The sequence below is a fragment of the Nomascus leucogenys genome, chromosome 4 (genome assembly GCF_006542625.1).
Source record: "Nomascus leucogenys isolate Asia chromosome 4, Asia_NLE_v1, whole genome shotgun sequence".
NCBI classification, from domain to species: Eukaryota; Metazoa; Chordata; class Mammalia; order Primates; family Hylobatidae; genus Nomascus; species Nomascus leucogenys.
The window spans coordinates 48,648,519-48,781,827 of record NC_044384.1 but is presented as its reverse complement, the minus strand read 5'-3'; the positions used below and the strand labels follow the sequence as shown (position 1 = coordinate 48,781,827).

The following is a 133,309-nucleotide window of genomic DNA, read 5'->3' as shown; positions in this document are numbered from 1 at the left end:
CCAAAGTCGGCCAAGCTTTGTGTGAGGGCATGGAAGAAACGAAATGCATAAAATCCAGTTCCTGTCGGAAACAATTCAAAAAAAGGGACGAAAGACAATCATTCCTAGCCCACTAGGCTACACTTTTTAATAGAGATGTTGTTCGTAACACCAGGGGGACATTCTCTTATTTCTCCCTAAACTGAATTTTATGTTCCCCGAGCTCCCATCTACTGGATTCAGGAGGAAATCCCTCTCAGACATGAGATGCTACTCCTCGAAGTCCATTCAAAAGTTCCAAGGTCAGGAATTTCAGACAGCCAATTAATCATGAAAGGGTGTTATGACCTTCCTTCATCTCACTCTGGCTCAAGTCTAATAGACTCCTCGTCGTCTAAGCCATGTATTCCCTGAAGTCTGGGGCTTTCCTGAAATTCATGAGGCTCAGCTTTAAGGGCTCAGACACTCTAAGTTGAGCTTCCCAGTGCGAATCTCCCAGGCACCCGTCAGTGGAGGTCTCTGTATGGAAGAGCTCAGTCTCAGAGAAAGTTCTCCAAACTTCTCTCCACTCCAGCGTTTTCACCTCCCATCCTCCACGTGCCTCCAGCATGACCTCAGGGAAAGCTTCTCAAAGTCTCTTCCAGGCCCCTAGCCCTCAGAAACTCAAGTAGAATGGTTTTCTTGAACTTAGATGAGTAAAGGAGATGGCTAGCACCAATCTCCCTCCCTCACCGCTTTGAATTCACTGTTAGAGTGAAGGGTTGAGGTGTTAAGGCATTTTCGAGGAGAGGATCTAACTTAGCTGAAGAAAGCTTTGAAGAAGCAAAATGTTGCGATAAGCCCAGCAAGGAAAAGGGAAAGGGTAGGAGAATGCTCCAAGATAACACAACATCAACAGGACACGAGACGCTCTGGAGAGCCTTGTGAGAGTGCCCTAGGCTAAGAAAGCAGAAAGGGGTTGGTTCAGAATGGTTACATGGAATGGCTGGGAATTCGGTTAGAAAGATGGTTCATGACAAACCATGCTGAGGAATTTAATTTCATCCTGACAGAAATGGAGAACCATCCATTCAATGTGTGAAAAGGGTTAGTAACTACTGTTACAAAATTGTCACTTTTGGTGAGTTTGCACATATGAACCCATTTGTGCTATAATATGGCTTTCTTTAACACCTAGGGAATGAAAGACTTTGAAATGTTTTTCTTTATTCTAACTATTCTTAGTTTGTCTATGATTTCAACTTTATCTTCAGATTTATGAGAGTCTGGCCTGGTTAGGACTGTCCTTTGAAAGACTAAAACTCTAAAATTGCTATCCTCTGGTTGTTTTGGCTGTGCTGTGTAATAGAGGATATTGTTAAGCCTACTGACTAATATGACAATTGCTGTGAGCTTCCATTTTTAGCTTCTGCAAAATAAAAGTTGTAGGAATCTGCTTTAGAAAAACTGGAAGAAAACATATTATGGATATTTTAAACTTGTATTGCAAAATTCTAGGTGCAATATGAACATTAATAACTGAATGTAGTATTAGTAATGATTTTGGAATTTCCTGTTTGTCCACCACGAGTATATTAATCTAAGTCCTAGTAAAAAGCAATGCATTTTTATCATATAAAGAAGAATCTTTACAGATTACAACATAAATATGACTTAAGGATAAATTAAATTGCTTATATTTTTTGCTTATATTATTCCCATATAAATTATTATTTAAAATAATTTGTCGATTTTTTTAAAATATGAGCTTCAGTTTAGATACAGTTAGAACTGGATGCTTTGTATTATAAAATTAACTTTAAATCATCATGAGGTATCATAAAGCATAAAGAGTTTTCTGAACTGTCTTTGTCTTAATACCTTATCCCTCAAACTGCAAAGTCAGTTGGAAGTCACTGCTAAAAGGATAATGAGCCAAAATGGGAAAATAATTTATTATTTTCCCTTGTTATGTTCTTAGTTTGAAGGGTAAGAGCAGCAATAACAAAGGATCAAAAATGGGAATTGACTTTAGACTAAAGAACAAAACTTCAGGAATTCAGGTGAATTGCAACATTTTCAGCAGAAAGCAAACAAGATAATGAAGAAGAGTACTCTTACTCTGGACCTATGAGAAATCTCTGGCTATGGAAGAGCTAACTAATCTTAGGAGGTGGAACCTGACCTCTGGCCCACGAGCCAGGCTGCCTTGCACAACTCAGCACCAACAGGTGCTAGTCTAGCACACCTACTCATCTCGGTGGCTTACCTGGACGGTGACATGGCAACTGTAGGTTTCCTCAAACACTCCTACAAAATACCGCCAGGACAACTGTATGATGTTTGAGACAAACTTACGAGAAACAGCAGAGGAATTTATGAAAAAAAAAAAGCTTGAATTAAAAACAAGTAAAAGATTTGTTTACACCTGTGGCACAAAAATGAGTTCTACCATGGGACATGAACTCAGAAGCATGTTTGGAATATTATTTAGGATAAATAGCCGCAGTGTGACTGGAGGCTCTGCAGATTTCCCAGAGCGCTACTGAGAACAGCCATGACTTTTTGGCCATTTCAAAAGACTGCTGGGGCCTTGAGGATAAAAGAAGGTTTGAGTCAAAAGTCAATTATAAATATCGCATTGCTGCCCACTACCAGAGCCATCCCAGAATCCCTATGTGCCTCCTTCTCACCTATTTACCCATGGCAAGCACCTAATTAGCACTTGATGCTAATTTCAATCCAATGAGAATGCTACTCCACACAGCAATGAGGACCTCAACTCTAGATCCAAAAGACCCTTGGCCTCCAAGGACATTTCCCCTTCCCCTTATTCTGCTGTGGGTCTCCTCATGTCCTCACTTCTCATCCTAGGATTCATATCTCCCCAGAATGACTGACAGTAGGACTATCCCTTCCTCTCAGGAGAAAGCTCACGCCCATCCACAGAAATGTGACCTTTCACTATAACCTTGGCAACAATCATTCAAAAGTCGGACATTTGTACATTTCTCAAATTCAGCATTATCCAGTCTAAGTAACACTATTAGAATAGTTTAATCCAAATAGGGCGTGCCAAGCTCAGAAAGGTTCCCTTCCAGTCTCTTCTTGTTAATTAATGAGTCAAGATCTTTTACAATGGGGTTAGTCTTCCTTCACTAAAATCTTCAGACTCCTTTACAAATATCCTCTTCTTCAACCAGTCCTTTTAAGAAGGGAGGAGCAATCTTCCAGTAACTTCCCACTGGCTGGAAGGAATGGTAATTTCCACACAAAAGACAAAACCCTATTGTGTGAGTGATAACTGCTTATAGCGACTAAACTAAAGCCATATAACAAAGCCCTGATACAGGGTGAATTTTTTGTCCACCTCATCTCAGAATCATCACATAATTCTTCACTTTGATTTCCTCTTGAGTGAAAAATCTCTTTCCACTGGATGAGACTGCAGTTTCTCCTGCATGTTCACATGTCTCCAGGAACTCACTGTAGGCATCTGTCTGTTCAAAAGGCATTGCTCAAGAATGAAGCTTACAGGTGTGAGTGGGCTGACTGCCAGATCTCATGTGTCATTGATCCCAGCGTCATTCCCTGATTCACTGCCCCATCAGTCTTCTTTTTTCTCAGAAGTTCAGGATGACCATTCCTTAACATCAGCCTGGAGAAGCGGTGTATCCACCAGCTTAGATGCCTATTAACTAGCTCTGGAGCAGAGAGGCAGCTTTTGCCACCAGCTCCCCATAGCCTAGCAAATTATTTAACTTAACAGTCGTTTATTATTTTATTAGTTCATAATTACATATTAATTAATGCTATTTACCTCAAGATTTGTTCATCTTGATTTGTCTTTTCTTTTCAGCCTGCCCAGTTTCCTAAGCCTTTTGTCTCTAGATGGGGGTAGCTTTCTACCAATTAGCTATTTAGTGTTCATTGAGTAGGTGCAATCCCACAACAATAATCAGTTCTTTTCTTGCATTGCTTTCAAGGCTCATATCTGCATCTGTCTTTCAAATGTTATAAGCTATACCCCTCCCTAACTCCCTAACTGATAAACAGTAGTCTTGACTTACACACATCTATGATGGGTTGTACCAGACCTCTGTTTCTCTAAACAACTCTAATACAGAGGTCCTGCCTGAACATTTAAAAACTGAGGAGCTAGTAATAGTCCTAGTAGGTTCTAGGCATGTATCAAAAAGGCTGTTTTGTTCCCCCTCCTAGTAAGATTGCAGCATTCTTGATAAGTTCAATAAAATTGGTTATTTCTCCCTGTTTCCAAGTTCCGTTTAGACAATGGCCAAGGAAAGCCATGAACTTACTATAATCCTTCACTTTTCAAATGAGACTCTCTGACAAAAATTGTCCTGCTAGGTCCCTGAAGTAATCATTTTTTCTTAAGTTTCCGAATACATGTATTGGAGAAAAGACATCTGCCAGAAGAACTTCTTTATTTCCTGCTCAGGACAATATTAAGTAGTGATCAGATTATTATCTGGACCTTCTAATAATTAATTATGTGCTAAATTGCTGTACTGTCCCATAGATCTAAGAAGAAATTAGAGAACTTGACCTGCCCTCCACTCCTCGTATCCTAGGATGGGTGGAAAAAAAGAAGTTGCAAACAGACAAGCGCCATGAGTACGATCATGACATCTTTTCCCTGTTATGATGAACTGCCTTTCTGTGATAGTCCCAAGATAATTGACATCAATTTTGGCCAGTCTTAACGTCTCCTTTCTCACTTGCTACACTGAGAGTTTGGCTTTTACTCTTCAGAGAGATTGGAAAGTGATTGGCACACACATGTTCTTAAGACATAAGATAAAGAATATCTTATTTTCTGCCACATTCTTTATTACAACATATAAAGTATTCTTACAATAAGGTGGTCTGAGCCTTGCTCTGCCAGTCTCTCCCAGTGGCAGTTTTCCAAACTCATCAATTCATAGAATTAAGTATTGTATTACAGCCACTGGCCAGAAGTAGGCCAGATTTCTTCTCCCAAGATTCTCTAAGGGCCTCTATCCTATTCCTCCCTTGGACTCTTTGTTTAAATTTTGAACAAATGAGGGAAATGATCTTTAATTTACAATAAATATTTGTATCGGGCTATTATCAAGGTAAAAAAAAAATGAAATTATTTCAGCAGCAACATAATACTATAAAAATGGCAAGATTTGTTCCAAGAATCGCAAGGTTCCAAGGCGGCCCAACCTAGGGACTCTAACCCCTTCTGCTTAGAGACTAACTGAAGTTTTGAATTATTTGTCAACTTGTTTGATGTAGTTGCCTTGGGATAGGTCCACGTGTTTTTCAAATCTCTGGCCTCTTAATCTTGTAAAACTGGATAATTTTGAAAATTATTTTTCCTTTTCCATTTGATCCAATTATTGTGATCCATACACCTATTCCCAGCCAGTTGGCCAAAGAATAATATTCCTGACCTTTCTTTCTTTCTTGAGTAATAATTTATATATAGTAAAATTCATAGGCCATAAATGTACAGTTCAATGAGTTTTGACAAACATATATGCCTATGTTACCATCATTCAGGTTAAAATATTTCCTTCACCCCAGTTCATACTCATCCCTACCCTGGGGCAAGCAGTGTTCTGCTTTCTATCACAAAAGAATAGTTTTGACTTCTCTAGAATTTCACATAAATGGAATCACACGTTGCATTAGTTATCTATTGCTGCTTCAGTTTTTATCTACTAGACATCACTTGTGCATTACTCCAAAATTTAGTGGCTTAGAGGAAGGACTTATCTCACAGTTTCTGTGGAATCCAGGCATGGCTTAGCAAACCATATCTGGCTCAAAGGCTGTCATACAGGCTGCAATCAAGGTGGTTAGCTGGGGCTGCACTCATCTCAAGGCTGGATGAGGGAGGATCTGTTTCTAAGCTCACTCATATAGCAGTTGGCAGACGTCCCGTTCTTGATGATTGTTGACCAGAGATATCAGTTGCTTGTCACAAGGGCCTCTCCAGGGAATCAAACAACGTGGATACCTGGCTTCCCTCAGAACATGCGAGAAAAATAGAGTTCCAAAAATGGAAGTCACAGTCTTTTTGTAACTCAGTATCAGAAGTGACACCCTTTCACCTCTGCTGAATTCTATTGGTAGAAGTAAATCACCAGGAACAGTCCACAGTTAAGGAAAGAGCATTACACAGGGAAGTGACATCCAGGAGGCAGAGATCACTGGACACCATCTTCAAGGCTGAATGCCACATGGTATCGATGCTTTTGTGTCTGGTTTCTTTCATTCAACATGTTTTAAATTAATACAATGTGTTTGAATATATTAGTAAGATATCAGTTTTCATTTATTTTGTATTTATATCTACTTGTAGAATTACCTGGTCATAGGATAGATGCTATACTCAACTTTATTAAAAACTACCAGACCAATTTCTTACTTCTTCCTTAGTAATATATGTGAATTTCAGTTGTTCTATATACTTGCCAACACATTTTTGTCAGTCTTATAGTTTTAGCCATTGTGGGTATCTCATTGTGGTTTAAATTTGCATTTCCCTGGTGACATTATGTTTCATTGTGTTTGAAATTTTCTCTGATGGCTATTGATGTTGAGTAATTTTTCCTATGCTTATTTGCCATTTGTAAGTACAATTGGGTTCTTTGTTTGTTCTTTATTGTTTTGTAACAATAATATTTACCAAATGTTAATGAAAAGTTATTTATTATGTATAATATATACATTATTTAAATGTTTATTAAAAGAAATTTCAGCCTGGCCAACATGGTGAAACCCCGTCTCTACTAAAAGTACAAAAAATTAGCCCGGCATGGTGGCAGGCACCTGTAATCCCAGCTACTTGGGAGGCTGAAGCAGGAGAATCACTTGAACCTGGGGGGCAGAGGTTGCAGTGAGCTGAGAATGTGCCATTGCACTCCAGCCTGGGTAACAAGAGTGAAACTCAGTCGCAAAGAAACAAACAAAAAAAATTAAATTTTGTGCACTTTGAATGGAATTATCTTTTATTTGTTAAAAACACAACTTGAATTTTTCTTTCTATTCCTCCTTTTCATAAGAACTGTGAAAGTCCTTGTTTCACAGGCTGAATTTATAGGTAGAAAGAAGAAGGCAAAATTATCTTCTCTAGAGCATTACTATCTAAACTTTTAAACCAAAGGACCCTTTAAAGTTTTGTTGTGGTTGCCAAGATAAAATTTGTTGTCATGAAAGACAAAGGCCCAGCTCTGCAAATGACTCAAAGGTGTGGGAAGTTTCAGCTGCACCTGGGCCAGAACTGACTAAGGCCTGTTACGTCCACAAGTGAAGTTACACATTTAGGAGCATTATCATCAAGAGGAATAGTTTTGAACTCTGGCTGCATGTTGGTGTCTCTTGGGGAGCTTTTAACAAACACCAACTACCAGGACCCACCTCAGAATCCACCTCAAACCAATTACATTAGAATCTTTGGGGATGGGAGCTCTATATTGTATGTTTTATGTTATTTAAAAGCTTCCCTGGATACTCTAATGTGCGGGTCAGGGAGGCAATTCTTGTTCTAGATAAATTAGTCTCAAAATGTGTTTCCATAACCATTAGCATGTGCACCACTGGGAACCTGAATGTTCTTTACTGACTCTGAAATACGATGACAGAGATATAAAACCCATGAAATGATGAGACCAATTTTGGAAGAATTCTGGTCTCTGGGTTTTTGTAAGAAGAAGTTTCTTAAATAACCCTTTTTAAAAAATCGTCTTATTTTGATTTAGAAGCAACATCTCCATTCACCATTTCTTAGCCTTCTTTGCAGCACTTATATAATCTGTCTAATCTGTGTTTTAACAAGAAAGGCTTAGATCTACTTTTGCATACTTAATGAGTTCCTTTCATGGTAGGCATAACAAAATGTACTGTAGTTCTACCCCTTATATTGCCTGGACTGTTGTTACCTGTACTCCATTATTCTCACTTGCAATATCTCTCCTTTGATTCAAACAAGTTTCAGTAGAAACCTACATCAAGAAAGTATTTCTCCCACATACCCATTCATGTCCAGATCTTTCCTATCTTTAGTGAAATATTTATGGCTAGAAAGCATCTAATGGTTCTTTTTCCCATGTGAAGGAAAAGAGTGCTTATTCTAACCCCTGGATCTTGATGTTTTATATGGCTTCCACCTAGACTATACTTGCCATTAAGATTTTCCTCTGCTTGCAATAGACAAAACTCTCACAATTTACTTTGATGTCCACAGTCATTAGCCAGAAAAAAAATCCCCACATTATTTTGGTATTCTTTTCTTACTTGGATAGCCAAAATAATTATCTAAGGCTTTAGTAAACGTGGAACAAAGAAGGTGTTTCGACTCTCTTCATACTAAATGGGGCAATACAATACCTTATTAGTCAAGGGTTTATGCCAGTCTTGAAATCAAACCCTACTTCTCTTTGAAATAGTTCTATTCATCTCTACTTAGAGGTTATGGGTTTTGTTTTTGTTTTGATTTGTCCTAATCTCTTTCTTTAGCTCACGCTTTGATTACTTTTTTGTCTTTCTAGCTCACACTCTCAACTGGAACATTAATAATGTTCTCAGGCCACATGTAATTAACAATGATGACTGCATAAAGCCTGAAACAACAATTTTCTGACACACCTCTTTTAGGAAGACCAAACAGCCCTGACAACTGAGCTAGTTTAAATAGCCTGAGAAATGGGTATTTTAGAGAGGTTTCCTGGGAAAGATTTACTGAAATACCAACTTTGGTTGGAGACATGAATGATAGAAGAGATTGATGATCTGGAGTAAAAGCATTCTAGCCTGAAAGAACTGCAAGTGTAAAAGCCCTGTCCAAATCGCTGGATATGTTAAGAGAACATAGAGAAGCCCACAGGTGCTGGAGCAGAATGAAGTAATGAGGGGTACTAGAACAAGAAGTGGAAAAAAAAAAAGATAAAAACAACCTACAGAGGTTAGGTTTTATTTTAATCTCATCTGTTCTTAAAAGCCACCGAAGGATTTAGAGGGTGGCATGACCTGATTTATACATTTCTAAAATCACTTATGGTTGCTGCAAGAACACAGGTTGTAGAGGGCCGCAAATGGTAGATGAAGTAAAACTCGGATTTGTAATATAACATGAAGTTAGACCTCCCAGGACCGGGTTATAGATTGGAGATGGATTGTGAGAAAAAGAGAAGACTAAAACTAACAAATCCAAGGGTGCCTTTCAAGGGCCTTGGACTAATTGTGTGAATAGAATGAATAAATGGGGAATATTGTGAGTGAAAATAATTTGGGCTAAGAATCAGGGGATTTTATTATGAACTTTTGCTTCCTCTGTCTCCTACATCTTTAGGAGCCGTACCCACACACAGACCAAGAGACACTTCACAGGTGCTGCAGGTGGGCACTGGCAGCATAAAAGGAGCCATCAGCCTCAGCTATGCCACAACCCGGTAAAGAGGGGCTGTGGTGTGCCACACAAAAGAGATTTGCTACAGTGTCATAAAGGGAACTGGAGAAAATAAAAAAAATTGCTGAAGTGCAACTTAGTAAAGAAGTTTTATTCACATGAAAGAAGCAAATTGCATAGTGATTAAGAATTCAGACTCAGGAGACAGACCGCCTAGTTCAAATATTGATTCTGTCACATCAGAGTACTGTCACTGTGAGCTAGTTATCCAACCCTCTGTGCCTCAGTCCATAAAATAGTAAGAAAAAGAATTCCCGATTTGAGTAAGAATAAAAATAAGTAACATATGTAAAATTTTACAACAGGATATGGCACATAGTAACTACTAATGTACATGATACCTATTATTTTTATTAGACATTTCTGTTTATTAATAAGAATGATCTAAGCAAAAGTGAATAATTAAAAATGTAGGAGACAGAGGAAGCAAAAGTTCATAGGAACCAATGTAGTAATAGAGTGACTGCCTTAAATAGGAAGAAAGTTTATCCAATAAGGATAAAAGTCAGTGTATATGATACAGATGTTGATAGTCTAGTATTGTTGGTGGTGGAAGGTTAAGGGAGTTTTCTTCTCCTATTTTGTATGTGAAATCAGGAGTAAAGTGAAGAAGGCAGCTTAGAGATTTGAGAAAAGGGTAGGTATAAAATAGAAAATTGACTACATCAGTGTTTTGAATTGTTGACTCTAATCCACTATAAGAAATATTTCTAATATTTCTAATATTGTGAACTCTTCTGCAATTCATATATACAATCTGGACCAAATGTTTTGTGAACAATACTTACCATTCCTATGTCTAATATACTCCGACAATTTCCGTTCTCATCTTCTAATTCATTGATAATGCATGTTGTCACCTCTGAAATTAATCTTATGTCCCTCCACTGGGTTGTGTCTCACTATTTGCAAAACCCCTGAACTTGGGTAACAGGGTACAATTGTGGGTCAAGAATGAGAGTTCCAGGGACCCACATTCCAGGGCTCAAGTAAAAATCACAAAGTAGGTACAAAATGGTGTTTATCGAGTAATGGGGTCTTGCCAAGTGATTACAAAGGAGGGGAGAAAGCGGAGGGAATTGAGAGTTATGGGACAATGGATGAAAACAATGAATAAGTAAATTTAAGCTGAGAAAGGAAGAAAATGAGATCAATGAGCCTATGAAGTGATAGAGCTTTCCAGTTTTGCTAAATATTTGGAATAGGAGTGCTAGAGTAAGAGAACTAGAAAGCTAACAGGAAGTTTGTAGAGATTACGATGCTTGAAATTTCAGTTTTGGATGTGGTACAGTTAAAGGCTCTGGGAAATTCAAAAATACAGGCATGAGAATAGATAAATGAAGGGAGATGGTGCAAAAAGGTCTTTGGAGTTGAGCTATCAGAGGATTTGGATGGTTACATTTTGAAGAAAACAGAGCAGATTGGTGAATTACATAAAAAATAGTGCACTAGGTGCTGAAATATTTAATGAATGAGGAGGAGTATCTAAATGTCTATTAATTTCTAGACACCAATAGGTGTCTGCAAGAAGGTATGATGGGTGTTGTGGTCTAGTGGCACTCACACCAAAGAATGTGAGACTTCTTTTTTGGAGAGGAGGGAGGAGGAATGGTCCTCATTGCCAGTGACAATGATGAGGGAGGAAGACATCTACCTGTCCCAGGAATGTGGGAAGGAGAAATTGGCCACCACTTGAAAGGTCTCTGGAGAAAGTAATACTCAGAGGGTGGTCTGAGGGTTTTTTTCACTCAAGAATAAGAGTAACAAGGTGAAGAAAATGGTCGGAAAAGAGATTAAGGGTCTAAGGTGACTTTTTTGGATTCAGACTATGAATTTCAGAAGGCAGAAGGAAGCATATGACTGCACAGAAATGGATGAAAAATTAGATCATAAATCTCAGTTTGTCCTGCACAGTCATGGCTTATTAATATCATTCCAAGGTATCTGTTTCTTAATAGCGCCTTGTTTCATTCTAAAAAGTATTCTATCTTGGAAGTTAAATTATATAATCACCATACCCGAGAGAATAAGAATTTCAGAGACAATGGATGACCTGAGAAGTTTAGATTTTTGGTGGTACAAGTCATGACAGGACTAATCCTGAAGAGCTCTTAGAAAGTTTGAGAGTAATGTGTTCTAATGCCAGCCCTTTTCTTGGGGTTGGTCCCTTAGGCAGCCGTGAAGTGGTGATGGGAGATATGTGCTCCCTGATCCTGGTCTTTGCTTGTTGACATTAACATAATAAAAGAGAGTAGACAAGCATTTTGTGTATTTAATCAATGTTTATCCCTTGCCTACTTTTGAAAAAGAAGGTTTAGGAAATTTAAAAATATAAAGTAGATAAAAATAATAAGGTATCAATAAGGCAACTGAGATACATTAATTGCTATCACTGAGTCTTGAATTTTACTTATTATTTCTTGGCTATTCAGCCAAAGTAACATAGTTTTAGAGCAACATCACTCTCATTGCTCAATAAAAGAAAATATGAAAGTCCATCTATAGTGTTAAGCTTTATCTTAGCATTGTATTAGAATGCTAAGAGGACAATTAGGTGCAACGTAATGAATCTAGTTTTCCAGTCCGCTTTTTCAAAAGCTTTAGAACATTATTTAAATGTGTTATTCCAAGATGAAACATATTTTAATGCAGAGGGCACAAATGCCTAATCCTCAATCCCTTTCTCTTAAAGAAAATGTTTAGAAATGTTAATGTTTTAATTAAAAAAATGATTAAAACTGAAAGTGTTGCCTTTTTTTTTTCTTTTCTGCTTAAACCTAAAATGTATTGTAGGGTTAAAATTATTAATGTTATTCTTGGAAGAAATAGCGTATCTAATTATAATCGTAGAAAATGAAGTTGTATCTGCAAGTTAAGTCCTGCTCTGGTCTCCAGGAAAGCATCCAAATTATTTCATTGTCCTAGACCTTATTGTTTACAGGCTTGTGAGACTATGAATCCATCAACCATATAGAGGGTTTCAGGATTATTTTTATTATGTGGAAGTGTTCTTATAATCATATGTATCCTCATAAGATTTCTATGTGTTAGGCAACAAAGAGGAATTTAAATTAACTGATGATTGTTTAAAAATTTTATGTGAGATAAGAATTGCATTAACATAACTGAAAATGACTGGTATTTGGGATTTTGTTTCTTTTATTTTTGCAGACAAACTTTAACCACCATAATGAGGACAACTAAAATAGGAGATTATCTGTATTGCCCTCATTATAAGACAGTATCTATTGTTTCTGCTTCCTATTTCACTGCACGCCTATCGAATCTGTAAACTTCTGATATCCTTCCAATACATTCTCTCACACTCCCAAGATGACCAAATTTGCCTTCTATTGCCTTTGAGAAGCTTTGCTATGACATAAGTATATTAATTTTGTGTTTTCCTGCTAGAAACACGTTATTAACTGTGTTTTTCTGCTAGTTTTCTTACTAGAAGACATGTAGTAACTGCATTGTGTTTTTAAAACTTTTGGGTTTAGATTTGTATTTCTTTAAGATATCATACTGCACTGAGATTGACCTTCAAACTGGAATAAGTAGGACTTCGAACACCACTAAACCTGTATCAGCTCTTGTAATAGGAAATTTATACAGAAAGGGAGATTTATTGTGAAAAAAAAGCTTATTGTCTTTAAAATGTTAATTTCATCTGCTGCAGTATTACTAGTATGATAAAGATGGTTATTAACGACTGGAAGTATGGCCAGAGGTTCCTTTCCCAAGTGCTCCCTTTTGTTAATCCTATAATTCAGATTCAAATGAAATAGGCTGTGTCCCATTCCCTGTGTGGAGGGATATTAGAGTGCTCCTGGACTGTCTAGGTATTCTAGACAGCCTGTTATAGTTTTCTGCCTACACACCGCTCTGATCTCTTCCTTCCTCTTGATTAACTCAATTTTCTGTTACATATTCCTAGAGAGCTCCACCCGATCCCACACTGCATCACCCCAGGTGTGAAATACAGCCTCCATTTCTTGTTTTCCACAGAAAGCCCCATGCACATAAGGCATCTCAGTGAGTAGCAAACTTATTGAAGTTTGAGGCAGTGGAAAGAAAAGATCTTCCTCTGAAAACTCTGGACATTTGGTGGAGTCACACCTCAGCAAAGGACTTAAGTTAGCCCTAAAGTCTCCACCAAACCTTCCCTAAGAAAACTTAAGAAGAAGCCTCAAAAGGACTCAATTTATTTATTTAACAAATAACTTAAACTGCCTGCCAGAACAAGGCTCAACAAATAACGAAATTGATTTTGTTTATTATAATAAGGTAAAATTCCCAATGTCCAGCGCTAACTTGTTTACAATTTTAAAACAAGCAAGCTTTTGACAGCTTTCTTCTCTGAATGATAAGAGAAACTCACAGTACACCTGGCTCCCCACAGGACATTTGCCATTGATTCCAAAGGAATTCTGTAATGATCTAAATGTGAAGGGATTGGGACATCTCTTGCTAAAAAAGATCACACACACACACACACACACACACACGTGCACACTTAATATTTGTAAGAACATTCCATTACAGATTTTTTGTGGCACTTATTAATACTACATCTCTGTGAACATATTATATCATTTCTGGGACTACATATTTTTGAGAGCAGAGGCCATATCTTACATACAGTAGATATCAAATAAATTTTAACACTGAACATTTACATAGAACTGTGTTCTAGCAATTTTTTTAAAGCAGATGAGGAAACTGAAGACTAGGGACGTTCAGGTTACACAGATGGTTTGTGGTAGAGCCTAGATCTGAATCTTGCCTGTTGGGCCTCAAGGGACCCAAAGTTCAGGCTCTATCCCAGACCGCTCTGTTAGGTTGCACAGAGAATGCGATGCATTGTGCAAAGATTAACTTTGATTGCGTCTACTACAGGAGAAATAGGGAGCAGCTTAGCTTGCTAAAAAGTGAACAAATTAATTGGTTTAAACTTGCATTCATTATGCAAACTTTGCTTGAAATATTTCATTTGACAATTCTAGTAAATTAATACCTATTCTTAGTCTAGATAGTGCATACCAAATTACTGATGACAAATCCTAAGTGTGTTAAAGTAAAATTTTAAGACCAAAAGCACATGAATGCACTCAGTTATTATAATGTGAGATGATGCATTATCTTCTTTTTGCTTTCAATTTAATCATTTACTGTAAATATAATATGTTCAGTGAAAACTTTTTAAAGCTAAGATGAAAAGGCTTTTCCTCACAGGCCTGTAAGCTCCCCAAATCCTAAAGCCTGTGAGTTTTTCTTGCTCTGTATTTCATTTCCATGAACTTTTCCCTCAATGTTATAAATTATAAATGCTTGTGGTAAAGTGAAAACATGGAAACCCACAATGAATAAATATTTCATTCACCGAGGATTTATCACTCAATATCTTAGTGTATTACAGATAGTCTCATATTTATTTAAATGTGAGATTATAATAATTTGGAAACCTATCCTAGTTTTAAAATACTGCTATATTTTATGTCTTTTCCCCTTTAATTTAAGTGTTCAAAATAAAACAATTGCATGATATTCCATCATCGTATCACAATAGTGATAGCTGCTGCTATTGATATACTGATGAGCCAAGCAGTAAGCTAGGCTCTTTATGTGAATTATATAATTTATTCCTAATTTGTCCTTATTTGATATGCTAGAAATTTGAGGTTTCTGTGATTTCCCAAGGTAACACAGCAAGAACAAAGCTGAGATTTGAATCCACGTCTTTCTGACTAGGAAGTCTGTATGTGATTATTGTTTCCATTGTCCTTAATTATGGTACATTGTATCACAGTAATGTATCATACATCATTTAATTACTTCCCTGTCATGGAACATTTAGTTTATTTTCAATTATTCATATATTTAATGTCACTGAGACAAACATCCTTGCATGTGAGTAGAATCTTTATACTACCTCTTACTTCTTTTGGATAAATCCCTTTTACTTGATTTCATTGATAATTCTGCATCACATCTGTGTATATTGACACCCTCTGCTCCTTTCACCTCTGGCTTTCTGAGCCTCTCATTCCCTATCAGTTATCTCATGTCCTTGGTGCCTGGGAGTTTTCCAATCGGCCCTGTTCCCAGGGGAACACTCCTTAAGCTGAAAAGTCTCCTTTCTACCCTCATCTCCCATCCCTGATTCACAGGCCCCTCTGAAGCTCCTAGCCACCACAGTCAGTGAGCGTTACCTGTTACCCCACCTGACACAGGTCCCACACAACAGCACAGTGATGCCAAACAGTTGCTGCCTTCTGGACAGTCATTTGTTTCACCTGATGTTGACCTTTCTAGTTCTATTTATCTCTGGAGATTTGGCAATTCTGATTTTTAAAAATATGTGCAACTTACTTTGCATACATCTTCTTGACTAGCAGCATTTATGTGGCAAAACTTGTTAATTTTTATTAGATGTTTTCTATGTGGCTTGGTTCTGCATTCCTACCTTAAGACTATTTCTCTAGTTCACATCCATGTAGAAAGTAGAAACCACGGGGAACAACGTACATTCTGAAATGCTTAATTTACAGACATTATGGAATTTTACTAATCAATGTGTTTTAATTCTTTGGTACATTTCTAGCATTTTGCTTAATATGTTTTATATGAAAAGGCAAACTTAAAATACTTAAGCTTCATAAACCATCAAACAATCAATAAACCCAGTTACTAAAACCCTAGCAATGTCAAACTTTAGAGTATGAAAAAAATGACCTAGGAAATGTATTAAAAAGTGAAGGCTTCTGTACTTTTCCCCCACTAGCCTGTTACTCCCGTGACTCTGATTCATGAGGGATCTCTATTTTCAGCAACACCAGGGGTGATTCTGATGCTGATGGTCAGTGAAACACACTCTAAAAATTATACAAGCAAATATATCAGGAAGTTTGCCTTAATTATTTGTTAACTAAAAAGCGGTGAGTGTTCTGCTCTGTCCTCTCCCTTGAATCCTAACAAAATAAGTAAACAGAAAAGAGGTGGCTAGCAGAAACTCCACAATTCTAACCTCTCAGCTCTGCCCAGATTTTCTGTAGGGATACAAAGGTACAGTCACAAAGGGAATAGAGAATGAAACAAAACAGCCCTTGCCATTTCCCATGCACCAACTATCACTCCATATGGAGGCACATCAGTGAGTATCTCTTCTTTAATCTCACATATATCTAGAATTTAGGATATACCAAATGGCTTGAGAAGTAAAGAATATGCTCCAAATCCATGACACGGTAAAATTCCTCTATAAAACAAGATTTAGGGTGTGTTTTTTTTAAAAATAAGATAAAAGTGCTCTGTTTACCTAACTAGCTATTTCAAAGCTCTAGCTTCCTTTTTGTTGCCTGTTTTTTTAGCATTATGCTCTTTTGTTTTACCTTAAGACTCTATATTGCATGTCTTATTTGAAATATCTAAAGTTTAAAATGCAACCTCATAATGTATCTATTTGCTTAATTTAAAACATTTAAGCAAAAGTAATAGGTTCTGCTCCTTAGCTACTGATGGGGTAAAGAACACAAGGACAGGTGGGAAGAGAAGAGCTTCTTGGAAGGAAGATCAGATCCTACTTCTCAAGATTTCAGTCCTCAAACCTAGAAAACCAGAACTAGTGAAGAGGAAATAATAAAGGGAGTCATACAACTGATCCCCTCTCCCCAGAAAGCAAAACACATAGATCTGTCCAACGTGTCCTACATGAGAAAAGCAGGGCTGGGAACTACCTCTTACGTGTTATCTTCCAAGTGACATTATCAGTTCACAGCACAATATAGGCATTGCCTCTGAAGCTCATTGCTACGCATTTCTTTCCCTATTCTCTACTTCTTGTGTGAAGATTTTCTTCTCTCAGGGCACACATGAGCAGAGTGGTTTCCTGTTACAGAATGTTCTCCCAGCCTAACATGGAAAAAGCTCATAGATGTATGCCACTTTCTTTGCTTTGTGGTTTCTCAAGATATTTTTTGAAGCAAGGCCTGACTTCTAACATTTTATAAATAACTAATGGGAATTTTGGCAAACTCGTAAGAATCATTTCTTGAATTTCTAAACATAAGTGGTTTTTAGTTGCTTTTCCTCAGGTGGTTAGAGAGTGGCCTTTTGGTTAAAAAAAAATTCACTTCAGTGTTTGAACCTGGTAATGATGAAGTGACAGTCACAAATAAAATTTTCACATTGGCTAAAAATTTTCAAGTTGAGAAAAAGAATTCTTTAGGCAATACGCAGTCTGATCTTAGTCAGGTCCCTAACACACATGTGCATTTATTCATTCATCCATTTATTCATCACACACGAAATATATTCAGTGTCTACTGCTCTACATGTTAGGCATACAGTGGTCAAGAAGACAGATGAGAACCCTTGGGGGTTACATTTCAATATGGGTCAATTATTGGTGGCTACAAGTAGGTTCGTGCAATTATTGGTAGGATTTGAGCTGGCCTGAACCACAATATTCAGACACTACCCCTTCTGTCTGCCCCCTCACTATCCCAAGGGAGAAGGGATTCCAAAATCTCAACACTTCACTTTCCTGTATTAAGCTGTGAATGCAAATGATTGATGTTCTAGTCATTCAATGTCTTATGAGGAAAAACAATTCAGTGCAGAATCTAACATACATCATGCCTATAATGTAAAATTTATGCCACAGAAAACTAGTATGTGCTGAGAATAAAAAACCTAACTTTTATTCTTTCTCTTTTTTCCTTTATGACCTGGGCAATACAATTTGATGGATCAAAATTTGGCCAGGTGCAGTGGCTTATGCCTGTAATCCCAGCACTTTGGGAGGCCAAGTGCCGACAGATCACTTGAGGTCAGGAGTTCAAGACCAGCCTGGCCAACATGGTGAAAAATACAAAAATTAACCAGGCATGGTGGTAGGTGCCTGTAATCCCAGCTACTCAGGAGGCTGAGGCAGAAGAATTGCTTGAACCTGGGAGGCAGAGGTTGCGGTGACCCATGATCATGCCACTGCACTCCAGCCTAGGTGACAGAGTGAGATTCTGTCTCAAAAAAATAATAATAATAATGGCCAGGGTTGTATAGGCATGCAATTGTGAACACCTTTCTTGGTCCTTAGTGTCCTATATGAAAGAAAAGAAACACACACACACAAACCTATAGATGAAAACTTTACAGCAATGTGCTCTAGACACACAAATGTCTAGGCAGTAGTATTTGTACTAGATCCTCAAAAAGTAGTATTTTTACAAAGAAAGAGACAATGAGTAAAGACATTGTAAAAAAGAGAACTAATCATAAGGAAGGCACAAATTGAAAAATGAAGGATACAAGGAGATTGGGGAAATTAGTACAGAAGGTCCCCAACTTAAGATGGCTTGATCTATGATATTTCAACTTTATGATGGTGTCAAAGAAATATGCATTCAGCGTGCTCCTACACTATGAGACTATATCCCAATAAGCTTATTTTAAGTTGAAAATATGGTAAATGGAAAATGCTGTTTTGATTTGTAATATTTTCAATTTACCATGGGTTTATCAGGATGTAACCCCATCATAAGTCAAGGAGCATCTGTATTTAAAAGTGATTTTGTTTTTAGAATTTATCCTCTAAAACCCTATAGAAAGCTCTTAGGCAGAACGGCATGATCATATCTGTTCTTTGATGGCCCTTGAAAAGAGAGAAGAGGGAAGAAATTGGAAGCACAAACACCATTGGAGCTGAGTGATGCTGAAGATTTAATCTGGGGTACTCGTGGGAGGAATATTGATCAGGGATGAAGTGAGGAGTGAGAACAGCTGACACAGGGTACACCTCAACCTCATGAACGCTTGGATTGGGAGTAGCAGAAGCAGAAGTTCACTCACTAGTGTCCTGAAGTTCTTTCACATCATCTGAAGCTTTTTAAAAACATGCATTATACACTTACTATGTGCCGGGCATCGTGTGATGTGTTTTGCAGGCATTAGCCCACTCCTTACATCCACCGTGTCTTGACTTGCATTCAAGTGTGTGGGTGGGGAGAGTGGCTGATTCATCTTGCACTTTCTCATAGAAGCACAGTCCTTCTAGTCTCTGTTTTAAAAGGCTACATATGACTGCACTGGGAAGGCATCAAATGACTACAGTACAAACAAAGTATTTAATGAATGAAATTGTGTCTACAATTCTCAAAAGTTAGGCAGTTTTTGGCCAAAAATAGAGAATGCTATGCAAAGAAGAGAGAGGAATCAAGGATTCTCTGTTTCAAGCCTAAGTAAGTGGAAGAAGGGCACCATTGCGTAAGTAACTCAGGAGAACCTGATTTGATGTGGTAGTATGTGTTTGTCTTTTTGCACAATGAGTTTAAAGTGCTGGGTTAACAGGGGGCTCGCAGAAGAGCTGATATAAGAGCTGTAGGTTTATATGGATATCAGGTAACTTCTTAGGGCTTTGAGTATTTAAGGAGGTGGAAAACAAGATGATTCTAGGCACAAAGACGGGAAAGCATTTTATTTTGGGGATGGTACTAAAGGGGCTGATCAGAGCAAAGTCAGTCGTCAAGACTTCAATCTGGAGTCCAGGAATGGAGATGGAGACAAAAGGGAAGCCTGTAGTCAAAGTCAGATTTGGCAAAACAGAATTGGGATCCAAGATAAAAACAGTCCTAAGATGGGAATAAAGAAAAAGTAATGATTACCAGGAGCTTCCAGACACACACTGCATGGAACAGAAGATCTTGTTGTTTTCCATTTGCTAAAGAAGCACCAGCCATTTCTTCGGGAAACTCTTTATGATTTTGCCTTCTCGAGAATTTTACCTGCCTTTTCAGTTAAGCATCAAGATTTATCACACCAACTTCTGGCTAGGGATGAATAAGATGTAACTTGCTGAATACCACAAATGAGAGACCTGGAAGCTACTATGAGCCATGAAATTCCCAAAGGCCATCACTGGTGAAATACTGGTCGGGCTTCTTGGAAAGGTGAATAAGAGCATCGTGGCAAGATGTCAGCAGTAAAGCAGAGTGGAGACCGAAGCTAAATTATTCCCCACTCAGGCGTTCTCTGCTCATAGAACAATAGCAGTGGCTAAGGTACATGACTGAGTGCTAACTCTATGCCAACTCTTTTCATGAGTTAACTCTGACAAAGCCCTGTCAAGTAGACTCCTCTACCCTCCTCAGTACAGGTCCTACAAGTAAGGAAAGTAAGCACAGAAAGCTTAAGTGACTTCTCAAATCCCACAGCTAGTAAGGATAGAGCCAGAATTTGCATCAAGACACTCTTACTTGGAAGTCTTTGCACTTGGGGTTACTACGACAACTGCCAAACAGCCATGACCTCCCAGGCAAGTGACTGCTAACGTCTAGCTGGACAGCTACGGAAGAAGCCAAGGAAGGGATTGACAGGGAGAACCTAAAATACACATAATTTTCATAGGGTGTTAGAATTCGTGCCCATTTTAAGAAGCGGATGTTCTGCTTTTCATCAAATTTGAACCTAGTAGTTTCAGTGTTTCAAACTAGGCAATCCCATACGAATGCCTCAGCAACCTTTGCACTACGTATTCTGAAAAACTGAACATATAAGACCCAGTCATCAGGTGATCATTATGAAGAGACATGTTCCACAGTGAAAAGAAAAATCTTTTCAGTATCTTATTTTCTTAATTGACCTTTTGTTAATAACACGAAATGAGTTGTACATGTGACTTGTTTAAAATCATTTATTATTATCAGGAGTGCCTTTTAGGTGGACCACTCTGTATGACTCTCATGCTTCAAAACTATTTTTTATTCAAGTGACTTACAATGGCCCTAGGAAACAAGTTCTGTTATTATCCCCCATTTTAAAATGATGAAAACAGACGAAGCAAAAGCAGGCAACTTAACCAATACCCCACGGCATCACAGTCTTTAGAATAGTCATATTATATAAATGTGGCAATAACAATGCACTGAAAATGTCTCCAAAACAAACTCTACATTTTAAAAAATGTATAACAGGAATCTAAGGAAGGGGTCTTACTTCTCTAACTCAGGAAGTGCAAAATCCCTTAAACTCATATCAGACCTGTGATTAACAAACTCACACTAAGTTTTAAAAACTGCTTAATTTACTTTATCATGACTAGTAATCTATAAGAATTTTGTATATACTTTATTAAAAATAACTTTGGAAAACTATTTTTGCCTGATCAGCAATAAAACTACTGATAAGATAAGCTGGTTATCAAATAATTACCCAATGTTAATCTGGCAAATAATTGTTATAACCCAATCTTGTGAATTCAAGACAGGCACATTAGAGATAATCAAAAATATCAGAAACACATTTAAAACATCCATATGTTTGGTATACATAGAAAATTCATTGACTAAAATAAGTCATGAAACATGGACTGGAATTTTGTGGGCCATTAAGTTTCATTTTCTTTTACTGTTTTAAAATTTAAATAGTTTGGCTCATTTCTACATTTGTTAAAATTGTAATCTTAAAATATAAAAAAAAAACTTTACAAACACATAGATATGACTAGCCATTTTATCTAAGTTATAAAATAGTTACCCCAGGGAGCTTTCAAGATCCCTGTATTTTAAAGCTTATTTCAAAAACCATCACTACTTTGCATTTTTAAACTTCATCCTTGCATTAAAGAACTGTAAATGTGTTGTCATACAGTAAATATCCACATCCCATTTCTAATTACACCATTCTTGTTGTTAAAATAGAGCACTGCTTCTAATAAAAGCATGACATAGTTCTACAGTTTCAATGGCAAAATTAAAGGTTTTTTTTGTTGAAGAGATAATGAAGCAAACCACCAAGATATTTGAAACAACAAAGTGAACATTACAATGATTTCAAGAAAAACCAAGAATATATACACTTACATAAAACAAAAAAAAGGAATAATTCACTTTATGAGAGAAGAAAAGTCAGACAGATTTTTAAAATATTTGGATTCTTTAGCCCATATGGAAATTAAAAAAAAAAAAAAGAAAACAGGAGAGAGAAACAGCAAGCTACAGAGAGAAAGAGAGAGATGCTACTTGACATTTTAAAGACCAAAACCTTGCAGTAGTAAAAATACATTCTGAAAGTATTTTAAAACTTAAATTTCACTGGCAAAAGTAGGTAACAGAAGAGACACAGATTCAGTGCAGGATTTTATATACAATAAAACCTAAAACTAAACTCCACCAAAATGAAATTGTAATAATAGTCAATGCCTGGCTAGAAATCTCCCTTTGCACAATGAAAAGGTCACATTACAAGAATAAAATAATAGCAAGAATGCAGTCTACACACTTTAGATGTTTAGGAAAACAACAGTTTCCAAGCACCACATGAACACTTAATTAACTGGAGATAATGTCAAAGCAAGGTCTCTACAATTTTCCATCAGGTTGTGCTTCAAATAGTCTATAATAAGGACTTGAATTAATTACATTTTATTGCACTATAAATTGGCTGTTGTCATTATACCCAAATGTAACAAATAAGGCAGACTTTAATTTCTCTGTAGACCTCCTTGGATAGAAGATAAGTAATTTAAAAATATGTAAAAATTGAAAAATTTGTGTACTTGTTTATACGGTCTGTCCGTAAAGGTATATTTGACCAAAGAGATTCCATCCAAATAATGAGAGAAAAACCCCCACAAATAGCATCTTCCGCTTTAAAAAATTCTTAGTTTATAATTTTTTAAAAAGTCATAAAGCCACTGGCTTCCATAGACTTATTAGAACACACTCATCTCTTCATGCATGCTTCTGCTAGTGTCCTAAATTTGGGCTCCAAATTATCCAAAAATTCAAGCCCATCTTCTTCTTGTCGTTCACTGCAACAACCTACAGACCCAGCCACCGATCCTCTTCCTTCATAGTTATATGTCAGGACATAGTCTTGGGCATGCTTGTGATTCTCATCTTGATTACACAGATACACTTTCTGCCAAGGGGAAAAACACAAAGTTTTTATTATTATTATTTTAAACACCAAAATTTACTAACATGAAAGTAATTGCTTTGATTTACCTTTCATTGTTTAATTTTTAATCAGAGTGTGTCCTCTAATGGATTCCTACATATAAAAAATGCACATGATTGGTCTGTTTCATACATCACACTATAAATTCAGTATAGCATGTTTCTAAAAGTCACGCATGTGGCAGCAAGTATACAGGTGTTCATTTTACACAGTCATTACTTTCCCTTTTAAAATTTTAGCTGAAAGTGACATGCATCCATTAAACTGAAGACAAATTGATGTGGGCTCAGATCTTCCCAGATAGACATAGTGATGGTACATGCTGGTCTTGACTGGTACATTTTTGGTTTCTAAGGTACAAGTTGTCAGATGGGAAATATTGGCACAAAGCCATGAGACAGTAATTTAAATCTCATCACACATTATTTACTAATTCTTTCAATTAAAAAAAAGGAGGGAAAGTAAATAACCACTTAAATCTGAACATAACTAAATCAAAATTGAGGAAAAATAATAGCTTTCAATTAGTAGAATTAGTAGATTCATAATTAATTGAAAATTATAGTCAGAATCCAGTTAGTTATTTATAAAGTTTAAAGGAAATTAAAATAGATTTGTAGGCCACTTAGGAAAACTCACTTCACCAAGACGGGGCTGAGTAAAACTGTGCCACTCCGAGTAAGTGTATCTGCAGTTGTCCACCTCCGTGTGTCCTCCCCTGCAGGAGTCCAGGGTGTGATGGTGGCCAGTCCCCCGGCAGGATTCTGAGGTCTGGTGTCCTCCTTTCACCATTTCGATGGTCTCCTGACCTCCGTTTTTGACTCTTGATCCCACGGTGCCACAAACTCCCTGAGCAGAAGCGCCCACAGTTTGGGTTGTGAAGCCATTTGCAGAATACTGAAATGAAAACAATTTGCATTAGGGATAATACAGAGAGGAACACAAAATTATGAAAAAGAACAATATCAAGCGGATAATGCCATTTTTTGTGTGTGTGCTAGAAGATAAGCGCTCTGAGAGCAGGAACTAAATCTATTTTGTCAACCCTGCGTACCCAACCATGGAAACCCCATAATTTAACGTAGCAGCCACAAGCAAACTGTCAAGTGGTTGGTACCTGGAGATAAATTAGGAAGCTTGATGTATATTCCTTCTTTAAAAATCTCTTAGAATATCTGCCCATTGTGGTGGCTCATGCCTGTAATCCCAGCACTTTGGGAGGCCAAGGCAGGCAGATCACTTGAAATGAGGAATTCAAGACCAGCCTCGCCAACATGGTGGAACTCCGTCTCTACTAAAAATACAAAAATCAGCTGCGCATGGTAGGAGGCACCTGTAATCCCAGCTACTCGGGAGGCTAAGGCACAGGAATTGCTTGAACCTGGAAGACGGAGTTTGCAGTGAACTGTGATTGTGCCACTACACTCCAGCCTTGGCGACAGAGCCAGACCTTGTCTCAAAAAAAATAAATAAATAAAAAGCCTCTTAGAATACTGTACAACTCTAATTCTTCAATCTTTCCTACATCTCACACCTCAAAATAAACACTGTTGTCTCACATATACTTACTCTGCTTAGTTTAAATTTTACCTGACTAAAGCAGAAACAGAAGTAATGATCAATATTTCCATTTAGTATCTAATTCAGTTACACTTCAACTAAATCAAAAAGAATAAAACTATAATTGCCATAAAAATCTTAACTGCAACAATAAACCCTTCCCATCTAAATATATATGAATAAACTAGGCAGGGAAAATAACAAGAACACCAAAGCTTTGGCCACTAGTTATTTATGTTGCGTTTTTGGAAATTCTAGTATTATTTAAATTTTATTTTTTCATTACCTTTCTGGATACTCTCATGCTTTTGTTTTCTAAATCTTTCTTGCCCTAGTCATCAACTATACTTCTTATAGGGTTTTTACTTGCTCCTTTTCCACATAATGAGCTAGAAAGCAAAGGTGGAGAAATGGCCACTTGCTAGCATTGCTGTTTCATATATGTGGCCTCAGGCTGTTTCCTAACCCATATTAGACCCAGAAAGAATCTATTAAAGTTCTTCCCACGATGATCAAGGCTTGTAGTGATTTTGTTGTTGCCAGAAAATGTAAAACCATGTTGGTGACATGAATAATTAAAAGCAGCATTTTTACAGCACAAACAGCAGTTGAAATATATACAAAAGACAAGGCTTAAAGTTGAAACCATGAATCATTTGAAGTAAAAATAACAATGACATACTAAAGCATTTTTACTATTAAGTAACACACTATGGCCAAATTTAAATACCATATATCATCATGTAAATCAAAGTCATTTTATCTGTTTCAGGGGACCCATGACATTCTATGGTAAATTGCCTGATACCAAAAGAACTTTTCTGAGAAAAGATCATTTTAGAAGGAATATGCATTATAAGCGAATTCATCCTTTGTATTTATTTAAAAAGCCAGACTACTTACCACTTTGTCATCTCCAGGAGCTTCTGTGTTTGATACAATTAGGTTCTGCTGGGCTAAATCATCAGGAATTACTTTTGGTTGTTTAGATGTCCCAGAAGCCCCACAGACCAGCGTAAACAGGATGCCTGGAGGAAGAAAGAAATATACTTGAGTTTATCATAAAATAATATGAAGTTATAAACGTACAATGGTTAATACACAGATAAATCATAAACTTAAAAGTGTATATTAAAAGAAGACAGCTTTCCTGGATTCCTTGTGTCAAAGCAGTATACAATAGAAAAGTTTAAATAGATATGCTCTTTAAAAGTTTAAAGAGCATATCTATTTAAACTTTTAAACAGATATGCTATAATTATGTTACATGTTCTGTTTCTACATTGAATTTTATGTCTATGATAACTGAGAAGACACTAGAACTATACATAAATGCACTTAAAATATATAAATTAAATATATTTATATATTAAATAAAAATACAGCTACATGCAAATGATCAGCTATAGGAAATAGCACTGATTCTTAGAATGTGTCTTGAAAGTTGCCAGGCGTGGTGGCTCACACCTGTAATACCAGCACTTTGAGAGGCCGAGGTGGGGGGATCACTTGAAGCCAGGAGTTAGAGACTGGCCTGGCCAACACAGTGAAATCCATCTCTACTAAAAGTAGAAAAAATTAGCTGGGCATTGTGGCGCACACCTGTAATCCCAGCTACTCAGGAGGTTGAGGCATGAGAATCACTGGAATCCAGAGGCGGAGGTTGCAGTGAGCGGAGATCACACCACTGCACTCCAACCTGGGCTCTGTCCCAAAAAACAAAAAGTGTCTTGAAAGTTACTTTAAAGGGTATTATTTGAATTCAAGAAAGGACTTAAGACTTACAAAAGAGCAATGCTATGCCCAACAATATTGCAAGGATGGCCCACTTTCCAAGTTGTACTCCTCCACCGCCAATCCTTGGATCTACACGATGTGTGCAGTCATTTTCAGTAATGCAGTCACACAGTGTAACATCCAGTGAAGTGACACTAGACATGCCAAGTCTATCTCTCACTGTTACAGGTACTATATATGAGCCAAATGGAGGGTCATTCTGATAGGAAAGACGTGCTGCTGTATCTGAAAATATAAATAAATAAAACCAAGCATTATACAATGTCACTGATTTCTTCTGAACATAAATAACTCATTATCAGATAGTTATATTTTCCTAGAAACAGATATTCCTGATGGGATGGCATAGCTGCTAGAAGATTCTAAATGTGAATGGATAGAGTAGTTCTGGTCTGTACCCACTGCAAACATATTACATATAAAAGTTTGTCTATGCTGCCTCTTAAAGAAAGTCTTTTGGCTCTTGTAATAATATATTTTATTTGTCTGTAAACAAATCCTTCCTATCATAACTAATAGACTTGTTAATAGATTAGTTTTTACCATATCTTGAAAATATTTAATTAAACCAGTAAGTGTACATTTTCTTTTACACATGCTTCATTGAAGTAATAGTCTGAAATTCTGGATGTTTTCCTTTACTTCATTTTCAAAAATTGTGCCAAATAAACGTAAATACTTGTGACTTACTGTCAGAGACTAATTCTGACAACTTCAAACACCCCTGACAGTGACTACATTTGCAGGTCATGAGTCACACAACTGGAGCTACATCTCCTGGTCCTAAAGGACGAAGGGACCAACTGCACGTGTCTTAGTTTTGGTGTAGTTTTCTTAGATAAAGGCTAGAAAATATCCAGAACCTAAAGCCCATACAGATTCTTTTATGGCTTTTATGGTGCATAAGCATGATGATAGGGTTTTTATGCTCATGTGTGAGACGCACCTCTCTCAAACCTTATTACGACATCAGTACATTACCTGTATGACATGAATTTAGAAGAAGGAAAAAATAATTAAAAACTTAAAAAAAATTTAGAAGCCAATACAATCTTGGTTTCGGAGACTAGATATACTACTACTCTAAATGCAGATACCAGGTCCCATAGAATAATCCCTCTCCCACAGAACTGCCCAGCATGACATTCTCATTTTCTGCATAGTATTTGAAGCTCTAAATACAAATTTGAATGCTTGGGTAAAAGCACATTGAATTAAGTCCATTTTAAGAGAAGCCATGGTTAACCTGTTAAGTCTGTTTTGTAAGAAATTATAATGAGACTAACAAAACCAAATTCCTAATGTGTCATGGAGTATTACATGCATTATCTCATTTACTCCCCCAAATAATCCCATTTTAGTAAATTGATGCTCAAAGACAATAAATAGCATGGTCAGATTTACATAACTAACAAACAGTGGAGAACCAGCATTTGACACTAAGCTTAACTGACTTCAAAGCCTCTTTAGGGTATATTCTTCTTAAAACCTGGGTGTTTCCCAAGCTTATAAGTGATTACCCAGACAAGTACATCTTTAAAATAACAAAGATTTTGACAAACATACAGCTGCCAAAGTTTTATTTTGCTAAGTAAGACTGTTGGGAAAAAAAGTGTCCACCTTCTATCAACACTACTTAAAAATGAGTATCATGACACCAAATAAGTAGAAAAGAAAAAAAATCTAAGAATAAAGTTAATTCTTCCTCCCAACCCCAAAATAAACTGATAACCCCTGATACACACACACACACACACACAGAGAGAGACAACAGAACATTGTTTAGAAAGCTGAAAATCTTGTTAGTTCACAGAGCAGGATCCAAGACATAGTAGCTTAGCTTATTTCTATAAGTCTTCATTTTTCTTTCCCCATCCTGTTCTCCTTTTATGTTCCCTCATAACCTTTCTTTTCTAATTTATCACAACAGGAAACTGAGGGATATTCACTGAAAGCATGGGGCTGAAAAACATTCAAGGGCATTTGAAAAGCAAGCCCCATTCAGTGGTTCTAGAGTCATGAAAGCTGATAGACCATGACACCACGGTCCATAGGCAGTGTGAGCAGGAGATGGGGAACATGCTGAAGAGTTAAGGGCCAACTAGGGAGTGAGGCAGTGGTGATAATGTAGACGGGCTGCCTTCATTTCTGCCATACTTATCACTGTAGATCCTTCTGGGCTAAAGACAAAAGTACAGATGGGGAACCAAGTTAGGGGAGAATCCTAAGGAGAATACAATAGACACGAAATAGTCAGAAGTCAATACAGTGGCAGAGAGGAGAGATAATGTGGTGGACACTGTGGTGTACATCGGATCCCTTTTCAATGAAGGACTTACAGCCCAGCTGCTTGGGAGGTCATCAGCACCTTCCGTGATTGTGCCTTTTTGCCATGGGCAGCCCACATACACTGATAGAGCAATAAGAGAGAATAGGGGATCGATTCAGGACCATTCTGAAGGCCCATTTAGCTCAGACTCCCCCTGGAGTTCACTGAGGTTGTCATTTGGCTTGTGCTGCAGCTTGACTTCTCTTTTTTGCCCAATCCTACCTCTCCTCCTTTCAAAGCCACTGATCCCAAGCAAATTCCTTAGTCATCATTCTGCTTGAGATGCCCTGTCTCAGAGTCTGCTTTCTGGAGAGCCAACCAGTAACAAATGAGGACTCCCTTATGAACTAGGAAACCATAAGAAATCTATGCCAGTGGGAGGTACACAAGTTAGGAAATGACTGCATTAGACCAAGTCTAAGAGAGAGAGAGAGAGAGAGAAAAAAAGAGAGAGTGTGTGTGTGTGTGTTTGGAGTAGGAGTGAGAATTCACAACACACCTAAGGGAATCTCGGCATAGGATTAGAGACACACTAGAGAGACCTACTGCCAACACACAAAAACTGAGAAACTTTCATTGGTGGTTCCCACATGCTGAATTTTCTCCTATTTCATACAAAAAAAAAAAAAGTATTGCAGACATCCTGATGTTGAAAAGGACAAAGCAATTTTCAAAAATATATACCATTAATTTCTTTCAGTCTCCACATTCTCTGTACTTCTGAACTCTCCAGACTAAAGTCAAAGGGTGGGCCATGGATAGGCTCATCAGGATCAACCGCAACAATCTCCGCAGATGACATGGTGGGTTTGCAGATGATCACTGTCTTTTTAGGTATGAATGGGCCGTTATCATTCACGTCTTGAAGTATAATGCCCAGTGTCCCCGTACATGTTCTCCCTTCTAGAAAAATGAAAATAAAAATGCTTTTTCTATGTTTTGAGTTTTCACCACAAAATTATGCACTGAACACATTGAAAAATATTTATTTATTTTTTTATTTTATTTTTTATTTTTTATTATTTTTTATTATTATACTTTAGGTTTTAGGGTACATGTGCACAATGTGCAGGTTTGTTACATATGTATCCATGTGCCATGTTGGTGTGCTGCACCCATTAACTCGTCATTTAGCATTAGGTATATCTCCTAATGCTCTCCCTCCCCCCTCCCCCCACCCCACAACAGTCCCCGGAGTGTGATGTTCCCCTTCCTGTGTCCATGAGTTCTCATTGTTCAATTCCCACCTATGAGTGAGAACATGCGGTGTTTGGTTTTTTGTCCTTGCGACAGTTTACTGAGAATGATGTTTTCCAGTTTCATCCATGTCCCTACAAAGGACATGAACTCATCATTTTTTATGGCTGCATAGTATTCCATGGTGTATATGTGCCACATTTTCTTAATCCAGTCTATCGTTGTTGGACATTTGGGTTGGTTCCAACTCTTTGCTATTGTGAATAGTGCCACAATAAACATACGTGTGCATGTGTCTTTATAGCAGCATGATTTATAGTCCTTTGGGTATATAGAAAAATATTTATTAATCATCTGTAATGTAGAAGTTACAATGACGAGCAGTCACAAGCTATGTCCTCAGGGAATGTTAAAAGAAAAACAGTATTACTTTCATATGGGTTGTACAAACAATGACTGCTATTAAGATGTGTTTATTCATTCGCTAAATTATTACTGCATTTTATTAGAGGCAAGTTTTGGCTGATTTGTGAGAAGAGGAAGGAAGAGAGTATGAATGAGGACACTTCTGGTATATTTAAAAGCACAAGGAAATTCAAGGAGATGGAAACGCATGTCATACACACCCATGATGTGGAGACAATGACAGGGAAGGTAGACAGGTGGAAGCTGACACGGAAGCAGGAGCTAAGGGTCTTTGAAAGCCAGACTAGGGAGCTTAGAGTTTGTTGGATAAATAGGTAGCACTTAGGTTTTGGGGTAAAGAAATTGAAGTTACATATTTGAAAGATTGTAACAAAAATAGTACATGGGAATATTCAAAGGGCAGAAGACTCCTGGAGTAGAAAATTACTTGAAAACTGAAATAATCACTGTGGGTTGTAGCCTAAGTAATTCATCTATCTGTATATTCAATAGAAACTTACAGGATAGGTGGGGCGCGGTGGCTCACGCCTGTAATCCAGCACTTTGGGAAGCCGAAGCAGGCAGATCACCTGAGGTCGGGAGTTCAAGACCAGACTGACCAACATAGAGAAACCCCATCTCTACTAAAAATACAAAATTAGCCAGGCATGGTGGCACATGCCTATAATCTCAGCTACTCGGGAGGTTGAGGCAGGAGAATCGCTTGAACCCGGGAGGCGGAGGTTGCAGTGAGCGGAGATCACACCATTGCACTCCAGCCTGGGCAACAAAAGTGAAACTCCGTCTCAAAACAAAAAAAAGAAAGAAAAGAAAAGAAAGAAACTTACAGGATAACTACTTTATATAAAGCACTGCATTGGAAAATCTGGGGGATTCAAAGATGAAACAGCCACGGACCCATGACACAGATTAGTAATGCAGTTGTGAAGCCTGAAGCTAAACACAAACCCAGGAGTTCTGTCTCTAAAGCATTCATTCTTTCTGTTTAAAAAGAAGGCTTTTGATATTAACATTGCAGGCGGAAAAGAGAATTAAAAAACCCTGTGCCACCCACTGCCTGGGGCTGTGTCTTATATGAAGCTGCCAAGCTCGGGAAGCTCAGAGATCCGAGCACAGCCCTGAAGTCACAACCTCAGCCAGAGCACCTGCAGCACAGCGACTAGACTCGTGATAGAGCCAGCGTCATCATGGGTCAGGAGCACTAGGCCACCAAGTTAAGAACTGGTTCTAAACCGTGGGCCACAGAGAAAGAGCAGGTGAAGGCAACTACAAGACTAGTAGTTAATATGGGCAAAGTGGGAGAGAGGGAAAAAACAAAAACGGAAAGCAAAGCAAACACCTCTCATTTAATATAAGCCTGCAAACTAAAATTCCCAAATAATCAAGATTAACACTAAGAAAGAAAACCAACAAAAGCACCAGTCAAAAGATTAATTCATTCTATCCAAGACGTCTCTGAAACAGGTATGTTTAGAATCTTCAAAGACATAAAGAGGGGTAACCAATTAAACAAGAATGAAATTACAGCTCAAATTCCAGTAGAAAATAAACAGCAACATTCACCTACCAGGGATTCTAGAAAAGAGAATAGACAGAATGGCAGAGAAGCAATATTTACAGAGATTAATAGCTGAGAATACCCCAGAATTAAAGAAAAACATGGCTCTTCAGATTGAAAGTGTTTTCTGACTGCAGAACTAGACAAATATAAATAAATCCACGGCATACACATTGTACTAACACTGTAGAACTCAACTTAGGGTACTGTAAAAGCTACCTAAATATATTACCTACAAAAGGACAATCGCTAATTGACAGAACAAGAAGCATTAGCAAGAAGAGATACCAGAAGATAATGGGTTAATAGCTGCACAGTGCCATGGGAAAGAAGCTATTGACTCAGAATTTTAAACCAAGTCAAAGTATCACTTAAGTATGAGGCCAATATTAAAATATTTTTCACAACAACAAAACTGACAGAGTTTAAAATTCACATTCCACAATTGAAAAGAATATAGTAAAGGATGTACTTCAGCAAGAAGAAAAAAGAACTAGGAGAGAAAACAATGAGAAGCAGGAAACAACGCAACCACTTTCCATTTTTGGACAACTTCGAAAAAGAGCATTTACATTAGAAAAAGGAAGCAGGTAGATAATACATATTTCATCTATCTGGCATATGTTTCTATTTATGAGAGCAGAATAATTTCTATCCCTCAACTTCTCCTGTTCTCATGCTATGTGGTGCTACCTTGCTCTCTCTGAAAACTGGGACTGCTGGTTGTCTTGAACATTTCTTTCCCCTTGGAGACCACACACACAATTGAGAGCACATGCCTCGCCTATTGAATCTGGTTAATTGTGCTATCTTTAAAAATTGAACTCTATAGTGCTTGCTCTTCTACAACTGGGATAAATGCTTCAATTTCCTTCCATTAGATGTTTACAGTTGCTCACTGATTAAACTCCAATCTTTTTTTGCACATTGTGATTAATACTGATATAGAAGAACACTTAAGACCTCAGATATCTAATCCACTGTGTTTCATAGCTGTTTTTCATCTGTTGATGAGTTACATACTGTTTTATTCATTGGAATGTCAGCATAAAATGCTCATCTTCTAGTAGTAATATAATTCTATATGGGCAAAGGCTAATTCCAAATATGAAGTCACATGAGGTGCGCTATCCATGGTTTCACGCTCTATGTGCATGACACTCTTCAGTCAAATGTTTTAAAATAGTTGCAAGTAACCCCATTCTAACAGCTGGAATAATATAATAGAAACATTAATCTCAAGCTCAACTAGATAGAGGTGATTTCTGGGTAAAGCTGCCAACAGAATTTACATTAAGAAGTTAAGAAGAAAAGATAAATTGAATTTAAAGCTTAAGAAATATGTATGTTTAGGAGAGGGGAAGGCAGTTAAGACCAGAAAGCATGCAGGAATGTGCGGGCAAGTTTAGACATAGAAGCCTTGAGAGAGAGTTTTAAAAAGAGGAAGCAATTGCTGCGGAGATGTAGGAAGGCAGGAAGTGAGCACCAGCCCAAGACAGCAGTATCCATGAGGAGAGGTTTCCATTAGGGAGTGGCAGGGAGAACCCAAATGAAATTAGCCAGTATAGATTTTAGAAAAAGGTTTTTCAAAAAATGACACACTTTTGTATGATCTCAGTTCATTCAATTCACAAAGTAAACAGATGTGGAATTACTGATTCACAGTTCTCTCACAGAGAGTAACACAATGACTCCCACCCTCTTCAAAAGAAATGAATGGGAATGGCCTCATTACGCATTTATTCTATATCACAATGATGATAAGCAGTGCCCCATCTCAATTCCGTAACAAATATTTTATCTCTCAATCATTTAAACTCCTCTGCAACAGACGAGAATGTAGAATAAAATTATAGGCAAAATTTCTAATTTCAGACAGCAATTTTTATCTCAACTGTCAATAAACTACTTCCCAAGTGCCGTTAAAAAAATAACAGATTTGAGTTTCATGTTTTTCTTTTCATTTGCCTTTGACCAACAAGTATTTCTTGGCAAAAAGACATGAGAATCTGAGGCCTTAAAGAACAGTCTTTAATTAGTTAAAGGCAAATCAATAATGATTACAACTGTAGCAATTTAACAAACTGAGTCATTTCTCATTAATTTATAGAGAACTGGAATACGTAAATTATCTTCCAAAATCACTTCTAAATTCTAATTTTGCGAGTTATAGTATAATAATTTGTTATAGTTAATGTATTTATTTTACAAAGACACAAAGTTCAAATTCATGTTACAGAAATTATATTTTATGCACCAAACGTGTTTCATATATAATCATCATACTCATATTTCTCTCAATTTTATAGAATGCACAGAACATAATTTTACATTTTATATGATTACATGAATTCATAGTATTTTGCTCTCTAATTCTATAATATACTATTTATTTACTATGATCATAAATATGCCATGATTTATTTTTATATAATGTCTTTAATCAGAATTCTAACCCCCAAGTATATTGTTAGCTTCCTGTAAAAAGTTAGAGCTGTCTTCCAGGACTGCACTATGTAAGTATGTTCTCCCTGTAATGAACTTTCCTACAAAGTGAACACTTTAAGCGAAATAAGTAGATAAATTGAAACAAGTTTTTTTTTTTTGAGACAGCGTCTCACTCTGTCACCCAGGCTGGAGTGCAGTGGTGCGATCTCGGCTCACTGCAACCTCCACCTCCCAGGTTCAAGTAATTCTCCTGCCTCAGCCTCCCGAGTAGCTGGGATTACAGGTGCATGCCACTACACCCAGCTAATTTTTAATATTTTTGGTAGAGATGGGATTTCACCATGTTGGCCAGGCTGGTCTCGAACTCATGACCTCAAGTGATCCTCCAACCTTGGCCTTCCAAAGTGCTGGGATTACAGGCGTGAGCCACCACACCCAGCTGAAACAAGTTTTACTAAAATAATTTTCTCAATTTTTAATAATTTTAACTTTAATAAATTATGGTCTCAAGTGTTTCTATGAGTAAATTATTTTATAATTACATCTAAAACTGAGAAGGCTATTAGAAAGCAGACATGAGTTAACAAATTATAGTAAACTTCTTACTTTATATTATCATTGAGAGATATGAAAACTGAGAGTGCATTTACCCAGCTTTAAAATGTATACCGTTGGCTTAAACACTGAAGATGTATGTAGCCAAGGAAGTATGTAGCTGGCTTAAAGACAAATTCTTACCTTGGTCTGATGCAAGGACTGTAATATTATATATGCCATTTTTGATGGTCTCTGCCTCTCTATCCAGGCTTCTGAAAACTTTGATTGATCCTGTATTTTCATCAACGGTGACCCACCCTGTTGGATCAGTTAATTTCTTATACCTGTTGGTAATGATGAATTAAAATAATAAAATTTATCATATGCTAAATTATAATAATGTAACAAAATAAGCTGTAAATTTTAAAACTAAAATAGAATGGTAAGTACCTTATGCCACTGCTACTTCTTGTTTCTGGGTCATATGCTTTATATCCATTGCTTGTTGTTCCCACTTCTGCATTTTCTTTCATGCGAACAGTCTGTATTGGAGGGTTACACTCAGGGCCCTCATCCTGATCTTTTACATTAACAGTAACTGTTGCTGTGCTCATGGCTGATCTTGAACTGGCCTCTCCGGAAAATGGAGCTTCATTAACTACACCAATTTGCAGGATCACCTGTTGCTTTTCTTCATAATTCAAAGGCTACAAAAGCAAATGTATTGAAAAATCAGATGAACTCATTTAATATTTGGCAATGCTAACGAGTATATATAATGTTAAATTTGGAAATATGTAAGTGCCGTGTTGGGAATAACCACTAGAATATGAAACATATATCCAGTGATATGGTTTGGCTCTGTGTCCCCACCCACATCTCATGCCGAATTGTAATTCCCAATGTTGGGGGAGGGACCTGATGGAAGGTTACTGGATCATGGGGGCGGATTTCCCCACTGCTGTTCTCATGATAGTGAGTGAGTTCTCACAAGATCTGGTTGTTCAAAAGTGTGTGGCACATCCCCCTTTGCTCTGTCTCTCCTGTTGCCATGTGAAGATGTGCTTGCTTCCCCTTTGCCTTCCACCATGATTATAAGTTTCCTGAGGCCTACCTAGTCATGCCTCCTATACAGCCTGTGGAATTGTGAGTCAATTAAACCTCTTTTGTTTATAAACTATCCAGTCTCAGGTAGTTCTTTATAACAATGTGAGAACAGACTAATACACCCAGAAACCCAGTGGTGGTGGAGAGAGAGGAGTCCTCCCACTGATTCAGTACTTGGGTAAAGCTGGCAAACAAAAAGGACAGAAAATTGTTCTTCAACTGCAAATGTAAGATAAGTAGTATAACAGGTATTGATGAAGATTTCAGAGAATATGTAATGAGGGTTCTTGGATGTTAATACATGAGATACTCCTTTAGGGGATTCATACCATAAACAATAGTTATTTAATACACCATAAATTTTAGGACAGCTTGTCTTACCCTCCTAAGATGAATAAAATTATTTGTACCTGGTTTGAGGAAGAGAAAAAAATGGGTAAATTTTTAAAAAATGCTTTTAAGAGGAGCAAGACAAGAAAATACAAAGCTTATGGGCATCATATTTTCTTTTTTTATGTGTGTCTTCCATTCCAGTTCCTGTCTTAAAGACAGGAACACATTTAATACAAGGTTTTATTTTATCTTGCCTGATATGTAATTGTAATGAGAATTAGTGAAACCATGTCCTAGAAGACAGAAATTTTTTCAGGTTTTGGACTTCACACAGATAAATTTCCTTCTGAGAATACCAAGGATTAGGGGAAGGGTTAGGTGAAGAAAGAGACAAGATTTAAGGGAAATTTCTTTGCTATTTTAAAATAGAGAAAATAATATAAAAACAGCAGCTGATTTTCATTATTGTAAGGAAAATGGATTCATCATTTTTTAATCTGTGCTCCTTGTGAATATATACAAAAAGAAAACGGCATAGACCTACTGTAAAACGATGTTCTAGTTAAAGATGCAGCAGAAATAAGTCTATAAATTTGTCCAAGGCTAAAGGAGCTCAGATTGCTTTATGCACTAACTCTGGCTCCTGAAATAGTATTAGAAAGAAGTTTTAGAAGTGTTTGCATTGTTGAATCATTGAGGATTTTTATTCTGAATCTGGATGCTAAGGATGTAATATATACTGAATATGACAAACAAACCTACGAATAACCTCTCCATGGGGCTGACCAAGACTAACTCTTCATTTGGGAAATTCAGTAAGTAAGTGAAGGCTCCTCAACCCAAACACGGAAAAACTGGGCTAGGAAAAGTCTGGCACTGTCCCAGGGGCATCAAAGCTGTGCTAGTTTTTGAACCGTTTAAAGATATTGGTTACAAAATAGATATTGTATTATATGGACTTTTTTAAAAAAAATCATGCCTGAATAAAAGATTATCAAAAACTAATATATTCTTTCCATTATATATGAAGAACAGAGCATTTGCATTTACTTATATATTTATTTTATTCCTACATTTATCAGAATTCCTTTCTTTCCATTAAATTCTAGCATGCTATTCTATGATATTATAAACTACAAATAATGTTCTAATTTATTCTTACCTTAACTACCCAGAGAACTCCTTCATTGGTTTTGGCATCTGTTACAATTTTAAAATTTCCGTTTTCATTGCCCTTTAAAATGGTATAATTAGCTCTCCAATTAGCAGTATTCACTAAGTCCTTATCCTCAACAGTAACTCGTAAGATTTCCACATCAACTGTATTTTCTTCCACTGATGTCACATACTAAAATAATAAAAACAAACAAAAAATTCATTAGTAACTCTCACAAAAATGGAACACCATGTGAAGTAAATCCTATTCTAATTTCCAAAGTACTATGTTTACATGATTTTCAACCCTAGCACTATACAACTTTTAATGTCATTGGGGCACTTCATTTGAAATCAGGAGGGGTGGATGGGGATGTACATTTTTTTTCTTTTCCTTTTTTTTTTTTTTGAGACAGAGCCTCGCTGTGTCTCCCAGGCTGGAGTTCAGTGGCCCAATCTCAGCTCACTGCAACCTCTGCCTTCCAGGTTCAGGCCATTCTCTTGCCTCAGCCTCCTGAGTAGCTGGGATTACAGGTGCCTGTCACCATGCCCGGCTAATTTTTGTATTTTCTGTAGAGACGGGATTTCACCATGTTGGCCAGGCTGGTCTCCAACTCCTGACCTCAGGCGATCTGCCCGCCTCGGCCTCCCAAAGTGCTGAGATTACAGGCGTGAGCCACTGTGCCAGGCCAGAGATGTGCATATTAAACAATTAAAACTGGTCTATACATTTTTCTTTAATTAATATCATACACTTACAGAAGTACGAGTAAATGTTGGCAAGTGGTCATTTACATCATTGATATTAATGATACAAGTTGAAGTTGTCTGTAGACCAAAATACTGACCATCCATGTCTTGTACTTTTATTTTCAACTGATATTTGTCAATTAACTGAAAACAAAAAAAAGAATTTAATTATTGGGTGAAAGCACCAACATTATAATTGAAATCTTACTTTACACTCCATAATTTTTTTGCACCAAGAATTTAAGAAGTACATTATTACATTTCACAGCATTCACGTATTAGAAGAATTTTCTCTCACTAGTAATTTTTCTTTTCTTTTCTTTCTTTTTTTTTCTGAGACGAAGTCTCGCTCTGTTGCCCAGGCTGGAGTGCAGTGGTGCGATCTTGGCTCACTGCAACCTCTGCCTCCTGGGTTCAAGCGAGGCAGGAGAATCACACTAGGAATTTTCAATCAATTTATGAAAATTGAATAGTTTCTCAAATTTATAGTGCTATTAACTTACAGAATATAGAATCAATTGGTTTTGTCTTTATTCAGCAGAAAAAGAAAAGCTATTTGCCACAAGTGCATTTAAAATTGCCTGGTAATTAATCAAAACCTTTATCTCCTAGCCAAAGTACATTCTTATGTTCAAAAAAATAGATAGCAATGACTCTTATAATAGTCTTTTAGCAAAACAATAAAATGAAATTTCTTCCTGCAAAAAATATAGATTTTAAGGGTTTATGTTACATTCAAGAGATCATTTAAATTGATATGAAGATAAAGGTCTGGGGCTATGTAGGTTTTTTTCTTTCTGTGGAAAATAGAATCTGGCTCTTAAGGCTTTCAATTTATCAGATATTGTTGAAAAATCACTACCTTAAAAAATATTTTTAAACATCTGAAGCATCTAAATATTTTAAAGTGTTTCTCCTTATACCTTTCATTTATCGTAAGTGATTGAGATACGGGAGGATTAAAAACAATACAGTAATAATGCTTTCCGGACTGAGCATTAGGAGACTTGGGTTCTATTTCCAACTCCAAAAATAAGAGACACAATCTTGGGATATTGGAAAATTCACTTTGTCTAGGTTTCTTCTTCTATAAGATGGTCATGCTTACCTTTCCTACCTAATTTATCTCTTTTCATAAGACAAAATAGTATGTTAAAATCTATCCTCATCTTCTACCTAGAATGTTCACCCTTCTCTTACAAAGATTCTTCCCTTAATTCCATCACCTCTGAAACTTTCTTTTCCTTAGGCATTATCCAAAATAAAACTAAAGTTTCTCTTGATCTTCCTGCTTTTAACACACATAATTTTCCAGATTTACTCCTCCCTCATAACCAATCACATGTGTAGACTTGAAAAATAATGGCCTTATTTCAACTGAAAAATTTTAAAACATCATGCTACTGTACTTTCAAGAAGGAATACATATTTTGTTTGTAGTGAACTAAAATTTATTGGAAATAATTAACTGGCTAATGAAACAAGGAAATGAAGTTTGATACCCTAAGTATTAACTTATGCTATCTTCAGATGGAAGAGAAATTCTGATGTTTAAAGGGACTAAAATGTCGTAGGCAACTGAAGAAAACCAGAATCCTGAGGTCAAAAAGTTACTAGAGAGCACCACTGGGTAAACTCCTTCACTGAACAAGTGTTTTCAACTGATTATTTCAGAAGAATCTATTCAAAGAAAAGCACTTCTGTGAATGTTTGATTTGGGAGCTGAACAAGCTGTTGAGTTTTTGCTTTTTTTTTTTTCCCCATAGAACACTATTTTCACATAGACATCTATGGCTACGCAGACTATAGTTTTATGAAGGTATTTTGTAAAACATAAAGTTAATCTGTCACTTCAGGGAAAACAACTATTTGTTGCCAATGATAAATTGGAGATTTCAAACAAAAATGAGAAGTTGGAAAACCTTTATCAACCAATGTGATATCAATGGAAGTAAAGAGGTTATCTTTTTGATATTATTTAATGCAATGTGTCAATATTTGGAAGCTCTGCATTACTTGGTGAACCAATATTTTCCAAATGACCAGTGCACAATATAGAATGATATATTGGTAAAATGGTCACTCACAGTGTAAGATAGAGCAATGGATTTTAATGTAATAAAGTACAAAAGGTCATTGGTGAGGCTTCAGAGTCCACATTACCAAAAATATTTAGGAAACTAGCTTACTCCTTGTGAAGTTTTCATGTAGTATCAAGGAATAATATCCACAATGATCTGTAATTATCATCAAAATACTACTCTCTTTTCTAACTTTATATCATGTCAGATTGCCTTTATATACGCTTCAGCTAAAACTACATATTGTAACAGACTAAATGCAGATGGAGATATGAGAATCCACCTGTCTTAAGCAAAATATTAAAAACATTTGGAAAAATGCGTAACAATGTCACTCTTCCCACTAAATTGTACTGTTTTGGAAATTGTACTTATTTTGTAAGTACAAAAAGAAAAAAAAGTGTAACAATTTCTACTGTTATTTTATAAGAATTTTAACTGTTAACATGTAATTAATTTATTATTTTTAATATTTAAATTAATATATAATTTAAACTTTCCTTAGTTTTAAACATTAACAAGGTAACATAGATAAATTCAACCTAGATAAATAAAAGATCTTTGGGATTTTCAACAATATTTAACATTGTTAACAATATTCAACAATATTTAACAATATGTAACAACGTCAAGTGTTGGTCTTGAGACCAAAGCTTTTGAGAACCACTACCCTAATCCATGAGGGATAGAGGAAGGAAGAGAAAATTAACCTGAAGATTTAAGATTTAAGAATCAAATAAAATACCTGATAAACATCTATTACTATATTTTAAGATTATAAATATAGTAAATAAGGACACAGAAATTGCTATAAGAATTTAGATGAATAATGTTTCATGGAGGAGGTAATAGTTGAATAACTAAGTGAATGAATTACTAAGCTAGGGTATTGCAGTAGAAAGAGACAGAATATAGATACAAAATAATCTTGGAGGTAAAAACATGCTTTGGGAAGTGATGTGATTCAGGGGTCCAAGAGACATCAAATACAATTTGGAGACCATGACTCCAAGGTGACAATAGAAAATGATTAAAAGAGAAATAATATATAAATATCTTTTTAACTAGAAAACATAGAATGGAAAATGTGTTTAGAAGAAAAGAAGACAAGTTAAATTTTAGATTTATTACATCTTAGGTACCTGTCAGACATCCAAATCAAGATTTCTAGCAGTTGATTGAAAATCGGAAACCAGAGATTAGAGAGACATAAACTGTCTTTTCATCTATGTAAGAGATAGAATGTAGATGAGATTGTTGAAAAGATAACAAATTTCTGCATATATTTAAAAGGTTCACTTTTCATATTTGACATTTTGTTTTAATACTGTAAATATGTTTAAATTAGGAAATTTGAGTGTATGAAACATACAATTCAGAAAAGAATGAATTAACAGTTCAAAATCAGCATACCCCAAGGTTATTTAGTGATATCTACTAACATACATAAATTAATAATGTTTCTAAAACAAGATTCACAACATACTTTTCAAAAACACATTTACAGGAGTTATACAGGTACTATTGAATAGCCACATTATACTCAGGTTTTATTAATGTTTACGTTACCTCTCTGTCTAGCTGAGATGATGTTGTGGTGATCACACCTGTAGTTGGATGCATAGAAAATAGGGTGGGTGATGGTGGCACCTGCCCAATGATGGAGTACTTCAGGCGTGTGTGCATCGTGTCAGGCTCATCTTTGTCAGTTGCACACACTTGTCCCACAGTAGTGCCTACAGAAGAAATGTCCTTTTTAATCTCCAAAACATTCACATGTTCTAAGTTCCCTTTATTTCATTCCTTTTCACCCACCTCAAAAAAGTTCTGGACCACATTATTATATAGCAAAGTCATGGCTTTTATAAATTTGCAGACCTCTCCATACAGTATCACTTCCTTTCAAATATTCTGGCATACTAGCATTTTTGAATTGGGTGATCATATTCATATTTACTGTATTTAATGTATGATTTTATAAATGTTGATACTATCCCTCTATGTATTTTCAGACTAAACAATTCTGATTATTCTATAACTTTTCTCTGTAAGCCTGTGCTTAGATTGATCATAGGAGTCAGTTTTCTCTAAAACTGCATGGTTCACTTAGAGCTTTCTAGAGAAGGTCTCCAAAACTACATTCTGACTTTTAGCTAAAACAGACCATTTTCACAGGACTGAGAAAATGTTTGTTTTATTCTCAGTGACTTTAATAATCATGCCCAGAATACTGGTAATCATTTAATCCTAGAGAACATCAATAAATATCTTTAAAACTACATCTCTAATTAGTGAAAGACTTATTCTTTTTGAGCTATGTTCTCTTACATCCATCCATCCATAGGATGACAGCATAACATTTATTAACTCCTATTTGTCAGGCACTGTGCTTGGCATTCGCTGTGTATTAAGCTTCACTTAATCTTCATAACAATCTGGCATACCGATAACCCATTTTACAGATGAAGAAATTAGGCTTGCCAAGATTAGAAAATTTGCCCAGGGTCACACAGCTAGTGAAACACAGAGTAAAATTCCACCCAGAATTCCTTATTCTTGCGGCTGGGATATGCTGCTTCCCAACGGACATAGTGAAACTAAATGAATGAATTGAAACACAATTTGCCATATGTTGTTTAAGGAGGTACTCACCCACTCTGCAATTTTCAAAAATTGTAAAAGTATAAGTTTCTTCTGTAAAAATTGGGTAGTTATCGTTTTCATCCTCTATTTTGATTATTAGGGGCAGTGGAAGTTCTGGAGTATACCCATCTGGAGTTGTTGCAAAGGCAATTATCTGTGAAGAGAGTAAAATAAGGAGAAAAGTGAAAATAATCTTTTAAAATGAGGTATGCTTCAAGTTATTTTGGCTTTAACTTGGAGACTGTTCAGAACTACAGTATGAGTCTCACCATTTGTTATTGTTTTGGGATATGGATATAATTTTAATGCCAAAGAGGTGCCTAATTTCATGATTCAATATAGCATTGTATGTTTAAATTTATGTTTAAATTTATCAAAAATCATTTTAGTTTCTTCATTATTGCTATACTGTTATTCATGAGTGTAACAATTTTTACTGTTATTTTCCAAAACTGCCTTGAAGACTTTTTCATTTTGCTTTGTTTGAAAGGTTCAGGTGCATGGATTTTAAATACAACTTTCTGGATCTTTCTGAACTTGGGATCCTGTAGGATTACAAATTCTCCAGGTACAGTTAACTGGGATATTATCCTATTTTCTACTAATGAGGACTTTAGGCATGTCAATGGTTACATCTGGGTAAGTCTTTTCAAAGAATTTGTAATTTAAAAAGGGTGAATCAGAAATGAAACAAATGAATGGTGGTAAATTGTGGTGGAATACAGTTTAATTTTTTTGTTTTTATAATACGAATTTCAATACCAATTTTCTCATAACAGCTATCATAGAAAGGCCAGAACATCCCAGGTACTTAGAAGGCCAGGCAATGGCAATTCTAAACCTAAATACTTTATTCAAAGCTTGCCGGTCTTATTTGATTAATTTGGTCTTCTAATGAATAATTAATTCATCCAAAATAGACATAAAATAATTAAAACTGACCAGCAAAATGACCAAGTCCTGTTGGGAAATCAAACGAGCATTAGGTTAAATTCTTTCATATTAACTCACTTTCCAGCATAGGAAATTAACTAGATGATTAAAGGACCGAGTAAGCTTAGGCAAGCACTGTCACACTCCCTACCTGCTCCCTATAAACTAACGCTCTCCCATTGCCAAGGTCCTGAGGTTTACTTAGTGACTGAACCTCATTTACCTCCTATGGTATCTCCATACTATAAAGAGGTTCACAGATCTTTTTGTGCCAACTAAGTAACTGTTCTTGTCCGGGCACAGTGGCTCAGGCCTGTAATCCCAGCACTTTGGGAGGCCGACATGGGCAGATCACCTGAGGTCAAGAGCTTGAGACCAGCCAGGCCAACATGGTGAAACCCCATCTCTACTAAAAATACAAAAAATTAGCTGGGTATCATGGTGCGTGCCTGTGATCCCAGCTACTCAGGAGGCTAAGGTGGGAGGATCACTTGAACCCAGGAGCCAGAGATTGCAGTGAGCCGAGATTACGCCACTGCACTTCAGCCTGGGTGACAAAGCGAGACACTGTCTAAAAAAAAAAAAAAAAAAAAAAAAAAACTGTTCTTCTAGGTGGTACTTTTGTGGGGAAAATAAATAGTAAAACCATAATACCAGGAACAATCTAATGGAATCCAATATTATTTATTCTATGAAAATATTTTTTGTTTCAAGTCAATTATGTGCTATTAGGGAGTAGCCAGAGCATTGGTGACAAACTCAGAAAACAGAAAAGATTAAGTGAATTGCAAATGAGAGAAAAAATGGCCAAGCATCATCATTACTAATACAGTACACACGTTTTAGACTTTACCTCAAAAGATTCATACTGTTCACGATCTACAGGACGAGTACAATACAAGTTTCCGGTGTCTCTCTCCACATAAAATAAATTCCGAGGTTCTTGGTCAACTCCAGGACCTCTTATGGAATAGTATATGGTATAGTTTTGGGCTGTGTCAGATTGAACCTAGAAAGTAGATATTATATACATGAGACAAATCTTTATTTCAGCAGAACTTTCATCTATATATTTATGAAATTTCATTACCGTTTTATTAGTTTAAATAATTGCCCTTATTAATTTATTATTATATATAAATTTAAAAAGCAATAGAATAAGAAAGTCCGATTGAGAAATTTCAAGAGCAAGGCATGAGTAAAATAATGCAGTGCATCTTAGTTCTCCAGAATAACTAAAGGAATATTTGACAGGCTAGATGGTGTCTATGGATGGAAAAAACACTTAAGACTTTTCCTGTCTTAGAAAACAGAGTATTCTGAGCATGGAAAATTATTCTGTTGTCAATGTTTTAAAAAACTGAGTTTTTACTATATGTAACATAACATTTAAGAACCGAGTTTAAAGTGTACTGTCTGCAGGGCAAAAATGTGGACAATAATTTCCTTAATGAGTTTTTTGTTCTTTGCCAACATCTTCCTTATAGGAACTGAGTAAAAAAAAAAATATGAGTGAGAATAGAAATGGAATAATATTTTGGAATGTGTAATATTCTGATCCTTGATTCAAAAAGCAAATTTCTTCCAAGCTGTGTTCATCCTCTCAGTAATATCCTGACTGTCTTTATATCAGGATAACTGACACAACTGTTTTCTAACAATTTCTCAACTTTAATACACTCTTCTTTCAGCTGTATTAAATTTGTTGGTGGGGTATAAAAAGGATTCTCCCTTGCTATGTCAAGAACTGAGGGAAAATAAACCAAAGTCATAGACTGAATGTAGTAGCCACTAGTAATGGAAGAAGGCAAGAAGGCTTGCTGGGGTTTCTACTGAAAGTTAAAACAAGACAGAGAAAAACAGCCAGGTATGCTTGGCTCATGCCTGTAATCCCAGGATTTGGGGAGGTTGAGATGGGAGATCATTTCAGCATAGGAGTTCAAAACCAGCCTAAGCAACATAGTGAGATCTCATCGCTACAAAAAAAAAAAAAGAGAGAGGGACAGAGACAGAGAGAGAGAGAGAGAAAGAAATGTGGATCCAGTGTGATTTCAGATGTAGATTCAAGAACAAGAAATAGAAAGATATTAGTATCTTTAATTTTATACTTTATTATTTGTACTTTAAATTTAACTTAGTAATTAGTGATATCTATTAACATACATAAATTAATAATGTTTCTAAAATGAGATTCACAACATACTTTTCAAAAACACATCTACAGGAGTTACACAGGTACTATTGAATAGCCACGTTATACTCAGGTTTTATTAATGTTTACGTTACCTCTCTGTCTAGCTGAGATGATGTTGTGGTGATCACACCTGTAGTTGGACGCATAGAAAATAGGGTGGGTGATGGTGGCATCTGCCCAATGATGGAGTACTTCAGGCGTGTGTGGATCAATAATAAGGCGTGTAGTAATAACACGTGTCATCAATAATAGGTGTGTAGTAATCAATAATAATAATTACTATTATTATTTTATAATAATTTTTAAATTATTATAAAATTTAAAATTCTATAGTAATTCTATCGAAGGGCCTATGTGTCTTCCTCCTTCGTGGCATCTGGCCTTTCATCCAATTTTCTCCTTTATTATGAAAGAGAGTTTTGGGTTTTCTAGGCTATTCTTAGGCTTGGTGATACCCTTGCTGATATGATAATTCATCAAGGAACCATGTGTTTGAGGGCTACAGTTTTATGATGGACTTTGCAAGCTGAACAAAAGTGTATGCAAGTATAAAGAGATATATTTATACCCTTATATGGAAACATATTATACACATACCCATTCACTCACATATTTATACACAACTATTATAAATAGCTTCATACTCAGTGTCATAATGGTAAGAGATGAAAAGTATAGACTTCCACAGCAGAAAGAAAGAAAACTGTACCTGTTGAAGGAAAAGTGGAAAAGGACCCAAGGAGTTTTCTAGCATCGAACAAGGAATGGGAGCCCATCTTCTCTTGGCGCGCCTTAGAACTTTTTCTTTAGCATGTCTTTTCTTTAGGACCTCAATTCATAAGACAGGAAAAAATAATAAAGTCAATGACTACTTTATTCTCAAACATTAAACAATGACACATCTTTCTCCTCTCATGAGGATTAGCTGGGGAGGGGTGAGACCATGGGAGTGCTTGAAAACCAAACTAAACATCAACACTGCAAAAAGATAACGAAGAAGTAACTGTTCTAACTGTTATCACAACAATCCTCTTGAGAAAATGATTTGGTGGAAATATGGAAGAAAGAGAGATGGAACTGGAAGCCTAGAAGCAAAACTGAAAAAAAAAATTACATTGCCCCATTGCCATGCAAAAACATGGGAGAGAGATATGCAAAGAAAATAAGTGTGTATCTGCCCTTCTAAATTTAGCACAAGCAACTTCCACTCACCAGCAACTAGGCAGAGCCAGGGAACCAACAGAGAGATCTGTGTCAGAATGAGGAGAGAAACACGGTGACAACTCTCAAACTGCTGCAGTGAGGAATGGCTAATGGTTGAATACAAGTTATTATGATCTTGGGTGTCACAACACAATAGCATGCATGTGGTCCAAACCTCCTCCTCAAATAGTTATCTATGTTTTAAGACCACAGATTATGCTAAAAGGAATGCGAAAAGAAACCTTTTCTTACTTTATCCAGAGTTTCAAAACTTGTTGTTAGAAATCCATTCTACGGTAAAGCTCAAAAAAAAAAAAAAAAAATGCTGCTTTGTGTCTAATCTCATGTTCCCATGCTGTACCTTATCCCAGTTTCTCCTTTTATGTCCCAAATGAAAAGAAATGACAACCCGAATGAACCGTGTTGCACAGCCCTTTTCCTTCTAAACACTGTGAAGTTGCCTCATGGTTTTCATTCTTAAGCCAAACTATACCATATCCTTTCTGATTTCATATCTTCCCTGGTAATGTTGATTACGTCTGAAGAAAAGACATCATTTCTTCATTTATGTAGCCTTGTATACCTTTGTTTGATGCTCCAAAAAGACAAATATTTTCTTCTTTTCTTGGTTCTCAGTGTTGGAAAGTAATATGGTAAAACTTCTCTTCTCCGAGGACAATAGAATAGTATTTGTTGTATAGACTGAACCATCTTCCAAAATTTGGAAGTCAGGATCACTTGAATGAATTAGATTTGCAGCTGTAAAGCACTCTTTCAGGTTAACTGTAGAAAATATGCACAGCAATCATTTTTAAAGTAAAACATAGGATATAGTTTTAACAGTAATGTATGCATGTGGGGAGAGCCAAAAACTTAAAATTAATTATACTGACACTTGTAAATTTTTGAAAGGACACATAAAACTATATAGTGAATTAAGTTGTGCTTAAATACTTACATCACTTCTAATACCTACTTAACATTCTCTTAAAGAAGAGACATTTGCTCTGAAGTAAACATATGTGAACTCCAGTGTTTGAATATTTAAACCAAAACCAAAAAAAGTTTTTTCTTTATCAACAGAAATAAGCTATAGAGTAACACCTAAGTACACCTGAAGTTATACAGAATCTAGCAGACTAAAATTGGCATTTACTAAATGAAAATATTACTAAATTCTTTACATCTATTGCTAAACAGTCATCACATCTTATGCGATCATTGGTTTGATCTTTTCTTACAGAATTATGTGAAATAATTTAATTGATAAAAAATAATACAATACAGAGTGAAATACTTAAGAAAATCCAAAAACAGTACCTTTAAACTAAAAAAAATAGTTTCAATACTATTTCTCTGTTTTTTAGAGGCATGTTAAATGTCTTTATCTTTCCTCTAAAGTAAATGTTAAAAATTATTACTCAAGTGAAATATTTTTATCAACTTCATATAATCATATTTTCCAAAAATAACAATATTCCTTTCATTAGAATGACACCACAAGTATTACAAATGATAATATACTACATTAGTTTTATGTACTAGTCCCAACAGTTATCATTCTAAAAATCACACTAATTTTAAAATATCACAGCAAATCAGGATTTATTCTGTGTGTGTGTTTTTATTTTAAGTTTCAGGGTACATGTGCAGGATGTGCAGGTTTGTTACATAGATAAACACGTGCCATGTTGGTTTGCTGCACCTATCAACCCATCATCTAGGTATTAAACCCAGCATGCATTAGCTATTTTTCCTGATGTTCTCGCTCTCCCAGAACCCCCAACGAGCCCCACTTGTGTTGTTCCCCACTCTGTGTCTACATGTTCACATTGCTCAGCTCCCAATTATAAGTGAGAACATGCAGTGCTTGATTTCCTATTCCTGTGTTAGTTTGCTGAGAATAATTGCTTCCAGCTCCATCCACATCCCTGCAAAGGACAAGATCTCGTTCCTTTTTACGGCTGCGTAGTATTCCATGGTGTATATGTACCACAGCAAATCAGGATTTATTACAAATTTTAGGGCTTCCTTACCTCTACCAACAAGTTTCTCAGCATCTAGTTTGGAGGGAACATGTAATGTCACATTTTTGCAGGCATCACTGGCAAATATTAAGATCTAAAAAATGAAAAAAAAATCAAATAAATATTATGCATAAAAAGAAATCTTTAATGTGTAAATTATTTATATAAATTATAAATTTATATATTATATACACATAAAAAGGCACATAATACTTATATAAATATTAATTATATTACATATTGACTACACTAATTAAATATTAATTTTAAAATATTCAATTAAATATAAATAATACATGAATTTATATTTATAATTATATGTGATTTATATAATTATAAATCACTTTATATAATTATCAAAATAAAAATATATTGGAGAAAGAAATCAGGACAAAAGTATATCAAGGGGAAGAACAAAACAATATACCGAGTTCTAGCTTCCTCCTGCAAAAAGCTTGTAAACTCAAAGAATTATGTATGCTCTTCAGCTTTGTTTACTATATTGTAAAACGGATGTAATAATAACTTCACTCGGGGGTACAGTGACGATCCAACAACAGCCTATGTGAGAGAGTGCTGAAAACTATCAGGAAGGCAGCACAGGTATATACATAGGAAAGAGAAAACCAAATTTACTGAGGCAGCAAACTGTTTCAGTACATTTTTAATTGCTTATGAGATATGATACCAAATCAATAATATCCTAAACAAAAAGTAAATGCTTTTAAAGACAAACATTAACTTATTGCCATGAAGTGATTTGGAGAATATTTATGTGTTACTCCACACAATAGGCACATAACTTTGAAATATAAAATTATTTTGAAGGTGTATCTTCTCATAAATAAATATTAAGTTCATTTTAGAAAATAATTTACTTAAAATTTTTCAATGGTTTAGTGATTCATGGTGAACCAAGTCCAATGCAACATATACATAAACACACTGAAATGTAATTTTGTTCTGTCTGAAACTTCACAATGGATGTTTCTCAAAGATTCACATTCTTTTTTTCTAGTTTTACAAACATCTTTGACCAAAAGCAAGACAGTCAACTAGCATTTACACTGTTACTTACAAGTTTATAAACATAAACTAAAATCATCAAAATTTGGATGGAAATGTTTATTTTTAATATATATTACAGACTCTTTAATTATCCAGTTTTAATTACATTTGAAGGATCAAATAAGGCAGAGGTTGTGTTTCGTTTGGAATGTTGGGATAGACACAATGAAGACATTAGTTTTGAACTGGAAATTAAATGATATGAAGAATTTTCACTGGCTGCATAGCCAAGAGACAATAGGAGTAGAATCAGATGATTCTGAAGATTCCAGCTCAAGGTGATTGGAAGAATACATTCACTTATTCATTCGACCAACATTTATTGGTTGCTTACTAGGTGCTAAATGGATTCAATGGCTAGAGCAGTGAACAGAGCCAAGTCCTTGCCTCACGAAGATTACATGATAATAAGAAGCAAAAGAAATACACGAATGCACAAATGTCACATAATGCCAAGGCAGCAAGAGATAAATGTCATGACAAAAATAAAGCAGGGAGAGAGGGTGACAACGAGAATACCTGAGCGTAAATGAAGTGAGGAAGTAAACCAGTTTTCTAACCAGGGAAGAGTCTTCCAGGTGGGGCAAGAACCAGAGTAAAGACCCTGGAAGGAGACTTGTGTATTGCAGAAACAAGGTGGTCATAGCAGCAGAGCACAGTGAGGGAAGAGTGATAGGAGAAGAAAACAAAGGGACAGTCAAGGGCATATGATGTAGGGTCTAAAAGGTCATGGTAAGGAGTGCAGATTTTGTTCTGAGTGCAAAGAGGAGCAACAGCATGATGAAGAAGCTGTGGAGTGGCGTAAACTGATATTTATACAGAATCACTCTACTGGTTATGTGGAAAATAGGTTATAGAAGAGCAAGAGTGGAAACCAGGAGACTGATTGGGAGACTACAGCAGGAATCTAAGAGTGGGGTAATGGTTACTTGGGCTAAGGTAATAATGGTGGAGAAGATGAAAAATGGTTGGATTAAGACGATCCTTTGAATAACAGTATCTTGGACATTCATCCATTCATGCATGAATTCAACAAATATTTACTGAATGTGTATTATGTACCACACACAGAGCAGTAAACATGATCCTCATGAAACATTCAGTCTAAGGTAGGACACGTTTGTAATTTCAACAAAGTAACACAAATGTAATGATAGGGAAGTACAGGGAGCTATGGGAGAGCAGAGAGAATAGTGATGTCTAAAAGCCAGGTGAGATCACCTGAAGAGTGGCTACAGGTGAGACAGGCTAAGAGGAGGCAGAGCTTAAATGTTGCAAACAAAAGGATGGCATATGTGAAGGCCCAGAGATGGCACAGACCTGGAGAAGAAATCTGGAATGGTTGATGTGTGTACCAGAGCGGGGGCAGAGGTTTAACACGGGCTCAAAGAAGTGGGTGTGGGCCAGATTTTGAACGGCATTAGCAAAGCACATGGATCTTTTTTCCTAACGATAATGAGAAACCAAAGATTTACTTTAAGCAAATAAATTAAATAAGCCACTTTTTATTTGAATGTGACAGATCTGTCCAATGTGGAGAATGGAAATAACTGTCATTTTCAATAATAACAAGCTAGGTAATTAAGAAAAACCTATGCCAAAACTAATTAAAAATCATGGATGACATTTTTCAAGCATCCTAAAGCATCAAAGAGCTAACAAAATAGCAAGCAATTGCTAGGCCAAAACTGAAGATAAAGCTGGAACACACAGTGGTAAGAGGAACTCAGGAACAACTTCTTTTTTTTTTTTTAAACAACTTCTGATCTGCAAAGATTTGACTCTGCTTTGCTGGCCTCTGGAGAGAAGGAGAATGAAATCAAAGCACAGGGCCCACCTAAGATCTAAAAGGATCCACTCCACATTAATCTGGGACCCAAATGCTAAATCTTCATTACAAATTTGAGCCAGAAGTAAACTGGCCCTTGCGTGGATCTGTAATCCACACTCACATCTTTCGCTTGGTCCAGAAACTTCAAGCCATGAAATTAATGAAGGCTTGACATGTGATCACCATCATAGATGCTGACAGGCACTTGACCAAATTCAATAACCATTCTTATTTTTTTTTAGTCTCAAAAAATAAGAATTGATAAGTACTTTTGCAATGTGATCTTTATAAATTATAACACAACACAAATGGGAAAGGACTAGAAGCAATCCAATTAAACTCAGAAACAAGACAGGCTTTCCAAGGTCACCATATGTAGTTTATATTACATTGAAGGTATATTTGCAAGAGAAGGACATTAGATAGGAAGATGTAAAAAAATCTCTGCATTTGATATGACTGTTTACCTGGAAAACCCAAGCAAATCAACCAATACATTACTATAAAACAAGAAGAGACTTAAGTAAGGAAGCAGAAATAACCATGAAAATATGGTTAGTCTTCATACCCATAAACAAAACCAGTCAGATAATACAAGAAACTTCCACTTTGGGAGGCTGAGGTGGGGAGATCACGAGGCCAGGAGATTGAGACCATCTTGGCTAACACAGTGAAACCCTGTCTCTACTAAAAATACAAAAAAAAAAAAAAAAAAAATTAGCCAGGCATGGTGGCGGGCACCAGTAGGCCCAGCTACTCGGGAGGCTGAGGGAGGAGAATGGTGTGAACCCGAGAGGTGGAGCTTGCAGTGAGCAGAGATCATGCCACTGTACTCCAGCCTGGGCGACAGAACAAGACTCAGTCTCAAAAAAAGAAATCATTTTCAAAAGCAATTAAAAGTTGAAATACCAAGGAGTAAATTTAACAAGAAACATGTAAAGCCTATTTGAAGGAAACCTGAAAACATTTCTGCAGGGCAGAAAAGTACACTTGCAAAAAAAGAAAGACAAAAATCAGCAATGTATCTACACCGATTCTTACTAAGTTAAATTACAAATTTTTTGATACCAATAAAAACCTCCATAAAATTTCCTCTGGAACTAAACAAGCTGATTTAAAAAGCTGTAAGGAAAAAATAAAAAATTAAGATAGGAAAATTATTTTTTAAGAAGCAATGAAAGGCTATCAACCCTAGCAGATATTACAAATCATATAAAATCTTAACAATTAAATCAATATGGTACTGGCATATGAATAGAATGATAGTTGACCCACAGGTACTGGAAGAGGTAAAACAATCTGTATTTGCATTAGATATGACTGCATAAAGTCCCTAAAAGTTGTAACTTTTTATTATACCCACCAGTAATTTATGAGTCAACCACATTCTTGCCTACATCGCATGTTGTTGAACTTGTGGGTGTTTGCCAAGTGTGAAATGGCATTTTAATGTAATTTTTTATTCATATTTTATGAGTGAGGTTGACATATTTTTATAACTTAAGAGCCATTTTACTACTTTATGGATACTGTTACATCCATGTTGCACTTTTTCTTCTTGACTTACAAGAGCTCTTTGTGTATTAGATTAGCCTTTTAAATATGACCTGTGAATATTTTTTTCAGTTTATCAATCACCTTTTGACTTTGCTTGTGGTGTTTTTGGCTGGTTAGGGTTGTTTTTTCGCCATGAAGAAGTATGTATATATGTACTCTTATATAATTGATTTTCTCAATTGCAATAAATTGGCTTTCGAAATCCAAGTCATAACTAGGCCTCGTGGGCTCCAAATTTATATAACAATTTATTATGTTTTCTTCTATTATCAATAGGGAATCATATTTTACATTTAAATCTTTCATCTCTGGAATTTTCTGTGGTGTTCCGAATGAAGCATAGATTCAATTTATCTTTACACCAATATATATATCCTTGATCATGTGATATCTATCATAAAATAGCTTTCTGTCTAGCCATATACAACGTTTATGGAGGGAAGAACAAAATCTAACAAAAGTAGACATTTTTTTTTTTAACAGTCTTGCTCTGTTGTCCAGGTCGGAGTGCAGTGGTGCGATCTCGGTTCACCGAAACCTCCACCTCCCGGGTTCAAGTGATCCTCCCACCTCAGCCTCCCAAGTAGATGGGATTATAGGCATGCACCACCATGCCTGGCTAATTTTTGTATTTTTTGTAGAGAGGGGGTTTTGCCATGTTGCCCAGTCTGGTCTTGAACTCCTGAGCTCAAGCGATCCTCCCACCTCAGGCTCCCCAAGTGCTGGGATTTACAGGTGTGAGCCACTGCACCTGGCCTAATTTACACTTTTATTTGTCAATTTCATTATTGGTAATCTGTCCTACTAATACACCTGCCCATATATGAAATGACATACATTCAAGTTTATTCATTGTGACATTATTTGTAATAGCAGAAGTGACAGATACAAGTGAATAGACCCATGAGCTGTTTTTGAATGTAGATTTAATGGAACTTGATGGATTAAGGAAGGGGAGCAGTGAGAAAGAAAAAACAAACAGCTTTCAGACTTTCTACTGGAGGAACAGGCATATGGTACTGACACATATTGAAATACAGGACGCTAAAAGAAAAACAACATTGTTTGGGAAGATAATAAATGCTGTGTCACACATCACAGTCAGTAGAGTGATACAAAGGACTATTGTTCAATGAAGACATCTGAACTAGCAATATTAATTTAGTATATGTTGGCAACTGTGTGATATTTTAAGCTATAAAAGTGGATAAAATGCCCTAGGGAAAGAGTGTAGATTCCAAAGGACAAGACCTAGAACAGAGCACCAAGAGACACCAGCATTTAAGAGTGGAGGAAAAGGCAGTCAAACTCATAGAAGCAGAAAATAGAATGGTGGTTGCCAGGTGACAGAGGGTAGGGGAAACAGGAATTTGCTGTTTAATGGATATAAAAGTTTGGTTATGGAAAATGAAAAAGTTCTAGGGATCTGCTATATGACATTGTGCTTATAATTAACAATACAAAACACTTAGAAATGTGTTAGGAGGGTAGATCTCCTGTCATTTTTACCAAACCAAAAAAAGAAAAAAAAAAGACAAGAGAAAAAGAAGAAAAAGACAAGATGCTAGGTAGGGAGTCAGACCCTGAGTGGTCAGAAAGATTAAAAAAAAAAAAGGGAGGGGGGAGTGAATGTCAAGAATAAGGGCAAAAGCTACAAGGTGGAACCATATAAAGAATGAGTCATTTGGATTTAGCACAAGAGAGCCGGTGATCTTAGAAGCTTTATTAGGTGGTTAGCAGAAGACAGAGTTCAAGTGGCTAAGCCAGGTGTGGTTTGAAGAAACATTAAGAAGTGAGGAGAAGCTGATTTGTGGAATGGTGAAGGATTACTTGGGTATATGGGAAGGAAGTAAGGTAAAGGATCCTACCCTCCTACCAAAGATATTTCTCCCCCCTTTTTGAGACAGGATTACGCTCTGTCACCAAGGCTGGGATGCAGTGGCATGACCAGGGCTCACCGCAGCCTGGACCTCCCAAGCTCAAGCGATCCTCCCACCTTAGCCTCTCTCCAGTGGCTTGGACCACAGGCACGCACCCCATGCCCATCTAAAATCATTCTTAATAATTTCTTACACTTAGTATTTACGCATTTCTCACACTTGAGACTCACAACCACAACAGCCACGTGAGGTGGGCAGGGCTTTGCACAGATGTGCACAGAGCAAAAACCAGCAGAACGAGAGTGTAGCCAGGGCCAGCATACTTCCTACCCCACTCCCCGCCTATCAAACTTCGAAGCTAAGGAAGAACAAGGAATGGAAATTCAATTTCAGTGTATTCACTGATACCCCACCTCCTCCTAAACAGAATCTGAGATAACACACAGAAAGCTCTGTCTGCAGGTATATGCAAAGCAATGCTACACATTGCCAGTGTCTGCGCATGCCTTTTCCTTTAAAGAATGGCCGGTGGTTTTAAAAGAAATTGCAATTTTATTAGGAGTCTAATGAAAATTTATTTCTTACTCATCAACATATGTTCTGACCGTTATTTATTCCATTCTTAGTTTCCTCATCTGTAAAATGTTAACTGCCGTGTACTCGGCCCTTTCTATATTATTAATATGCCCTGAGAATTTAGTTAAGGGTTTGAAGTACATTGAGCTCCTCGAGAAAGACATTCTAATAATAGTAACAACTACCAATTCATGATTTTAAAATGTGGAACTCTACTGCGAAGTGAGAGCGCAAGAGAAGGGGAAATTATGCGAATACTTCAGCCCCCAGTTCACTTCTCCCAGAAAGAATTAGCCTTTGTCCTTCAAGGTTGATTGGCGCCCAACGCCTTCTGCTCAAGGCAAAGAGCTCTTTTCCACACCTGTCGAAATTTTTCCTCTTCCAGGGAGCCAGGAAAAGTTCAATCGGACTTTTTATATCCCAAATTCCCCAGGGGCTCCCGGCATTGGCTTTTTGCGTCTTCCGGCTCCCCAACGAGATCCCTTCGATCAAGCCTGGGCTGTCCCGCCCCAAATAAGGCCAACCACTTAGGCTCCCAGCTCTGGGAAGGGGTAGGGTCATTGCTGTAGCGCTCTTTTAAAGAGAGAAAGAACTGCGGCAAGGGGCGGTGGCGCGGGGGGCGGGTGGTGAGCAGAAAAATCGAGTCGCCTCTGGGGACAAGAAATCAGAAAGACCCTTCCTTCCTCCGAAGATTTAGGGAACTGAAGCCTCGCAAGTTACGAAACCACTGAAACTGTACAAATGCTCACCTAGGGCCCGCCCGTCGACAGCCTTCAGGAGCTGAGGGTCAAGATCCCCTCCCCCACCCTCCACTTCCCCCCGCCCTTCTCCCAGAGTAAGCAATTCCCAGAAAGGCGAGCAGTTCCCTTTTTCACCCAAGGACACTCGCGCTCCGTCCCGGCCACCCAGCGGTTTCCCTTTCCGTGGCTTGGGCCGGCGCTGAGGAAGAGGGAGCCGCACATTCCCGGGAAGGTGCCAGAGGCGCAGCTGGACTGCCCTGGCGCACTCCCGCCCTGGCGCACTCCCGCCCTGGCGCACTCCCGCCCCGGCGCACTCCAGTCCCGGCGCACTCCCGTGCCGGCGCACCCTGCTCCCCGGCGCGTACCCAGGGGCCATGATTTTGGCTAGGCGAAGGCTGCCCGCTCCCGCCTCTGTGAGTGCGCTGATTACATCTACCGGAGACACCTTCCCTCCCCTTGGGGATCCCAACTCTCAGGTCCCGATCCTCTTCCTATCTGCCCTCCCCCACCCCCGCCAACTACATTTTCTAGCCACCCAGAGGCCCCTTCATCCCAGCTTTTCCCGCCACCCCCACCTATCCCCGTTCCCCTAGTTTTCCTCCGCACCCTAGGCGATCGCCCCCTTCCCCAGAGCGGTGGCCGCGGCTGCACTCACCGCGAGGGTCAGCAGGAGCAGCCGGCAGAGGGCTCCGCTGCAGGAGCCGGAGGGGCGGGCTGCCGCCATGGAGAGGGCTCCGGGCAGGTCGCGGGCCGAGCGTTGGGCCGGGGTAGGAGGGCTCCGCGGGGCGAGGGCCGCGGCCGGAGCGCAGGCTGGGCCTGCTGCTCAGGAGGAGCGCGAGGCGGAGGAGATGGCGCGCGCGCGGAGAGGTGCTTTTCTTTAGCTTCTCTGAAGCGCCTGCCTCTCATCCAAGGGGCTTTTCCTTTGGCGGAGGGAGGGGCTCCAGGCGCGTCCAAAAGACACCGATCGGCCCCTCCTTGTTGTCTATTTAAGACTTAAGACTTCATTTCTCTAAGAAAGCCACGGGTGGGAACTCCCTCTCGCCGCCACCCTTTTACCTGCGCAAGGTGTTTCTCACCAGCGGACGCCACCTATAAGGCCCATCTTCCCCCTCCACGCCCCAGTGTCCGCCAGGCGAGATTAACAGCCGGCCCTGCCCAGCAGAAGCTCTGACTGCACAAAGACTCACTCCTGAGTGCGCGCTCGGCCCCGGCTCCGCCCTGTCCGCTGACCTCCGCGCCGGCCGTGGTCCCTGCCCTGGGGTCAATTACAGAGCGAGGTCTGAGCCGCAGAGGCTGGGTTTTAGGTCACAGCTGCCTGAGGCCCACCTGATAGAATGTTGACTCCAAGGAGACTGTTAGACACTCTACTGGAGTGAATTTCCTACACAAACCCACAAGCAGTTCAGACATCATAGTCATCTGAGGCACCATTCTTTGGGGTCTTGTGTTTTTAGGAATTTACTGGCATGACAATGATACAAGACAATCGCCATAATTTAGAGACAAAAATACATATATACATACATACATAGGTAAAGTTAGGGAATCAAGGCGACTGCAAAATAATAAAATCGAGGGTGAATTACTATGAGAAATGCATCCATTGAGGTCCTAGGCGTGGGCTACATGTGGGTTACTGATCTTCTCCAAGAACATCCCTAGTCACAAATAAAGTTATAACTTATTTCCTATACCGGACTCCTGAACATCTAGTGGAGAGTTCTCACCTTCTTTTCTACCATCAAAACCAGAGTTCATGGTGAGAAATGAATAAGAATGGGATAATTTACATTTTTATTTGAAGTGCACTTAAACTAAATGAATTATTGCAGCACACAATCTGGAAGATTAAGATATAAATGCTGTTTCTTTTTACTCTTCAGAAAGCAGTGACAAGGAGTCTGACTCATCCTCCTGCACCTCTTTTCAATTACTGACTTAAACCAGGTAAGCCTGACCACAAAGGAGAAACTTGTCTGTTCCCTTTTATTTGGTTTGTTTCCTCAGGGATGTCCTGAGAATCCTATTTGAAAAGCCAACCGTGACACTCACACCATTTCAATTCTTGAAAATGTTCACCATCTTAATACCATTATATGCCGAGCCAGAATTATTGCAATACTGAGCGTATATTTAAACTAAAAATTAATGTCAAACAGCGCATGCCTTACATTCTCTGTGTCTGTCCCATGCTCTATTTTATTAATGAATGCTACTAATGAGCTGTTCTGTCTCCATATCCATAAAATTATCATTGACCCTTTGCTAGTAAAATAAGACTGAGTCATCAGCATGAGACTATAGTTGACATCCGTCCGTTTCCACATTTTTTAACACTCATGGTTTTCCATCACTGATACCATAAGCACACCTCATCCTATTAAAGATGACATCATGATCTCTAGCATGAAGCTTTTCAGAGGACAAAAAGAAAGCTATAAGCGTTTCAGGTTCTGGAGATCTACTCAGACTATCATCATAGGCTTTGACTATAGGACATTTCCAAACTCTTGCCTACTCTTTAACCTCTGATGCCTTAAGGGCAGCTCATGATTTTCCTCATTCCAGGAAAGGGCGGAAGAGCGATTTGACCAGAATTCATCTTAGGTATTTATTTTCCTCTTTCACATGAATTGATAGAGGCTATTAAAATGGTGATTTGTTTGTTTTATTACAAAAAAAACTTTCAACAAAAGAATGGAATATAAAGTACTTTCTCTGAACAAGTACCCAATTTATTTAATGTATTTAGGTTAGGCTATGTGGTCACTGAAATAGATCCCTCTAAAACACAGGTTTGAAACAAAGGGCATATATTTAAAAATACAATGGGATGTGAGTAGATGTGATCTTTTTTTTAAAAAAAATGACTTTTGCTTATGAATATGATTCTGCTGCATGAACTAGTGTCCCAATAAAAATATACTTTTTATAGTAAAAAGTACACCAGACCGAAAGTAAGAAGCAACTTCCTTTGTGTTGCTTAAGTAATCTCTCAGGTCTCAACATCCCCATTTATCCATCTGTTAAGTGAGATAATCAGTAATAATAAGGTAATACTGGAGGCTATCTGTGGTACTTTCTACATCTAAAATTAAACTATTTAGACTGCTTACGACAGATTTTTGAGAAGCTTGGCTGGAAATGGGTGTTCATTTCAGAGATAACATAGAAAGTCAGGGCCAGAGCAATCCTTAAAGAAGTGAACAATTTGCAATCCAAAACCTACAGGCCAAATCTATCCAGCCTAGCTTCACAATTTTCTAATTTCAGAGGACAGAAACTATTAAGGGCAGCAACAACCAAAAAAATCCCACTTACTCACTGATGAGCAAATAAAGACAGCTCTGCATGAGCTTTGTGAATCCTGCCAGTTCCTCCCCTGCCAGCACCAGAGGATGAGTGATCCACAGGGACAGATGTCATCTTCAGGACGAAACCATCTCGGCATGGCATATGACATAGAATGGAATTCAAAAGCAAGGGAAACACAAACCTAACAGGCAAAAAGCAAGATTAAAGGACATTGCCTAGTTGCTTCATAGGTTGGAGCAGAAAGGGAAACATCTGCTAATCATGATAAAATAAGCACAATTTTTTAACCTCTCAGAGTTGTTGCAAGAATTAAATGATATCAAGGCACTCGGAACAAAGCCTGGCACATTCTAAGTGCTCCCTCAGTGTCAGTTATTATGGACATCCATCTTCCTCACCATTGTACTACCACATCTCTCTGATCCATTCACTTCCTCCTCATGACAGCTCCCAATTCCCTGTCCTTCCAGTACCTCTCCTCAGAGAGTTCTCTGTCCTGGTCTAGGGCTGAACCCTAGTGCTAATTCATTCACCTTCAACCCCCTCTCTTCAACACTAACCGCAGATCTTGTCTGGCATAAATGAGTTAACAATGCAATACTAAAATGAGCTGTGCAGTTTGCGTCAGTTGTGTATTTTCTGAAAATTTGAAACAATTATTTAAAAAGAATGCCTCTCAATTTAAGAAAAAGTTTTAAAATTCTGTGTTTTCCAACAAATGCTATCTCTACTTTTTAATGCTATGTATATTTATTTGAACTTCACTTTTAAAAATCGATCTCAGAGAAACATAGTATACTAATCAAGTTCAATTTCTATTACATTTCAAAGTATATATATATATATATATATTTTTTTTTTTTTTTTTTTGAGACAGAGTCTCACTTTGTCGCCCAGGCTGGTGTGCAGTGGGCGATCTCCGCTCACTGCAAGCTCCGCCTCCCGGGTTCACACCATTCTCCTGCCTTAGCTTCCCGAGTAGCTGGGAATACAGGCGCCCGCCACCATGCCTGGCTAATTTTTTGTATTTTTAGTAGAAACGGGGTTTCACCGTGTTAGCCAGGATGGTCTCGATCTCCTGACCTCGTGATCCACCCGCCTCGGCCTCTCAAAGTGCTGGGATTACAGGCATGAGCCACTGCGCCCGGCCTCAAAGTATTTTTTAAAAATTCAAGGTACAGTATGAAATAAATTATAAATCAGTTCTTATGACAGTAGTTTTCAGCCGGGCGCGGTGGCTCACGCTTGTAATCCCAGCACTTTGGGAGGCCGAGGCGGGCGGATCACGAGGTCAGGAGATCGAGACCACGGGGAAACCCCGTCTCTACTAAAAATACAAAAAATTAGCCGGGCGTGGTGGCGGGCGCCTGTAGTCCCAGCTACTCGGAGAGGCTGAGGCAGGAGAATGGCGTGAACCCGGGAGGCGGAGCTTGCAGTGAGCCGAGATTGTGCCACTGCACTCCAGCCTGGGCGGCAGAGCGAGACTCCGTCTCAAAAAAAACAAGACAATAGTTTTCATTTAGCAGGCACTCGATTAAAACAAGCCAATGAATGAATTCTGAGGCAATTGTGTTGAATGTGACTGGAGAGAGTTCACAATGTCTGGTCTGCCTTTAATAGACGCAGTTGACATGGGCACCCCCCTCCCCCCGAGTGGTGCAACGAAATAATGTATCCTTAAAACTACAAAACTTTCATTTGTATGCTTCACAATTAACTAATCAGCAAGTATTTATTGAGCATCCACTCTGTCTAAGGCATTGTTCTGGGCATGGGAAATGCAGTGGTGAACAAGACAGAAAGGACACTTCCTCAAGGGAAACACCTACAGAATTATAAGATAGCTAGGTTGGATAAGAAATACTCTCCACTTCAGATTTATATCATGTTGACTTCTTTGGGGAAAAAAAAAGTGAAGATTAATCTCGAATTAGTTGCAAAATAAGATATAGAGTGTTTTATAAGGATAAAAAAATTACCAAGATAAAACTTGTTAATATCTTTTCATGGATTATGAAATGTTACTCTAGATAACCTACTCTAGAACGTCTATCCTCTTGGCTTGCTGGATTGCAATAACTCTTGGTTTTTTTCTTCCCTTGCTGGCTGTATTTATGCATTCTCCTTGGCTGGTTCCTTCTGCTCTGACCTCTAAATATTGTCATGCCTGTAAATATTTTTTTTCTTTTTTCTTTTTTTTGTGAGATGGAGTTTTGCTCTGTCGCCCAGGCTGGAGTGCAGTGGCATGATCTCGGCTCACTGCAACCTCTGCCTCCTGGGTTCAAGTAATCACTTTTCTGCCTCAACCTCCTGAGTAACTAGGGCTATAGGTGCCCGCCACCATGCCCAGCTAATTTTTTTTTTTTTTTTTTTGTATTTTTAGTAGAGATGGGGTTTCACCATGTTGGCAAGGCTGATCTCAAACTTCTGACCTCAGGTGATCTGTCTCTCTCGGCTCCCAAACTGCTGGGATTGCAGGCATGAGCCACCACACCGGGCCTGCCTCTAAATATTGCTGTATACAAATACATCTGCATTGTTTCAAACCCTTGCACTCGCAAGGCTCCTTGTGCTATAAGTACTTTGTACATGCCCTTTCCTCTTTCCCAAAATCTTCTTCTATCTCTCTGGCCTGGTTAACTCCCATTCACCCTACAAATCTCAACTTTTATTTTCTTCCCCACCTGGTCAAATCTTCCACATTAAACTGCTGCCTCTCATTTAGAGCACTTGTCACAATTGCAATGTTAAATTTGCTCAAATAATTATTTGATTAATACTTGTTTCTCACCAAAGACTACATTTCCATGATTGTAGTAACCCTTTTTTTGTTCACGCTTGTATTCCCAGCATTACTATGACTCCTGATTCATAGTAGACACTTACTAAATATTTGCTGAATGAGTGAGCAAATGAATAAATGACTAATGAGCGTTTCTGACAAGCAATTCTTTGTTTACCTTTTTCTATTCTAGTGTTTATCAGCATATTAAAGTGATGTCTTGGGCCACATTTAATAGGGTGGGAGTTTCTAGTCTAATCTCAAATATGCTGGACATATATTACAGTAGCATATTAATAAAATATGAGATGGGCCTACCAAACATTTCTACTATGGCTTTTGCACAAGAACAGACAAATATGCTTATGAATTTTAACTTAGAACTCCAAAGAGACCAGTGTATAAATGGATACTTAATATCTGATAAAAGTGGCAGCAGATACCATGAAGAAAATCAGGAATTATTTAGTGTTGGCATTGGGAAAACAGACTCACTATTGGAGAAAAATAAAATTGGTCCCCTACATAACCAATTTTGTATTTATACATATACTGTGGTGGAAGACACATCAAGTTAATGAAAAATAATACAGGAGAACATCAGTGTTATACAGAGGTAGGAAAAGATTTTTGAAATAAAACCTAAAAAGCATATACCATATAGGAATAAAAAAAAACCAGATACACTTAATTACATTAAAATGCAGGCTTTCTATTTGATAGATGACACCATAAATAAAGTTGATAAACAGAAAATAGATTGGGAGAAGACATTTGTCATTACTAAAACAGATGAGAGAATAATATCTAGAAAATAGAAGGAACTCCTACATGTCAACCAGAATGTGGCAGAACTACAACAGAAAAAGATGAGCAAAGAGCATTACTAGGCATACTCTTACAACAGAGGAATCTGAAGCCTACCAAGTATATTTTAAGAAATCAAAGAAAGGCATATCAGAGTCATAAAATATCCTTCTATACCTATTTGGCAAAAATTAGGAAGCTAATAGCAAATGTTGATAGGCATGTGGATGTTTGAGAACCCTGGTGCATTGTTGGTAGAATTATAAATTTGATCAAATGTTCAGGACAGTAGTATAACAATGGTTGTTCAAGGTAATATATGAATACCCTAAAGCCCACCAATTTATATCTTGGCTAATAACCCAGAGAAATTCTCACTGAAGTCTATGAAGGGATGGTTTGTTGTAGAGGGAGTTGGGAGCAATCTGGGTTACCATCCTTGGAGAGTAGATAAATTATGGTGGCAGATCCACCCCATGGATCGCTGTGCAAAGTTAGAGCCAATAGGCTAATGGCAATATGAATGGATCTTAAAAACATAGAACCCAGTGAAATAACTAAAAATAGAATATTTCTACATCCAATATAAATTTAAAAAGACAAAAAATCATTACACTGAACAGCAGCATTTTAATAAAAATTATATAAACAAAAACACACATTCTAAACACATTCAACTAATTTTTGTGGAGGTAGAAAGGAATGAGTATGAGAAGCAAAAATTGTGAAGGGTTAAAAAGGAGAAAATAATTAATATATCACAATATGTTTAAATCTCATTTATTTTAGTAAGTGGAAGAGGAAAAAATTTAATAGTATATTATTTTTTCCTATTAGTTATATGTCTGTTTATTATGCATTGGTATATATAATACTTTTTTCTATCTTATAATCAGGAAGCAGTAATGCAAGGAATTGTTAATAAACCAAATGGGTAGAGAAATTAACATTGTTCCAAAAACAGGAAGGACTATAAAACCTGGTGATCACATATAACCAGATAATAACCAGTAGTAAACATGTATTGCTGTTATTCAGTTTGTCACACACAATCACCAAATAAAAGGAGGGTTTGGACTGTATTCCAAGATGATAAATGAACCAAATATTCTCTGGAGGAGTTAACTACACAGATTCAATCCCTCATCATCTATTAACAGGAGATGAATATTTTAGGTAGCCTATAATTGTAATAGAAACTAATGAGAAAGCAAGCTTTAAGTTATGTTACCAACCAAATCAATAGATTTATAATGATGAGTTAATGGGTTTTATCACACATCTATGTGAGGTAGGCAAAGAACAATATTTGGGGAAGACATCTGGTTGCAAATAATAAATACTATGTAACAAGAGTGAACATAAAACATTTTATCTACTAAGCAACTGTATTTTAATTATAGAAGGAAACTAATTCTGCTGATCAGTACCTGAAGTGTTTATCATCTTGAAGAAAGCAACTAAATCTTGTGCTCCAATCAAAAATCAATTGACCCACATTCTGTAACCTCTGAAAGTCAGAGATGCTGTTTCTCTTCTTTTGGACCTCCTAAGAGTATTGTCAGTCCCAAAGTATTCAAAATAATATGAAATTCTAAGAAGATTATAAAATAAATATATCTCTAATCCCAGAAAAGTTTAAAGAAATGCAGAACTGGTGAAGAAATAAATTAACCCATGTTGATATTCTAGAAAAGCATGATAATGGGTTTTGAAATAATTTTATTTATGTCTCTCTCTCATGTTTAAGATATTGAAATACTCAAAATAACCAGCGTCTGATTGCAGTGTATATTGTTTAAATTATCTTAGTCAACTTTAGAAATAATTTTCAAATGCTGAAGGAAAAATTTTCTTTGAAATTTTGTGAATAAAATGTAGTATACATAGCTGTGACATTCAAAAGGAAAGTGTAATAACTGTCCACAGTGGTTGGGCTTTAGGACAGTTTGATGGGGCATATGAGAGATGGAAGAGAGAGAGTTTTGAGGAGCAGCTGCCTTTATGCATAGAAGATATTTAGAATCAAAAATGGGGAGAAATGGGAGGTAAATTGTTAATTGTTTAACTGTACATTTAACATTTACTCTTCCTTTTGAAGTTTCTCAAGTTGTGAATAAAGATTTGAAATTATATCAAGTATATTTTTGTGTAGGACTTTTTTGGGAGAGCTTTGTATATGATTTTTTTAAAAATATAGTTCTGTATTCAGCGTTGATCATATGACTGCTTGGTTTTATATAGTTTATATAAGCTCTAGTTACTGCTTTTCTTAGTCATTTTCTTGGTCTTCGTCACTGTCATTTGAATACATAACATCTGCCTTCAAGATTTAAACTGGAAAAAAAAAATTGATATGAGTAGCCCCTAGCCTTCTTTCTAGGAGCTTTCAGGCATTCATCTAACTACACTTTCCTAAAGGGAGTGGACAACATTTTCCTTCCCTTATTGCCTGATTGGCCTTTGAAAGTAAAGGCAATATCTAGAGCATGTGTGGCTCTAACACCCTTTTGGTCCCTTCTACAGTAATTTGCGTGGGGGTCACACTTCCTAGATCACAATGTGCAATTGCTGAGTCTACTTCCTATTATGGAGTTAGCAGTCATTAAAGACTTGTAATGGGATAAAGACTATTAAGACTGGGTCAGAGGAAATGAGACTTTTGCTGTCTCAAAAGAATATCTGATCAAGATTGTCCTCAATGGTTTATATGAAGGAACCATTTCTTCTTCTCTAAAATTGAAATAACGAGATACTTCAGAAAATTTTAGTGAGATCAAATATATATATATATATAAAATATGCAGCATTTATATTTACTTACATATATTTATGTATTTATGACAGTGCCTAGAGCATAGTAAGCATTCAATAATAATTAGCTAATCTATATTAGTATGTACAGAACCTATAATTATTTCTAATGTGTATCAGGCAGTCATCTTACCAAGTTTAATGTATCTCTACTGTCCTTCATCATCAGGGTTCAAGTGGGAACCCCATAGATTAAGAAAAGCAGCCACTTTGCCTGTTCCGTATCTCCAACAGGAGTCAAAAGAGAGCCTCAGAAATTTCCGAACCCTTCACAAGACCTTTCTTCTCTCACCCAGCCCAGCCCTCACTGTGTCTCACTATTATACATTTAAAGGTTATAGGACTAATCTCCTAGGGTATTTATCCTATTTATCTCAGCCCCCAGAAGAAGTTCTGGTTCCCCAGGCATCCCTCTTCCCCTGGAATCTAATCCCCTTAAGGCCCCAGACATACCCTTTGCTGATCCCACCCCAAATCTCTAAACCCTATTGACTGGTTTTTTTTTGTTTTTGTTTTTGTTTTTGTTTTTTTTTGAGACAGAGTCTTGCTCTGTCACCCAGGCTGGAGTTGAAGTCAGCAGCATCTGTTATATCTTCAACCTCTTCTCACAGTTCTTTCTCTAATGGACATGAGCCCTTTCACATGGAGGCCTTTTTCATACAATGCCTCTAAGACTACTGGGGCTGGAAGTTGAGTAGAGATTCTCTTTGCTTTTTCTTTCCATTTTCAAGTAATTCTCCCCCTCGCAAACCTGAATAGCACCTCTCCTAGCATTGAATCTCACGATAGCAGACTATTGCTCCCACTCTACCCCTCCTTCTTGTCATCTACAGATTTCTCCAAAGCACATTGTTTTTTATTCTAGGGTAGTGCCCCTGGCTCCCTGTCATATTGTTTAAAACTCCACTCCTCTCATAACTCTTGAGGATTTCAGGATGTACACCTAGGTAGGCAGAATAATGGCCTCCAAAGATGCCCATTTCCTAATTCTCAGACTCTGTGAATATGTAGCATTATATGACAGAAGTAGCAGATGGAATTAAGGTTGCTTATCTGATGACCTTAAAAAAGGGAGATTATTCTGTTTCACCTGGGTGGCTCAATATAATCACAATAGTCCTTCAACGTAGAGGAGGGAGGCAGACAGGTGACAGCCAGAGATGTGATGATGGAAGCAGTGTCCGTGATAGGACTTAAGAAAGATGTGGGCTGGGCGCAGTGGCTCACGCCTGTAATCCCAGCACTTTGGGAGGCTGAGGCGGGCAGATCACGAGATCAGGAGATCGAGACCATCCTGGCTAACACGGTGAAACCCCGTCTCTACTAAAACTACAAAAAATTAGCCGGGCGTGGTGGCGGGCGCCTGTAGTCCCAGCTACTCAGGAGGCTGAGGCAGGAGAAAGGCGTGAACCCGGGAGGCGGAGCTTGCAGTGAGCCGGGATTGCACCAGTGCATTCCAGCCTGGGCGACAGAGAGACTCCGTCTCAGAAAAAAAAAAAAAAGAAAGAGGAAGGAAGGAAGGAAGGGAGGGAGGGAGGGAGGGAAGGAAGGTAGGTACCTGCTGTGCTGGCTTGAAGATGAAGAGAGGAGCCATGAGCCACAGAATATAAGCAGCATCTAGAAGCTGGTAAAGGAAGGAAAAAAAAAAAAAGGTTCTCGCGTAGAGCCTTCAGAGAGGAACAGAGTCCTGCGAACACTTTGATTTTAGCCCAGTGAGACCCTGGACAGACTTCTGACCAACAAAACTACACGATAGTACATTTGTGTTGTTTTAAGCCACTAAGTGTATCATAGTTTGTTACGGTAACAATAGAAAGCTCACACACTCTAGTCCCTCAGTTCCTTAAGTTCCTCCCATTCAATGTCATCCTCCACCACTGCCTTAGCTATTCACTGCATGATCCTACTCTAGATCTTACTATTCCTAAGCACCGTAACTACTCCACAAATCTCAATTTCAAGCATTCCGCCCCATAACCACCCATCTTTTACTTTCACAGCTCCCTCCCTCTATTATCTCAATTTCAACGAATCTTAGACTGCTCTAGTAACTAAATTCATGGATTCTACCAGTTTTACTTTCTCTCACCCCCTTTATGGCCCCATTTTGCTCCTCATCCAGCTTAACTTTCCTAATAACCATTATAGTCTGTCTAGTAATCACTCTTTGCATATACCTCTTCTCTATTACTGTGCTTTATAGCTTCATTATTCTCCCTTTTCAGAGTCACTCCCTGATCAATCTAACTCTCCACTTAGCTAGTTGCTACACACAGCTATATGTGGCTAGAGATACACTCATATTCAGGCTGAGGAATTTCACGTTAAGCTCATCATTAGTACCTCAAATAGGCCTTCATCCTGCCCTGGAGTCTTACTCTATTTGTCTAGCCCATTCACTTCCCCTTTATCCTTGGCAGTATTTTCATACTACCTTCTCTCTACTCAAACTGTCTATTTATCCTCTTCTGTCCTCACTTTCCATTACTGGCTTTGCTTCCTATTTCACAGAGAAAATGGAAATGATAAAGGATAACTTCTGTAAGCTTCTCCACATCTACCCACTTGCCTGCATCTGTGCTGTCAATGTGGCTTTTTCCTGTGTATTATGGAAGAACTGCCCCTGTTCATAGCTAAGGTCAACTGCTTCATTTGTGCATTAATTCTCACCTGCTCCCACCTGCTTAAGAACATTGCTTGGCAATTCTGCTCCTCCTCTCCTAAATCATCAGTTGAATCCATCTCTATCTATCCAACAGCATGTGAGCCAAGCCAACATAAATACCTGCCTCCATATCCCATTTCTTCCTCTAGCTAACACACCCCATTCCTCTACCCTCTTTGACAGAAAAAAAATTCTGGGGAAAGCTGTTTTATATGTACTGTCTTCAGTTTTTTTCCTCTCATTATCTTCTGAACCACTTCTAATCAGGTTTTCACCCCTACCTCTTTACCAAAAGTGTTCTTACGAAGGTAACAGAGACTTTCATATTGTTAAATCTAATGGTCATTTTTCAGCTTTATGTTAACTAACTGTGGAAAGTTGGTACACCTGTCATTAAAACTCACTCTTCACTTGGCTTCTGTTTTTCCTTCCTTACCTTATTTATTCTTTTTTCTCTCCATAATCTCTTAATATTGCAGTTCCCCAGGACTCCGTAGTTGGACATTTATTATGGTTTTATCTACATTCACTTTTTGTGGATCTCATTCAGTCTTCTGACTTTAAAAACTGTCTCTAAGCTGATGGTCAGAAATTCTAAAATGCTCTCTCAGATTTCTCCCTTGAAATTCCTACCCCCATAAAAATTTTTAACTTACAGACCTCACAGGAATTGCAAAATTAATGTTTCCAATTCTGAGCTCCTGATCTTCTCCATCTCAGAATCTTTTTCCCTTTCAATTAATGACAACTCCATTCTTCACGTTGTTTAGGACAACATCTCTTCAGATTTCTTTGGCCCCTCATATTCTAAATCCAGTCTGTCAGTAAATCTCAGCAAATTTACCTTTAAAATATATCTGGAATCCATCCAATTCTCACCATCTCCATCAGTATTATCCTGGTACAAACCACTGTTGTCTCTCACCCGGATTATTCCAAAAATCTCCTCATTGGTCTTTCTGCTGCCAGTACTCTTCACTTGGGTCTATTTTCAAACTGGCAGCTAGATTGTCCCTGTTAATAAATAAATAAGTTGTATGGAGACAGTTCTGTACTCAAACTCTTCGAGAATTACTCCAAAATAAAAATATTTTTAAACATTCACCCAGAGGCTTCTCATCTCTTTTAGATGAAATCCAAAGTATTTCCAGTGGTCTACAGGACCAGACAATCCATCATGGATCTCTCCTACTCTCCCATCATCCACCATGCTCCAGTCACCTTGGGCTCTTTGCTGGTTGGTGAAGACACTGTCACGCTCCTGCTTGGGCCTTTCATTTCCATGTGAGATGATCTTCAGATAGCCACACTGCTTGTTCCCTCACCTCCTTCAGGTTTTGACCCTCATGTCTCCTCAGTGAGATCTTCTCTGAACACCCTAATTGATATTTCAAACCCCTGATTGCTTTCCAGAGCTTTTAACCAAGAGCCTGGTGACTTTACTGTGGCCCCTTCCCCTAAGAGGTCTTTATTTCCTTCACAGACTGGAAACTCCTTTCTGCTTGTCACAGTGGTTTGGCTTAGTTTGTGAGCTTCCTACTTCATAAAACTTTAGAATACAGCACATGCTTTGAAGGGAAAACCAGAAATTCATGAAATCCCTCCAGTCTCTGATTTTGTCACTCCAGCCCCACACAATTGCTAAAAACTCTGCTACTTTCTTTCTTCCCAAGCAGTGGCCTTCTGCTTTGGCTGAGCCTGGATTCTCAGCTTCTAGCCCATGTTCAGTAGCTTCAAATGCTCCCTGAGAAAAATGCGGCTAGAGCTGGTGTTCTCCTCTTTAGATTTTAATCTATTTCTTCTTTATTCTGAAACTTTCTGAGAGCTCTAAACAGATAGATTTTGTATTTTATCCAGAGCTTCTTATTGGCCTTGGTGAGAACATTGGTCTAGCATAAACCACTCCATCCTACCATCCTTCTCTCATATTTTGAGACTCTTTTTCTTCCTTGGTCTCTGTGTTAGAATGTAATTTTCACAAGGTCTTATATTCATCTCCATTTTTAGTTTCTACAGCTGTCTGTTACAGCGTGGGCTTTTGGTAAATATTTGTTGAATAACTGTATGTGTGCACATATAGTTTATGCTCTCTAACTACTTGTAATCCACAAATTATTAACAAATTATGATGTGACTATGAGATAATAATATGTAAAATACTGGTTATAAACCTGAAATTTACACTGGATCATCTGAGAAGGGATCCCATATAAACATTGTTATCTTTCAGAATAACTGGGAAATTAAGCATGAGAATTGTATATAATTTCCAGTTGCAGGAAGTATATGAAAAAAATTAATAAAACAGTGGTCATAAACATGAGACTCAAACTAAAAATAACAAATCCCGTTATTACTAATTGCAGACATTGATATGTCAATTGATCTGTATTTTATACAAAAGCTACAGTTCTATGTAGCTTGTTCCTGAGAAAGTAATAGCAGCGATTAATTTATTTAACTATGGTTAATATTTGACTAATCAGTTTTGGGAAAGCCAGCTAATAAATATGTGTACTATGGAGATGGATGGATAGATATGTAGATACATACATACATAAAGAGATAGATAGATAGATGTATAGATACAGATAGATATCCTGATGGTGATTAAAATATGATCTTTTATTTTATTTAGCCAGAAAGGTGCCGGGAATTCACTTTACAAAAGGCATGGATTTGCACAGACAGAAAGAGACAGATGTTCTAGATCAGCAAGGGATGATCTTTCATGGTATCGTTGGGGGTGGATTATTTTTAGAATGGCTGCTAAGAAACTTGAGGAATTTGAGCACTGCAAGTTGCCACCCGGGGGTCATGAGCTAAAGATACTTATACTCAAATGGAGAAAGAGGAGATTTAGGTGGAAAGATCAAGAGCATCGTGTTGGACATGTTAAGTTTGAGGTGTCTAATGACATGATGAGTAGGCAGTTGTGTAAGTGAATAGAAGGGAAATCTGAGCCTGAGACATAATTTTTTAGTTCACTACAGATTTTGCCACCAATGAATTTCTGTGCAGGTCTGCTTTTCTTGCCAAATAAGTTACAGAGTAGGGGAAAAAAACCAACTTTGGTTTCTAGAGTTCTATTGTTTTTATAAATGTGCACTCAGGGCCAGACGCAGTGGCTGATGCCTGTAATCCCAGCAATTTGGGAGGCCGAGGTGGGCAGATCATCTGAGGTCAGGAGTTAGAGACCAGCCTGACCAACATGGTGAAACCCCATCTCTACTAAAAATACAAAAATTAGCCAGGCATGATGGTGTACACCTGTAATCCCAGCTACTTAGGAGGCAGAGACAGGAGAATCACCTGAACCCAGGAGGCAGAGGTTGCAGTGAGCCAAGATGGTGCCATTGCACTCCAGCCTGGGCAACAGAGTGAGACTCCATCTAAAAAAAAAAATAAAGAAAAGGAAAGAAAGAAAGAAGGAAGGAAGGAAGGAAGGAAGGAAGGAAGGAAGGAAGGAAGGAAGGAAGGAAGGAAGGAAGGAAGGAAGGAAGGAAAGGAAGGAAGGAAGGAAGGAAGGAATTAAGGAAGGAAGGAAGGAAGGAAGGAAGGAAGGGAAGGAAGGAAGGAAGGAAGGAAGGAAGGAAGGAAGGAAGGAAGGAAGGAAGGAAGGGAAAGGAAGGAAGGAAGGGAGGAAGGAAATTTGCACTCAGAATGGTGAGTTTATTACTCAGTTTAGGGGAGGAGATAGTTCATACTTATAATGTATATCTTCCTTTCTAAAGTAAGAAATAAGTTATCTGTTCAATGAGGAAGGCATGTGGGGTTGGGTGAGGCAGGCTGAAAATGGGTGACAAAAATTTAGAATAGCTTTGAATCAGTTACAGACCCAGCCAAAAGTCCTTGAACAGATTGCTAAGGAGTTTTGAGGGCACAGATGATGTTTTACATCATTTTTATTAATTCGTAGTGGCTTAAATATGAGTGATGTTACACAGATTCGCTTTTGCCCACCTATAGGAAGTGTGTCTCCTTTAATACCAAAACTTCTGAGATAAAGATTGGCTCTGTCCAAATTAAATAGACTTGAGCTCTTACTTTTTCCTTTCCTTTAATTTTTTTCCTTTTCTTTACATTTTCTCTTGCTTTCTTTTTTATTTCTTTCCATTTTTGTTTCTTATTCTTTTCTTCCTTTCCTATTTTCTTACCTTTCTCCTCCCTTCCTCTCTTTGTTCTCTTTTCCTTCCTTCCTTGCTTCCTTCCTTCCTTCCTTCCCTCCTTCCTTCCTTCTTCCCTCCCTTCCTCCTTTCCTTCCTTCCTTCCTTTCTTTCTTCCTTCCTATGTGCCAGAAAATCACAAGTCGAAATGCCTTTAGGAGCCAGTCACCTCACTGTCCATGTGACTGAGCTGATTACATATAATAAAGTTTAGCAGGGACACATACACCACCTAAGAGTAATCACATTGGAAAGAAAATTGTAAACACATAAAAACTGCCTGTAGGCTGGATTAACCAAAAGATTACCAGTTTTAACCACTGCCATATGTATACATGAAGAACCACTGAAAGATTTTAAACACTGGCATGATGGGGGTCAAACTTGGAACACTTCTTCCAATTGGAGAGGTGCTGGAGGACAGGACATCAGTTAGGAAACAACAGCAGATGTTTAGCCAAGAACAAGGCTGTGAGCAGGTTTAGGTGCGAGAAATGGAGTCAGTGGTATTTAATGAACAAAATCAATAGGGCCTGGAGATTCATCAGATCCAATCACTTCTGAAACATTTACTGAGCCACATACTTGTTTGTATTGCTAGCCTCCCCCTACCCTGAGCCCAGTATCAGCAGATGTGCTTTCTCCAAAACAAAGTCAGTTAAACAAAACCTGTTCAAGTACATCAGGTCTTTTGTGGCCCTTTCAGGGGCATTCTTAATACACAGCAACACAATAATCTTTTTTAAACAATTTTTATGATTTTATTTTATTTTTCCACAAGTTATTGGGGTACAGGTGGTATTTGGTTACATGAGTAAGTTCTTTAGTGGTGATTTGTGAGATTTCAGAGCACCCATCACCCGAGCAGTGTACATTGTACCATATTTGTAGTCTTTTATCGTTTTATCCCTTACCCTCCTCCCACTCTTCCCCCCAAGTCCCCAAAGTTCACTGAATCATTTTTCTTTTTTTTTTTTTGAGACAGAGTTTCACTCTGTCACTCAGGCTGGAGTGCCATGGCACGATCTTGGTTCAAGGCAACCTCCGCCTCCCAGGTTCAAGCAATCCTTGTGCCTCAGCCTCCCGAGTAGCTGGGATTACAGCCACCTGTCACCACGCCCAGCTAATTTTCGTATTTTTAGTAGAGACAGAGTTTCGCCGTGTTGGCCAGGATGGTCTCCAAGTCCTGACCTCAGGTGATCCTCCTGCCTCAGCCTCCCAAAGTGCTGGGGTTACATGCGTTGAGCCACCACACCTGGCCTATTGTGTCATCCTTATGCCTTAACGCAACTGTCTTTGAAAGCCTTTCTTCAGTGGCTAACCTCCTCAATATCCTTTATACAGTGTTTTGCTGCTTCCTGAAAATTTAAATGTACCTCTTTCTGACTTCTCACTCTCTACTCCTCAATGGCCACCACCACCAGGACATAAAATAAAATAAACTACCCCTTCATTCTCAAGGCTCTTTGCTTTTTTTCCTCACTTCTTTTTTTTTTTAAGACCAACTTTATGGAGATACAATTCATATGCCTTTTTCTTACATTCATTTTATTTCACTCAAAGGTCATCCTCACTAGCATATTACTGGTTAGCTTGATTTTCATAACAAAACCCTAGAGCCGAAAGTCCTTGTGAGGAGGGGGGCAGTGAGGTGGGCATGAGGGAAGGAAGAGGTAGGAGAGGGGATGCTTAGCACACCCTTATTGAGCAGAAGAAAGGAAGGATGCTTGAAATATTTATACAAAAGGAAGGATTCACACCCCTGGTCACTTAGATAAAAAACTAAATAAGAAGCAGTCCCTGCCCTAAAGAAGCTTTTAGCATTTGTGGATGGATTGCATGGATGTTAGGTAATTACAAGGTGAGCTGTGTTTGATATGTCCCTTATTTTCAACTTAGAGACAGGAAGTACCTGCCTGAAACTCTCACAAATATTTCAAGGTCAAAATATTCCAAACTGGAGCCATTCTTTTTCTGTAACAAAAGCTGCATTGTAGTTAATGGTTTCATGATTCTCCCACTTATTCAGGAAGGGAACTAGGGAGTCATCCTACACACTCTCTCTGCCTCCACCTCACAACTGTCAGTCTCCAGGTTACTGCTGTCTGCAATCCCTCATCTCTCATCTGGACAATCTTAATTGATCTCCCTGCTCTACAACTCCTCCAAGGCAACTTCCAAAATACTGGTTTTCCACCTGTAGTTTTTGGACTCTCATGGTTCTTGTATGTTGGCTCATTTTGTTTTGCTTTTGGTTATTTTTTGTTTTTGTTTGGTTCGAGAGTCCTTTCCTCTACTTCAACTCAATGCCCCCTCCTACCTTGCTCAGGCAGCTGTCCCTGACTTTCCCATGTGGGAAAAAGCACTTGAATCTTCTGTGTGCACGCAGTCTTTGATACGTGCCTCTGTTATGGAAACGGACCAAAGTGTTGTCATTATTTAATTGATAAAACTGTCTCTTCTAGAGTGCATTAATTTCTTATTCTTCATATGTGCAGATAATTGCAGAATTCTGGAATGGATACATGGTTGAAGATTTCATGGATGATATTGTTAGTAACAAAGATAGGGATAACAGGAAAGTGCTAGTTTGTGAGGGAGTTAAATAAATTGATTTTGAAAATATTGAGTTTGAGATTTCTGTGGACAATCCAAATGGAAATAATTAGTAAGTAACATGGGCATGGAATTTGCAAGAGGCATCGGTCTGCACAAACAAACTTAGTTATTATTAGTATGTGGATAGTCAGAGTAACCCCAAATGAAAGCAATCCATCTGTTTAACCCATTGATTTCTTTTTAAAAACTTTTATTTTATGTTTAATTGACAAATAATGACTGTATATATTTATGGGGTGCAATGTGATGCTATGATACACATATGCATTGTGGAATGATCAAGCCAGACTAACACATCCGTCATCTCAGATACTTATAATTTATTTGTAGTGTTAATCTATTAATTATTTTGATTCCTTTTTTGTTTATTTTATGTAATTAAGGTATACAACATGATGCTTTGATATACATAAATTATTACTACAGTCAAGTAAATTAACTTATTCATCACTTTCCATAGTTGCCGTGTGTGTGTGTGTATGTGTGTGCACGCGTGTGTGTGTGGTAGGAGCACCTAAAGCCTACTCTCTTTGCAAATTTTTAGTGTACAATACTATATCATTAACTAAATTCCTCTTGCTGCATACCAGATCTCCAGACTTCTAAATCCCACCTAGCTGCAAATCTGTACTGTTTAGTCTACTTCTTCCCATTTCCTCCTCCTCCCCAACCCTGTAACCACTGTTCTACTCTGTTTCTATGTGTTTCACTTTTGTTTTAGATTCCATATGTAAGTGAGCTTATACACTATTTTGCTGTCTGTGTCTGGCTTATTTCACTTAGCATAATGTACTCCAGGTTCATTCATGTTGTGGCTAATGTCAGTATTTCCTTCTTTTTAAAGGCTGAGTGATATTCCACTCTGAGTGTATATATACACAATGATTGGTTTATCCATTTGTCGATCAATAGCTACTTAGCTTGTTTTCATATCTTGGCTATTGTGAATCATACTTCAATGAACATAGGAGTGCAGATAGCTCTACAAGGTGCTGATTTAATTTCTTTTGTGTATATATCCAGCATAGGAATTGCTGGGTTGCATGGTAGTTCTATTTATAATTTTTGGAGAAACATCACAGTGTATTCTGTAATAGCTGTACCAATTTACATTCTTAGAGAGAGTTTTGAGATTGGGTGGAAGACTGTTGTGTTTTCCTTTCACAGAAATTTTATCAGCTGATGATCAAAATGCATATTTTAGAAGAATGTGAATATGTGAAATATTTAATACAAATTTATAGGAAGCATTTTTTAATGATTAAGTAGCTGTAAACATCTTATTTTATTGTGTGTGGAAATGAGAAAGTCTGATCTTGTTTAAGTGTGTCTTGGCCTTAGTTTTCTTATTGTTAAATAGGAATAATAGTAGCTAACCTTGGAAGTATGTTATTAAATTTTTTTTCTTTTTTTGAGACGGAGTCTCACTCTGTCACCCAGGCTGGAGTGCAATGGCGCGATCTCAGCTCACTGCAACTTCTACTTCCTGAGTTTAAGTGATTCTCTTGCCTCAGCCTCCCAAGTAGCGGAGATTACAGGCAACTGCCACCACGCTCGGCTAAATTTTTTTTTTCTTTTTTTTGTATTTTTAGTAGAGCTGAGGTTTCATGATGTTGGCCAAGCTGGTCTCAAACACTTTATCTCAAGCGATCCACCTGCCTTGGCCTCCCAAAGTGCTGGTATTACAGGCACGAGCCACTGCACCCGGCCTGTTATTAATATTTTAAAAGGGATAACATTTGTGAAAGCATTCCACACTGCTTGCACATAGTAGATGCTCAATAAATTTTATTAACAAGCATTTATTGAGTTACCTCCATGTGGCAGGTACAGTTCTAGGCACAAAGATCCCTACACATATGGAGCTGATACTCTGATGCAGGGAGGGGGGTGAAAGCCATAAAAAATTAACATAAAAGAAGCAAATTATTTCCCAAATGATAGCATAATTCATTTTACATTGAAAATTCACATAGTTCAAGTAGTCACAAACTTCAGTGCCTTCAGGGGCCAGAAAAGTAATCCAAATATATGTCAGATTGATCGAAAAGAGCACCCCTTTTTTTATTATTCTACTTTTGAGAAAAGATAATAGTACTGAAAATATGTCTTTTTTCCTTCTTAAATCTACCTTCAGAAAACCATCCTACAAGTGTCATGATAAAATGGCAATTGACAGCATTTCTGTCTGTAAATGAATGTCAAGCTGCAGAGGGCACTGTCTAAGGGAAAGCCTTGTGTTACCTCTAGCCAACTGGTGACCTTCAGGAATATGGATTCTGTGTCACCAGACTTTCCAGTTTTTCAAGAGAAGTCACAAATTTGCATTTGGGATGAAATGTCCTGATTTTTAATGTAGCAATGTATTCATAAATTCTTTCAATTGTAAAAGCCGTCACCTTCCCCATATCATTCCTACTCCTCACCACCACAAATTTGGGATATATCTGGCCTGGTAATCAGGTTTTAATCTCTGAAAAAAACTGAGGTTTAATATATGTGGCTTTCTTTTTCTTCTTCTTCTTTTTTTTTTTTTTTAGACAGAGGCTTGCTCTATCACCCAGGCTTGAGTGCAGTGGTGCGATCTTGGCTCACTGCAACCACCACCTCCTGGGTTCAAGTGATTCTCCTGCCTCAGCCTCCTGAGTAGCTGGGATTACAAGCACCTGCCACAACACCCAGCTAATTTTTATATTTTTGGTAGAGATGGGATTTCACCTTATTGGTTAGGCTGGTCTCGAACTCCTGACCTCAAGTGATTCACCCGCCTCGGCCTCCCAGAGTGCCAGGATTACAGGCATGAGTCACCTCACCTGACCTATGTGACTTTTTAAATAAGATTTTGTTCTATTATATTTAATAAAACTTGACAATTGAAAAATGTGTTTCTCCACTCTAAGCATACAGTCCTTAACTATTATATAAGGAATAAATATTTGGCTACAAATAATGTTGACCTGAGGCAGGGTTACACTGGTTAAGAATATTTACAGAATTTCCCCTAGATTACCTGACATCATTTTTACATATCTTCCATAGTTACAATACCTTGATTTTGTTCACCAGGCGTACTCAGCTGTAAAACTGCATTCCTCACTCTGCCTTGCAGATAGGGATGGACGTGTGTTACTCAGGTCTCCCAAAGGTATATAGTAGGTAGAAGTTGTTGCTGGGAGTTTCTGGAAGAGTGCTCTAAAAACAAGGGTTCCCCCTTTCTCTCTCTTTCTGATTATTTTTATTTATTTATTTATTTGAGATGGAGTTTCACTCCTGTTGCCCGGACTGGAGTGCAATGGCACGATCTTGCCTCACTGTAACTTCTGCCTCCTGGGTTCAAGCAATTCTCCTGCTTTAGCCTCCTGGGTAGCTGAGATTACAGGTGCCCATCACCACGCCCAGCTAATTTTTTGTATTTTTATTAGAGACAGGGTTTCACCATGTTGGCCAGGCTGGTCTAGAACTCCTGACCTCAAGTGATTCACCCACCTCAGCCTCTCAAATTGCTGACATTACAGGTGTGAGCCACCACACCCAGCCTCTTTCTGTTTTAGATACAGATATGATGGCTGGAGTTGCATTAGTCATCTTGTGGCTATGAAACAATTTGTACAAAAGATAGCTGGGCAGAAAAAGAGAAGCCTCCTGAGACATTATTGCCGTGAATAATCCTTAATACGAATCGAAGACTCCAGACTTGTTTAACATTAAATAAAAATGAACTTTTGGCCGGGTATGGTGGCTCATGCCTGTAATCCCAGCACTTTGGGAGGCCGAGGCAGGCGGATCATGAGATAAAGAGATGGAGACCATCCTGGCCAACATGGTGAAACCCTATCTCTACAAAAAAAGAATTACAAAAATTAGCTGGGCATGGTGGCGCGTGCTTGTAGTTCCAGCTGCTCGGGAGACTGAGGCAGGAGAATCACTTGAACCCAGGAGGCGGACGTTGCAGTGAGCTGAGATTATGCCACTGTACTCCAGCCTGGGTGACAGAGCGAGACTGTGTCTCAAATAATAATAATAAAATTAAATTAAAAGTGAACTTTTACCTTGTTTAAGCCGCTCTTATTTCCATTATCAGCGGACTAATGCAAGTCCTGGCTGATTCACTGAGATCATTAAGAAAAAATAAACAAAAAACCAACTTTTTATATAGCCTACAATGTGGAACAGCAGAATTTCACCTCAGTCAATTCAAATATGGAACCACCATTTGTCATATACAGCAAAACCATAAAATTATCTTTGTTCATGCTGAATGCTCCAGGATTTTCTGTTTAAACTCATCTTTACTCATTCTGAAGTCTATTCAAGCAGGCATTAAGACAGTTTTGAATTGTGATGAACATTCATTGAATTAATTCATGGGAAAAAAGTTTTATTTATTTTTATTTGCCTTTATTTTCATTAGCTGAAAAATGAGAACATACCTCAGGATACTAGCATGAAACAAAATATTAACTCTCTCAGACTTAAGGAATCACATCTACTAGATCATTTTTGTGTAGGAATACAAAACAGAAGTGATAAAAATGGTATGCTTAATTTAAAAATGTGTATATTTAGGGAAGGTATTTTTATTTAAAATTTTAATTAGTGCAACAATTAAATATTAAATCCCATAACAAACAAAACACCTGTCAAGCACAGTTATAAGGAAGAATACAATGATGAATACAATATCATCTCTACCTTAAAGAACATCATAGTTTGGTTTATAAAATCAATAAACAAAATTATTTTTAGAGTTGAAAAATCGAGGTAAATGAGGTTCAATAACTTAATAAAGATTATATAGCAAGTTAATAGAAGAATCCCAGTCTCCTCACTCCTAAATCAATGGGTTTCTACAAAGTCAGGCCTCTGACTTTAATTTTTTAAATATTTAGTTGAGATAGGGTCACACTCTGTCAGCCAGGCTGGAGTGCAGTAGTACAATCATAGCTCACTGTAACCTCAAATTCCTCAAGGGATTGTCCCTGTTCAGTCCCCTGAATAGCAAAGACTACAGGCATGGTGCAGCTAACATTTTTAAAGATTTTTTGTAAAGATGGGGGTTTCACTATATTGCCCAGGCTGGTCTCAAACTCCTGGCCTCAAGCAATCTTCCCACTTTGGCTTCCCAAATTACTGGGACTACAAATGTGAGCCACTGAAGGCTTTTGACTTTAGAGAGGATGGAAGATAGTATCTTCAAGTGACACATTATTGTACCTTTTTTTTATTTCCATGAAGTAATACTCCCTTTTCTTCTGAGGCTTTTCAGAGAACACTGGAGTCTCACCATATTTGAACTCTTTATTTAATTATTTATTTATTTATTTATTATTATTATTTTGAGACTGAGTCTCGCTCTGTTGCCAGGCTGCTAGAGTACAGTGGTGCGATCCTGGCTCACTGCAACCTCCACCTCTGGAGTTCAAATGATTCTCTTGCCTCAGCCTCCCAAGTAGCTGGGACTATAGGTGCACATCACCTCGCCCAACTAATTTTTGTATTTTTAGTAGAGATGGGGTTTCACCATGTTGGCCAGGATGGTCTCGATCTCTTGACCTCATGATCTCCCTGCCTCAGCCTCTCAAAGTGCTGGGATTACAAGTGTGAGCCACCGCACCTGGCCCATATTAGAACTCTTAACCAAAAGAAAGTGAATTTTCAAAGTACAGAAGTTAACCTGCTACCTTCAATGATTCATGACTTGGGTAAAACAATTATTTACATCCAATCTTTTTTCTCTCCCCATATCAGATTACATTCAGCTACATGTAACAGAAAACCTAAAGTTGTATGGCTTAAACACAAAAACGTTTATTCACACACATGACCAAGTTTAGAGACAGGAAGTCTAAGGCAGATTGGAGGCTCTACAATTTATCAGGGATTCAACCTCTGTTAATCTTTTTGCTCCACTATTCTCAGTACATGGCTTCCATTCTGAAGCTCACAAAATGGCTGCCTGAGCACAAGGCATCACATCTATGTTCTAGATATTATCTAAATGACATCTAATTATCTAGACTTTAACTAATATCATGGACCTGCTGCCTGAGGCTACCTGTATTGCTTACTCCACTAAACTAATCATGTTTTTCACCTATTCGTTTTTGCTGTCTTTCCCCTCACCTAATCACTTATGTAGTGCTTATCCAAGTTTCATGTGCTTACAGATCTCCTGGAGATCTCATCAAAATGCAGACTCTGATTCAATAGGTCTGAGGTGGGGGCTGAGTATCTATTTGTCTAAGAAGCTCTCAGGCGATGCCAATGCTGCTGGTTCACAGACCACTGAGTATCAGAGAGCTAGCGCTGAGGTGAGGAATAGAACAACAGACATTCTCAACCTTGACAGTACATCAGAAAGGCCTGGGGAGTCTTAACCTATTCTATAGCCGGGTCTCATTCTCAATGTTTCCTATTCAGTAGATCTGGGCTAAGGACCAAAGTATTTGCATTTCTAATAAGTTTCCAGGTGATGCTGAGCCTGCTAATCCAGGAATTACACTTCAAGAACCAATGACCTTGAATTTTAGTATGGATCTCAAAGAGGTGGGAAGTATGGTGAGTGTAGGACGGTAGCACATCCCTCTTGCAGGATACCTACTATGGATGGATGATCTTTAGAAAGTTGGATTTTAAGATAGATTTTGAACTATGTAAATGTCATCCACCACTCAGTACCAAATATTCTATATCTTTTAGGGGAGGCAAAGCCAAGTAAGGAAATCCTTTCATTTCCACTTTTGATTAGAGGGTTTCTTTTAGCTTTTCTTGAACTTTACCTGGTAGAAAATAGCATTAATTTTAGGTAAATTAAAACTTCAGATATCTCAAATGAAGCCTTGAGTTTTTTTAGTATTAATAATTCCACAGTATATCATTTAGAAGTCTCTAAACATAGACAAATAGAATTCCACAGTTACAGGTATCAAATTGTTGCACACTGACAACCAAATTTTTAAAATGTTGAAATCCTATGTATTCTCATGCAAATGCAGACCACAGGAAAACCACACTTGTTTTTCATTGTTTTTTTTTTTCTCTAAAGTTAGGGAATAAACAACTGCTAACTCTGTAGATTGATTTATGAAAGGATATTTTATTTCAGTCAATCAAAAAACTTACTTTAAGAAGTGAATATCTTAAAATAATAAAAGACAACTTCATAAAATATATATTATAAATGCACTTCACATATTTGTTTTTATAATCCTTCAAATACACTTAAATTAGTCTATTTAAAATAACTATTTTTAAAAAGTTATTTTGGTTTTGGTAGTAAGGATTTGAGGTAATATATATGTAATTTTTATTTTTTATGTAAACATTTTTTGAAGAGTTTTGAAAAATTATGCTAACTTAATTTTATTGGGCCCTATAAAATATGCAAGAATCTATCCATTCTTAGTAATGTTTTCTCCTGCTATACTTCTTTATTTTCTTTTTTTCTACAAAAACAGAAAGACAAATGCAGTGTCTAGTCAAATGCAACACTCCTTCAGATTTATTAGAAAAGCAGATAAAAGAGAGTAGAAAAATGCAGCAATATACATTGTTTGTTTCATTACCCTAATTTCATTTAGGTTTTTCAACTAGTACAGAAGTTTCATAACTAACATACAGTAAAAAGAGAGTTAGCTTTTCTGTGATAATAAAAATCTTTGACTCTAAAACATCTATTTTGAGCGTTTTCTAAATAACACAGCATATGACATTTTCTGAAAGTAAATATATGCATAGATGTCAAGTTTTAAGAAATACTTTTAATAAACACAGGAGTAAGCAGAAGTTCAGTAAAATTAGGACATGTCTAATGAAGCTCACTTATAAAATTACATTGATTTTCATCTACCTTGGTGTTCTCATGAAATTTTTTCACATGAAATATTTGAGATCTGAAATAAGAAAAGAAAATTTAACTGTATATCTTCCTCAATACTGATTTATTCTAGAAAAACTAGTCATAACTGTTAACTTATTAATTGACAATTAACTGACAATTAAGTTATATGAAATAAATCCATGAAATACAATCTTTTATTAACAAATGAAATTTGTAAGCAGTCTGATAGAGTGTCACACATTTTATCAATCATACAATTAACATTTAATTTGGGGAGTAAGCAGAGAATGGTTTTGAATTGCCTAAGTAAACCAAAAGATAGTCAAAGTTTCTCTGAGATGAACTCTAATGATATTTTGAAAATATTTTAAACAGCCAAAACTGTTTAATACAAATTAATTTCTCACACTTTCTAATAATTTTTCTAATGCTTTTAGAGTATCTTCTCTTGCTGACTGAGGTATCTACCTCTGGACATTAATTATTACATTTTTGAGTGTAGGTACAAATTGTTCTTGGAGTAATTAAAAATCATTAGCTGAAATTTAACTTACATATGTTCATTTGTCTTCATATTTCTTTTCACTTGCTTAATTATGGGAAAGAAAATGTATATCTGAACATAAAAGTACAATTAAATTTAAGTTTCAGTTAATGATTTTTAATTGCTCCAAGAACATTTTGTACCTACATTCAAGAATGTAACTTTTTATGATAAATGTCCACATTTATATTATATTTTAAAATTTTAGAACTGATATTATCAGAGCAACCTGTACATCAGAGAACAAAAATTGCATGACCACAGAAATATTTTATAATGGTTGTAAACATTATATATTATGGATACCTTATAAAACAAAATCTGATTTATTAAAATCACTTTTTTCTTCTGATCCAATATCCAATTTTGTATCAAGAAGCACCTTTAATTTGGAACTGAGAATTGGAAGACTAGTCACATTTTTTTAAAAAGCCTCTCATTTTTAAAAATAGTTAACTAGTTAGAAAATATTTAGTTAATAGATTTTTTTAAGTCTTTGTTTTTTCTGGATGAGAAATTTCCATACTGTTATTGTTTATAGATTTATAGAGTTTGCCACAAATGACTATGAAAATGCTATTTAAATATATAGCTTCTTTTTAGATTAATAAAACATACTATCCTATTAAAATGTTCTACCTTCAAAATTATTTCTGATTGTGTGCGTTCATTTATTCATCATTCCACAAATGTTTGGTAAGTGTTGCTGTAATCAATTTCAATTTTTTTTTTTTTTGAGACGGAGTTTCACTCTTGTTGCCCAGGCTGGAGTGCAATGGCAATCTCAGCTCACTGCAACCTCCGCCTCCCAGGTTCAAGCGATTCTCCTGCCTCAGCCTCCTGAGTAGCTGGGATTACAGTCATTTGCCACCATGTCCGGCTAATTTCTTGTATTTTTAGTAGAGACAAGGTTTCTCATATACATTCTAGTCCCTAATTCTGACTGCCCATTTTCTTAAAGTAACTGTAAATTTAGGCTGAGTCTTGAGTTTTAATACAGATGGTAATTCAATTTTTGGCATATTCAAGGTGCTAATCTCTCTATATCAGAGTTGCAGCCTAATGCCATCATGGCTAGTTGTCCAAATGCTTGGAGATGGTAAGTGGCAACCACAGATAAGGCGGGCTTAGTCAAACTCAAGAGTGAATGTTTTTGCTAAAGTATTTATATTTTTAAAGTGTTAGTAGTAAATCACGTTGAGCAAACGAAACATATTTGTGAGCATAAGTCAACCCATGGACCTCAGGGTTGCAATTCTTTCATGGAAATCTTCTCATGTAATCTTCATAAAATCTCTGCCCCTCAATTTGCTATGAGCATGTTCTGGTCCTTATCTTTCCAATAACCCTAAAAGTTGGAGTGACCTGATAACAAATCTACATGGGCAGAGGTCCAAGGACCGAGCTCTGAAGGATCCAGAAAGAAAACAATGCTGGGAGCACTGCTCTGAGGAGTACAGAAGTGTAAAAGAGAAATGAGCTTAATCACAAAACTGATTGTGATTAAGATTGCACTGAAGAATACTTAAAAGTCCTTTTTAAACCACTCAGGTGGAGAGAATGCAATTATCTGGCACCAAAGAAAATATTTCTAAGCACATAATTCTCCCCAAGATTTTGAAGAAAATATTTAATTCGTACATCACAATGCAAATTCATCTTTCGTTGGCCTCTATAATACCCAGCTTTCCCAAATGCTCTTCCACAGCACAAAAAGTAACATCAGTTTTCAAATAAAAGGTGCAAGGAAGTGTACAGTACAGTCATGAAAAGGGCAATATATACATGCATATAAAAGAGAATTAACAAACAAAACCTTGATTTCTAGAGAACATGGAAGTTATACCAGACAAGGAGAATGTAGAGGAATCTCATATTTATAGTACCCTTACCTATACATGACAAAGTTTACCTCCATAAACAAAAACATTAGCAGTTGCTGCTAACATTCTGCATGTAATAAACTTCTACTTATGCATCTGTGGATATTACACTATTAAAAGGCACATTTATTTCTTGACGCATGTCTTTGCTAATGTCCTAAATTTGGGTTCCAGATGATCTAGAAACTCCAGTCCCTCTTCTTCCTGCCGATCGCTGCAGCAACCTACTGAGCCGGCCAGAGAACCTTTGCCTTCATAGTTATACGAACGAACGTAGTCTTCACAATGTTTATGCTCCTCATCTTGTCCACATAAATACACCTTCTGTATCAAAAAAGAGCACATTTTATTATTTTTTTAAAAAACACCTAAACATATTAGCAGAAAAATGATGTCTTTGATTTACCTTTTACTGTTTAATTTTTAATCAGAGTGTGTCCTCTAATGGATTCCTATGTATAAAAAATGCACAGGATTGGTCTGTATTATAGTCACTCTTAAAATATAGCAAATAAATAAATGCTTCTAGTGAGCACATTTAAAAAATTAAGACTACACATATATCACACAACACATTTATAATTTCCCATTTGAACACAAAACATGTGTATTTGAAATTTACCTTTGTAGCTTCTTCACATATTTGAAGAAAACCAATATAGGCTATGATTCCTATGTTTATACACTACTATATAACTGTGATAGTGTAATATATTAAACTGGCTAATATCAAACCTATACTGATTAATCTGAACATAAAACAAAACAAGGAACTAAAACTCAAAATAAAAGCTCAACAATTTATCTGGTTGATTCTGATAGCCAGGACTTCACAACCACACCAAGAACTCAAGCACACTGAGAAATGTTTATAATTTATGATCCATTCATTCCTCTATAATAAATATTTCACTCCGTGTGGTTTTTCTGTTAATTTTTAGGGAAGAGGCTATCAACCTTTTATCCTTTGTAAACACATCTACATATGGCACTCCTAGATAAAGTTTTGTAAACTGTATTTTCAAAGGTGAATTTTCAAAGATCATTTTTCTCTTTGGGTTTAAACCAGAAATCCACATCTATGATAATCCAACATTTAAAAGATGTTGACTTCCAGGTATATGGGGAGTAAAACTTTTGGGAAATTCTGATTTATAACTAGCATTTAACTTCCATGTAATATGACCTCAAAGACAGTGGAACTTACTTCGCCAAGCCGAGGTTGGGTGAAACTCTGCCAGTCCGTGTACGCATATCTGCCAGTATCTCCCTGCCCCACTCCCTTGACGGACTCCAAGGTCTGATGTCCACCTCCTTTGTTGGAATCCAAAGTGTAGCCTCCTTTGACCATCTCAAAACTTTGCTGTGTTTTGATTCCCTGGCCACCAACAGTACCAACAGACATGCTTGTGTCACAAATGTTGGATGTCTGCATGGGGAGTCTAATATTTGCTTCCTGAAAGTAAAGTGAGAGTGATACAGTGAATTTGAAAAATGGAAACTAACAATTCATTTTCATTTTTTTCACCATAGGCAAATCACTTGCCTGCTGTGCCTCTCTGTTCCTCATACATAAAATCAGAATAATAGTATCATAGGTGTGATGGGTTGAATTGAGTCCCCTAAAAATTCATATGTCCTAACCCTCAGTAACTCAGAATGTGAACTTGTTTGGAAATAGGGTCATTGTAGATGTAATTAGTTAAGATGAGGTTGTATGGGATTAGAGTCGGTCCCTAAGCTAATATGACCAGTATCCTTATAAAAAGGGGAAATTTAGACACAGACATGCACACAGGGACAACGCCATATGAAGATTTGATTTACACTGACATAGGGAATTGCCAGAAGCTAGGAGAGAGTCCTGGAACAGATCCCTCCCCAGTTCCTTCAGAGGGAGCATGGTCCTGCCAACACCTTGATCTCTGATTTCTAGTCTCCAGATCTGTGAAACAATACTTTTCTATTGTTTAAGTCACTCAGTTTGTTGTGACAGCCCTAGCCCTGTAGAATTGGGAAGTTTAAATGATTTAAAACATTGAGGGCACTCGAAACTCTGCTTAGCATAGTAAGTGCTCAATAGACATTAGTGATATTATCATTGACATTGTTGTGTAATAATTTATCATCATTTGTTCACCATACAATTCAAAGGGATGTGAAATCTGATTTACCGTTACTTCTTCTCCAGGTCCTTCAGTATTTGATACAATTAAATTTTGCTGGGCTATGTCTTCTGGAAAACATTTCTTGACTGTTCTCTTAGCAGTGACACAGAAACATGTAAACAGAATACCTAAAAAGCAAAAAAGATCAAAGTAAAACACAGACATTAAATCATTTGATTACACGATTTTTTTTAAGTCTTCTTGCATATGTCTCAAAAAATTCATTCCACAAATTGGGCTCTTTAGGTCACAAGATTTAAAAACAGAATACTTTAAAAATGCATTTATACTATTTGTAGCTTAGAGAGATTAATAATAGCTCTCTTCCCAAGTCCAGAATTAACTTATATGTGTCTTTTATTTCTTCTACATTGAAATGGTAACTTCATCTAACTGAAATTTAAGATAGCATCATTAGTAGTTAAAATAATACAGAACACACTTAAAGGGCTTAGAATAACAAGACGAAGAACATTAGGCATAAATACAAACAAGAAAGGCAATTACATAAAATTGGTGTCCAGTTTCAAAAGTGTACATGAACTAATAAAGTGCTAAGAGGGATATCCAATTTAATCTGAAACTCAAATCAATGAATTAGGATACAGTAAAGATTATAGGAAAAGTTTGTAAATGCAAATGGGTTCTTTGGAGTCAGAGGGAGAGAGAAAGAAAAAGAAAAGGAAAGGAAGAAAGAAACAGAAAGGGAGAGAAAAAGGCAGGCTTAATTAAGCGTGGGCAATATTTCTATTACTTTTGTACCTCCAAATAACAGTTTGCAGAATGCAAAATCTTAGCATCCTTTGCCTGTATTGCTTTTCCTCAGTGGCTCATATGACCATTTTCCACTCATGGAAGTCTTACAATAATGCTAAATCACTTCATTAATAATATGGAACATAAATATCTGAGTAAATTTTGGAATAGCTCTGTTTTCACAAATTCTTTTTGTATGTATGTATTCCCTACATAAACATAGCTGATTGAAAGACTATATTATGTTATATGGAGGGAATCTTAATAGTTTTATCCAGCCTCTTCACTTTACACATGGAAAAATGAGTTCAAAAAAGAGGAAATAATTTACCCAATGTCTCACAGATAATTATTGAAGAACTGAGGCTACCACCTCTGAAACTTACTTTAAATTTAATCTGCTGTTACTGATTTCTTTTATCACTCAGAGCCCCAAGACATAAAATAGATACAATATTTTTAAAAGAACACACTTCCCAAAGGCAATTAATATAAAAAACTTCCATGTTTTAAAAATATTAGATCAAATTTTAGCTGACACATTGTAGATAGTAATACTTAATATACTTACATAATAACAACACAGAACCCAACACCATAGCAAGAATAGCCCATCTTCCAAGTATTACATTTGGTCTAACGTCTCTTGTACTTTTTCCTTTCATTCTACACTCAGATGGAGTTGAACAGTCACATACTCTCACTGTTAACACATGTGTTGCAACTAAACCATGCCTGTCTTTTATTTGAATAGGCACAGAATAATAGTTATAATCAAGATTTTGTCGTTGACGAAGAATGGCAGTTTTACCTAGGGAAAAAAAAAGACAGAATATATACAGATAGGCTGTTTAGATAGCAATATTATTCCTACTTGATATTCTCAGTGGATGGAAATCAATTTAGAATAAAAACTTGAATTTTTCTTTTTTTTTTGAATTTTTGATTTCCCAGAAAAGCCAGAAAAGTAATTGATGTTGCTTTATGCTGATATTAAACTAATCTATACTTAACATGTTGCTCAAATGTTAATTAAAAAGGGACTTATATGTTTTCTTAAAAGATATTCAGAACAAGAGTCTAAGCTCACCATAATGCCATTAATTTTTTTAAAAAAATAAGGTATTGTTGTTTTTAGGGTTAATAAAATAATTTCCTAAAATAAATGTGTATTTATTATGATAAACTAAGGTGAAAAAACCATCACCAATCTGAAGTTCCTATTGACTATAACATTTAGCATAATTACATACCATCCTTTTCTTCTAGATTCCAGTTTTTACTGGTAGAATTATCCAGAAAGAATTGAAAAGGTGGTCCATTTTCAGGTCCATCTGGATCTACAGGTTCCAGAACAGCAAAATCCTCATTATTCTGACAAATTGTCACTTCTTTGTCAATCTGAGGTGCGTGATCATTGTAATCATCCAAATGAACTACTAATGTTCCAGTGCAAGATCGGCCAACTAAGATTAATTAAAAGTAGGTTATTTCTGCACATGAAAATGCATTTATTTTCAACAATTTATAAAATACACAGTTGACATCTGCTTTCTACTAGCTGTCTGAGCTTGAGTTCGCATACATGCTTCCCGGATTTCAGACACCAAGACTACAAAATAGGGACATGTTACTTTTCTTTGAAGACTAGGGCTGGATCAGATAATTTCTTCAGTTGCTTTTCAAAACTAAAAGGTATGAGATTATGAGGAAGGTCACTACAGAATGACCTGTTGAAAATAAAAAGGATGTCTTACATCCTTCTTTATGAAGCACATATATTCATCCTTAGAATACAAACACTTTACATTTGGTTATCAGTCACTTTCTCAGATTCTCCATTGCATCATATACTTTTTGCCCAAACCTTGAAAACTTCTCTAGAAACACACTGGGTGTTCCCTTTCCTGTCTGCTTTGTAGCATTCGGTTGCCACTCCTAGGAATACTTTTCTCCTCTTTCTTGCCAGGTAGCACACTATTATCGTCAAGAATCTACTTAAATGTCACCTCCTCATGAAACTCGTGACTTCCACAGACAATGGTAGCCATATTCCAGTGCTTTCTCAGAACTCTTTGCTAATATTTTGGCTCACACACTGAACTGCAAAAGTAGCATAGTAAGTTGTATTCACCTTGAGAGCCTAGTGATTTGCCCAGTATTTCCCAGCTAACTATAACTTTATACTGACACATTGAACATAATACAGTTCCTATTTTTATACTTGAAAACATTTAATTGAATAAGCCAGAAAAATAAGTTTTCATCTCTACCCTAATGCAATTCACATGTTCTTGACAACAGGAACAGTCTCATACTCATCTGTTGATTGCCATATTATTGGCCTAAGACTTCACACGTAGTATTTTTAAAGTAGCACCCATTATTTGTGTTTAAGAGATAATGAAGTTCAGAAACATGTCAAATCCCACCATTTGTAACAGAATAATAAACTACAATAAATGATAAGATATCAAAATTGAAATAAACAGAAAGGTAATTGATGATGCAGTTTTTCATGTTTTTGCTTTAAATACTGGTCCACATTTTGAAACATGTATGTTGAATTTATCATAAAGACTACTATAACTCCCATGCAAATATAATTTATTTTTCTTTTTAATTTGAAATAACCCTAAGTCATATCATGTAGTATATTTCAAAAAAATTTTTTCTGTTGAATAACTACAAAATTAATTTATTCAGTGACTTTTAAACTAATTGTTTATATAAAGTAACTACTATTTATGCCTATTTTAAAACTATCTGAACAAGTTTAAAAATATCCAGAAATAAAAGAGAGATATAGCTATTTGGAGAAGATATATAAATGCTTTGAGACTGCCAGAAAATAGCAAATAAAGTTGAATATAAGTAACAACTTTAAAATCAGCAAACTAACAAAGAAATGAATAATGTGAAAAAGAGGCCTTTATAAAGTAAAAAATTTAGTTGCATACACTACACATGAGTTGATATATATACTATAATTTCACCTTTTAAAATTTAAGCAGAAAGGCTTTCTCTTTATAGAAAAATGGTGAGAAAACACACTTTAAAAATCCAAAAAAGTACGGTAATCGTAGGAATGCAAATCAAGATTTATTTAATCACATATTCAAACAACATTTATCCCATAACTTACTATTTTCTATTATAGTCTCTGTTTTAAGCATGTTGATAAAAACAGATGAAAGATGCTTGAAATTATTTACATGGAAGGCAATCAAAGCCAAAGCTGAGAAGGTCTTAGAACAGGGGTGTCCAATCTTTTGGCTTCCCTGGGCCACACTGAAAACAGAAGAATTGTCTTGGGCCACACATAAAATACACTAACACCAATGATAGCTGATGAGCTAAAAAATTTATGTTGCAAACAAATCTTATAATGTTTCAAGAAAGTTTATGAATTTTTGTAGGGCCACATTCAAAGCCGTGCTGGGCTGCATGCTGCCTGCAGGCCACAGGTTGGACAAGCTTGTCTTAGAAGATACAAAAATTACAAGAGGTTGATGGTAAGTTTTTGTTTTACCCCCGGGAAGAGGTAAACAGCCAAAAATAAGTAATTACTGACAATAGCTGAGCATGGTGAAAGGTCATTGGGTGTGTTTATTTACTTCTAAAACTTACTTTAAATTAAGCACATAAGCAAATGTCAAGTATAAATGAGTAAGAAACACCACAATCACAGAGCTAGAAAGTACATCTTGGGTTAACTAAAAATCTTCATAACACTTCAACAGCAATTTTGAAAAGCAGTAGTTTTTTATTGCTACTCAAATGTTTCAGTAACTAGAATCACTGTATTATAAATCAGCCTACTCTATAAATTTTAAAATTAATTGTTAAAAGATTTAAATTTTTACTTATTAAGCTACAATATGCCTCCTAATGATTTCCTGTAATTTGTTCATGTTCTTTTTGGACTACACATGCAAAATGTTTGCCACTTGTACATGACAACCCTTAAATATTTGTTCTCTTAAGAAAATCCTTCTTACAGACGGGAAAAACAAAGAAGCACTTAATAAATGTTTAATCTCAATTTTCTACATTCAGATCAGTTTTTCCAAGTGCTAATTATGTCCCTAGAATTGTAAAGCTTTTTGCAGTGAAATTTATAACGTGGAGATTCACAGGACTCTCAAACAACAAAGGAGTGACAAATATCAGCACCTGCACTGTGCATATGTGTACCACATTTTCTGCCAGATACTTGGAAAGGGACGATTTACAAAGAAAAAGGGTCTTCATACAAAATTGAACTCATAATTAATCTTGTTAGGAGAACAGAATATACATGAGAAACAATGAAAGCAGCCTTTTCTACAGAAGCCACATCATGTATGATAATTGTTATTCCCAGTTCAAAAGGTATTTAGAGAAGAACTGAATGCAGACTAATGGAAACAATCACAAACCTTGTCATTGCCATTTATTTGAAGAAGTTAAGGGGCCTGAATTTCAGACAGGAGGAGCAATGCTACTCTAGGTAGAAGGTATGTAAAACAATGCTTTCTCGACTGACAGCAGGGACATCAGCCTGACTGACAGAGGATTGACACAAGAAAGAAAGTTGGATTCTAAGACAGGTAGAATACCTAGATCATCATCCAGGAATATTCATGAGCATCAGAGCAAAATGTGTGTGTGTGTGTGTGTGGATTAAAGTTCAAAGAAACAAAATTCATCATATCACTACATGGTTTTTCACTAAAATGTGTAACATCCTTATCTTTACTTTTTTATTAAACACACCCAGGTTATCTACGGCCCTGGAATATAGATTTGTTAAAGTTTGCTTTTTATTTTCTTACACTACGTTCACTGTGCTTACAGACTTTGTCTTTTTGCACCAAAAAACAAAGTTAATTTTTAAATACTTTGTTCTCCATAATTTTCTCCTCTCCAGATAGCAAACACGGTGAAACCCCGTCTCTACTAAAAATACAAAAAATTAGCCGGGCGTGTTGGCGGGGCGCCTGTAGTCCCAGCTACTCGGGAGGCTGAGGCAGGAGAATGGCGTGAACCCAGGAGGTGGAGGCTGCGGTGAGCCGAGATCGCGCCACTGCACTCCAGCCTGGGGGACAGAGAAAGGCTCCATCTCAAAAAAAAAAAAAAAAAAAAAAAATTAGGCCTCTGCATTTCTGTAATCTCTTCTCTTTCATCCTTAATCTGAGCAGCTCTTAACTGATCTCCACTTCTGATAATATTCATACATTCTTTTTGAGGAAAGTTCTCACGTCATAGCACCTCTTGTGAAACTATAATAATTCTATAGTTGATATCGTGTAAGAATTTGGCCTTATCTTAACATTCTTAATTTCCATGTCAGCTTGTCTAATACTTAGAACTTAATAGACAAACCAACAGTTGGGGAATAAATGAGTAAACATAAAGTCTTCTTTGCCATCATAGAAAAAAGTAGGGGTATAATATCTGAGAACACATTGTTTGCATTTTGTTATTAAAAAAAGTCAAAGGGACAAATAAATAAGCATGAACATTTTCACTACTACCAACTTGTGTTAATTACCATGGAATTTGATATGTATTTATTAATACATTCAACCATTCCTTCTAAAGAAATGCAATAGACACAGAAAAAAAAACCTATGGTATTGTATCAGCTAGTTTGTTTTGAACATCCAGCATATGCGTGTAAAAAGAGTGGAAACCTTCCTGGATTAGGCAGGCAGTCAAAAGAATAGGCTATGTTATAAAAGCCCAAGTTCCTTTATCTTTATTATTTATGGCAATTTGCCAAAATTTATGGTAAATTTGTCATCAATATGATAAAATGAATGAGTGTAGCTTCTACTTATATTTTTATCATCCTCTTTTAATATCTTTTGTGTATTTTTATGTATACATTAGTATAATAGTACATGTATATGAATGCATATGATAGCAAATATTTAAAAACATATTTATAAATATATATTTAAGCATACTAACAAGTGGTTTACTGATAGAAATTTGTATGTTCAAAAGGATTTCCAAATCACTACTCTACTATATTTGGAGGACATTCTTTACAGAATTGATTCTAAAATTGACCTTGGTAAAAGATTGCAAATCACCACAAAAGACTTAAGTCATTGTTTTGTCATTGCTTTATAAAATAGGATAAATGATTTGTTCTCCATTAAGAGAAGCTCAGAACAAACTTACTTTGAACCAAACTGTTTTAGGTGTGTTGAACCCTTTCAGCAAGCTCAAATCATAATGTATCTAAACCTGTACTTCTGAAAAAAAAATGGTGATCCTTGAGTATGCCACAATTTCCTCAGCAGAAATTAACAATATAGATCATCTTTGAAACCTCAGACCTTAATTTTAATTGTGATGTAATTACATTTAAATTTACTGTGATATAATTAAGCCTTAAGCTTTGGCCATTCACTACCTCATAGCTTTGCATTATAGATGCACTGAAGCCTAAATTGGGTGATCTCCAATAACATGAACAATAAAAATGCAAACATTGTTTGAATTATGTTTTGTCTAGAAATAAACATATTTCACCCCAAGGTTTCCTTAAAAACATATCGTATATTTATATTTTATCTGTAGAAAATGGCACTCACCTGCATCCACTGCAACAACTGAAATATTGTATTGGTTGTTTTTTACAAATTTGGATTCTCTATCTAGTACTTTTAGAGTTCTCAAGTCGCCAGTGTGTTGATTAATTTCAAACCAGTTATCTTCATCCTCTAACTTCTGATACCTAATTTTTAGAAATCAAATATAAATCGTCAAATCAAAGAAGGGACATGATCTTAAAATCTGTCATTTTGAAAAATACGTAAAACATTCCTAAGTTTAAAATCAATTTACATCACAATTAAAATTAAGGAGCATTTTGAAAAATATGTCACCTTAAGCCTTCACCACTGGATGTTTCCGGGTCCAGTGCTTTGTATCCAAGGAGTTCTTGGCCAGCTGGGAAGCCATCTTGACTCTGAATAACTTTCACTGGAGGGTGGCATTCAGGGCCCTCATCACTGTCTATAATTTTAACGGTGACAGTTGTAGTGCACATTGTAGGAGTTTGTGAGTTCGCTGCTTTAGAGAATTGTGCCTCGTTAACTACACCAACTTGCAAAATAACTTGGCGATTGACTTCATAGTTCAATGGCTGTTAAATAAGCATACTTTAATAAGTCAATATATAACATTATATATAAGACTTCTAATTTCAAATTTTCCTACAAAGGAATATCATTTTTACATTTAAAATGTAACCTAAAGTTAGGGCTAATACAGTTAAAGGCCAATAATTAGCTTCCTAAAGTGACAATCATTGCCAAATGCAAAATTGTTGATTCTCAGATTCAACCCATTTTTCTTCTCATTTTTCTTTTGGAAGATCTTGCCTTCAGCCTTTTTCATTATAAGTTTAAATATTAATAGAAATGCAAGATAAGTGTATGAAAAAATTCAAATTATTTTATTGCTTATTATATGGAATAACAGTGACAACTAAATTGCCTCCAAACTAAGTATATACAATAATTAGATAGAAATTTGGCTACAATACAGCAGTTACTCTATGCCTGAGTCAAAAGATAGAATGATATTTAACAGCACCTTTTCAAAGCACATTATATTTCAGGCTGTTTAGTTCCTGATGAAAGCGCTTGGTCCTTGATATGGTTGGCTATGTCCCCACCCACATCTCAACTTGATTTGTATCTCCCAGAATTCCCACCTGTTGTGGGAGGGACCCAGGGCAAGGTAATTGAATCGTGGGGGCCAGTCTTTCCTGTGCTATTCTCGTGATAGTGAATAAGTCTCACAGGAGCTGATGGGTTTATCAGGGGTTTCTGCTTTTGCTTCTGCCTCGTTTTTCTCTTGCTGCCACCATGTGAGAAGTGCCTTTTGCCTCCCGCCATGATTCTGAGGCCTCCCCAGTCATGTGAAACTGTAAGTCCAATTAAACCTCTTTTTGTTCCCAGTTTCAGGTATGTCTTTATCAGCCATGGGAAAACAAACTAACACAGTCCTAAACTGAATAATTAGAAAGAATCCTAAAACAACATTTAAATGGTGAAAAAAAAATCAAGGGGAAAAAAACCTAGGAACAAGAAAAGAAAAAGAAATAAAGAAAAAGTAGACAGTACAATAATTAAAGAATATTTTCTAAAAATCTTATCAGGAGAACACAATGTCTGCCTGAACCTTCTGAGGACTTAAATTGTCTCTAAGAAATTAATGAAGGAAGCTATGCAAGAAGTTACCGAGAGCTATGGATAGATGGACTAAAAAAGAATTAGGTCCAGTTAAAGTAATCATCCTAGAAACCAGTAATTGCAATTAAATTTAAAAAATCCAAAGCAATGGCTACCTGGAATATAGGGGGATTCATGGGAAAAGTTGCTGAATGTTTAGTTCAATAGTCTCTCTTACAGAATACATCATAGAGAGGTAAAAATAAAATATAATATGAACATGAAAGGAGTTGAAAAGTTGAGGCTTGATTTCAAATAGGGATTCTTCCATTTTCTTCTTTTGTGTGTTCTTATAAAAAAGAAATTTGGACAAGTAAGTGTCTAAGACCCCTTCTAAAGCAAATATCTGGTTCAGTATTCAATATTTCTCTGTCTTGGTTTTCTTCATATAGAGAACAATGAGTTTTGTACCTGACATAACTTTCTTCTAAGAGAGAAAATTAGGGTAAGAGAATAAGAAAAAAAAAGTTTATATAAACCAATACAAATCATTTGGCCTTGCATTGCAGTAGTCTAGTCATATACATATAAGAATTGCCTCTTAAAATCAGTGCATGAGTTAGGATATTTTAAAGCATAGCCTGATTATTTTATTTGTTTACCTTGACAACACACAACACTCCTTCATTTGTATTTGGATCTGTGCTAATTTTGAAGTTTCCATTTTCATTTCCTTGTAGAATTTTGTATACAGCCTTTGAGTGAGGAGTGTTTGGCAAATCCTGATCCTGTACCTTCATTCGTAAAATCTCCACATCAATTCTGTTTTCTTCTACTTCTGTAACATACTGAAAGAATTGCCCCTTATTATTATCAATTTACAACTTTGACAATGTGGCTTTATATGCTAAAACATATATTTAAAGAAAAAATAAATAAAGTGATATGAAAAGCTGCCCTCAATATATTGGGAAACATTTTACTAATTTAATGTGTAGCTTAGTTCTTTCCTCCTGAATTGCCTTTTCATATCTTTTCCATTCTTCAAAGGCCACCCCAAGTCTTACCTTCTGAATTTCTCTGAGATAATTTTCCTAATCATTCTAGACCTCAGATTTGTCTCTTCTCTGAGCCTCTACAATATTTACAGTCTATCATCTCCCATTTTTACACAGTAAACACTTAATAAATGTCTTATGTTAATATATTAAACACTCAGTACTTGTAGGTAATTATAAACACATGCTGGCTTCTTATTTCTGGAGAATTGTTTTCACACCAATCTTTCCAAATGTACTTTTGATTCACTTGCAAACCTTTAGCAGAAAAGTTTTCCCTTCTTTTGAGACATTAAACAATAGCCCTCCACAAAAATATTATTACAAAAGCATAAGATATTAAAGACTAAAAGAAGTAGTAAATTGAATCTGTTAGAGATAGAAGGTCAATTCATATAGGAGGATGATAGACACTGGAGCGTAATAGACCTAGATTTGAATCCTGGTTATTCCTTGTATATGGTTTATTAGTATGAGATCTTGACTTAACAGACTTTCTATTTCCTCATATGAAATATGGGGTAAAATATATCCTCATATATTGTAGGGATTCATGTAAGAAATTACATGAACATGTCTCCCTTCACTGTACTTGCAGGTTTTTCCTTCTTTGACTTGTGCTCTGGAATAAGTTAATGAAAAAATGAAAGGTTATTTATCAAAAGTTCAGGAAAGGAGAACCATTTCCTGAAACTACTGTCATAAAAATGTAAATACATATATATGTACACACTCACACACACCACACATATATCTATTTATCTATATATAGATAGATAGATAAATATATCTATCTATCTATATATAGATAGGTAGATAGGTGGATATATTTACATTTATATATATATTTATATATATCTTATTGTTTACCGCCTAAGGAAAAGTTTACTCATGGTACAGGAAGGGCTTGTTTGGAGCTGTGAGCCAGCCTGTACTACTGTCTCCATAGGTTAGTTCCTTACTCATCTTAAGAAGTTGAAATGTAAAGGACACCAGAGAGAGAGCCTCTCCTCCTTCACCCTATATAAAGATTTAATGCCAAGGAATCTGATAGCAGAGCTTAACGCCAAAAAAAAAAAAAAAGTTGAACACATGAGCTACATCTAGGGCTAAGAAGCTCTTCGGTAGCCGAGAGCATGGTTATTTCCCTAGCATCAAGAAATAACTAGTACTTCAGCTGTTTGTACAGAAATCATATTTTTCTCCCTATGTTATTTGTAAGTAGTAGTTATTTAAATCAAACTGTCAAACTGTGTGATCTCACAGAGCTACCAAATTCTAGACATGTTTTTTGAAAAAGTAGATAAATCTAGATGAATGAATAGAGAGGTATACTCACAGAAGTTTCTGTGAAAGATGGTGGATTGTCATTTTCATCCTCAAGTGAAATAGTAATTGTTCCTGTATTAAATAAACCGAAAGGCTGACCACCCATGTCTCGCACTTCCATTATTAACTGGTAAGTATCACATTTCTGAAAAAAAAGGAAAAAACTACATTAACGAACACTTATTTCCTATAACTTGCAATTCTCACAACCACTTGTTTAGGCATGATTGTTGTACAAATATTCTTTTTTATTTTTTCTTTTATATATTTGTTTGAGATGGAGTCTCACTGTCACCCAGGCTGGAGTGCAGTGGCATGATCTTGGCTCACTGCAACCTCTGCCTCCCAGGTTGAAGCAATTCTCCTGCCTCAGCCTCCAGAGTAGCTGGGAGTGCAAGCGCCCGCCACCACACCCAGCTAATCTTTGTATTTTTAGTAGAGACAGGGTTTTACTGTGTTGCCCAGGCTGGTCACGAACTCCTGAGCTTAGGCAATCTGCCTGCCTCGGCCTCCCAAAGTGCTGGGATTACAGGCGTGAGCCACTGTGCCTGGCCCAAATATTCTTTTTTACATATAATTTTGTTAAAAAAAAAAATAAAAGTACAGAACAAGATATTGGCTGATTGGTACAATGGAAAGGTGATGTGTCTAATATAACATTTTAAAATTTAAAGCTGCTTTATTTATAATTGCCAAAACTTGAAAGCAACCAAGATGTCCTTCAGTAGGTAAATGGGTAAATAAACTGGTACATCCAGACAATGAAATATTATTCAGTGCTAAAAAGAAAAGAGCTATCAAGACTTAAAAAGACATGAAAGAAATTTAAAAGCATATTACTAAATGAAAGAAGCCAATTTTAAAAGGCTACATACTATATGATTTCAACTATATGGCATTCTAAAAAAGGGCAAAATATAGAGACAGTAAAAATATCAGTGGTTGCCAGGAATTAAGAGGGAAGAAGGCATCAATAGGAGAAGCACTACAGAAGCACAATAATCCTCAACAGGAGGGTTTTTAGGTCAGTGAAACCACTCTGGATGATACTATAATGATGGATGCCTGTCTTTACACATTTGTTCAAACTCATAGAATACATAGCACCAAGAGTGAACCACAATGTGAGAACTATGGACTTTAGGTAATAATGATGTGTAATAATGATGTGTCAACATAAGTGTATCAGTTGTATCAAATATAACACTGTGGGGCAGGATGTTGATAGCAGGGAAGGCTATGTGTGTTGGGGGGGGATAGGGAGTATATGGGAACCATCTGTATTTTATTTTTTTTTTTTTGAGATGGAGTCTCCCTCTGTCGCCCAGGCTGGAGTGCAGTGGCGCGATCTCGGCTCACTGCAAGCTCCGCCTCCCAGGTTCAAGCCATTCTCCTGCCTCAGCCTCCCCAGTAGCTGGGACTACAGGCGCCCGCCACCACGCCCGGCTAATTTCTTTGGATTTTTTTAGTAGAGGCGGCATTTCATGGTGTTAGCCAGGATGGTCTCCATCTCCTAACCTCGTGATCCGCCTGCCTCAGCCTCCCAAAGTGCTGGGATTACAGGCGTGAGCCACCGCGCCCGGCCTCCGTCTGTACTTTCTACTAAATTATGCTGTGAACCCAAAGCTGCTACAACAAAGTTTATGAATTTAAAAAGTTAAGCATGTTGGTGCCAGATAAAAGTATTTTTTAAAACAAAAATAAAATAAATGTAAAGCAATTTTATCATCAACAAATCAAACCAGGTTAGTGATTTCAAGTGAGGCCCTGTCTAATATATGGTACTTTCCCGACATCTCTGTAAGGACAGAGGACGTCTCCAGAGAATCCCTAACCGCAGCCTACAGAAGCATGCTGAGAAAGAGGCCAGACTGGCCATACTGCAACTTCTCTCGGGAGTTCATTCTCAATTTAAATGTAGTTTAATGACTAGATAGTTAATTAATCATCATTACTTCTCTATCCAGAAAAGGTGTAGTTGTGGTGATGACACCGGTATCTGGGTGTATGGAGAAATGCTTTGGATGATCTGGGATTTGTTGTAAGATTTTATATTTCAGACGAGTATGGAGAGTGTCAGGTTCGTCGAGGTCTGTGGCGGTCACTTTTCCCACTGAAGTTCCTGTTTAGATAAATCCAAAAGTGTCAAAAATTTCTACTCATATAATTGAATTATAAACAAAATAAAATCAAAGCATTACTGTAGCAAATTCTCCCCCAAACCACAAGTAGATTAGTTTTACTGTTAAGGTGAGGAATGTGAAACTGTTCTAAATGTCTCCAAGCCTCCCTTACTGGGGAACTTCAGTTAGGTGGCTCCTGTGAATAACATGATTCGTATTCTACATATATGAGAACAGTTCCCACACTACCCTTAGAAACAGTAGTTCTGAAATTCTTTCTCTCTAAGTTCATGGGCTATTTTTAAATTTAACTTAATTTAATTTTAGATTTGGGGGTACACATGCAGGTTTGTTACAGGGTATATTGTGCGATACTGAGGTTTGGGCTTCTAATGATCCCATCACCCCCGTAGTGAATGTGGTACCGAATACGTAGTTTTTCAGCCCCTTCCCTCCTCCTTCCCTCCCACCTTTTGGAATCCCCATTGTTTATTGTTCCCATTTTTGTGTCTATGTGTACCCAATGTTCAGCTCTCACTTATAAGTGATAACGTGGTATTTAGCTTTCTGTTTCTGTGTTAATTTGCTTAGGATAATGACCTCCGGCTGCATCTATGTTGCTGCAAAAGACATGATTTTATTCTTTTTTACGGCTGCATAGTATTCCATGGTATTTGTGTACTACATTTTCTTTATCCAATCCACCATTGAAGGGCACGTGGATTCATTTCATGTCTTTGCTATTGTGAATGGTGCAGCAATAAACATACAAGTGCAAGTGTCTTTTGGTAGAATGATTTGTTTTCCTTTGGGTATATACCTAGTAATGGCATAGCTGGCTCAAATAGTAGCTCTGTTTTTAGTTCTTTGAGTAATCCCCACACTGCTTTCCACAGGGGCTGAACTAATTTACATTCTCACCAATGGCATTTAAGTGTTCATGGACCATTTTTGAATGGGACCTTCTCTGCATACCTTGTCTGTTTTATAACCCAACTTGATAATGTTAATCAGAGGTATACCACATCTTTTCGTGTAATAACAAATATTTTATCCTTTTGTACTTTAATAAATGTGATAAATTATTAATGTATACAAATAACTATTAATATATGCAAGACAAAATCATAGGGAGAGGTCTGTGTATCATGTAGACAAGCTTCATAGTCCAGACATGAGAGTATTAGACACATTGCATTAGTATTGTGAAACAGCAATATTATTCACACATATGTACATGGAAACAGAATGGAGGAGGCCACAGGAAATAACAACTGTTCTTGCAACATTTTAAAACAAACTAGTCTTGTTACACCCCTTAGTAGTCTTGGGTCACAGTCTTGGCTGCACATAGCATCAAATCAGTTTAATTTTTTTTTTCATTTTGTTTGGAAGATATGCCAAAAAGGGCAATGTATATGTTTTATATATCAGATCGATATTTCCATGCCATGATATATTTCTGGTTCCTTGAAAATGTATTGAAACTTTATAAAGATTCAAATTATGTACTGTTTCATAAATGCACCTGTGACACATATGTACATGGTAAAAATATAAAATATCTTTACATTTAATATGAATGGCATTTGTCTGTTGCACATTCAGATCTGTTGTGTACTAATCTAACCAGTTAGTAACTTCATGTATCAATTAGCTGCCTTCTATATGTGGGTAGCAAGATGAGCATAGAAAGGTTTTCCTTTGAGAAGTGTATGATCTCATAAAACTAGAATGTTTTATGTAGTATATCCTTGAAAGTCAAGCATTTAAAAATGTTCTACATAATTGTGTTTAAAATATTAATAAGGAATTCAATGGAAGCAAAAATCTAGTATTTTCCTAAAATTGCCATCATCCTAAACACTGGTTACAAAGCTAGGCTAAAATGAAAGCTAATACCCAGCAGTCATTTAATAAGGAGAATTCAGGAAAACAACACTGATATTATAAGATTTTAATATAAACTGGTACTACACTTACATAGCCTACAAAAGTCAAACTTTGAATTTCAAATGTCTGTTAAAAAAAATATTCCTTGGCACCATAAAATAGACGTTCCTGTATGTTTGGTTACATCACTTTTTTTGGAGTATTTTTCTTGCTTTGAAGGAAAAGTTGAATTTTTCCTACATTAGGCTTCTATATATCCTTAAATGACACTTTTTAAAAAAACCACTGAATGAATGAATGAATGAATGAATGAAAAAATAACATCTTACTTTGTTGGAAGAATAAATGATCCCTGGCCCACGTGTAAATCCCCTGTAATATTCTCTATGGATTTCTGGGTATAGTCCCTTTTATACTGAACAACGACTTTTCCTAATGGCAAAATTGAGCAACATTTCCTTCACTCTAGACTTTCTAAGCGTGCATTGGTAAACCAAACACCAACTTCAGCAACAACCCCACCCTGGAGAGAATTTAGTCAAATAAATGCTGCCAGAATTATAAAATCATGATATAAAAGGGAAAAATGTATAATATTTTATCATATGAATATGCTTAAATTTAAAAAAGTTTGCTCAGAGTCATTTACAACCCTTAATAGCAATGTTATATAACATCAGTTCCTAATGGGAAAAAAGTATGTGTAATCAGAAATACCAGAAAAAGCATAAAATGCAATGATAAAATGTAAACATCTTTAATTATAATACTTGTGAAATGTCAAATAGTCTTCTTGTCATGCTACAATAAAATGTGAACTTACCAGTTCGGCAATTTTCAGGCACAGTAAAGATAGTCACTCTGTGTTCAAAATATGGGGCATTATCATTATCATCTTCAATTTTGATGATCAAGGGGAGTGGATATTCTGGTGCATAGCCATCTGCAGTTGTTGCATAGCCATATAACTGAAAGAAGGGAAAATACCATCAATGTATTCTCAAATGACAAATTCTGCACAAAAGTAAGCCTAGCAGTGGGGGAAAATGTAACATTAAAAAAAAAAATCATTCCCAAAGACCCGTAACTAAGAAATGATGCAATAGAGAGATAACCCACAGATGCAGTCTCTGCCTGCCATGTGGTTTCAATCCCCTCTCAGCATTATTGCTCATTATTCTCCCACTCTAAGCACCATGCACCCCAGTTGTTCTCTGAATTAACTGTATGCTGTATTACTTGTTAGAATGCATGTAGATTTTCCCCAATTATGTTATTAACACGTGTTTTTAAAGTTTATAAAAATATAATTCTATTTATGTACAGATGTATATATACATACAAATAAATGGACAGGAACTATTTCAGGATAACTCAATTATATGTTTTTTACCTATATTTTCTCATTTTTCTGTGGTAAGCATGTATTTCTTTGCAATAAAAATGTTAATAAAAGCATATACATATCAGAAATTCCATTTCAAAATGAATGCCTTGTCCCCAACAGCCAGTATCTATTTAATAACCTTTCCCTTTAAACTCCAAATTATTCCTACACCCTCCTTATGTGGTTTGTGCATAGTAAGTGTTCAGCAAATAGTTGTTGAATGGATTTTCATCACTCATGGGAACAACTAAAGCTACCCAGAGTGAATTCTGCATTAACTCAGCTTTTTACCACAACTAGCTCTTCTAATTTTCCCTACTGTAACCATTTCTAAGTGAACTAGGATTAAAATTCCAGGCATTAAACTCCTCCCTCTCTCTCATAAGCCTTAGTAGTCAGTTGCCAAGTTCTAGAGATTATGGCATTTTTGTGTCTCTCATGCATGTTCTCTTTTCTATTCCCACTGCCATCATTTTCATGTGACTCCAAATGCATTCTACATGTTGACTCACTAACTTTGCTGGAGTCGTTCTGACATTCCCTGTTCCAGTCGATGTAGCCTCAGAAGTCAGATTTTATTGTGCTTCACAATTTTAACCATGACACTCACCAATCAGACTCGTCAGTGATTTACCCACTAACTGCTAAAGTAACCACAAAATCCTCATTATTGTGTTAAAAGGCAACATTTCATGTTCACTGTTCATGCTAACCTGGAAAGGAAAGAATTTACACTCCAAACTCTGGAAGGGAATGTATTAAAATAACCATTCATGTTCTCTCTGCCTTCCTACTCACTTTTCTCCAAGTAACTTCCGGGTGGTATGTTTTAGTAATAAAACTTATATATGTACCCTAAAACCTAAAGTATAATAATAAAAAATAAAAATAAATAAAAAAATTTAAAAAAACTTATATTATGGCTTCCGTCAGTCTGATCTCTATATCTTATTTATCAATAAATTCTAAATTCAGGAGCCGAATACAGTAGTATATCATTACCACTTCACCATACCACCACCACCATCATCATCACCACTTACCATCATCATCACCACCACCACCACCACTACCACCATCACCACCACCATCAGCAGCAGCTCCATCATCATCATGACACTACCATCACCACCGTCACCACCATTATCACCATTATCATCACAATCACCACCACCACCACCATCATCACCACTACCACTATTACCATCACCACCACCACTACCATCATCATCACCACCACCACCACTACCACCATCATCATCACTACTACCACCACCATCATCATCACCACCACTACCATCACCACCACCACCACCACCACCACTACCATCATCACCACCACCACTACCATCACCACCACCACCACCATTACAACCATTATCACCACCACTACCACTACTACCACCATCATCACCACCACCACTACCATCACCACCACCACCACTACAACTATCATCACCACCACTACCACTACTACCACCATCATCACCACCACCATCATCAGCAGCACCATCATCATCACCACACCACCATCACCACCATTATCATCACCACTACCACTACCCCCACTGCCACCGCCATCACCATCAGCACCATCATCACCACACTATCATCACCACCATTATCATCATCACCACCACCACCATCACCATCATCATCACCACTACCACTATTACCATCACCACTACTACCACCACCACCATCATCATCATCACCAGCATCTTCATCAGCACCATCATCATCACCACACTATCATCACCACCATCACCACCATTATCATCACCCTCACCACCACCACATCATCACCACTACCACTATTACCATCACCACTACTACCACCACTGCCACCACCATCATCACCACCACCAGCAGCAGCAGCACCATCATCATCACCACACTATCATCACCACCTTCACCACCGTTATCATCACCATCACCACCACCACATCATCACTGCTACCACTATTATCATCACCACCACTACCACCACCACCACCATCATCATCATCACCAGCATCATCATCAGCACCATCATCATCACCACACTACCATCATCACCATTATCATTATCATCACCACTACCGCTACCACCACCACTGCCACCACCATCATCACCACCACCATCATCACCACCACCATCATCACCACCACCATCGTCAGCAGCACCATCATCATCATCACCACACTCTCATCACCAACTTCACCACCGTTATCATCACCATCACCACCACATCATCACCGCTACCACTATTACCATCACCACTACCACCACCACCACCACCATCATCGTCACCAGCATCATCATCAGCGTCATCATCACCACACTACCATCATCACCATTATCATTATCATCACCACTACCACCACCAACACTACCACCACCGTCATCGTCATCGCCACCGTCACCACCACCACTATCATCAGCACCACTACCACTGTCACATCATCATTATCATCATCACTACCAGCACATTCAGGTATCAACATTAGTCACCCTTCCTAACAACCCTTTCTCTTTGTATAGATGATGTGGATTTTTATTCCTTAAAATGCTGTCATTTTGATATTTTAGCTGGATAAAACTATAAAATAGTTTTATATCTCTATTAGATTACAGTTGCTCTCAGGCGTGAAGACTGAGACTTACTAATATGTGTATTCCAGAAGTACCTGACACAGTAACACAGTGCCTTACCTTGGGTAAGTCTTCAATAAATAGCTTTTTGCATTCAATTCTACTCATCTTTCCTTTTAGGAAGACAAACTACCTCTTAAGTTATCCTTCTGTAAAAATTTTCATAAAGATTCTATTGCACCTCTTGTAATGAATTTTTCTACCTCATTAAAATGGTATTAACAAGTCTCCTTATCCAACCTACTAAGTCCACACTGCTATAATTTAGACTAATTTGTCTTAGTTTTTCTCTTCAGTGGAAATGAAGATCATCTGCTTCCCACCATATGCTCATTTGTAATTTGAAATAATATTTTTGTTATTTGACTACAAGTAAATATTATTTCACATTCCACTGATTCAGAGTTGGTGATTTTGTTTCAGGTAGTATCCTGGTTTTGTTTTATTGTGCTAATAATGAACCAAATATCTCCAAAATAAATCAAAATTGGAATCATCATTAGCTTAACATTAAAACAGAGCCTAACTCTCTAGGAGAATTGACTTATGTTCATATGATAGAGTAACTCATTATAAATATGTTATTTAGTCAACAAAGCAACAATTTCAAAAAACTCAATAGGGGTAATGTTTTTATTACTGTTTCCATCATTCTGTATTAAAAGCAGTAATAATATACTTAAGTGTTGTTATAATAAAAAATAATTTAGAATATTATTAGTTGTATTTTTAGCTAGGTTATAAGTGTGTTATTTAGTGTCATGTGTGTGTTATTGTGATATAGTTTCCTCTGAATTATTCTGTAGCTTGAAGAATCTCATCTCTTCTAGCCCTTTCACACTGTATATTGCTGAAATTGCTGTCATCTTTGGAAAAATGCAAACAGCTGCTGACAGAAATAGGGACTTGAGTTTGGCCTTACAGTGTCAAGCATTCAGTAGACGGGGCAGAGAAAGGAGAGAGCAGTAACACCAAAGCTGAGTGGGTACAGAATGTGAATTAACAGCACATATATGAAGAGAATGAATCGACTTGTGTGCCCAGAAGAGAAAATAAACATTACAAGAGGCCGGGCACAGTGGCTCACATCTGTAATCCCAGCACTTTGGGAGGCCGAGGTGGCTGAATCACCTGAGGCCAGGAGTTTGAGACCAGCCTGGCGAACATGGTGGAACCCTGTCTCTACTAAAAACACAAAGATTAGCTGGGCGTGGTGGTGGGCACTTGTAATCCCAGCTACTTGGGAGACTGAGGCAGGAGAATTGCTTGAACTGGGAAGGCAGAGGTTGCAGTGAGCCGAGATCGGATTACTGCACTCCAGCCTGGGAGACAGAGTGACACCTTATATCAAAAAAAAAAAAACAAGATAGTAAAAGATAGTAAGTTTCTGGTTGAATAGGAATAGGTAAGAAAGGAGCAGATTGAAACTAACTTTTCCAAAGGTACAGATTATCCCCAACACTCAGAGAGAAAGGAAGTTTGCAGCTGCTTTCACAGTATCACTTGGAATTGTTGAAGAAAGTTCCCTTCTTATATAACTATTCTTTGAATATGTATTGAATTAGACCTATGGCTACTACTCCCAAATCTATGAAATCAAATTATTTCAAATAAAAATAATTTATTATTAATACTTAACATGAATATGGCTTATATAAAACCAAAGAATTAGAAAATTCCATGAAAATTCCCAGGTTTAAGGACAAAATTCTAGAGCATGTGTATTGTTGAATCTACTATTAGAATATCTTCAACAACTTTTACAGTTTACATAGTGGTATCACTGATATTATGGCATTTAATGATCAGAACACTACTGAGGTTGGGAACACGGCTACTAGCAGCGCATAAACAAAGAAGAAAGTGAACTCTAGGAGGTTGTGATTTATTTGAGGCTACAAGGAAAGGAACAGATACTTAGGATCTACTAATTCCCAGAAACGTACATTATTCAATATTTTAAAAATTAAGTGAAACTAGATTTGATAGAAAACTATTATTAAAGTATATTACGTTAAAAACATATTGTCTTAATTTTAACCTCTGCATTGACAGGGAAGTCTTCTATCCTGCTTCAAGTGATTTTATAATTGCATCACGTTTACATCTTGTTGCTATATCTCACTTAATGAACTTTACTAATTTGCAAGTGGTGTTTCTTAATGCCAATTCAAACTTAACTGTGTTAATGGGACCTACAGAAACATGGGTAATTCTGAGGGAAAATTATTTAAAAGTTTAATTTTGAGGATGAATTTCAACCTATTTTATTCATTTACATTTTTTTAAACGTTAAAAATAGCAAAGTAACTTATTTTTAATTATAAACTATTCTCTCCTTTTCCCTCTGGCAATGATCACAGTAAGAAGCAAAGATAGAAAGCAGGTTGGCAAACAGAACCCTATCAAACAATTCCTCAGCAAAATTGAAAATGAAGTGGATATTGCAACATACAGAGTAGGCAGCTTTTTATATCTCTTCAAGAGTGACTTCTAGTGTTAGATCTTTTCTCTAGTAAAGAAACTGTAACTGTTGGTGGGACTGTAAACTAGTTCAACCATTGTGGAAGTCAGTGTGGCGATTCCTCAGGGATCTAGAACTAGAAATACCATTTGACCCAGCCATCCCATTACTGGGTATATACCCAAAGGACTATAAATCATGCTGCTATAAAGACACATGCACACGTATGTTTATTGCGGCACTATTCACAATAGCAAAGACTTGGAACCAACCCAAATGTCCAACAACGATAGACTGGATTAAGAAAATGTGGCACATATACACCATGGAATACTATGCAGCCATAAAAAAATGATGAGTTCATGTCCTTTGTAGGGACATGGATGAAACTGGAAAACATCATTCTCAGTAAACTATCGCAAGGACAAAAAACCAAACACCACATGTTCTCACTCATAGGTGGGAATTGAACAATGAGAACTCATGGACACAGGAAGGGGAACATCACACTCCGGGGACTGTTGTGGGGTTGGGGGAGGGGGGAGGGACAGCATTAGGAGATATACCTAATGCTAAATGACGAGTTAATGGGTGCAGGAAATCAACATGGCACATGGATACATATGTAACAAACCTGCACATTGTGCACATGTACCCTAAAACCTAAAGTATAATAATAAAAAATATAAAAAAAAAAAAACTGTAAAAGCAGCAGAGAACTTACTATCAGTTATTTATTTGTTTATGAGTAGAAAGATCAAAGTGATTGCAATGGTGCTTAGCTTACTTCTCCTGTAAGAACTTGCATACACTGTTTTTTAAAGTAAAAGTGTGCTATATTACTAGAAGTAAAATATGTTTATTCTAGAGAATTTGGAAGGGAACATAAAATTATAAAGAAAATATGCCACTACAATCCCACAACGAATTTTGTATTTAATTATGAAACATCTAAAGTGGAAAATTTATACAGTTTCAAATTTTTCACTACCTTATAGACTGCTTTGGAGGGTATCCTTAGGATAGAATCTAATCTCCTTAGGATGAATTATAAGGTCTTTACCTCTCTATTTTTTACTTACTAGCTTCATATTTCACACTCTTCCTTAGCTTCAAACTACACTTCAGCCAGGGTTTGTTGTTATTGTTGATTTCTTTTTAACAAGTAAATATTTCCATTTCTGATGCATCTTCCTGGAACACTTGTCTACCACTTCCCCTCCCCACATTTGTTAACTTCTTTCATAACTGCCTTGAGGTGGCCACCAACTACTACTCATTCTCCAAATGTCTGCTAAGATATTACTCTCTGAACTGCCCAAGTATGAGATAAGTTTCATTTTTATATGCTCCTTTAGCAAAGAACTTTATTATACTCTTTTATCATTCAAGACAATAAATGTTTAATCAGTTTTATTCACCACCATTCCAAAAATCTACTATGAATATCTCATTTCATCAGATGAGACATCAGTCCACCAAAGAGTTATATAAAATTAACAGAAACAAAAGGATTTAATTATCAGAAGAGTTAGAATTGTCTTGTCTTTGGGTAGGATAAGATAGAATCCAATGAATTGATAAACTTGTTCTGGGTTACTAAGGAAGTAAAATGGTACTAAGGGATCTCATTGCTGAAGAATAGTGAGAGAAAGGAATGAAAAAAAAAAAGCTATGTAAGGGGCTAAGGCAGTGGATCCAACACAACACATTTAGAATCACGTTGGATGACTGGATCTCATCCCAGAACAACTAAATCAGAATACCTGGGCATGGGTCCAAGCATCAGTATTTTTTTTCAAGTTCTCACATGACTTATAATGTACAGCCATGGTTGAGAATAATTGAGTCATTTTATTATAGATAACTTTAAATTCAGTAAAACTCTTTGTTATTTCTCCAGAAATTACAAACCAAAAAATATCCTTTAAAATTCTATGGTTATATTTTCTTTACCTCCCCCACCACTTCCCTTATTAGATCCACTGTTTTTCCTCATCAATGGTAAATAGAAATTTAAAGTTTATATTGCATATTAATATCTTGAATATTAAATCAAATAATTGATTCTTAGGTAAACAAGCATAGTTGAAAATATTAGTAAGCCAGTAATAAAGATATAATTATGAATAAATATTTCAATAATCCTACCGCAAACTGCTCATATTTCTCACGGTCAATGCTCCTTGTACAAAAGATATCCCCAGTGTCTTTCTCTATGTAAAACAAATTGAAGGGTTCTTTGTCCACGCCTGGTCCACTTATGGAATAAAAGATGGTGTAATTCTGTGCAGCATCAGATTGGATCTGCAGTAATAATTTAGGAATAGAACAAACACGTCATGATGATTATTTTCAACCTAACCTCTTGTGATGGTTTTTTTTTTTACCACTACCCCTCTTTCCTACTCTCCTATTCTTTCTTTCTTCCGCTTAGGTGCCCATTATCTGCCATGTTTTCCGAATTTTTATTTGCATTTTGCATTGTGCAAAGCCACAAATTCTGTCACTTATTTGATCTCAACTTTTTTGTCATTTGTATGTCTATAAAATTTGCAGAGTAATACACTTTTCAAGTCTTATCTACTTATTCTTATCGTCATATAAATAATAGTAACAGTTTCCATGATTTTAAATTCTTTGGAATTGAAAATTATGTGATAATAAAACTAGAAGTAATGCAACTTTTCTTCCACAATTAATTCCTCAAGAATTAGAAAATTTTAGCCGGGTGCAGTGGCTCACACCTGTAATCCCAGCACTTTGGGAGGCCTAGGCAGGTGAATCACCTGAGATCAGGAGGTCGAGACCAAACTGGCCAACATGGCGAAACCTCGTCTCTACCAAAAATACAAAAATTAGCTGGGCGTGGTGGTGGGTGTCTGTAATCCCAGCAACTTGGGGGATTGAGGCAGGAGAATCACTTGAACCCAGGAGGCAGAGGTTGCAGTGAGCTGAGTTGATGCCACTACACTCCAAAATTTCAAAACTGTTCTATGTTTGCAATCCAGCTATGTGGCAGTGATGCAATCTTACATGGTAAGCAGAAATACAGGTCATTTTTATAAAAGATGAGTGTTAGTTTAAGCAAGAGTTGAACTATGCAAAACATGTAGGTGTGCCTTCTGTACATTAGTGTTAACAAGTCTAGCATAGTATTTGGGTGAATTTAGGCATAGACCTAAGAGCACCAGAAACACCAGAAACTCCAAATATAAAATTTGTTTATAAATTTCTAAATATGATATCTGTAAGAAAGTAATAAGATATACTGGGTCACTTCTACGGGACTCTAGTTCTGGTGAATAGATGATCATTATTTGTACCATTAGTTTAAAGCTCTGATTCAATATGCTGTGCAATTCGAATGAAAAGTTTAAGAACAAAAAAAAATTGGACACGTATAAAATCAAATAAGTGAAATGCACCTGCTGAACGTGTTGTGGAAATGGACCCAATGAGTTCTCCATCAATGAAGCTGGAATAGGAGCCCATCGTCTCTTGCTGCGCTTGAGGGCTGTGTCTTTGGTATGTCTCTTCTTAGGAGCCTACATTTGACAAGAAACAAAGAAATGTAGCATTGCTTATCATTTTTGGAACTGTGATTTTTTTACACATACATCAACAAGCAGATGTAAGGGTTATACATTACAATATCATGGCTAGTCAGCAAAGCATTTCTATTGATAAGACACACACACACACCTCAGACTACATTATGTTCCTCAGTTCTACCTATTTCTCTATTTACTCAGTTAACCACCAGGAAATGTATAGGGCATTTGGAAAGATGCCACTTTGAGAAAGTATAAACCCCCCCAAAATAGATAATTCATTAATAAATATTTAACGATCAACTTTATTCCACTAGGAGTGGTACAACCAAAATCTGTTAAAACCCTCGCTCTACAATACAATCATTTATACATCTATATGGACACAGGTCAGCATTTACTCAAGTATACTTGATTTTATATAATGTGGGGATTTTACAATGTGGATATAAAATAACATCTTTAAAGTCTTAAGCATATTAAGAGGAGTTCATATAATCAAAAAGAATTTAGTTGGGAAATCCTCTCACAAATAGAATCATTTTTTAAGAAATGATTTATATTTCTTATAAAACAAATTTCTTATATTCGTTTTATAAGACGAAATTCATTGTGGTGAATTTGCTGAAAATGAGATGTGAATTCCAGCAACTTTTTCCTCTCTGCTTTCTGAACTGATCTCCACCACTCAGTGCAAGAAAATGAGTCTAGAGTCAAACATTCAAATCAAATCAATCCTGTGGATTGGCCACACCTCCACTCTCTGAAGAGAGGGGCTCCCCTATAGAATTTTCTAGTAAGATGGGAGTAAGCTTTAGACAGTCTCTTCTCCTCTTTAAAGAGAGACTCAAACCCGCAATCAGTGGGAAGAGAGCCACACAGGGTGGAGCCCACATCTCCAGCCTGAATCACATTTCGCTGAGTTTTAGACTCGCCCCTGTCTTGTCCTTGCTCCTCAGGTTGGTTTGTTCTTATTCCCAAACTTGAAATCACTATTAGAAAACTTTGATATTCTTACTTTGCTCCCGGTCTACAGAGTCATTCATCTTTATAAAAGTTTGTAAATAGCTCTGCCACTCCTTAAAAGTCTAGTCTTTATTTACACTAATTGTAAGTGGAAAAGACAAATTTGTCATTCAATAGCATGGATTTTAACGTGAAACACGTTAAAACACGTGAAACACGAAGGACTCCCGTAAGCAGATTACTGTGCTAGGCTGCTTAATTAAGCCCTTGCCTTATACCTTGTTTTCTCTTGCTAACAGTACAACTTCTATCTCTTGTTGTTCCTGTCTCTGACCATCTGAAAGGAAAATGGAAAAACTTTTCCTTTCAGAAGACAAAATGAGGTCATGTGTTGTGTAAATTGAGCCATCTTCGAGAATTCTGAAGGCAGGGTCACTGGACCGGATTAGGCTGGCCGACTTGAGACACTCCTCCAGATTCACTGCAGGGAAGAAATATCACAGCAGTTTGTCAGATGAAACAGGAATGGAACAAGTTTTACAGGAATGACAGCCGTGAGTTAAGGCATGAGAAGCAGAAAAAGGGAGGTTACATTTGGAAAGTGTTCAGCACCTGCTATTCTAAAACGTGGGGGCCATGAAAATTAAATAATTATATTAATGGAGTCACATTTTCCACTACCTTCGTCATATATTAATTTAAGAAATAAAATATTTTCCTAGTGTCACTGATTTTATTCTCTTTCTTTTGAACTCTTAATTATTGTGTGTGTGTATAAATTTATATATGTGTATACAAACTTGATTTTTTATGTCATAAGTGGTATAACTGTATGATGTCAGTAGATTTTGAACTTTTTGCAATAGTTTGATAGTTAAAACTATCTTGCCAAAAATAAGAAAACTAGGTGGCTCACACCTGTAATCCCAGGACTTTGGGAGGCCAAGGTGGGAGGATCACAAGGTCGAGAGTTCTAGACCAGCCTGGCCAATATGGTGAAACTCCATCTCTACTAGAAATACAAAAATTAGCCAAGCAGGGTGGCATGCACCTGTAATTCCAGCTACTCAGGAGGCTTAGTCAGGAGAATTGCTTGAACCTGGGAAGTGAAGGTTGCAGTGAGCAGAGATAGTGCCACTGCACTTCAGCCTGGGCAACAGAGCAAGACTTTGTCTCTAAATAAATAAATAAGAAAGCTAGTCTATTCTTAAGTAATATTTCCCAGTAATATTGCAAATAATCTTTCTGTAATACCTTTCGAGGTTCAGTAAACGCAATGCATTGTGGTTATTATCAAATTACCTCCTTTACAGATTCATATTTAACACACTTAGTGTATTTACTATGTGTCTTTAGAGTGTGGACTGTTTATTAATTTCAAACCTTAAAGCACTGGGCAAAACAACATCTGGCTTGGAAAATATACCATTTCTGTATTCAGTTTGTAATTTTTTACATGTTAACTCAAAGCCAGTGAAAAACCTTGATGAAAAAATTTTACGTTTGGACTCAGAACAACCAACTTATACTTCAGAGATACTAAGACCCACCAAAACTTTATTTGATTTTCACAAGCTATTCTGTGAAATATGTCACATTTATTCTTGGTGGATACTTGTTCATTGTAATCAACCTCAAGTACAAATTTTATTGAGGGCATTTAGATTTTGAGACATCCATTTCATGTCTAATCAATTAAAGAATCTTGGCTTTGAAATTTTGGCAGCAGATTAGTTTATACAAATTAGAATATGCTCCTGGTTTTGGTGCCTTGCTTTGTTTGACGTAATCCAAGATAATTCAGCCTTCCGATGCTTGCTAATTTTTTTGGCAAGAGAAGTATACAACTAACTTTGGTATTTTAATTATTTCTAACCACTACCAAAAAACAAGTAGCCTATCTTTTATTGTAAGTCCAATTTTAACTTCAAGTAGCTACTATATGGCTTTTATCCCAAACTTGACGAGAGCAGCCTGAAGCTAAATGTGGCAAGTTACAACTATGAAATTGTTAATAGTGTTTCTCACCTTTGCCTACAAGTGTTTCAGCCTGAAGATGAGAAGGAACTCGAAGATAAATTTTCTGACAAGCATCGCAAAGTAATATTAAAACCTCAAAAAAAAATAAAAAATATCAGGAATTGAATTTGATCACAAATTTTCACATTATAGCTTTTTCTTATTGATAAAAATATTGTCAATTTTGGAAACAAATTAATCATTTAATTCTTTACATTTTTAATACTCACTTTAAAAGGAACCAGCAAAGAGAATAGCTGTAGGAATAACACTGTCATTTATTTATCAATGAAAAAAATTAAGTGAATAGTAGTTCTTAGAATCTAAATCATATTGTGTCAGTGCAAGAAAATATTTCACAAACCATTGACTTTATATAGAAGTTATACATCTCTAAGACCATTCATAAATGCCATTCTGATTTTTAACATGAAGAAAATACTTAACTCTGAAATGCATAATTACATATATGTCCTAATTCTCTAATCATCATTTTTACTATTTGAAGTTATATTTGATGAAGTCTAGAAAATAGTTAAGGGCTTTTTTAACCTCACAAAAAAATAATGCTCCCAAAAAATCATTGTTCTCAAATCAATTTTCAGACTGACTTGGCCAAAACTTCAAAATCTAAATAGTCTCAAATCACATGACTAATCTAAAAAGAAATATATGTCAAAATATGGAGAGTATCCTTCAAATTGGTAAAGATTTTTAATTAAATTCAAGACCCAGCTATTGTTTTTAAAACCTAGGTAGTTCAAAGACATAGATACTATCTGAAAAACAAAAGAAAAGCTATCATTTCAAAAATGTCTATAGGTTCAAAATATATTTTACTTCCTTTTATTGGAATTTTCTGTTTCTCTTTATCAAAATAACTGCTTTTTTATTATTTAAATATAAGATAGATTAGAGCTAGGTTTTCCAGAAACATGTAGGTCAATTTTATGATCAGCTTTCAGCTTTCTCTGAATTCTAGAATTACAGGACCCATTACTTGCAAGGAGGAAAGAGAATGGATTAACATCCATATTAAGGAAGTACACTTCTTTACCAGCTCAACTCAAGTCTATCAGATATACTGTAGCAGTCTAATTAAACAGTTTGTAATTTTACAAATCTATGTTAAGTAGAAATCTGGAATTAAAACGCCACATTTTTATTTAGTCCTAATTTAAAAACCACTTTTAAAACATGAGACATTTGCATTTATTTAACTTTAAAATATGATCATCCCTAATGCCAAGGAACATACTAAATTGTACTTAAAGAACTTTCTAAGCATAGACCATACTGTTAATAGTTGTCTAAGTATATAATGTGGAAAGAGCATTTTGTAATTAGGATATATATACACAGATACATATACATATGTACACATATATATGCATATACCTGTACATATACCTATACCTATATACGTATGTGTGTGTATGTGTGTATATATACACACAGTCATATATTGCTTACATTCTAAGAAATGCAACGTTAGGTGATTTCATCATTGTGCAGACATCATAGAGTGTACTTACATACACTTAGAGGATATAGTCTACTACACACCTGGGTTATACCTACATGGTATACACCATGGTATATATATGTGTATACCCCATGGTATGCACCATGGTACAGCCTAGGTGTATAGTATATAGTATAGCTTATTATTCCTAAGCTACAAACCTGTACAGCGTGTTCCTCTACTGAATACTGTAGGCAATTGTAAGTATTTGTGTAACTAAACGTTTTTAGATATAGAAAAAATACATTAAAATACAATACAAAAGATAACAAATGGTTCACCTATACAGACCAGCTCCATTATAATCTATGGGACCACTCATATATGTAGTCCATCATTGACTGAGGCGTTGTTATGCAGAGCATGACTGTATATGTATATGTGTGTGTATATATATATAAATGTACATATATATATATAAAATATATGAGACATTCTTATAGGTTATATCCACACTTTCACTCCCACCCCCGTCTTCTTTCCTTCTTGTCCTAGGATTCCATGTTGATGGTCCTCCCTCTGCAGGCAGAGCCACTGAAGGTTTCCATTCATTAAATACTAATCCCGTCTTCAGGTTAAATCACTAAATGGCTTAGTGACACCATGTTAGTCAGTTTCAGAGCCAGAAATAAATGAACAGGAGATGAATTGTCCAAGAGATATTAGACAGTACAGGGATCAGAAGCAAAAGAAATGTGGATAGAATCCTTTGGAACATTTTTACCACATTTTACAAACTTGTACTAACTCAAGATGGTATCTGAGTTATCGTCTCCCTAAGCAGTTACAGGATGAGAAGCTGACCATCGACCCTGCATTGTATATTATTTACATGGAGAAAATGTTTGTCCCCATACCTGCCATTTCTAAAAATATATTTTGAAACTAAAATATTTTGCTAAAATGAAAAAAAAGGAAATTCACACCTCAGAAATGACGGACGGATGTGTGAAATAACCCCCCTCTCTTCCCTCACCACCAAAGAAAAAATAGCACCCTACAGTTACAAAGCTATTAAAAACCCAAGTGGAAGCCAAGTTAAGGATATTTTCAATGACAGTCACATTTTTGTTATTTGTCTTAAACTATTCTTTGCTTAAACTGCTTCATGGGTAAAATTCAAAAAGTCCTGGATAATTTGCATGTTCATCCAGAATCCTTTCTCTTTTTTTGCAGCTTAGTAGAACTCAGCATGTTAAATAACATGAGTTTATGTAATCACCAGTAGCAGAAGTAAACCTCAGAAACTTCTGGGCCAAATGCCTAAGGAATGAATTCATTTCTCTGCTCTTAGAAAAACACCACAGCAGGATGGAAGAGGGATTCCCTTGAAAAATTTTAACACTCTGGCAGTGGGTGCTTGAGAAGTAAGCTGAACACTTTCCATCCTGAATCCCAAGCCTCTCAATTCTTCCCTGAATCTTCCTCAGATCTGTTTTTGTTTTCCCCAATCTCTCTTCTCTGCCTCCCATCCTCACTCCTAGTCTGTTTCAAGCCCAAACTGCAGAGAGGAAGCAGGTAGTAACATGCTTGAATTCCCTAATCCTTTGGTTGTTACTCACCAAGAGAGAGAAAAGGAGCTGCTTACAGAAGATGCTCCCTGGGGCAGCAGAGGCCACAGCCATCAGAAGCAGTCCCAATGGCCAGGGACGGTGGCCAGATAACAGGGCAGCCTTGGATGCACAGAGTGGCTAAGAAGACGCTGGCGCTTGCACAGGGTATTCTGCTGCCACCTTGATGCAGCTGAGCTTGGTTTGGAAGACAGTCAGAAGGCAAGTGATAAACAGTAGGAGGAGCAACAGGAGAATTTCTTTCCCCCTATTCCCTGGCCAGTCTCCTTCCTTCCAGTTCAATTACGTCTAAATGCAAAGAGGCTTTCCTACAAGTGAGGAGGGTGGGGTACAAAACACCCCAAAACCCAGTCAGTAGCTCCTCCTCACAGCAGCTTTCAAAATTTATCTTGCCACTTAACACATAGGCAGAAGGAGGAGGGAACACCCTTCATCCTCAGCCCTCCTCCCTTTCCCCCAGGTTGATGCTGTGAAGTCCTCCCCAATTATTACCCACTCCCACAGCCTCTCCTCCTTCTTGGCCTTATTAACCTGTCTTGCCCCCAGGTACAAACATAAATTGTGCACAAACGCCATGCAAGGAAGTGATGCCTCCTCAACTGCCATTGGCAAATCAGAGGACCTAAGCATGTGTAATCACACTCATCAGAAGTTATCTCCCATCTAAGCATTTAGGTGTCGTCGGTCCTGTAGAACACTGTAGTTCTGCTAGAGAGCTGGCATTCCAGTTTAAAGCAGCAACTTCATAAAGGCATTGTATCTACTTCCTGTTATTGACTATTCACTGTGGTTAGTTCTCTAGATGTCACAAGGAACTTATCAGAGTGTAAAGACTTCATAAAAGAAAGATAATAAAGAAATAGCTAGCATATAATCTTTCTTGTGGCTTTCCTTTTGTTGTACATGATGCCATTGCTTTTTACCATTATATTTTTTCAAGGACAACTACAGTCTTTGAGACCAAGTCTCTCTAAAATCACTCCATTCACACTAATTACTTGTACATCACACATAGGATATCCTAGCTTAATGGTACAATAAGGCCATCAAGTGTAGGTTTTTTTAAACCTTAATGATTCTTCTAATAAAAGCTTTAGCATCATTATTCCTGTCCCAAATTAGTGAGCTCAATGATATCAATTGCACTCAATGGCAGTGATGGAAGTTAGGAGAGGAGGATAAATACTTTCAAATGTTAAGGTAGAGCCCGACACCCATGCTGCTGAGAAGGGAGGAATGAAAGATTTTCTTCAGCTTATTTGACAATGGGAACAATTTCTTCTTGTATGTAGAGACAGAAATAAATGTAACTGCTTCATTAGAATTAGAAGCTAGGAAGATTTGGAAAATGAATGACACAGGAGAAAAAAACTAAAAGATATCTTGTAGTATTTTATTGCTAGTGGTATACCCACTAATACACATATTCTGTGACTGCATTGGAATTTGATTTCTCAGTCAGAAAATACAGTCACTTTAATGGAATATTTTTATATCTGGCATTTTGGGAGAAAAGAATGGGAATATGGAAATAGAAAAATTACTTAGATGTATATGTGTAGAGCCAAGTATAATTCTGTGCATGTTTAAGCATCATCTAAGCATATATTTAGATAGATAGATAAATAGATAGTCATATAGCTTAAATAATTCAAAGACAAACTCTCCAACCCTAGAAAATAGACAAATATTTTTTTCAGCTAATGAAGTTATCATTACCTCTTTCTATAACATGATATTCTCCACTGAACTAGGAAGATATAGAAGAGCAAAATTAAATTGGTGTTACTGAAAAAATGGCATATATTGGTTGGATGAAGAGATTCCAGGCACTGCTCAATTCAAACGAATCCAGAATACTCTCCACAGTTCTGAGAAATTGATGTTCTGATCCTACTTCTTTTGGCCTACTTTCTGCTTGCTCTCTTTTCCCATTATCTATCTTTCTCAAAGGTAATAGAAAAACTTGTGTAAAAGCTAGCCCCAAATTATTGGTTTGCAAATCTGTTACATTACTATTTCTCCCATATTTTGTATTTGCACACAAAGGTTTCCTAAAAATAAAATATAGGTACTTTATAGGAAAAAATAATTTATTATTACAAATTATTGACTCTTCCTTTAACGTGAATCTACCTTAAAATTAAATGAAAACAAGACATATTTATTCCAATTTTCTGCCATTAGATTATTCAGTAAGAGCTCTGTCTTAGTCTGTTTTCTGTTGCTATAAAGAAATAGCATAGACTGGGTAATTTATTAAAAAACAAAACAAAACAAAAACAGAAGTTTGTTTGGTTCATGGTTCAGGAGCCTGGAAAGTCCAAGAGCATGGCATGGGCATCTGATGAGGGTCATCCCATGATGGAAGGCAGAAGACAGAAGCCAGTGCACAAGACAGACAGGGAAGTGGCCTAACTTATCCAGTTATCAGAAGTCTACTCTCATGATAACTAACCCACTCCCGAGGGTGGAGACTTCATGGCATAATCAACTTTTAAAGGTCCCACCTCCTAACACCATTACAATGGCAACAAAATTTCAACATGACTTTTGGCAGGGACATTCAAACCACTGCAAGCTCTATTTTATTTTTATTTCTATCTGTATGTTTGTTTGTTTTAATCTATGTCTAAATTAATAAGCTTAAGCAAAAGATTGATAGTGGTTAACCACTTGGACTTAGAAGCTAGACTGCCTGGATACAAATCCTCTCTTTACTACTTATTCGCAATATAACCCGTAGGCAAGTTAGTTAACTCTTCTGTGCCTCAGTCTCTTTATCTATAACATGGGGACAATAACAGTGGCTAATTCATAGGTTGTTATGAAGATTAAATGTGATATTATAAAGAAAATACTTCCAACAGTGTCTGGCTCAGAGCAAGCACTAATATTTTACACCATGTAATTGCCTCGGCATACAATAAAAAGTTGAAGAGACTGAACTTCAAATGAAACAAACACAAAGTTATTGCAAATCCAAGGTCTCTTATGTAGAGGCTACCTAAAGATACATGAATAGGTTTATTCACTGAACAAATAGTTAAGGGGTTGCATACTGGGCTCTGGCCTTTTCTAGGAGAGAAGCATCATACAGGGAGAAAAAAAGAAGCCAGAAATCTTATGACGTTAAAATAAAGGCATACTTTATGGTGAAGAACATGAAGTTATCCTTCCAGTTCAAAAGATAAGATAAAAAGAGGCACTGTAGCAAATATTAAATATATTAGCCATTTAAAGAGAAATTAAGAACAATGATTAAATGTTGAGAAACCCCTATAGAAGAAAATATTTTATTTTAAATACGTAAGTATTGCATAATCTGTTTTCTACCACACATTTATGGTCATATAGAGAAAGAGTTAAATGTAAAGATCCACATGACTCTTGTATTTCTGTAGTTTTTTTTTTTTTAACCTTAAGGCACATCAAGGAAAAACACCTTTTTTTAAATTTAAATAATATATTTTATGGAAATACAGTGACAAATTTCATTAGAGATGTTTATTTATGACTAACTTACAGAAAGGGCTCATTATGAATAAATTCAGGGCCTCAAAAAAGCCATCTACAGATAGAACTATTATCTCTGTAAGAGGACCTAATTTATTCTAAAAGACTCCTAGACTGGTAGGAATGCCGTACACATTGATGAAGGCATTACAAGGCACTTTGGGTTAAATATGAATGACTAAATATACCAGAAACTACAGGTGTAAAAAAAGGGTTTGTGAGTTTAGTATGGGTGAAGTGTATGAACAAAGAAAAAGAAGTGTTAGCTATTTAAAAAAAAAAAAAGAAAAAGCTTGGCTCCCGTGAGTTCAATGTACTGCAGTGGAAACTCCTTCAATCTCACTAGACTCACAGTCTTTTGCCTGGGTAAAGGGCTATTAAAAATTAGAAGTAACTCATGTGCACTAGTAATTACTATCAATGATTTCTCAAGGCTGTTTGCATAGAATAGTGATTAATTTTATATAAAATAATCACTCCCCATTATTATCAAAACTGTTGACAAACCTATGAAAAGAAATGTTAGCACACATCTCTGGGTAGTTCAGAACTCTTTCTATTGAGCCCACATACCTAACTCAAACTGGCTTAAGAAAAAACAAAACAAAATTGTTGAGCACAAAAGGATTTGCTAGGTCATGTAACTGGAAGGCTGGGGATAGCCTCACTAAGATTTAAGCATAAATTCTCTCCATCTCTTAGCTCTGCCTTTTTTGTGTTGGTTTCATTATTTCAGTTTGCCCAGTGTGGAGGCAAAGATGACCACCAGAACCTCCAGGATTTCAACAATGAATGGTTTAGCAAGTCATTGTTGAAAGAATATGTCTTGTTCCCAGTAGTTTGAGCAAAACACAATCCTTCTGGCCTGAATCTTTTACATAAGCCTAAAGTCAAGTGGTGGGCCTGACCACATGGGCAAAAAATGGTGAAGAAGTGATTGCCCGGCCGGGCGCGGTGGCTCACGCTTGTAATCCCAGCACTTTGGGAGGCCGAGGCGGGCGGATCACGAGGTCAGGAGATCGAGACCACGGTGAAACCCCGTCTCTACTAAAAATACAAAAAATTAGCCAGGCGTGGTGGCGGGCGCCTGTAGTCCCAGCTACTCGGAGAGGCTGAGGCAGGAGAATGGCGTGAACCCGGGAGGCGGAGCTTGCAGTGAGCCGAGATTGCGCCACTGCACTCCAGCCTGGGCGACAGAGCGAGACTCTGTCTCAAAAAAAAAAAAAAAAAAAAAAATCACGTTATTAAATGTTGATTTTAAGCAGGGTAATATATACTCACTAAAGATAATCTTTTTATACACGTTTCCAGTCTGGTTTCTGTGTATAGCATTTTTAACATTCTTATACTTGCACTATGAATGTAATTTTGTAGCATGCTTTCTCCTAGTTATAATATAAAATCTGTCCAATGTCATGACAATTCTATATAGCTACCATGTTAATGACTGTAATCACTTCCTTCAAATAACAATATCACAACTGATTTAACCAGTTCCTAATATTGAACATTTAAGTTGTTTTCAACTTTTATTATTGTAAAGACCACCCTAATACATAAAGCTTTTTTCTGAACTCAGGATTAGTTCTTGAGATGTAGACCCACAAACAGAAGTTCTAGGTCAAAATGTAAGGAATATAATGGTTTTTGGTATATAAAGCTAACTTGCATCCAAAGCAGAGTACCAATATACCTTCTTTTTTTTTTTGAGACGAAGTCTCCCTCTGTCTGCCAGGCTGGAGTGCAGTGGCTGGATCTCGGCTCACTGCAAGCTCTGCCTCCTGGGTTCATGCCATTCTCCTGCCTCAGCCTCCCGAGTCGCTGTGACTACAGGCGCCTGCCACCTCGCCTGGCTAATTTTTTGTGTTTTTAGTAGAGACGGGGTTTCACTGTGTTAGCCAGGATGATCTCGATCTCCTGACCTCGTGATCCACCCACCTCAGCCTCCCAAAGTGCTGGGATTACAGCCATGAGCCACCGCGCCCGGCCCGCAAAATACCTTCTTACTGTCAATGAATACAGCAGTAAATATCCTAGTAAGAATTGAAAATAATTATTTCATTTTTTAAAATCTTGCTGTGTTGATGAGAAAGAAATTATAGACATGATTTGAATTTGAATTATTTGCCTATTCATGACGTTGAGTACTTTTTCATGACTTCCAAGCAGTTGCATTTTCTCTTATGATGCATATGCACTTTTTTTTTTTTTTTTTGGAGACAGAGTTTCAGTCTTCGGCCTAGGCTGGAGCGAAGTGGCAGGATCTTGGCTCACTGCAACCTCCAACCCCACCCCCACCCGGGTTCAAGCGATTCTCTTGCCTCAGCCTCCCCAGTAGCTGGGATTACAGGCGTCTGCCACCATGCCCAGCTAATTTTTGTATTTTTAGTAGAGATGGAGTTTCACCATGTTGGCCAGGCTGGTCTCAAGCTCTTGACCTCAGATGATCCAGGCTTTGGCCTTCCAAAGTGCTAGGATTACAGGCGTGAGCCACAGCACCTGGCCTTTATGCACTTTTAATATCTCGGCAGGTATTTGGAACTATGAGAAAATTATAACATTTAAAATAAACCAAAGAAGTTAACAAGTAAATCTCTTAAATGGGCTTTCTTTGAGATCAGAAAGTTGTTACTCCTTTTAATACCTAGCCTTTTATTATATGTTTGTGATTGAATCCGATGACAGTGAAATCGAATTTTTGTTTTATAAGTCGGTTGAAAACCTAATCTTCCCTGAGAAACTATTGGCATTTTTGGAACTAACAACCACAAAACTCACCCAGAGCATTATAAATTGATTTGTTGGCTAGATTGAAATGCAGGTGTTATTACTTCTACAGCAAATGTAATGCATACTCAAAGAAACCATTTCTATTTCTTTGCTATTGAACTAAATATAAAACCCATTCCTCAAGGTTTCTGCACCTTGTTTTGGACGTAACAAAAATAAGTGTCAATTGATTGGTTTCTAAATAGTGTTTCATAAAATGCCCTTAAGAATTTATCTTACCTAAGGTTAATCGAACAAACAAACAAACCATAAACTCAATGGCTCGGATGCTGCTTTGCAGGTCTAAGGGTGAAGATTAAGGATTAAGTTGCTGGTCTTTCCAATGGTCACTATAAACTGCTGCTATTTCTATGTACTGAAAAATTAGAAAGATGAAAATGGAAGACTGAAACTGATTTATGTGATCAAATAAAACACTTTCTCCTGTAGGGATGTGGATAGAGAAGATGACAGATTGTGCTGTCTTTTGGTAGAAGTTTCCTTTTCCCCAGAGAAATTTAAACTAGAATATTTCTGAGAATTATTTTCTGTACCTTGGAGATGTTTGTGAGTGCCTGCAAGCTTGTCTTTCACCTAAGACAAATCAAAGGTCTCAGGTACAATGAAAAAGCAGAGCTTTACCTCAGTTTAACTTAAGCTACTATGTTGAATCTCTTGCTATTTTGCTACTATTCTGAAAGTTACGTTATAGTACGTTTTATCAAAGCTCTGGTGGTGTTATCTTAGATGAAATAATTTAATTTTTAAAGAATGTATTGCTTTACCACTATATCCTATAGATTTTTCTAGTGGAAGGGAAGGAGGGTGGAGATTAGGTTCTCCTCATTACTTGTAATTAAGATATAAAGTTTTCCTAGTGAGGCAGAAGCATGTACAAATTCACATCATGAACAACTTAAGACAGGATATTGGCCAAAGCTAGAAAGTAGGCTGGGCGTGGTAGCTCACACCTGTAATCCCAACACTTTGGGAGGCCAGGGTGGGCGGATCACTAGAGCTCAGGAGTTTGACACTAGTCTGGACAACATAGGGAAACCTTGTCTCACCAAAAAATATAAATGTTAGCCGGGCATGGTGGTGCATGTCTGTAATCCCGGCTACCCAGGAGGCTGAGGTAAGAGGATCAACTGGGAGCTGCGGTGGCTCCAGCCGGTTGTCCTGGCGCGCAAGGAGGAGAGGCTATGCATTCTAGGCCAACCTGGGCAAAATTGAATAAATAAATAAATTATAATAATTGCCAGGCTCAGTGGCTCACGCCTGTAATCCCAGCACTTTCGGAGGCAGACGCGGGCAGATCACGAGGTCAGGAGATCCAGACCATCCTGGCTAATACGGTGAAACCCCGTCTCTACTAAAAACACGAAAAATTGGCTGGGCATGGTGATGGGCGCCTGTAGTCCCAGCTACTCGGGAGGCTGAGGCAGGAGAATGGCTTGAACCCGGGAGACGGAGCTTGCAGTGAGCGAAGATGGAGCCTGGGCGACAGAGCGAGACTCCGTCTCAAAAAAAAAAAAAAAAGAGAGAGAGAGAAGAAAAAGAAAAGGATCGATTGAACTCAGGAGGTCGAGGCTGCAGTGAGCAGTGATTATGCCCTCCACTCCAGCCTGGGCGACAGAACCAGACCCTGTGTTAAAAGAGAGAAGAAAGTAGAAAGGATCTATAAGGTGTTTCTTATGACGTTTTCTTTTCTTTTATTGTGCTTGGACTTGAGAGTAATTTTCATGTAAATTTCAGTATTTGTTTTCTTTTTATTTTTCCCTATGTTGCAAAAAAATGTATTTGTATGTGTGTGTGTACACAGAGAGAAAGAGAGACGGGGGGGGGGGGGGGGGAAGGAGACCGCCAACCCAAGGCTGGTGAGAGAATTACAGGGGAAGGAACCAAGTCACAGAAATGAGGCGTCTACAACTTCCGTTGGTCCTTGAGTAGGCTAGAAAATACTCTGTTTACTAGGGTGTGCTAGAAAATGGAGATATCTGATATAGTTTGAAGGAATAGTTTGGTTGTACCATTAAAAACAAATAAAATGTAAAGCATTTTATAATTCTATTTTTTAAGATAAATAGTTGTACACATGTCACTGAACAAATAGGACAGTTAAAATCAAAACACTGAAGATTTTTTAATGTTGTGACACAAAATTAGAGAATGTAGTGATAATAAACTAGTTAATGGAAAACACCCGAGGTTATACATTTTAAATAATATGCTTGATTAAAATATAACAAATAAATAAAAGAGAAGAAAAGACTGGGGTAAGAAAAAGAGAGAGAAGGCATGAAAAAAATGGAAAAGATGAAGGAGGATGGAAGAATGAATTAATTCAAATGGTTTTCTTGAGTGGCTATTATGTGTTATGCACTGCATCAGGATATGCTCAAATAAAGGTGAAAAGTGACATTATCACAGTAAGTTCAGGATATGATGGCAGCAAATTGGAGTGACAATTAGACAACTCAGAGGAGACAGGGCAGGGAGATCTTTTCAGAAATTTGATATATGAAGTGATGTGCAGGAATTTGTCAAGCAAGAAGGAAGGAGAAAAAGTCATCCCGTGTTGGTAGAGCAAGAAGCACTGCACAAAGAAGGCGGAGAGCAAGATTTACATGATTAAAGCAGCTCTGTGTGGCTAGAAAAAGGAAAACACAATTCAAATGATGTTAGTTTTAGAGCTGATTAAGAAAAACGCCATAAATCAACTTCAAATCATCTGTCTGAGCTATGCAGCTTAACAGGTGTCTTGACCTACATGAGAAAGCCTAAACGAACACATTTCCTTTAATTAGAAGTACCAGAAACTGTGTTAAATTGATTTTCTAGGTCCCTGAAGCAAAAGACCCTAAAGAATGGTGTTTCTAAGGTTATTAGTTACTCCAGTTTTACTCCTTTTTTTTCAAATTTTAAAATTTGAAATAAATTTGATCTTAAAAATAATAAAATAATGTACTATAGTTTCATATGTATATCTCATTTAATCCTCCATTTTCCAAATGAGAAAACTCAGAAACAAAAAGGATTTGCCCCAGGTCACACCATTAATCTTGCATAGAGCCTGGATTTAGGTCTTTGATGGCAAGTCTGTGGATCTGGGTTACTGGTTTGAGTAAATAATTGGAGAAAAATAAAAAATCAAAGCTATAAGATAAGAGTTAGAATTGGATGCTGGGGCATCTGTGAATTTTAGTTAAAAGAAATGGCAAACACTGGGAAAATCTTTAATATTGTCAGTTATGCCATACAACAAATAGACAAAACACACATTAAAAAGAAATATTTTCTCAGGTATCTATATTTCTATTTCATTAATAAAGTATATAAGAACTTTTAATTTTCAGTTATAGTGTATAATGGACGCAATGGATACAGGATGGAAAAAGAAAGAGAAGATCGTAGCCCATGAATATTTTTAGATTAAACTACATTAAGATTACATTTATCCACTTTACGTTTGTGTTAACTGTGGTTTTGTATATGTAAATGGATTAGGAGCAATTAACATTAAACAAAAGAAACTACACCCTTTAAAGCATACTCCCTTTATGAAATGGCCTCAATTAGCCACTGGGCTCAAATTGTCATTGCGTTATAGTGCTTCTGCAATCAACTGGTAACAGACAATACCCCTACGGTGGGATAATTCAAAGAAAATGAGTCTAGAAAATGCTGAGTTTAGGAAATTCCTAATTTCACCCTTAGAGTCTGGATTCAGATTGAGATGGGCCCAATATTTTGCCAGACCTCCAGATAGTGCTAGTCCAGAATAAGTTCACTATTTATTAATAAGTACCTTTTATGTATCTAGTACACTGCTGGCAGTATGAGAAAAATAAAATGAATAGGGGAGAACAATTGTGCCCTAAAAATGCATCACATCAAATCAAGGGTACATGCTCTCAAGGGTACATTACACTTGTTTTGAAACATGTTAAGAAGAAGAAAACCATTCAAAGGAAGATAACTAGAGAGAATTATTTAAATGCATTATTAAGAAAGAGTCAGGATGAGAGGGATGAAATTACTTGGCTGAATTCACATGGCTTATAAGTAGACAGGCCAAGACTCAAACCCAATTGTTCTGAATTCAAATTTATTATTTCTTTTTCCACTTCACTGGGTTATAATGGATATTAAATGAGGTACTATCTTAGTGGTCCCACCAGTGGAGTGCTGAAACTTCTTGTCCTGGTTCACTAGATTTGACTGTGCATGTCTTTCAAAATCTGTAGCTTGAAATCAGCTATGGTGGGAGTATTTATATCACAAAAATCATCAAATGTCATAAGTTAGTGTTTTCTGTAATTTTTTTTCTGAAAAAATGCTGGTTGTTAAACGTTGACCAAAATAACATTGGTTGTCTGTTCTATTTGTTTTGTTTTGTTTTAGACCTGAATAATTTTATTCTATCTCCTATGTGAACTTAAATACACACACCCCCCCACATGTTGTGTGTGTGTGTGTGTGTGTGTATATATATATACATATGTGTGTGTGTATATATATATATATAATACATAATGTTTCATGTTCTCATAGAAGAATTAAAACAAAGTAAACTTGTTAAGCCTAAGAAGTAAAAACCCTATCTGAAGAAGGTTTGACAATCTAAGTAAAAACTACCTATAGTAAAAATGGAAGAATATAGTGAAGAAGGAAAATAAGGAACAAGAACCCCATGAGTTATTGTCACAAAATATGTTATTTTGCTTTTGTTGTTGTTGTTGATGATGATGCTGATGATGTTTTATTCATTTTTGTTTGCTTTGTTTGCTTGTTAAATGTGAAAAGTCTATTATGTCTGGAGTAGCAACTAGATATTTACCTTCTTAATATAGGTTACAAAAAGAAATGTGCATTTCTAGAACCTCATGCCGATTTGTGAAGTACAAATGTAACAGCTACTGTAAATTAGAATGTTACATGTAATCTTTATTGTGTTTTTTTGTTTGTTTGTTTTTTACTTTTTATTTTTTTAAACATGGAGTCTTGCTCTGCTGCCCAGGCTGGAGTACAGTGGTGCAATCTAGTTCACTGCAGCCTCAGACTCCTGGGATTAAGCAATCCTTCCATTTTAGCCTCCCAAGTAGCTAAAGTTCCAAGTAGGGACTACAGGCATGCACCACCAGCCCAGGTAGGTTTTTTAAAATTTATTTATTGTAGACATGGGTTACACGTAATACTTAAACTTTGAAAATATGGAAGGAGTTCCTTCCTCCCTACCCCACCCATTAGTTAGAATTAGGGTTGGGGTATGAAAGGGAGGAAGGAACTCCGTCTATATTTTGATCCCTTGTTGGATGATACCTGTGTCAAAACAAGCAGTTTTGTGTGGAGTCTCATTGGGTGACCTCACTTGAAAAGGCCAAGCAAAATGGAACACTCTTTCCACCCCAATTAACTCCCACATGAGGATGAGGATGAGGTGTTCTGGCAGCAAAGACTTTAAGGAAACAAGAAAACATGCTTGATTATCTGGCATTCTGTACCCAGTAGTGTCAAACTCTAAGAATGTCCATTATGAATCCCAAATTCATTTGAATAGAAGATGGTAATTTCAAATTTAGTGAAGAAAGAAGCATCTAATTATAAAGAAAGAGCTGCTTCCCCAAAGAAAAATATCATTTGAAAAGGACTTTTTAGTGTTTACAGTGATTAAATATACACAGGTATTTTACCACTATTTAGTTTATTGTTTTTATATTTTGTGTATGTGTTTTACACACACATACACACGCACACATATACACATGTATGTGTGTATATAAAAGTATACATATAATCTCAAATTGGTTCTTAAATGCTGTGAAAGGGGTTAATGGAAAAACCAAATACATAAACAATATAAACAATCACAGACAGGAAAAGTAAATGTTACCTTTTTTACAGTAAAAGTAAATGTTAAAACGAAATTTTTTTACAACAACAGGTAGCACTAAGGTGAGTTTGAGGAAATTTTGCCAAGAAGCACAAAACAGACTGGTCTAGCTTGTCTTGCATTTTTAGTAGATGTTCTGAACTAGTGTTTCCTAACCTTGGCTAATTATCAGAATACTGCCTAGGTCAGGGGTTCTCAGTCTTGGCTGAACATTTTAATCGGTTGTAGAGTTTTTTTTTTTTTAATATTCGTGTCTGGGCCCCACCCTAGACCAATTAAGTCAGAAGCTTTGGGATTGGAGCTCAGGCACATGTGTTTAAAAAATGATTACAGGTGATTTTAATGTGCTACCAAGATTGAGATCTACTGGTTTAAAGCAATAATGTGCTAAAAGAATACCACTCCAAAACAAGAACCAATAAAATCATAATGAGCGCATCTTCAATTTGTTAATCACTGTAGAAATTTAGAAGAAAAAGTAGAAAATTAGAGACATTTCTAGATGTTTTCATGACTACAAATGGGTGAATCTATTCCTTCTGCTTGTCATTTCATGTATTTATTTTGGAATAGGTAGAGAAGTAGAAGGAATGGAAGAAACAAAGCGGAAGAAGTCCCAAGCATATTCTGAGTATTTAAAATCTCCAAAGGCACTTCACCCATTCCCCTAACAATTAAACTTGAGCTTATTCTATGTGTATAAATATGTATTTGTTATTTAAGACTTTCCTTTAAAACTTTTTATTGATACATAATTGCATATG

The 133,309-nt window shown here is 36.7% G+C and overlaps 2 protein-coding genes, 1 long non-coding RNA gene and 1 pseudogene across 5 annotated transcripts; 2 read left to right on the top strand and 2 right to left on the bottom strand.

Moving 5' to 3' along the window:
- Positions 1-21,096: 21,096 nt before the first annotated feature.
- DSC2 (desmocollin 2) lies at positions 21,097-58,480 on the bottom strand. 2 transcript variants are annotated; one of them, XM_030810616.1, is made up of 17 exons: positions 57,963-58,480; positions 49,665-49,749; positions 48,212-48,411; positions 47,135-47,254; positions 45,085-45,240; positions 43,308-43,452; positions 42,225-42,391; positions 38,584-38,718; positions 37,832-38,017; positions 35,680-35,936; positions 35,431-35,573; positions 29,748-29,966; positions 26,723-26,959; positions 25,841-25,965; positions 24,017-24,274; positions 23,425-23,470; positions 21,097-23,338 (listed from the first exon to the last, which is right to left on the bottom strand). In XM_030810616.1, the coding sequence occupies exons 1-16, from the start codon at positions 58,029-58,031 to the stop codon at positions 23,435-23,437; spliced, it is 2,538 nt and encodes an 845-aa protein (XP_030666476.1). In that variant the 5' UTR covers positions 58,032-58,480; the 3' UTR covers positions 21,097-23,338; positions 23,425-23,434. The 2 variants fall into 2 exon arrangements, with proteins under 2 accessions (XP_030666476.1, XP_030666475.1); XM_030810615.1 differs by lacking the exon at positions 23,425-23,470.
- LOC115834991 lies at positions 27,613-27,725 on the top strand (annotated as a pseudogene).
- Positions 57,551-108,322, top strand: LOC115834748. Its single transcript, XR_004029646.1, has 3 exons — positions 57,551-57,720; positions 59,191-59,254; positions 108,244-108,322. It is a non-coding gene; the product is annotated as an uncharacterized LOC115834748 (long non-coding RNA).
- DSC1 (desmocollin 1) lies at positions 85,582-121,108 on the bottom strand. 2 transcript variants are annotated; one of them, XM_003261970.2, is made up of 17 exons: positions 120,359-121,108; positions 117,281-117,365; positions 115,531-115,733; positions 114,161-114,280; positions 112,884-113,039; positions 105,070-105,214; positions 102,186-102,352; positions 100,241-100,375; positions 98,506-98,691; positions 96,551-96,810; positions 96,257-96,399; positions 90,920-91,132; positions 90,238-90,477; positions 88,917-89,038; positions 87,950-88,198; positions 87,149-87,194; positions 85,582-87,066 (listed from the first exon to the last, which is right to left on the bottom strand). In XM_003261970.2, the coding sequence occupies exons 1-16, from the start codon at positions 120,419-120,421 to the stop codon at positions 87,159-87,161; spliced, it is 2,523 nt and encodes an 840-aa protein (XP_003262018.1). In that variant the 5' UTR covers positions 120,422-121,108; the 3' UTR covers positions 85,582-87,066; positions 87,149-87,158. The 2 variants fall into 2 exon arrangements, with proteins under 2 accessions (XP_003262018.1, XP_003262019.1); XM_003261971.2 differs by lacking the exon at positions 87,149-87,194.
- Between the last annotated feature and the right edge of the window lie 12,201 nt (positions 121,109-133,309).

Bases quoted from the DNA above. Each gene is read 5' to 3' on its own strand.
- DSC2 (XM_030810615.1), bottom strand. From the start codon at position 58,031: ATGGCGGCAGCCCGCCCCTCCGGCTCCTGCAGCGGAGCCCTCTGCCGG. The intron at 45,241-47,134 runs GTACAGTTTTCT...TCTACTTTCTAG, and splicing joins TTCCACTTTTCCTTCAACAG to GTTCAATCTGACACAGCCCA. The intron at 29,967-35,430 runs GTAAGAATTTGT...TCATTTTTCTAG, and splicing joins AGTCCTTGCATCAGACCAAG to AAGGGAGAACATGTACGGGG.
- DSC1 (XM_003261971.2), bottom strand. From the start codon at position 120,421: ATGGCTGTGGCCTCTGCTGCCCCAGGGAGCATCTTCTGTAAGCAGCTC. The intron at 114,281-115,530 runs GTATAAGGCAAG...TGTCAAATGTAG, and splicing joins TGTTAGCAAGAGAAAACAAG to GCTCCTAAGAAGAGACATAC. The intron at 89,039-90,237 runs GTAAGTATATTA...TTTGCTTTTTAG, and splicing joins GGGTTCTGTGTTGTTATTAT to GTATTCTGTTTACATGTTTC.